Source organism: Ptychodera flava, chromosome 12, assembly GCF_041260155.1.
Source record: "Ptychodera flava strain L36383 chromosome 12, AS_Pfla_20210202, whole genome shotgun sequence".
Lineage (NCBI taxonomy): Eukaryota > Metazoa > Hemichordata > Enteropneusta > Ptychoderidae > Ptychodera > Ptychodera flava.
Genome location: NC_091939.1, coordinates 28,686,052 through 28,830,230, shown reverse-complemented (window position 1 = coordinate 28,830,230; position 144,179 = coordinate 28,686,052). Strand labels below are relative to the sequence as shown.

The 144,179-nt window shown below is 37.3% G+C and overlaps 6 protein-coding genes across 7 annotated transcripts; 3 read left to right on the top strand and 3 right to left on the bottom strand.

Annotated features, from left to right (window-relative positions):
* Positions 1–53,716: 53,716 nt before the first annotated feature.
* Positions 53,717–71,245, top strand: LOC139146250 (uncharacterized). The gene is made up of 13 exons (XM_070717657.1): positions 53,717–53,837; positions 56,077–56,247; positions 62,868–62,984; positions 63,546–63,824; positions 64,531–64,666; positions 65,594–65,804; positions 66,205–66,390; positions 66,931–67,188; positions 67,408–67,616; positions 67,848–67,968; positions 68,823–69,008; positions 70,214–70,420; positions 70,967–71,245. Exons 1-13 carry the CDS (start codon positions 53,717–53,719, stop codon positions 71,243–71,245), a joined length of 2,481 nt encoding a protein of 826 aa, XP_070573758.1.
* A 14,601-nt stretch (positions 71,246–85,846) lies between these two features.
* LOC139146158 (uncharacterized) lies at positions 85,847–95,146 on the top strand. Its single transcript, XM_070717572.1, has 12 exons — positions 85,847–86,126; positions 86,326–86,474; positions 87,173–87,295; positions 90,050–90,188; positions 91,286–91,472; positions 91,795–92,005; positions 92,420–92,532; positions 92,997–93,115; positions 93,377–93,505; positions 93,835–94,056; positions 94,230–94,367; positions 94,981–95,146. The coding sequence occupies exons 1-6, from the start codon at positions 85,997–85,999 to the stop codon at positions 91,916–91,918; spliced, it is 852 nt and encodes a 283-aa protein (XP_070573673.1). The 5' UTR covers positions 85,847–85,996; the 3' UTR covers positions 91,919–92,005; positions 92,420–92,532; positions 92,997–93,115; positions 93,377–93,505; positions 93,835–94,056; positions 94,230–94,367; positions 94,981–95,146.
* A 3,801-nt stretch (positions 95,147–98,947) lies between these two features.
* LOC139146249 (uncharacterized) lies at positions 98,948–103,707 on the top strand. Its single transcript, XM_070717656.1, has 7 exons — positions 98,948–99,508; positions 99,977–100,165; positions 100,478–100,668; positions 101,204–101,315; positions 101,866–102,194; positions 102,375–102,582; positions 103,436–103,707. Exons 2-7 carry the CDS (start codon positions 100,141–100,143, stop codon positions 103,705–103,707), a joined length of 1,137 nt encoding a protein of 378 aa, XP_070573757.1. The 5' UTR covers positions 98,948–99,508; positions 99,977–100,140.
* A 4,280-nt stretch (positions 103,708–107,987) lies between these two features.
* LOC139145561 (uncharacterized) lies at positions 107,988–119,698 on the bottom strand. 2 transcript variants are annotated; one of them, XM_070716798.1, is made up of 12 exons: positions 119,587–119,698; positions 118,251–118,401; positions 117,466–117,904; positions 117,134–117,268; positions 116,545–116,631; positions 115,924–116,227; positions 115,272–115,760; positions 114,850–114,993; positions 114,320–114,545; positions 113,247–113,437; positions 111,628–111,807; positions 107,988–110,936 (listed from the first exon to the last, which is right to left on the bottom strand). In XM_070716798.1, exons 3-9 carry the CDS (start codon positions 117,523–117,525, stop codon positions 114,382–114,384), a joined length of 1,383 nt encoding a protein of 460 aa, XP_070572899.1. In that variant the 5' UTR covers positions 117,526–117,904; positions 118,251–118,401; positions 119,587–119,698; the 3' UTR covers positions 107,988–110,936; positions 111,628–111,807; positions 113,247–113,437; positions 114,320–114,381. The 2 variants fall into 2 exon arrangements, with proteins under 2 accessions (XP_070572899.1, XP_070572900.1); XM_070716799.1 differs by having other exon boundaries at positions 115,924–116,212; positions 119,587–119,696.
* Positions 119,699–123,547: 3,849 nt separating this feature from the next.
* Positions 123,548–125,483, bottom strand: LOC139146157 (uncharacterized). Its single transcript, XM_070717570.1, has 3 exons — positions 125,172–125,483; positions 124,753–124,960; positions 123,548–124,444 (listed from the first exon to the last, which is right to left on the bottom strand). Exons 1-3 carry the CDS (start codon positions 125,361–125,363, stop codon positions 124,179–124,181), a joined length of 666 nt encoding a protein of 221 aa, XP_070573671.1. The 5' UTR covers positions 125,364–125,483; the 3' UTR covers positions 123,548–124,178.
* A 1,014-nt stretch (positions 125,484–126,497) lies between these two features.
* LOC139146248 (uncharacterized) lies at positions 126,498–136,506 on the bottom strand. Its single transcript, XM_070717655.1, has 20 exons — positions 136,309–136,506; positions 135,886–136,008; positions 135,560–135,698; positions 134,887–135,073; positions 134,379–134,590; positions 133,816–133,928; positions 133,334–133,453; positions 133,063–133,191; positions 132,685–132,906; positions 131,935–132,072; positions 131,390–131,567; positions 131,075–131,212; positions 130,229–130,366; positions 129,973–130,103; positions 129,642–129,789; positions 129,212–129,372; positions 128,483–128,726; positions 127,572–128,144; positions 127,207–127,355; positions 126,498–126,569 (listed from the first exon to the last, which is right to left on the bottom strand). Exons 1-20 carry the CDS (start codon positions 136,504–136,506, stop codon positions 126,498–126,500), a joined length of 3,513 nt encoding a protein of 1,170 aa, XP_070573756.1.
* Between the last annotated feature and the right edge of the window lie 7,673 nt (positions 136,507–144,179).

Sequence of the window (144,179 nt, the reverse complement as noted above, 5' to 3'; positions counted from 1 at the left end):
CTAGGTCCAGCTACTACTTCATTCTATAATTATAAATATATTATGGGTTTGATAATACTGGTGAATTTTGTTACGTCATACCACTTAGAATATTGATAATGTATCCGATTATCCGGCATTGCGGCCCCGTTGCGAGCATGAAATAGCGCGAACGTTGTTGAATCATAACGTCCTTTAATTGAAGATACATTTAAGCATAAGCGTAACCACGATTTACAACGAAGTGATCTGACAATGTGAGAGCCAGCCCAATCCAAAACCCTATCATGCCTGTTGTCCAGGCACAACCCAATTCCAACACTCTCAAGATCCCACGTCCTGTAAACTTCCGCGCACTATCAATTGGCATTTGACGACTTTTATTCTTAATCGCAAGGTCTCAGGATATAAAACCACACGATCATATCACATCTAAAAGCCAGGCACTGACTCCTGATGCGAGCGCGATAGATAGCCACAGGGCTGCTGTGTAATCACAACAAGATGTTTTACCATTACATAAACCCTTCAAAAACACTAAGGAAAAATGACGATTTGTCTGATCATGGATCTTAAAGCATGCTGTGATTTGTAACTTCGAATTAAACCAACCATAATGAAAAGATGACATTGCAAACTTAGTTTTCTGAGTTACGACTTTTACGAGCACCAGAGGAATAAAACTGAGTGTTTTCGCAAAACTCGACGGATTAACTGCCAAAAATATTGAGTTTTTATTTTACACTGAAAAAACTCGAGGGTGGACGTGAAACTTTCACTCTGGATTATAGATGGAAGATAAACATCTTACCTTGTTTCATCAAATCTGATGCAGTACTTCTGGACAAGTCATACTTATTATGAAAGTTCATTAACTATGCAAATTAGCCATTAATGGATACGATACAAGTGACTGCTTAATATCTTCCCCCAGTATTAGAGTACTAAGAGATTAAAATCTGTACCATGTTTCATCGAATTTGGTGCAGTATTTCTGTACATAGTGCACTAATAAGGAACGTTTATTTAATGTGCAAATTAGCAATTTAATTGTTTGAATGTATTTGTTTGACAATAGAAGACAGTAAGCTCTCCAGGCAACAATCCTACTACTTCAAAGCTATCACGAAGCCATGCTTCTCCGCAATCAAATTCGAAGTGAATACTACTATATTGCACACCAAAAGTTGAAGTAAGTCAACCAAACATATGTTGCAGACATTTGTGAAAACAAAGTAAATGTTCATACAGAATAAGTGATATTTTACCTTCAGTATGACTTACGTATTCATCACAATTTTGATCCCACTTGGGCTTCACCATCTTCCGTTTCTCGATAAACTTAGAGGGGTCGACATAGTCCTCCGGTCCCTATTTTTCTTATTGCCATGTGAATTGAATTTGGCGAGCAGCCTGATGAAGTCACAACTCCAAGTTTTGTACCCTTGAAAACCTTGAAAGGAGTACAAAAAACATGAAATTTTGTTTGTACAGTCATGTATTTTGATCACCTACAAGACGTCTTCCAAGTTTAGGTTTTACCCTATTGCTTCAACATTCTAATACATATCAACATTTCAGCGTGATATCAGAATTGATTTAAATGCTGACGAAATCAACCTTCTTGACCATTGCATTACTTCATTATTACTCCGTTTTCTCAGCTGACAAGTAAAATACACGGCGGACCTATTTTGTTAAGGATTAAATTCACATTTAGGCCCCACAGCTGCCTCTGGGCCAGGAGCTTCGAGATCGGCAAATCACAATTAACAGAAAGAACATTTTCTAACTGCAATCAAGATCTATACTATTGTATATAAAAAATACAAATCTCCCTGTGAAATGGAAATTTTGATTTATAGTTGCACAAAGTTCTAATACCAACAATTTGCCTTTCAAGAGAGAGGGATATGACAAAGGCGAACACACCCTAATTTAGTCTGTACGTTTAGTACAATGACAAGATGGCGGTTTCGTGACATGCATTAAGTAATTTATTTTCCTGAAATCTTGTAAATTTATGTAAACAACCAACTTTTGTCTATTGGCACAGGCCTGTCATTCACTGCTGCCAAAATATGTCAACTGCGTCAATCTGTACTCTCTAGCTTGTTTCATATTAATGCTCACATAGCAAGTTGCCATAACGGCTATTGCATGGAATCAATGGAACTGCAGCATGTTGTCATTGTGTAATGGCGCAGCGTCAATGTATCATTACATCGTTATTGAATGGAGCGTGTATCAATGCTCCGAGTCACATGGAAGTCGCATTGGATTATCAAATATACCCAAATTAGAATCTTCGTACGGTTGCTATTGGCGATTTGAAAACAGGCATATGGAAAACCAACTGTGAATTGCTGCACCGACACTTACGCAGAAATGACTATGATTAATTGGCAGGCAGGTAAAATTATTCATACTGCGTTTGAAATTACTTAACACCATTACAATTTTCAAGCTAATGTAGGCACATTTATAACATCACACCCATGACAGTGCGTTCAGAACACTTTAATCAAACGTTAGTTTTGTCAGGTGAATAGAGTGTTAATGAAGCAACTCCCTGATTTGCTCACTTTGACCACAAAGGGCTTCCACCTTTGTTAGTAATATGATATGACAGTAATTTACGTTTGATTAACTGAATTAAAGGCATGTGCCCTCTGCTGGAAAATTCATGTGCCGCACACAAACACACCCAAAGTATTATGTATTGGGATTGGAATCATGAAGATAAAAAATACAAAGGTAACTTTGTCAAATAAAAGTTTTGATGTCATTAACAAGTTCAGATTTACTAAAGAAAGTAACAGCGCTGACTACAGGAGACTAAAAAATCGCAATGATCAAAACGCACTTCCCCTGCTCTACAGGGATCGAGGAAAACCTGTTCCTCGAAATCCTCAACTGCTATCCGATCTCTCTTGTATCTTAGGCCACGTGAGGTGACTTTTATTTCGTATTATTACGAGAGTTCCTTTAAGTCTTTGAAGTTCACTTCCTTGCAGTATTATACAGTGTTATATCTCGTTGATGACGGACGTTACTTTTGGCTAGGGTCATCTAGGAAGCCGACTGCTAGGAGACAAGCATTCAAAAGCACGAGTCTAAACCGTTACTGCATGATATGTAGCCAACCATAGGGCTTACTATGCTGCTTACATCTTAGTCAATTACGTCTAGCCGTCTAGAGTAACGTTACGCATTATCAGTTTGAGCGTGGGTTTTCCGTGCCTGGTTCTTACAGGCAATCGCAAGAAAATATAATATTTCGTAATACTATAATTCTGTGTATCTAATCATAGCATTCTAACGTTTCTGTATTTCATTTTTTGCAATATATTTGCGAGAAAATCTGTTGACCATAAAATTATCAAAGCAGAAGTTATCGAAGTTTGCAGGATACTATCTTACCAGCCTGTCTTGGCTATTTTCATAGAGGGCGACATTGTCAATTATAACTTCGGTATCTTTCAATTCTTCTGATATCACCATGGTCATCTGAGTTGGTCCTGTGCGTGTAACTTCACCTGTGAATGGCGCCACCAACTGTACCAAATAAAGAGTTTTGATCAGACGAAGGAAGAAAATTTCGCTCAGCCATGCCTTCTTAAGGAACTCGTGTCACACACGGAATAATATAACAAATACACTATAAACGACTGAATACGTCTCTTCATTAAGGTATTGCTGTCAAGGTCAACATAGCCAGTGAGAACTTTACCTCTGACAAGTGAACAAAACTATCACCAAGCTTTGCTTTGCTAAAACGGCACTTTCGATCTAATCAGAATCTTAACCTGTACGAAGTGCACTGTACTTCTCGACAGTCGTTGACGTAAAGTCATGTCAATACATTTCAATTACCATTAGGTTGATAACACTACTTACAACGCTGCCTTTCGCTGATTTCCAAATCTATGCCCGGATAGGCAGACCCCATCATGCTTGGATAAAAGCCGCTGCCACAGTTTGTCTCAGCAATTTTCCGAGGAAATTCTTTCGCTCCTTTCGATCCAAATATTTTGTTGAGGAAAGTTTTAGCCAATTCATATCTGAAAAATAAGTGTTGGAGTATGCGAGTCGTCAATTTTTACATGAAGAAAATGCCCTACATTCGTCTGTCTTCCGTCGACTTGCTCTTCTGTCCACACACAAAGCTCATTACAACCCTTTAGAAACAGCTATGGCAGTGAAGTAGTTCCATAACGTGTCAAAGAACAAAATAAGAATTCAAATTTTTCGACATATCCTACGATGCGCTGCATTTCGTTACATCATGAGAACATTGTGCGTTCGTTATACGGTATGTGTGAGTGCATGTGAGTGTGTTTTTTTCCATAGGAGCTAGAAACGTCTAATACTAATAAATATAGGATGATAAATGCTGCTTCAGCAAAAATTACTTGGCTATAATTACCCGAGTTTAATCGCTTCATATCCCTCTTTGATAGCTTCTATGACGTTGTACATGCTCTCGTATGTCCTAGTGAAAGGTTCTGCAAGTTTCTTCAATTCCGCGATGGGTCCTTCAGTATGGTCGAATAATTCATAAGATATCCGCAACGATGTCGTCCCGACCGATTCCTAGTTTAGTGTACATTGGAATGCAACATGGCTTTAGTATGATGCACAACAGTGAATGCACCAAGCACCGAGCTCACTCTCCAAACACATGCCATATGAGTTCAACTCAGGGCTAATCGGAACACAAAACGAAAGGATAGTTGCAATGCTATCGTGACGCCTGGCTACTCTCATTAAGAGCCGACGCGATGGTAAACACTCTGCGTAGAGTATACTTTGAATGCAATACTGTAACGCCCCTCCCTGTAGAGATTTTATCTCGAAGCGTCCCTCACGTGGCCAAGACGTGTGAAGGTCATTGACTCAGATCGTACGAGAAGCAGATAAGAGATAGTGTGATAGTTTAATTAATTAATTATTGGTTAAGATTTCATTGAGAACAATCGAGAATGGGATATTCCATGGTGTGATCTTATTTAATCTTAAGAAACAATCAAAGACTGGCGGGAAAATTACCACGTGATAACTTTTGTAATTATGTAAGTTTGAAGATTTATTAACTTTGTAGAGAGCTTAGACTAGAGACTTGAGATCAGACCGTTGACAGTGAACGACACGGTCGCCATCTTGCAATAAAGTACAAGGTTGTGTTAAATCTACATCTTGGTGTGTCGGCTTCAGTTACTGAAAGCATTACGATCCAGGCTGGTACCTCTCAACTCGTAATTCCCCTAACTACGAGCGCAACAATTTGGTGTGAGAATCCGGAGTATACTGAAGCAGCACGGCTGTAGGTTTCTGAGATCTGGTGGTGGAGTCAACGAGGGGCGTGTACGAGAGATGGCAGACCCCGACGAAGGACCACTGAACCAGCAGCACGAGCGAATGTATGGTGATATGTAGCGGCTCATCGAAGATGCACCCCAGCGGATGGAGGTGAACTATGACCGGAGAGACGAAGGCGGCTTGCAGACATGGACGCGTGCCGGACGTCCGAGGTAGGCAATGTGACATTATTAATGTTGGTGCTAACGTCATGCCTCGAAGATACACCGGACGAGAGAGTGGTGTTGTCTACAGAAATGGCTCAAGAAGTTGGTAATGTGTGTGAGTTTAGAACAGATACGACCAGCCAACGTCAGCGATGCTTGTGGTTCACCTTCCAGTCGGCTTTGTAAACACGGACTGATTATGTGACGAATGAACTGACAATCATAAGAAGCAGAATTTCGGAATACACCCACCCATAAAATGCGACGACAACGTACAAGATGCATGACTTTTCAGTTTTGTTGACTGTATTTTCTGGTATTTTGGAAACCACTCTTTTATTAGGATAATACTCTGGACTTGTATGCAAACGAGGCGTCTTTCTTTTTGAAGTGTTGTTTTGTTTTGTTTTTTTTTGATGAAGTTGAAGTTATGTTGTTGTTGAAGAAGTAAGTGTAAGGAGTTTGGATGTTTTGTTGTGTATCTCCCCTCAGTTGGCTAGGAATGCCAGTGCTAGTGATCCGTAAGTGATACAATGGTCCTTAGTTTTGACCGATGGCCTGAGGAATTGAGTTTTGGAGATGAAGCGATATTGAGGTTTATCGCGTTTTATTTTGGAGTTTTTGAAGTTGTTGATGATGTTTTGTGTCGAAGTTTTGCTGTTGTTGTTTTACGTTTTATGAAGATTTTGGAGATAGAAAGAGCCCCGAATATTGGCACAGGAGTTGCTATTTGCTACAGTCTAGTGATGCCTAACGGTCGTTACTATGGTAACCCTGAACCTTTGACCGTGATATCAGAGTACACCAAGCAAAATTACGTCATCCTTCTCAATGTCCACCCCCTTCCAGCTAACCCATCCTTTCACACAAATTAAAGAAAATTATCATTGATACATGTCACGATTTTCGAATGATTTTAGTCGATTTTCTTGTATTTATGTATAATAGTTGAACTTTTGGTTTGTAGTTGAACGTATTTTAGTGATTTTATTAATATTTCTGAATGTATTTTAGATGCGTTAATGTTAGTCTGTAATTTTGTAGGTGCACGAATAATGACTTTATGCTAACTTGTAAAATATGTGATTTATGCGTATTTTAACCACACTGCCTTACGATTAATGTATTTTTTTTTTATTTTAAGTAGATTGCAATTGTCCGCTATCGCCATGCTTCGTCACTCGTTTTGACCAGCGAGGACGCTGGTTATAAAAAGGTGGGAGAGTGTAACGCCCCTCCCTGTAGAGATTTTATCTCGAAGCGTCCCTCACGTGGCCAAGACGTGTGAAGGTCATTGACTCAGATCGTACGAGAAGCAGATAAGAGATAGTGTGATAGTTTATAATTAATTATTGGTTAAGATTTCATTGAGAACAATCGAGAATGGGATATTCCATGGTGTGATCTTATTTAATCTTAAGAAACAATCAAAGACTGGCGGGAAAATTGCCACGTGATAACTTTTGTAATTATGTAAGTTTGAAGATTTATTAACTTTGTAGAGAGCTTAGACTAGAGACTTGAGATCAGACCGTTGACAGTGAACGACACGGTCGCCATCTTGCAATAAAGTACAAGGTTGTGTTAAATCTACATCTTGGTGTGTCGGCTTCAGTTACTGAAGCATTACGATCCAGGCTGGTACCTCTCAACTCGTAATTCCCCTAACTACGAGCGCAACAACCTCTCAACTCGTAATTCCCCTAACTACGAGCGCAACAATACTGTAACGCTGGTTTTTCTAACAGCGATTTTAACTTTAAGCGTAACTGCAAAAGCTGAAAGCTTCGAATTCAGATTGAAACACTAAATCTGTTTAAAGTACCACTGATCTATTTAATTGAAGTCAAGATTTTTTAACCGATTTAAGATCTTTCAAGAAAGCTTCCAGTGTGGAAAAAAGAACCAGATATGAACTGAATATGCTCACGTGTTTTACAACAGGTTCATTAATAGTAGTACGCTTCACAGAACAATAAGATATATGTTATCACTAATGAAGCAGGTTTTTTCAACATCGCACAGTACTCTCAGATTTTAATCACTAATTACAAAACTTTATTCATATGCAAATGAGCTGTTAATTAACTTGACACTGGTCGATGCTTCATGGGATAATTGGATATCCATCAGATCAACATTTGTCGCACGTTTCATTTAATTTAATGCAGTAATTTTAGAGTAATGTCACTAATTACAAAGTTCATTAAATATGCAAATAATCCCTATATTAACTTGACACTGTTCAATGATTCATAGCACAATTAATATTTATCAAATCAATATCTGTAGCGGGTTTCACAAAATTTGGTGCCGTAATTTCAGAGTTATATACCTAATTACAAAGTTTATTAAATATGCAAATGAACCCTTAATTAACTTTACACTACTAAATGCTTTACAACACAGTTAGATATCTGTCAGATCAGTATATGCAGCAGTTTTCATCACATTTGATGCAGCTATTTCGGAGTTATATGACTACTTATAAAACTTCATGAAATATGCAAATGAGCTAATTATTAACTTGACACTGTTCAATGCTTCTCAGTACAAATGGATATCGGATCAACATCTGTAGCAAGTTTCATCAAATTTAACACTGTAATTTTGGAGTAATATCACTAATTACAAAGTTCATTAAATATGCAAATAAACCTATAATTAACTTCACACAAGTAAATGCTCTACACCACAATTAGATATCTGTCGGATCAGTATCTGCAGCAGATTTCATCACATTTGGTGCAGTTATTTTGGAGTTATATCACTAATTACAAAACTTCATAAAATGCAAATGACCTATTTGTTAACTTGACACTGCCAAATGCTTCTCAGTACAATTAGATATTCATCAAACAATATCTGTACCGAATTTCAAAGACTTGGGTGCCGTAATTCAGAGTTATATACCTAATTACAAAGTTCATTAAATATGCAAATGAACCCTTAATTAATTTCACACTACTGAATGCTTTACACTACAGTTAGATATCAGTCGGATCAGTATCTGCAGCAGATTTCGTCACATTTGGTGAAGTTATATCGGAGTTATATGACTAATTACAAAACTTCATAAAATATGCAAATGACCTTTTTAATAACTTTACACTGTCCAATGCTTCTAAGTATGATTAGATATGTATCAGATCAATATTTGTTGCAAGTATCATCAAGTTTGGTGCAGGAATTTCAGAGTTATCTCACTAATAACAAAAGTTCATTAAATATGCAAATGAGAAGGTAATTGACATGACACTCACAGTATCATCATAATGTTCTTAGATTGTCATCTGTGAAAAGTTTCATGAAATTTTGTGCAGTATTTCTTGATATATGTCTACACTGTCATTACCGTCTCCATAGGGAAACCATTGTACGGAAAAAACGATATTGCATAACTTCATTAATATGCAAGCCACACTAACCAAAATCTAATCAGTTCTTGCAAGTAGCATATGTACCTGTGTACCAAATTTGACTTGAATCCGTCCAGGCGTTTTTGAGTTATCGTGTAAACAGACAGACAGACAGACACACACCACACACACTAACACACACACACACACACACACACACAACACACACGGACAGACAGACAGACATCGCTATGACAATAGCCCACGTATTTACACACGTGAGCTAATAAAAAGACTGAATAAAGACGGTTCAAACGATCGTCGTTCGAGAACCCTTGACGACCTTAAGACCAAGCAGGACGAAAACAACTGCTTGGTACTCCTTTCCTCCACGGTTTAGACATCTTGCTTCCGCTAACCCCGCACATATTTGTTAAATAGGCAATTTTTATTTAAGCAGTGTTTATTTAAGTACTCAAGTTGGCGTATTTTATTAAATTTTACAACATTGCAATTTAAACCGTAAATTCCCAGTGTTCGTGTCGATCTATTCGGATGTCAGCAAGATTCTGTGAAGGTACCTCTCAGCTCAGTCTTAGCAAAGCGAGTTAGCTCTATCAAGTGAGTGGAATGCCCCCATTATATTTCCCGCTTAAACCCTCCCGCGTGACAATATCATGAAAATGAAAAAGAAAACACTGGGCAAAATGCTTGATACATTACAATATTACACATATATAGATTCTGTACATGTGTGAAATACATTAAGTATACACGTACGTATACTAATAAAATTCAAAACTACAGTGTACACTTGGTGTGCAAAGATCTGCATTACGTATACTCATGATCTGCATAGATATACGCTACGCATGTCAACGTACTGGAATGTTCCATATACAAAGATATACGTTACGTATGCAATTAATATTGTGTTCCATATACGTCAATATACGTAAATATACTGAACGTATATCAAGCATTGTGCAGTAAAACAGGATTAAACATTTAACTTATTTTTATTGAGAGTGATATTTTTAACATAATGAATGCTTTATTTCACCAGATGCTTCACAGTATATACAATAATGAAAATCAAAAGATGTTGCTTAAAACTAGTATTACTACACCTATACTATAATGTTACATCTGGAAGCCTGTCGACGACAAACTATATTCGAGTGAATTTCAGAGAGACTTTTTTCAAGCTTCTATACGTTCTTACTGTCAAGAAATTTCTTGGTGATCATATCAAAGTATTACTCATTAGGCCGTCACTTCATATAATAACATTTTTTCATCAAGTGCGTTTATTTCATTTCCATATGATTGTTTTTGCACAAAAAGAGTATTTTTACATGCTCTTGGGGCACAGCTGCCGATTACATGCATGTAAATGTTGATGGTTGTGATGATCCAAGGAAATAACGAAAGACCACCAATTTTCCTGTGCAATAGCGTGAGGGCGACCTACAATACAGATGATAGCAACTAGGTACTGGTTCAGTTACGAAAAGCAAAAGACTGAAACGGCCATGACACCATATGAATACTCACAGCACCGATCGATGGGCGAATGTGATTCAAAAGTGCATATATTTGTTTTCTTTGACTATGAACGGCTTAAAGGTAAGGTTGTTTTATAATTAAATACTTGCCCTTATTCTTTAAGACGTTTAGTCGGGAATTTGCTATAGGTTAGGACTGTCACTTCACCTTAAGCGTAACAATTGTTCTAATTTTGAGCTAAATATACTACGCCTTTGATTCCGTTATAAATGCCATGACGCTTGCATTAAAAAGGTACGATGTTGACTTCCAAGATGTCCTTCCTACCCAACGAGTTGCATTAAACGTAAACGTGAGTATTTTATGGAGAAAGCGGGTTTATCATGTGCTATTCGGCATACAATTGTACAGCGTTCGCGTTGATCTTTTCACTACTATACGAAGCAGGAAGCTTGCTGGAATCTGACAGGCTGAAACTGACTTTTGAGATTTTGACACTATAAGAAGTGTCAACCTCTTGCAATTTATAACGCAATGTAAATGAGGATAATGTCTATGAATCATGAACACCCTCCTACGCAGCTCACCGCTTAATGTTAAGGAGGGACTGTACGGATACCATTACTGGCATATGCACATTTGTTTCACCAGAAAACATAAGGAGATCAAAGTTCTTTTAAAGTTGGCCAAACACTGTTTACATTTCTAGGACTGAGCTTTTCTGATCAATTTGTGAGCAATGCAAGATAGGCGAGCGTGTGTAAACTCTAAAGCGTATACAGGGTTGCTATCGCGAGAAAAATGTAACAACTGTCCACAATTTAAGGGTGGGGATTTGGTCTAGCGGTTCCGTTTTGACTGTTATATTCGCTGGATGACTGGGTGCCTTACGTTTAGAGTTCGAATTCTGTTGCGAATTTACTGAATTTTAACGTAACCTCACTTTTATGTCTCGCACATTTTACCATGGTCCCTCATTTGTGGAAGGACCGTGGTTTTACAATAATCTTTACGGCCCTGATACGGCTTTTGCGGCCCGAGGTCGTACGGCGGAAGGGCCCGAGCGTGCGAGGGCCCGTACTCCGTACGACCAAGGCCGCAAAAGTCGTATCAGGGCCGTAAAGGTTTTGTCATATACCTTATGGAATGGTAAATATGTAGTTTACATAATATTCAACATTGTTGAGGAGATAAAAATCCATGCGATATCAAAAATTCATCGCCAATTGTGTCAATTTTTCATAAATACGATGTCCGCTTCCGTCCCGGATTGACATACATGATGACGTCATTTGTTTACCTGCAGAATTATAGAACGCGCAAAGCAACATCCGTACTATTACGTGACCAACAGAGATCAAGGCTGAAATCTAGGTTTTAGAAGGACAAAAGCGTGACGTCAGTTTCTTGCAATTTATACTGAACAGCTAGGTACGCACTTAGTATACACAGGATTTCACTAAAGCCCATGACACCTGCACGGCTCCACTGTCGCCACGTGCAACTACGATCTGAGCGAGCAGACGTTTTCCTAATCTCAAGCTGGCTTTGTGTACGAATGGAACGTTTGCAGATAGCAACGCGCGTAGTAACCAGAATCGAGATAGTTCTGAAATGCACGCAATTGCTCATATTTGGGCACCGGGCCGGGGCGTGATACGTAATGAAATGCACGTATCTGAGGGCGCTTTCTTCAATAGCTTTACACAGGCACTTGAATGTAGGTATATGATAAATCGAGTAGGAGCACTGCTTACGCTGAACGACATGTAACTGATAACCTTTCAGAGGAGGCTCATGACGTTTCCACGCATTGTAAAAATTCGAAAAAATTAAATTGTGGGTAACCCTTATAATCTTTCTTTTTCGATTACACCCCAAAGTATTTCTTTTCTTTCCTTTCTACGTCTTCCCAATTGACGTTTGCACAGTAGGTTTACTCTAGTTTACTAGTTCATATCACTGCTGACAGGTCAAATTACGGTCGGTACGTATACTTTACCATCTTTTGAAATGCCTCGATCAAAGAATAACCATTTATATTTTGAAATAATATCTTTATTAGGGACATTGTTTTGAGTGACTCTTTGTTAACGTAGACCGAAACATGTTGCAAGGCTAAGCGTATTTGTTTTCTAAAGTAGACTAAATACAATCGCCTAAGCTAAAAGGCCTATAACTCCTTAAAATATGACTATGTCTGCATTGTTAATTGCACAATTGACTCCTTGCTCATGTCGCCGACAAACAGTAACCGTTGGATCCCTTTTTCCTGATAAGTTTATATTTATGCATACCGAAGAATCCGTGGCACATTCGGTCAACCAATAATTATGTTGAGCTTTCAAAAAAGAAAATCTAAATGGAGCTAATGTCCAATTTCCAAATGGTTTTGTCGTCTTGGTTATTAAATTTTCAGTCTATTTAAAATTAAAATCTTTTGACTGAGATTGAAGTATAGGAATAGGGAAATACTGCTGTGAGGGTGGCAATTTGCCGCCATCCAGATTTCCGTCTGACAAGAGTCTGAAAAACTTTATTTCCGACAATGCACTATTTACGTTTTCCAATTTTCAATTACCAAATATCTGCGTGGCAGCTAATGGTATCTAACTTTGGCACAGAAATGCATCAAGTTGTGACAGTTATTCGCGCGCGCGGCGACTTATTATTAATGGATCGAGTAACGAACATACAAGAACAGATTGTTGGCCTCTGAAGAGACAGGTCGATACCATCATGTTTACCTAACCGGCTAAGGTTTTGCGCGCTTACTTTCATATTGAACTTGTACATTGTAAGGTAAGACAAACACAGACTCAAATGAAATACTTACCCCTGATTTTCCTGTGAATAGTTTTATATTGTGTCATCATCATCTTCTCTGAACTCCAGTCTTCTGAATTGTCAATGGCATATTTTTACAGCATACGATGTCTTCCAGGATTCTCTGTCAATTCAGTTTTCAGGTCGAACCAATATGGTTGTTTCCCTTCGACGAAGAAACAAGCATTTGCAATTCTGTCCTTCGCCTTTACTAAACCGGAGACAGCACCCCTAATCCTACAGTACAAAAAGATAATAATACTAATGAGGTAAAACAAATGTCAACGCGTACTTGAAGACATGCAATTCAACAAAAGTTGAGTTATGGAAGCGTCTCACGGATTCGCCTGGCATTCCACTCTTAGCCAGTTTGGAAAGTGTACGACGTATGTCTATGACGTTTAAAAATAATTAGGCTGTAATTTGCTTAAATATCGATAGTAATTGTGCTACTTGTCTGTGCCAAAGACTTGTCTACTGACTTTGAAGAATACTAAATATTAATTTTGTAGAATTTGAAGCAAACTCAACGTCATAAAAGTACAAACTTTTCCAATATCCCTCCTATTTTCTTCACTATTAATTTTTGCCGACGGGTTAATAAGAATATGATATATATTTCCCAAGGTTATTCTACACTTGATAGCGAAAAACTGCAAGCCAGCGCAGTATGTATGGTAACTGGCTAACTATTTCTAATGTCGTATACTATGAAAGTAGCTTTCTGTATGGAGAAAGTTTTCGACGATGTAAGAAAAGAACAGCAGAATCTTCGCTGAGTTACAGAGTACGTACTGTAAGATAAATCTGGCAATGTCCTTAATGGCTGATATTGGTGATTTGAAGAGTTTCTTCAGCGCTTCAACGGCCGTTTTCAGCGCCTCGGAGACTTGCTCGACCGCCCAGGGCAAATCTATGGTGATAGCGTCGTTGATTGACTGCAAAGTATACACAATATATTTTTATAGAAAAATATGGTGATTACAAGTCTTAGAGTATGATTTGAAGTATTCAACAATTTATGCAGACAAAATCTGCTATCAGTGAAAATTATTGTTAGACCAAATATACTTAATCAAAGAACAGAACTTGTTTCATATGAATACTTATACATGGAAACTTGAAACTGAGTAAACCTTAATGTCTTCAATGCGTCACCGATGTTGTAAAACTTTGCGCATGTTGATTTACCGTTACCCTATAATGGTGAAAAATCTTACATTGTAGAATTCCATGACGTCTGACTTAACCGCGTTGAATAGACCAGATATGCGCAATATAACAAACTGAAAGTCGGTGAAATACTGTGGAAGGCCGGTGTATTTTCCAATCCGTCTTAAAGTAGTTCTTGCAAGACCTCTGATATCCCTCACTTGGTTTGGAAGATCTTTCACAGCGTCGATGAAGTTTTGACAAAGTTCAGCGAAAGACCATGTGTTTGGACTGAGTAGTTCCTTGAACGTCATCAAGGCTGTCTTTATCGGTGTCACGACCTTGTTAACGACCGTGTCGAACAAGTTGGCGAGGCTTTGAATGTCGTTGAATCCAAATTCCTAATAAAAAGATGAAATAAAATTCGCCTATCAATTACTTCGAGATAATAGTACAATAATTTGTGGATAATTTACAAATCTGTACTTGAAAACACATCAAGAACAACATTTACAAACACGACGGGCATGTAATTACGTGATTTTTTTTTTAATTGAGATTCTTACCTGTAAGATGTTCAATGAATACTGGGCGTCACCTCTGAAACAAACTTTTGCATCGAGCAGTGTGTAGTCTAGGTTAATGTAACCGATGTGTGCCCTCAAGAAAGCTCGGTCATTTATGTCAACTTTCATGGAACCCTCCAGAGGTTCTATAGAACATCAAAATAATAATATGGATTTGAATTAATGATGAAGCTAATATGGTCAATCCATGAGTTGATGTTACCATACATATGCTGACTGTATATGCACACTACAATAAGGTGATTTGTAGCTTGCAATATTTCAGGAATTAATTTGTTCTCCAATTGAAAACATCCGTATGCGTATTAATATTCGTATTAAATTCCTCGAACTGACACTACCTATCACTTGCTCTCACATCAGTTTACGGTCTTCAGTCTGGTGTGAATACAGCCGATCTTCCATGACAATGAACGTTATCATGCTTAAGCATATACACCAATTCTAACATGATATTGCATATTGCGAAATCCTGGACTTCCAAATTTATCATTACCTACATTACGTTATCAATACAGTGGACACATTTGATAATTATAATTCCGCTTTGCATCCATTTTATTGAAGTTGAAGTCGAAGCACTTAGGTAACTGATGTAATCGATGAATAGGAAGTCAACGCTCAGCCCATTGTATGTGCTTATGATCCGGGTGAGTGCTGAGGCAGTAGCCTTACTCCCTAATAGGATTTCAGAAATTACGGGATTGCTTTGACAACATTTGACATTAGCATTAGCTTTACACCTTATGGCGTAGCATGAAACGTCGTGTTTAAGTGTTTTTATTTTATCCTTTGATGGAAATAATTTTGTGAAAATTGCATTCTTGAGAAAATAAAGATAGTTTCCCTGAAAAGCAAAGATTTTATTAATTAATAAATAACAAGTTCTTTCAGGTAGAACGCGCCTTGGAGACATATTCGGACTCTCAAACTTATACAATTATTTTCTGATATACAACTTGTGGGGGTTCATTTTAAAGCTCTTGGTGTCAGAGAACTTTTCACCGGCTTAGTTTTTCGTAATTCGAAAAAAAAGTATTTTTCTCCATAGAGTTAACACAGGGAAAGCAACCATTTTGGGTTTAAATATCGGTAATCCTGGGGTTATTTGTCTCTCTAGTACCAACATTTCCACCGTGACCCCTGATTTTTTTATTCTTGATTTTGAAAGAGAATGGTTGAAAGATTCCTTAAGGATATTTTGAGTAAAAGTTTAAGTCTTCACTTTCGAGCTCATACTACCTTAATTACATTTCATTACATCATAAATTTATTCATGGCAAGTGACGTCTGCCCACTTACTTATATGAAGATCAAAACTGTTCTTTAGTATCAGACCCATTTCTGCACCGATGTCTTTTGTGCCAATTGATTTCGTCCAATCTATGCCTGGAATCTTCAGACGTATTCTGAAACCGTCCCAGAAACCACGGCGTATTCGATTCAGATGACTGTCCGAAACATAATCCGTATTGTTGCTGTAATTGGGGAGGGTACATTGAAAGACTTACCGTGATATGATAAATAGTAAAGATACATATTTCGTATTTATTTATATCGAATTGCCATTCCATGAGAGTAAATGTACTTATCTAAGGATGCAGGGTAGGCATGAATGAATTTTCAGCAAAAAAAAAATTGTAACCCCATTATATTGTAAATGTACTAATACCCTAGCCTAGGGCGAATGGTGTGATTTGTAGTGGTAATTATTTCTACACAAGGATCATGTGACAGTAATTTTTTTGAAGAATTCTAAGACTTTCCATTGAAAGCACTAAACTTTCACTACACCAGCCGGGAAATTTTCGCGTCACAGAAACGATCTAGAGCCGAAAACAAAATTCAATATTGATACAGCATCTTTTGATCAAAGAAAATTCAATCTGAAACGCTGCATCGTTTGTAAACTTGAAGGTAAACAAGATTTCTGAGACGCTATTCAAATCTGCTGTCACACGATCTTTATGTCAACAATGATTACAAAATAAAAAGCATGGCACTCACAATATCCAGACGTCCAGGAAATTATACTTTAGTAGAGTACATTCTCTGTTTTCAGAGAGATTTCATTGTTCGGAAGGTTTCAATACTTGCCCTGTGTTCTTAGATAAAGCGATGATATATGGGGATTCAGCACAAACTGAGATTGCCAGCATATCATTCTCATTTTTTATATAGTCTCAGAGATATGCAATATGCAATTGTAAGACGGAAAAAGTCAGTGTACAATATATAATATATATATATATATATATATATATATATATATATATATATATATATATATATATATATATATATATATATATATATATAATTATTGGACGTGCATTTTTCATATTTCTTAAAACGTCAAGGATACTTGGCCTTTCGCTCCATCTCATCATTGTTTTGGTGATTATTTATCTCCCACAAACAGAGCAAAATGACCAGAAGTGGTTTAGTTTAAATGCAGGGATATAAATATAATTATTGGACGTGCACGCGCTAGGAGCGGGACGTGGCGACACTCAGCCGCAGCTATCCGCCGGCTACCGAGAACGGGTTATTTTGGTTAATATTCGAACATCATTTAAAGAATTCTGCTTTGCAAAGTTTGTATGAAATTTTCAAAATTACCAATTATTATGATATACGAAATTATCAATTGTATGTTTAATATTTTTCGAATAAAATGACTTGTTTAAATATAATGAAGAACAGTGTTTGGCTCTGACTCAATCGTAAGACTAGTACGAGCAACGAGTCTTCTGATCTCAGACGCGAGACGACGGAAGTTAAACAACACGGTACAATACAACATGATGCACAATATGCATAGACAAAGCAATAGCCTGCACCTCTAAATGCAGTGATAACCTCGTGAACTAGTCGCTCTTGAAAAATAAAATAGCGTTTCTTCTGATGAGTCTCGCTCGTGGTGGGATGGAGGGACGGTGGGAGTATCGTCATTGTCAGAAATGATGAATGCCCTTCGCTTCCTCGGCTCGACCCGGGCGCTCGACTCGTTGACTGCCGCGGCAGCATTGATCGTGATGTTTAACTTGAACTCGTCAATATTGCTTCAGAAAACATTCGTACTGCTGCAGGATGATTGGTACCTGTCTTGGCTATCGGCTGTTTTTTTTATGTTGTTTGATGGACATCGGCAGGGGCTCTTTTGTTAGACATCACATAGGTCTAATGCCGGTAATATAGCGTATTAAAATGTCTGTGGTGTAGAAATCAAATGTTTCAATACCAAATCAACGACGAAGAAACGCAAATTCATAAAAAAATCTAGTATCGACGGTATTTTGTATTTAACACATATATTTTAATACTCTTTATCACATGCACAAGCCAAGTTTGTCGTCTCCGAACAAAAAATACGGATTTATTCTCTGGTCGTTCTACCTAACAACAACCCGCGTCTATGTCACCAATTTTGGTGCGTCGGACTTTTTTTTGTCGATCTTCGGTGTGCTCGTAAATATGTAACAAATAACATGGCGGCCGATGTTTCTGCCACGATCAAAAGTCATGTAATGAAGTCGATATTTTCACAGACTACGACATTACTAATCCAAACAATGTAAACACAAGAGTGTACCGCCTGTATCATAGACTTTAAAAACGGAAAGTCTATGCCTGTATATTCCGAAGGAATTACATGACAACAACGAACGTGACAACAACGAACTCGAAGCTGGTCGCGTATACCGTGGGTTCTGTACGCATTGCAAACAGGGTCAGGCCCGACGTTTACAGTGTTCGCGCCGTCGAGATTCAGTCGATATTTGTTCCCGAAAAATAGCGTATCTTCGTCTGTGATAAATTTCTAGGACTATGCTATCTTTGAAATAGAGTATAACTTTGCGGAAGGTAGCCTACGTGTAAACCGAGAGCTGTCATTTGCTCCACACACGAACGAACATGAGCGCTAAATATAACACACACGACGGACGACTGGAAATGATTGACAACTTGTGCAGGGCGTACCGATATTTATTCCTAGAGTAGTTCAAAAGTTTAAACGCGGAATCGTCATGGAAAACCTATTTTATTTTGCAAAAAATAACGAATTCTTGGCTTGTGCATGTGATAAGTATATTATTCCCTAATTTTTTCTTCGTTCAGCTCGGAAAATACTCGTGACGTAATGACCGTGTCACCACTCGTCTTCGACTCGTGGTGACACGGTCATTACGTCACTCGTATTTTCCTTCGCTGAAAATTATTAGGGAATAATATCTAAATATTTCCTTATGCTTCATTACCCTCCCACGTTTGCATTTCAGGGATTTGAAAATAAGTTCTAAACAGCTGATTTTTTGTTTACGTTTTAAAAGTAGTCCGGGTCCCATATCCACCACATGTGGAATATGGATTCATCGTAGTCATATACCTATAGTGTGACGTCATACTATAGGGATAACTGGGTCTATGTATGTGATATATATATATATATAATATATATATATATATATATATATATATATATATTATATATATATATATATATATATATATTAGTAAAAACAACGTACATGTTAAATACTGCCATTTTGTCGTCATCCTTTGTGAATGGATGCCTGGATATTCCAGACCAGCCATGTATCGCACTGTCTCATCGTCATCGTATTTTGCAGACAGCATAAGTGTTTCGATAGCCTAGGGAGACAATGAAATACCATTAACGTCATTCTTCAGAATGATCTATTATTGAAGGTCAGTAAGTTTTACCAAATTCGGGAATATATTTCCCGTTCGGTGTTAAAAAACCGTGTTTTTTATCAGAGTATTAAGCCACGAAAAACAACCTTTGATTTTAATCTGAAGCTGAATAATTATGTACTACAAACGTGATGCATGCATCAATCTTTAGGATATTATTTGTTCTTCAGTGTCTTACTTCGTCCTTTTCGTATCTGGAAATCGCGTGAATGGCGCTTCTTCGTAGCTTAGGATGGCTGTCAGAATTGTTGACGTAGGATAAGAAGTGTTCGAAAGATGATAAGTACAGTGCGTTTCCAAGGAATATATCAATGTTGCCTTTCCTTCCACATGCTTTGTGTATTCTTGCTCTGTTAGGACTGAACGCTTTCGGCGATGATCCCATGGGTCTATATAATAAAGCAAAGTTATCATTAGATCTGAGCATTTGTCGCAGGCCATGCAAATAATACAAAAAAGATAGTAATATCTAGTTTGTCCACATAGTTACTTCCAGACTGTCAAAATGGTTGTCTGTCTCTTATATCTGCCTACCTACGAATAATGCCAATTAATTCGCCTATCTCTCTGCATGACGGCTTTTCTGCAGTTTTACAGATAGACAGGCGTTACAGATAGTCACGTGAAAAATACATGTACAGTTAATAAGAAATATTCAATGTAGACAAATTTTTTAGCTTAATCTACATATACGATTACATTACCGTGTACTCCCAAGTAATCTTCCAGTTTATTCACAATTCTTTTCCCTCTGTTCCTGTGTTTCATATCCCCGGCCTTTCCAAGACATCGTGCAATAGACCCTAATACAAGGGTCGCGCGGTTGTGTACAGTATCGATATCATTTGTATCTAGAAAAAAGTGGTTTGGTCGGGAATTCAGAGTTACGGAAGGCTAAACAAATTGTAAAACAGTGGATAATTGTTACGGCACTTTCCTATATTTAAAGAGAGGGATCGTCTCGTCTGCAGCAGCGTGACTTTCTTGTCTATAAATATTGCCTCGTCCCTGAACTGTATATGAATGTCGCGCAAATGTGAAGCAAACTCAGCATTTGACACATGTCCGAGCTCACCACTTTATAGCTTTCCAACCTTAGCAAGACTTTGCCTAATATATTTTGGTTGCGTCCCTCCGTATGAAGCTCCTCCTTCGACCGCAGTCATTAGTTTCTGTAAAGCCGCCATACTATTTTTTTTTTATATTAACAAGGGATTGAGCGTTGCAATAGGCTCATTTATTGTTCCCTACGCACAGCCGCAGATGGGACAACCTCCTTCCTTTATTGAGCGATGTACTTAAAAACAGGACACATCATACATACTGGATACAAATAGTACTACACTGAAAAGCTTTTCTGATCTACAGCCTAACCTACAATTACAATTTGAAATTTGGTGAAAAAACTGAGGTTTGACGGTCTTGTGAATGTGTAAAACTCCAAAATAAATTAAATTCAACAGATTTTACTCGAATAGACTTTGCCAAGAGAATGACTAAAGTAAAATTCCAGTAGGTCTTTAATTACTGTAAACAGCTTCTGATTCCCTTATTTAAAAAAACTACTTGTGATCTCTAAGTTTTACTGTTATTCCAGAAATAGTATAAATCAGATTCTTTATGAAAACGGTAGAAGAGGCATGAAACTGAAATTTGAGACGCGCTTTATAAGGATCATACTATGTCATGTATACTGCGATCGTGTCCGTTATTTGCCTGTTTCTATGATACATCTGCTTGATACAATATTATCTTAATAGCATTTTGATCTAAATCTGATAAGTTAGAATTCAAGGAGGTAAATAAGGTTTCTGAGCGGGATTAATAGGACATTCTTTCCCACAAGGCAGATAAGACATGTTAAATAGATATCAGACCATAAAATTCTACTATTCTTCAATGATATGCCGTGATATTTCACTTGACTAAGGTAAAAAATGTTCTGCTCAGTCTTTGGAAAATTGAAAATCTGCTACAATAAAGTTGAGGCAATTTGATTCCTCTATTAAAAACACTATGCAGTTAAAGTTTGACTTTATTTAAGAATTTCCAAAGCTTTGACTAATGGTTCATTAAAAATGCATAATATAACCTTATGTTGATTTCTATACATAACTGTTCGTCGAACTACATAATGGTAGATGTTTCGTTCACTCACCGTTAACCGAAAGGAGGTTCTGAAAGCGATATCGTGTATTGCCGATATCGCTTTTACTGTTGGTGGTTCGTTCAGACCAACAAAATGTGTCAATGTTCGGACGATGAGACTTGCGTTAGCGGCCGGGGTCAACATAACGAAATCAACGAGGAAATCTTGGGCGACATGCGTGGAAGAAGCGCCGAGAGCGTCGACGACAATTTCCACCTTTTCAAAGTTTTGCGAGTCAGGATTGCGGAGAAAGCGTTTACCCCAAATCCTAATATCCTCGTCCGGAAGATTGGTTACCATGAAAACGATATTTTTGAAGCATCTTGATCTCTCAGGAGATACTTAAAATCAGAACAAAAACATCGCGTTAGTGTTACAGTATGTATATTTTTAACTACCATCGCAAAGCAATTATCTAAATGGCATTGCTGACTACAGAAACTTACTTGTAGATGAGTGTCTTTGCATGCATGTCATATTTCCATCGATGAAGGATTCAATCTCCGAAAGCGGTACTTTGGGCAGAGGGATCTATAAAGTAGTGGATAAATTCTTTTTTACAATCAAATAGCTATTTAATCAAATTAAACTATGCGATTTGTAACTGGTTTATATGATTATATCTCTCATTGACATGAAGGTTGGCATTGGATGCCTAAAGGTACAGTTCTTAAGAGTACAGTTCTTCGATCGAAAGAAGCTTTTATGAAATATGCATTATACTGTATTATATCAAACCAGTATATTGATGGGGCAAATACAGCGATTTGATTGGTCGAGACGCTAAAAGAACCGTGGTATATCTGCGACATATCACGGCTGGCATACACGCGAGCTCTCAGCTTTAGAAAAAATCCGTTTTTGACGTTCCAGGCCAGAATTTCAATATACTGTTATAATATAATAGCAATAAATCACACCCAGCGACGGTATACAGCTCGATTTTGACCAGTTCACTTCACGTATTCACTCGGTATCCCTCGTGCATATATGTTGTGAGCTGGTCAAAATCTCGTGGTATACCATCGCAGAGGGTGCTTTATTGCTTAAATAAAACCACTATGCTCCGAATAAGCTCAATGTCTTTTGACCTATGCTTTATCAAATATCTTAACTCACTTTAGCTATAAGGTTGCCAGCAAATGTCGTAGTTTTGCCGCCTCACGTCTGTCGTGTCTGTTTCGTTTGTCTGTCTGTTTGTCTGTCTCTCTCTTCCTGTGACTCTTTCTGACTCTTTCTGAATATATTTGACTATCTCCCTCATGTATATGTGTGGTACGTGACGCCACTATGTAATAAAGTCCGAGAAAAAATGTACAAGTGACATTGTCGACATACCTTTCCAATTTTCAACGAATCTGCAACCAATTTCTTTGGTTTCTCGTTGTAATTACTGTGAAATCTTGCATCAGTCTGTCCGATATATCTCAAGGTGCTCCTTGAGTTACCATGCATGTCAGGGGCATCTGTTGATATCAATGTGAGTGGATTCAGGTAGGATATTTCATTTCATTTCATTTCATTTCATTTTATTGCCAATTAAAGAGTGTGTATGTTATACAGATTGAGAAAGTTAAGAGATAAAAATGGCAATAGGAGTCAAAAAATAGTTTTTTCGCTAATCGCGTTTGACTCCAACTCAGCGTACATATGAACAATGGAAAATCAGAAAGGGCTAGTATGAACTCTGCACAAAACGAGTGTCAGTAATAGACATGACATTGTGAGGAATTAACAGGTTCATGAAATGTAATATATATATTAACATTCAAGGAGGAGATATTTTCGTATGGCTGTGGTAAACAGACGTTTTCAACTAAGACACTTGATATCAATTGGTAAACAGTTCCAGAGTTTAGCACCTGCGAATGAAATAGCAAACTGTCCCACAGAAGTAAAAGATTTTGGAATGGATAACACTAGGTGCACTTGGCAAGTGATCGACAAGACAGTTTTATAGGCCGTGGTGAACCTACCTTTGTTGTTGTCTCCAATATATTCTTCTGTCAGATTTTGCAATTTTTCAGTATTTTCCCTGAGGTTAAATGAAACGACATATATGAACAAAATAATGACATTGGAAAGAAAATATAACATGCCATTTATATTTCATAGACAGTTTTTCACATGATTACCAGAAAGCTTTCAGATGAGAAATAGTAGACCTTGGTGCTAATATGTGTCCCACTCTCTAACTATAAATAAAAATTGATGTTTAATTTCATTTCAACTGCATTTCATTTGCGTCATGGTACATTTTTAAGTGAAACTAACCCACGTCTTGACACGTCTGGCGCTGTGAAATGTTCTTTGACGTCGACTGTGTGTGGCAGCTGCAGATGATGGTCATACAAGACACCCTGTAGTAAAGAAGAAACCATTGCAGAATATGAATGACTACAGCTTTCAAGTTGAAAGCTAAAATATTATTGGGCGATGTGAATAGTTCCTTACTACAGGGAGACTATGAAACATAGTTTTCTGCATTAAAAATACTGTCACAAGGTATTTTGATTACAATCTTTCATTTACTATTCAGTAATTAAAAGTAGTATAGAACATGTATGGTAAATTTAGTAATCGAATTTGAAACAAATCTTCATAACCTTCAGCCAATAGACTTATGCGATGTACTAACCTTGATGAAGGAGGCGTTTGCATTCTGAACGACATGTCCATGTTTTTTCTTTTGGAAGAGTAAACCATTGTCGACCTGGTTTACTGTGTAGGTTGATTCATGACCTCCTGAGAACAGAAATATGGTTATTACCTTACATGTGAATGTATACAATAGTCCTTTAGGAGACTGTAAGTTTCAATTAACGTCATGCAGAAATCGGCATAAGATCATCAATGTATTTCGCTCAAATAGGAAAGTATAACAAAATTATTTATACTTTAAAATCGTATACCTTCATGCCCAGTTTCATTCACTCTGTACGACCATGGTGATCCCTTGGCCAAAGCTCCCTCAGTTGAGTGAAGTTTAGCAGACAATGTACCAATGAGCAACTTCTTCAACACCACTATCTCAAGGTTGTCTTCTTCCGGATAATACACACGGTTGATTTCCCCGTGTTCGGATATGATGAACGAAAACCTATTAAACATATCACAATGTGTGCGCAATTATTAATGTCGGGTGAAAAAGAATATGGAAAGGTAAAAGACAGTGGTGTATATTTGGTGATTCACCGAACGTGTTGAATATATCTGTTACCAGTCCGGGTAATGTCCATATAGAGGATAGTTGGGAAGAGCCAATGGCGTACCGTATATGTAATGAGGTTAAGGCAAGAACCAATCACGTACTGTATATGTAATGAGGGTTAAAGGTTACGTGGGTTCGCTTTGAAATGTTATGCTGAGATCGCGATCTGACCTGACAGATCCACCGATCGAGTGAGTCTGTTGGCTACCAGGAAGTGTCTCAGCCCGAGTCGATTTGTGACGTTCTACCGTGTTAAACATTGTAAAGATTTCTTCAGGAATAGTTTTCTGAGTTTCTTTCCTATTGACCATTTTGACAAAGAGTTATTGGACGTGTTTCGTTCTCTTTTCCAGCTTTATTTTAACTTTTCGGCGATTGACCCGGCGCGCGTTTTTCTGAGCGAAGGGTCGATCGTACCGGAAAATGCATGCTTATCGAAAAATCGTGCTTCATCGTGCCCCGATGACCCACAAGATTTACAAGGGTCAAATCCTGATTTATTTTTGATGTAGTACCCTCTTGTGTCGGTCGCTATCTCGACCGTACTGAACATTTTTCCGTAACGTCTAAATCTAAAAACTACCGAGTGCTACAAGTAAAGGTGAAATCTAGCCAAAAAGTTGCGAACTCGTTGCAATCTGCGAGCCTAGGTTTGCATGGTTAATAATTCATGACGTTGGCGACGGCAGGTTGGCTGATTGGTCAATTGTAATATCCTCTATACGGACATAACGTTACCCAGACTGGTTACGTGGTTTGTTAACAGTAAAAACGAAATTAGAAAGGGAATGTTCACTAACCATTGTGAAAAATCAGATGCAACATCAAATCGACCAAGTTTTCCTAGAGGAAATAATAGTGGCATTGTAATTAAGGTATCGGAAAAAGCGATAAAAAGGTATTCAATGAAACTTTATTAAATGTCAATAAATGATACTCTTAATTTTCTGGCCATATGATCTACTGTTTGACGGTTTCAAAATAGGTCATTAAAATAGGTGTCTTCATTTTGTTTAAGTATGTCGGAATCATTCTTGAGTGTGATTTAGTTTCGTTGCTAGTGCCCGCTTTTAATGTTCTATTTATTCCGATCAAGGAAAGTGGACCTGGAATATATAAAAGAGTATAATGATGTCTATTTCTGCACTTTTTTTCAGAATATACACGCAAATTGTTGCTTGAACAAACTTCAAAATGAACGATTACCTTCCTCTTGTTTGCGCAATGCACCGTAAGCAATTTCATCTATCAACAGCAGACAGTGTTGTCCGGCTGCTGTATCTTCCAACAGTTGTATGTGAATCTGAATGTAAGGCATAAAATAATATCATTGAGCAGTTTCAGCATTAACGATGCGACTCAGGTTCAAAGGTCAATTTTAGCAATTTTTTTTTTATTTCAAATTTCGAACCACTGACACATGGTCTTTCTTTGGGGGAAAGGTGTTGGGTCACATCGTACCGGGAAATTCCTGAAATATTACTAAAATGGAAAACTATCAGCTACACCGCGTGCCATTATTTCCCTTTTGTCTTAACGGTCGCGGATTACCGACCACGATATCTTTGATAAACACGCAGAGATTATGTATAGGCTTTGCGGTATAGTGCGCATGCGCTAGCTTCAACGTTATGCTCAGCGTTTTGAACTCCGCATGTATCGGTACGGCAAACACGTCGAGCAGACCAAAGCCGGCGCTCGCGCTCCGTACCGTCGAAAAAGCAAGCGAGGTCCACAAAAGCGGACCTGAAAAAGACGGCAACGTGCGCAAAGGTCGATTTAAATGTAAAACAGTCCGACTTTGACTCATACTCCCTGCAATAACGATCAGTGAAGAGTCAGATTTGGCCGAGGACGCAGACGATAACGGAGACAACTATGAAAGTATTTGACACGCTGCTTTTCGAACATATCCTAGGCTATGCTGATTGCATACCCGAGTCCAAAAATTAGCCTGAGCGAGATGAAACTTCTGTTAGTTGCGATAATTTTATCACTCTTGCTGTACATGCTTGGTGTTAGTATCGTGTTCTTTTATATTTTTAAACTCGAGTTTTCTATCGTGCAGTCTTTTCGTGTCTGCTGAGAAACCTTGAACAACACCGTACCCGACAACAAGTGACATTTATGTCAAGGAGTTTCCCAAGCCAGTGCAGGAGTTCATACACACATAATGTAGATTCACAAGAGCAAGTTCACCGATCTGCTAATTTTTCGAAACGAAATGGAAATATTTTTTTTTATTTCATGCCTTTTCTTTCTTTAAATATAACCCAAAAATTAAATTACGTCAAACGTGAATTGCGAGGGTTCACAAATGATTATTGTGTGCGTGTTGTCTAAACTTATCAATTACCCGCAGACTCCACAGCTGCTAGCTGGACCTCAACACTGAACGTAAAACAAATCCGGCTCAACTTCTAGAAGTGCGAAACTAGCAATTTTTGCTATTTGAGGTCAGTCATCAAAAGTTTACTAAAGTAAAAATCTCCGAAATAATAATGTGTGCGCTGGTATTGCGCAAGTCGAGTGACTCCACTAGCTGTGTAGACTAGTCGATACTCTGTCTCTCGGAACACGCTGTCGATGACAGCCTGCACTGTTCTACGCTACGGCGTGATTATTATTAGTTTGATAAAATCGGTACAAGAACACATATAAATAAAGTTTGAAAAAATAACACGAGTCAATCTCTCCCGTCGTAACGAAGGGCGACAAGTTTGCAGTGCGGTGCAAAAGCTAAGAAAATACGACAGACATTTTATGTTGTCAAGAGTTACATGTGTTCGTCTCATCTTGAGGTAGGAAAACTAGCAAGTGACGTCCCGTTCGCACAGTGTCGGCGCTAACATGAACTTGACAATCACTTTTTCACAAAGAACATGCATAAATTGCCGATCGCGAGACAGGAAGTAGACAACTTGAGTCAAGAACAAGTGAATGCCCGACGCGATCGCGCGACGACAGCACACAGGTCTCGATCTGATAGACTTTTTTACACAAGTTTCGACGTCTTCGTCTTGACTGTGAACACTGGTAACCAGATTGTAACCGTTGAGTTAACAGTATACAGTTAATATGCTAGTTAAACGTTCCAAAAATGGATTAAATCGCTAAGTACCCCTCTGTGTTTGTTGTGTAAATACCACCCACTGCTGGCACTAAGCATTTGCCAGTTTAGTGTATAATTTCTTTCTATTTTCACACGATCTGCAATCCTAAACATATTCAAAATTCCCAAAACTGACTCTAAATATTTCAACTTATTCCTGGTATAAGAAAATTTGCAGAAAATAGTGCGCGAGTCGGACTTCTTGGTCACAATGTGTGATGCATAGGTCGTTTACACAAATCGTCGTTTTTCTCAGTTCCGTTTTTGGCAGTGCGTACATTATTCAAATAAGTATAAGTCGGCGGCGCCTGGACAGACTAGCCTGATTTTTCACTTGTGGACAGTAAATGAATATATCTGAAAGAACATGTCTCAGATTTCCGATAAAGGGCCTGGAAGTGAAGATATCCTGACAAACGTGAACAAAGGCCGATAATTTATGCAAAAAACGTCAAGTTGACACTTTGAAGGTGCATTGTGCGAAAACAAAAGCGAATTTCAAAAATCCGGGACATGGTTTTTTGCCCAGTATACCCAGCCGTCGATTGCCGTAAACAGATCACCAAGGCCGATTGGAGATTTGTACTTACACTTTTTTGAGTAAAAAAACTAAAAAACACGTGTTTTTGAGTAAAACAGCCGTATGCGCACTGTTTTTGAAAAACTAACAAATTTTCTGAACTCTTCGGTGACCGAGCAGATAAAAAAAGTACCACATGTCGGGTGTGTGACCACGTCTTCTTTGTGAAAATGAGGATTGAAAATAAGTGACAATGAAACTGAGTCGCTACCTTAAATATTTCAGAATCGCAAGTTTCAAGGACAATCGTATGATAGAGCTGTGTTTATTCAGGACAACACGCAAGGCTGAAAACTTGAATTCAGTTCGATAGCACTGTAACGAGAGCTGTGTGTCCGTGTCGACGCAAATTGGAACATAGTGCACGTCAGAAGTTGAATTAACAAAAAGTGTCTTGCTTTAACCAAACATGTACAATGTGCAATTCAGTGGCGTCAATCACTCTCATTCAGTTTTGATAAAATGATATCATATGCCATCAGTCTGAGAGTAGAACTTGTGGACGTTCTGTATATGATGAACGATATGAAGATCAGTTAATGAACTGTAAGCTTAAAGGTTAAGGTGTCACATTTCTTAGTCTTGCAAGACGATCTAAAATACCGATATGCACAGAGGGTTGTTTGATTCTGATGTTATGTACACTTAAACAACACCTTGGGTGATGTTTATAAAGTTTTTCAATTAAGAGTATAATGTGATAAATTGACAGTACTTAATATATAGAAAATACACAACGACTGGTATAGAATATCACGAATGATAGCGAGAAGTTATTGGATCCAAGCAACATAGTCATCTCCCGTAGTACAGTTACCACCTGTTATTGCTCTTAACAGCTGACAAAGCACCGCCGCCGAATTCACTGCATATAGTTTAATTATTGCGACAACGGCAACAATTACATCAGACCTGTGTACAGTATGAACTGCAGGAAATCATAATAGCATATTTCATATATATTTTGTCTCCCTACACCCTCCCCTGAAGGTGTTGATATTTTACATATGAACTTTCCATGCAACACTATATTATCCTTGAGTGAACATTGTAATGATGACTTTAGAGGAGATTTGTGAGCAACATGAGATTTCGTTTAGAAAAACATATACGAGGGGTGGAATTTGATTAAGATTACGTTTTTATCTTGCATGCACCTTTGTGCATCTCCGAACCCTTACAAGCGCAACGGTTATTGTCGTTAATAGTAAAGTGTGCTCATAAAGTCATTACCTTTAAAATTAAGCTAGAAGAATACTGGGTTTCTTGTGTGATTCACAATAGATATCTAATGCCTTTAATTCGTTTGATCTTTGTGATGACATTTTCCCTTAAGTTGATTAGAATTTTGCCCAGGACGGTAATGTCAGTTGATAGGTTTTTTGAGGAAGTATCTATCAAATCCACCTAAACTCTGTGATGCTGTATGGTTAAAAACAAAATGTGAAGGTTCACTGTATTCTGTGTTTCCATCGAGGCTGTCGTTAAATGATCTCACGTTGCGGCACCTTCTTCATTTTATGATGTTATCATTTCATTCCATCACGATCAAATGCTTTGAAATAGCTGTGAATAAGTTCGAAAACTCTAAATATGGCCTTTAAGGTGAAGTACTACGAATTACGTAAAAATTAAGTTGTGGTGTCATTTTCTTGAAACTTTGCAAAAATATTCATGGAAGTTGTGCAAGTGCAAAAATAAAATAAAAATGGGGGTCACCACGCTCGTTTCCATGGAAACGGACGTTAAAATGGCGTCGTTAGAAATAAATAACAATGATATAATTCACTTAAACTAAAGAAAGCAATTATAAAAAGCTTAGCAAATGAGTTAATTTTAATAAATTCCAAGACTTAAGATCCATATCTATCGAATGTATAGTTTTCATGATGTTTGTAAAGAAATGTTTACATAAGTATCGATTACAAAATGACGATATCGAAATTATATCACTACATAATTTTCGAACTTTCTTCCTGTCGCTTTGAATGGTGTCATTTTGACCAAACTTGGCGAATAAAATCCTGACATAATACCATTTAGTTTACACTTTTAATAAAAGGGTGTCACCACGCTATTTTTTACAATATCTCCAGGTGAATGGGTAATGGGAGAGAAATGTTAATTTTTCGCTCCTATTGAATAAAAACCAGCTCTAGGGGTCAAAATATGACAAGGTTATAGGTCACATGTATTTCTAAGAGACTGGGTCAAAAAATTAGGTAAAAGCGCAATTTCAACAATGACAGGTGATGTTAAATACATGCGCTACGAAGTAACCCATTTGCGACAGGCTGGAGTTAAATCTGCGCAGAAACGTTCTAAAGCGTGTGCGCGTCCGAATTCGTCGCCCTTTACCTTAAGTGATTTGGTTTCGGGACGACTTCAGTAATTTAAATAACATTTACTTTGTAACCTATAACATGTTACATATATGATCGTCTTAAGAACACATGTCCACCAAGTAATGTTATTGGTGTACCTGGACTGTGTCAGAAAAACAATTTAACATTGCTAGACATCAGACTGCGCCGACGAAAAACGTTTTAATATTTTTATACGTTTTAATATTATTCTACGTTTTAATATGTCCACATTATTACACATGCCCTTCAATTTATTTGCACAAAACACGCGCGTAGGTGTGTTTGCAGTGCAGTGCAAATACCAAAAATATGTAATGTCTTAACCAAATATTCTAATCAATGTATAAGGGAAAATGTCACCACGGAGCCAAACACATCTAAAGACATTAGATTAACATGAGCTATTGTCGTTTGAAAGCAACTATTGTTTAAATTTTGTGAACATACCAAGCTTGTCGTCTGCAAGGGCAAGAAATCACTTTTCGGCATGAACGATTTCACAGATGATAGCTACAAGCTTACCATCTAATGATCACACTGCCAAAAGACAACCGGGAGGCTCAATTTAGGCTTTGGAATTCATGACATCATACACCGCAAATACTGCAACAATATCCTGATTACAGCACACTTGCACTGTCCTGCTATGGGGTTCTGTGATAATATTAAATGCAAAATTAAAACACGAAAATCATAATTTCACATCGCAATTTCGTGAAGTTCGAGCATTGCGCGAAACACTGAAAAATGTTTATGTACAAGTCAACCACACGACTTTCTGCTTCAATAGCTTTTAATCTTTATTGTATACAAACTATGGCCGATTTTGCTTGTTATTTTATTATATTTTCCATTACTTTGCAAAAAGCATGTAGGCAGTTGCTAAAGATAATTAAATGTATCCTTCCATAAGGACAACACAAATCCAAAGTAAATTGAGGTGAGCCATAAATGTAACATTTTTAAGATCTGTTTGAAAAAATGAAAGCTTCTATACATTTACTGGATACTTGTATCTATGTATGTTAAATTGGCTAAGATACGTTATTTGGTGTTACACTCATGTTGCTTGTCGAACTAAGAAGGTCTGAAGTAAAGCCAATCCTGCCACGTTGTCAATATTAAAATTCCTATGAAGATGTTTTTTACATTTTGAAAGATCTTGTAAGTTCACTTTGTTTGCTTTATTTGCAGTGTTCATTGTGTAGACCACTGTATTATGTTTTGCATGTTTATATTTTCTGTTGTAAAGGAATTATATGGTCATAAAAATCAATTTATTTCCCTAATTATTTGTTCGAAACGCTTTCGCAATGTTTGCTGCTTAAGTTAATTGTAACTTTTCAGAAACTTATGGTAAGAAATGCTGGAAGCTGTGTCCTTGTAATAGCCATAATAATAACCAGAGTGGTTTTTGCACAACGCGATAATGACGCAGCATTTCTCTACTTTAATGGTAGTCCACCTTTTATTCAGGAGGGACGTGCTTTTTAAGTCAAGGTCGCCTGTCATTGCTGTCAAAAGGAAACATTTTATATCGCTCATTACAAGTTGCATATGTATGTATAATAAAAGAACATTCATCAGTATTTAAATACAGCTGTACTGCCAAATTACATTTTCAGCCTTTTTCATGAGACTCCTAGCCAAATGTTGTGCGAAAACACAATTAAATATTAGTCTATATTTCATGTTAAAGCCTGTGGTATTTAATCATATTAGCCTTTTGAAATTAATATTAGCAATTCAACAAAAAGCAGAGACCAGAGCCTCTAGTGATCCGTGCAGGCCATACACATTGTTTCATTTTATCACTAACTATATCTACCTAGACGTAGTAAAATCTATGCCTGCTCCCTTCCCTCATCCATTGCTATCTAATCTACTTGGGTCATACCCTATGAGTCATCATAATCTCGCATATCTGCAGCTCAATGCAGTGTCAATGCCAAGCTCCCGCGCATTCTAGCTTCTACAACGATCAAGTCCACATCATAGACTCCACCCACCCTCCACCATAAAAAAGACACAATTTAACAAGGAAACGCGACATCGTTGCGTAGCAGCTCACAAACAGTAACTTTTTTTCATATTTGGGAAGTTCCACTGGGGTACTGTCATGGGCCCAAGTGGGTGCCCAGTAGCACGTTGCCCGGTGAGTGGTTGAATCGCGTGAGGGACCCCATATCGCCTTCTAGGCCACTATGACGACTCGACTCCCACGCCATGGCAGTACATGCGTCCCCTGGCAACATGCTATCCTCCCCTGCGGCCATTCAAATCTGCGAGTGGTCTCAGGGGAAGGTTTGTGACGATACAGGGATCGATTTGCCATCGCCCCTAGATTTCGGCCATACCTTTGTCTCCGCGTCGTTTCTTTGCGTTAAAAATATAATAAAAAATACCCAGATCATTAACAATCATTGCAATGTTCACGAGCTTTAGCTACGGTAATTGGCGCTAGTTATTTTTACACATTACAGGCTAACTTCGCAACTAAATATATAATTTTTTTACTATAACCCAAACGGGATTCGAACCCCCACACACTCACGGCAACATCGCCTAGCTGATAGGCCTCACACAAAACCAGTCGGCCACTGCTTCCAACCCAAAAGAGTTGGTCACAGTAACCGACTTAGATGTTGCAATTCTGTGCGCGACCGAACAACACGGTGTGCGTGGAGCAGACGACACACAGACACAGTACACACACATACACACATATAGTAATCGGAAAAGCACGAAGCTGGATGTTTGGCCAATTTGGTTCGTTATTCTGTCAACTTTTACGTTAGTTCCGTCAGGCACTTGGCAGCCGATCAAACCAATAATGAATTTTACCCGATAACAATGAACGCAAAAGCAATGTAAAGTGATTTGAACCATGATTGCATCATTTTTGAGATTTTTTCGAGATGTGAAAGCTGATATGTAGTTACAGGATATGTAATGCTATGAAGAGTATGTCATGTAAGAAATGTTATTTTTTTAACTCTATGTAACTTGTCAAACTGAAAAGGTCTCAGGTGAACACAGTCAGACCGTGATATCCGTATTTAAATTTAAACGATATTTTTATATATTTCGAGATGTCTCATCGGCTGCAATTGCTTGTTTGATGGGTTGACTTTTTTCATTTTGTTGGTCATTATATTTACTTTTTAGCATTGATGCATTCGGGTCTGAAAATTCATGGTCATAAACATTGTTTCCTATTCGTTTTGTTCGCGAAACTATTCTGGGCTTAGGATTTTTCATTTCACATATTTATTTGCTGATATAGTTTACTATAGCTTCCCCATCAGATGTGGTCATACATGCCGACAGCTACATGCATATCTTTATTATAGTGGCAAACAATCAAAAGTCACTGAGACACAAACATTAAAAAATTGATTTTACTTTACATCTAAAACCATAAAAACCACTCTAAAACCACTCTATTTTACATCTAAAACCCGCTCATATATTTTGGATCTCGCTCATCTACTTTTTTGCTGAGTCATCATGGACAATATTCGATTATTAGACGACAAGTATAAATATGAAGCACGGGTAAACCTACCAATAAGTCAAGCAAATATATAGTGACAAACGTTTTTTACATAATTTTTCTTTTTAATTAACTTTAACGTTTTACAACGACTTAGCGATGTGACAAGGGAATCATATTTGTAATGTCTTGTAATATAATTGCGTGCCAATTTACGACATTTTAACGGTGAGTAGTAATTGTTGTTTTTAGATATCACTTCTGTTTTTTCCCTGTCACGATTCCAGCAACAAAAGATAATGCTGGGATGCATTGATTGTCTCAAATAAGCTGATCTCCCAACAAGATTAAAATACGTATTTTCTAAAAGCCTACAAATAGTCGAATGTTTTTGTGTATATTATGTAATCATTGTTTGCACAAGGATCATGTGACAGTTAATTTGAGTAACCTCAAACGTCGATCCGTACCTTCCCCTGTACAAAATATACAGCATTTGCGATCCAAACTAGAACCAACATTTGACATCATAGTGAACTACAGAAGAATATCTCAAGTTTATTTTATCTTCCCTGGTTCTTTTGATACGGACTGATGTGTTAGTCAAGGGGTCTTTAACAAGCCGATGAAATTGTTGCTTCATAGAAACGATCTAGAACCTCAAATAAAAAATCGCAAAAATGCTTTGCAAGATTAATACAGCGGATTTTAATCACGCAAAATTTACTCGGAAACACAGCAGTGTAAGGAAAAAAACAAATTTGAAAGGTGATTTATTTTAAATTTGCTGTCATGAGATCCTTCTGCAATGAATGTTTATAAAATTCAAATCACAGCACTCACAAAATCTAGACTTTCAGAAAATATATACTTTTATTTGGTTTTATTTATGCTGACTTTTTGCTGATAATTCATTGCTTAGAAGGACCAAACATTGCGCCACATTCCCTAGATTAAGTTTCGTTTAATGAAAGAGAATCGGTTACTTTCTGAATCATTCATTTATAAGTTACCATAAAGTTGTTTTATTCATAAAAGGAACACTTTGATATAGTGGCATAAGTTTCGTGCAGACTGCCGCACCTATTTTGTCTGTAACTTTTGTTTCAATCAAGACAAACAAACACAAACATCTCAAATACAGCTATAACGTCAACCAACTCTTTACACTGATTAATCTCGCAACTCGTCTATATCGATATAAAATTTGTGAACAAGGGCGAACAGGTGGCCTTCTTTATGAAGAGTTACTAGATACATGTTGTCTGCTTTAGGTTTCCACACCAAACATTATCTATCGTTACTGTTGGTGTGTGATTTTACTTCTTCAAAAATGTATAGATATCTATACTGAAAAAAATTGTGCTATCTGAACAAAAAATTCAACTTTCATTCGTGTAGGTCACTTTAATAAAGGTATTTGTCAAGGCGTTGTTCAGGGTGCCCGCAATAAGTATATTCCCCTGTATTTCGACTCTCTGTTCGACTGCTAGTTAAAGTATACACAACTACTTGTAGAAAATAAGAAAACAGAGGGCAAACTTGTACGTTACGTTTCTCCCTCCCTCCCTCCCTCCCTCCTCCTCCTCCTCTCTCTCTCTCTCTCTCCTCTCTCTCTCTCTCTCTCTCTCTCTCCTCTCTCTCTCTCCTCTCTCTCTCTCTCTCTCTCTCTCATTTATCGAGTGATTCTTGCAAAGTATAACAGCTAAAGTGAGATCAAGCCATAAAATCAGTTAATTTCACAGATGAGTTGGTATTTTTTGAACTAATACTGTTGCAAATAATTTCTTGCATCTTTCAGCGTTAAAAATGTTAAGTCGGATGTAAATTTCTCTTTAAATATACCTAACTTCCAATACAGTTCGCTGTCAATAAATTTAAACACATATTCTATACTGTCGTTAAAGATACACTGAGTATATCTATAGTAGGCGTAGATGTATTTATCAAAACAAAATGTGATGTACATGCGTATCTTATGTGTCGGTGATATTCTACTTTAATCATACGAGAAGAAGTTAGTTACAAATATTGTTAACATTCGTTTAGGCAAACATTTTTATAATTAGAATCGTACTTATAATGTAGTTTCCTTGTAAAATAAACCTCAGTTAAAGAAATGTGTCTTTGCTTGATATCAAAGCATTCGTATATTTAACAACATTTGATTACTTTGAATTTGCCGCAAAAGACATTGGGTTTTATAGTAGTTGTATTTACGAATCACGCGAAGACTTATTAAATAACAACAATATTGATCTCTGTCGCCAAATATAGCAGTAATGAACTTACCTTGGCCCTGGTGGAAATGATTCCGACATTCTCCAATTCTGTCGTAGCTTCATAATCATACTTGTATCTCAGACCTGCTTGCAGATGAACCAAATTAGACGAAACGACATAACTGAGAACGGCCAAAATCACTAGAAGGACGGTCAGTACATTCTTCATCGCTAACGTGTGCTTCATGGTGTTCTGCAACGCTTTTGAGAACCTGGTGATAAAATCACATTTTATAATGACTTTTGAATGTGACATGTTGTTACAATGTGATTGATTGGTTGGTTGGAATACACAATAGAAAAAATATGACTTGGACTTTGTATTAGTCTTTACTCAATTAAAACAAAACCTGAGCTATAATTACTTAGAGAGTTATATGAATTAAACGAAAAAATATATATATTTGCATGACATGAGGAACCTATATTTGAATAGATTTTTCTCACATATTCGTATCTTATTTCTAAATCTTGAGGGTTTCAACCGATAAAACGCTACCTCTTGTAAAGTAGTACCACCTGAGCACCTATGTATTCTAAGCCTATCAGGCATGAAATTCTCAATCGGCATATTGTGGACACGCCTTCCAAGAGAAAGGAATATATAGGTATCCCTGCAGACGTCTGTACGATTCTTGAAAGGCACATACCATAGGTAAGTGATATTAAATGAATTACTCACAACTTTTGAAGATTCTTCCATACTCTCCAATCTTATTGTTTTCCTTATCAACAAAAACAAGTAACATATATATTTGATAATTCTGAAGTACCAAATGCAATTTCAAAGTCTGATTAGCTGTATCCTCAACACTGTTGAAATGTTTCTCCTTCACTGTTTTATATTTACTGTGTCAGTGGGTTGTACTAAATGTTTTCTTTCGATGATGTGTGTTCGTCAGTAAGCTTTAAAACATCTGGAACTGGTCGTGTTTTAGTGGAGCTACTACATTCTATTCACAAAAGACGGAACCGCGGATTTAGAATCCAAGAAACTAAAACTTGATAGTTGAATGCAAGGATCCTGAGTTACATTTAAGAGAATCGATTCTTACAATCGTTGCGATTGTTGCAGTTGACGATATTGTACGAATAAGTTTCAAAATCATCAAAGTATTTTAGAAAAGGAAATACTTACATTAATACACAACAGAAACCAATCTTTTAGTACATGTAGTTACTGAGATACATGATACTAGCTTGAAGGTCTTCCCAGGTCATTCCGCTTTTGAAGAAAAAATTGTCTCATACTGGCTATAATCTGACGTAACCTGAACTGTCGCCCCTAAATTTGCTGAGATACCTAAAAGTAAGTAAAATCGGCCAATATTTTGGAGAAAAGCTTGCCTCATACTGGTCATCGTCAAAAAAGTTGAACCGTATCCCTCAGAAGTCCCGAGTACAGGAGAGTAGGTAAAAGTCATTCTTAATTATGGAGGACATTTTTATCCCATACTGAAATTTCATGTTTTGTGAATTTACGAGAGAACGTACAGAAATAAGACTACCTTAATTGTGAATTTAAAAGTAGGCACCATTTTTCTTTTTATTATCATATTTGAAATTGATGACAAATTTTAAAACACTGAAAAAATAATTCAAAACATCAGAAAGAACAGTTCGCTCTGGCGGCAGTGGGAGTCTTACAATAGTTATCCGCCTACGTGTACCGGTATTTAATCCAACTGCAGTTCGATCGACAGAATGTAGGTTGATACAGGTCGATCTCTATTAAAACTACCGCCAATAAATATTTATTGGAAAAAAATCTCGCAAGATGAAAGACAGTCCCTCAGCCGCATGATACTCTTACATGAAGTTATTGACAATAAATATACACTGTGCCGACAAGCATCGAGAAGTGACCATGTAATTATCTACATAATCCTCTGGATCTCCGTTTTTGGTAGTTAATAAATAATATATTACTTTGACTGTCAGTAACGTCTTCTACAAGATATGTGGGACGATTCACACTTTTGTACGGGGATAGTAAAGTACACATTACAGACAAACTGCAGAAGTGTATTTCGGATATTTCGCTACTGAGAAGAAGCATTTAACTCAATGTAGTGTGCACGAAAATTGTGCATTGGGGACGGGTGCTGCGTCGACTGGAGTCAACAGCTTCGTTTGCAAATATCGGCTTTAAACTGGGCGACGACAAGGCAGATTCAAAAATCCTGTTTACGGATTTTTGATTCATATCAATGGAATAGAACTTCAGCTAATCAACGACGATATTTTAATTTGTCACTTCTTGATGTATTTCGCCTATACTTATGAAGGGAAATCATGACTTCCCATATTTTACGTCCGTGGTTGAAGATTTTTCAACGATCAACAGAGTTATACTTAGTTATTGAAAGCCGTGACTGACTTAAATGGTCTAATATTATGTTGTCCTAGGCATTAACCGTATTTTCCTGGGCATTTAATATGTTGTACTAGGCATTCAATATATTTTCCTGGACATTCAATATGTTGTTCTGGGCATTCAATATATTGTCCTGCCCATTGAATATGTTGTTCTGGGCATTCAATATGTTGTCCTGGGCATTCATATATTGTCCTGCGCATTCAACATGTTTTCCTAGTTTTCCTAGGCATTTAATATGTTGTTCTGGGCATTCAATATTTTGTCCTAGGCAGGTTACATGTTATCCCAGGCATTCGGTTTGTTGTCCTCCGAATTCAATATATTGTCCTAGTCATTCAATATGTTGTCCTGGGCATTCATATATTCTCCTAGGCAGGTTACATGTCGTCCAAGGTATTTGGTATGATGTCCTGCGAGTTCAATATATCATCCTGGGCATTCAATATGTTGTCCCGGGCATTCAATATGTTGTCCTTGGACGACATTTTGAATTCCCTTTACAACATATTAAATGCCTAGGCCAACATGTAAACTGCCTAGGACAATATATTGAATGCCCAGGACAACATATTGAATGCCCAAGGCAACATATTGAATGCCCCGGACAACATATTAAATGCCTAGGACAAAATATTGAATGCCCAGGACAACATATTGAATGCCTATGACAATATATTGAATGCCTAGGACAACATATCGAATTCCTAGGACAATATATTGAATGCCCAGGACAACATATTGAATGCCTATGGCAACATATTCAATGCCCAGGACAATATATTAAATTCCTAGCTCAATATATTGAATGCCCTGCACAACATATTGAATGCCCAGATCAACATATTGAATGCCAAGGACAACATATTGAATGCCTAGGACAATATATTGAATTCGCAGGACAACATATCAAATGCCTAGGACAACATGTAAAATGCCTAGGACAATATATTAAATGCCCAGGACAATATGGTTAATGCCTAGGACAACATGATATTAGACCACTTAGTCAGTCATGGCTTTCCATACTTAGTGGTAGATGCATCTTAATTACATTCTTCCAATACCATGAAGGTTTTACAATTATTTTCATAAAACAGCTGATTCGTTAAGACAAAAAGGCTAAACCTAACATGGATGTCAACTGATCAATATGACTATCAACAGCAAATGACTCTTGATTAAGCGTTTAGTATAATATTTTGTAAGGTGTCTGTACACTTTGGGTAACTGAGCCATGTGGTGAATTACATAATATATTTTAGAACATACTGTGAGTGTCATGTCAATTATATGATCATTTGCATATTAAATGAACTTTCGTTATCAGTAACATAACTCTGAAATTCCTACACCAAACGTGATGATACGAGCAACAAATATTTATCTGATATATATCTAATTATACTTAGAAGCATTGAGCATTTTCAAGTTAATAAATAGCTCATTAGCATATTTTATTAAGTTTTGTAATTAGTCACTTAACTCCGATATAACTGCACCAAATGTGATGAAATCTCTCGCAGATACTGATCTGACTGATATCTAAGTGTGGTGTAAGGCATTTAGTAGTGTCAAGTTAATTAAGGGTTCATTTGCATATTTAATGAACTTTGTAATTAGGTATATAACTCTGAAATTACGGCACCGAAGTCAGTGAAATCTGGTACAGATATTGATCTGATAAATATCTAATTGTACTGAGAAGCATTTGGCAGTGTCAAGTTAACAAATAGCTCATTTGCATATTTTATGAAGTTTTATAATTAGTCATATAACTCCGAAACAACTGCACCAAATGTGATGAAATCTGCTGCAGATACTGATCCAACAGATATTTAATTGTTGTGTAAAGCATTTAGTTGTGTGGAGTTAATTAAGGGTTCATTTGCATTTTAATGATCTCTGTAATTATTGATATTACTGCACAATTACAGCATTAAATTTGATGAAACTTACTACAGATGTTGATCTGATAGATATCTAATTTTACTAAGAAGCATTTAGCAATGTCAAGTTAATAAATCGCTCATTAGCATATTTTATGAAGTTTTATAATTAGTCATATAACTCCGAATAACTGCATTAAATGTGATGAAAACTGCTGCAGATACTGATCCGACAGATATCTGACTGTGTTGTAAAGCATTTAGTAGTGTGAAGTTAATTAAGGGTTCATTTGCATATTTAATAAACTTTGTAATTAGGTATATAACTCTGAAATTACAGCACCAAATTTGGTGAAACCTGCTACAGATATTGATCTGATAAATATTTAATTGCGCTATGAAATATTGAACAGTGTCAAGTTAATTAAGGGCTCATTTGCATATTTAATAAACTTTGCAATTAGTGATAATTCTCTAAAATTACAGCATTAAATTTAATGAAACGTGCTACAAATGTTGGTCTAATTGATATCTAATTGTCCCATGAAGCATTGAGCAGTGTCAAGTTAATTAACGGCTCATTTGCATATTAAATAAAGTTTTGTTATAAAGTGATTAAACTCTGAGAGTACTGTGCGAAGTTGATAAACTTGCTACATATAGTGATATTGAATTGAACTGAATATTCAATCAATTGAATCAATTGAATTGAAATGAATTGAAATCACTAGATGAACGGAGTCACGTAATGAAATAATGAAATAGCAATGGCTATCTATCTATCTATCTCTCTCTCTCTCTCTCTATCTATCTATCTATCTATCTATCTATCTATCTATCTATCTATCTATCTATCTATCTATCTATCTATCTATCTATCTATCTATCTATCTATCTATCTATCTATCTATCTATCTATACAGGCCAGGAGGTAAACCATTCAGTTTTGCTAAGATAAAAATACCTATTACACGTACAATATAAGGTGATAGTTGCGATGGTTTTAATTATTTATATATTAGTAACCAGGCAAAAAAGGACCAAATAGACAATGCTGCGGGATTTTCCCTGTCGAAGTCTTCACACTAAGTTAATGTGGCGCTGGGCAAGAAAGGCACACACATTGGCAACTACAGGCCAGAACCAATGAGGTTGGCGGCACGGTTCTTTTGTGGCTTTATAGGTTTTGAAATATGATAGTATGTGCTCCACGTTAATGCGACACCGATTAAATTCACGATTGAATATTATGCGATCCATTCGATTCTCGCCAACCAGCTGACTCGCTGGAAACTTTGTCAGAAGCGGATACTTGTTCATGTATCCATGATCAGCTAATAATATGTATCATTCAGAATATCCAATTCCAGTCCAGAGCCGATGCCTGCATAGCAGCAACTGAAATTGTCCGTTGTCATTCAAATGGCCCAAAAATCCAGACTAGATATATTATATTCCCCCTGTTGTCACAAATTAATTGGGTGCTCATCGCATGATATCGAGAATGTCCGCTGTAAAAGTTGTGTTGTGGTTCCGTTGTTTGACGATATATTTCGTGCAACGTACCGTCAATGGTGCCTATTGCGTTTGGAAAAAACTCCCAGTGTCCTTGGAGAGTTTCAATATCCTCCCTTGAAGGCCATCTCACCATTCCTCTGAAATAGTGCCACAACAAGGGTACCAAATGGGTAATTTCTCTGGAAACGGTTGATATGCTAACTTGAAACCATGATGCCAGTGTATCTTCATTTAGGTACTTTCTTAACCAGATCAGTACCAGCGAGATTCGATTTCTTGGTTTCATCGCTCGACGCTCAGAACAGTTTAACCTTGGATACAGATCGGTGACAATCTGATCCATCGACTCCTCAGTTTCGCCAGTTTGCATCCAGAACAAGGTCGGGTACCGTACCAAGTCACCCTATACATCGCGGCTTCCCCGATGCTCACCGATTACACTTGATGGGAACATTAAATTGTAAAATGTCGGGTTTGGCTGAGGCAGCGGCAGTGTGATTACAGTTAACAGCGGGAGAGCTGTCTTCAATAACATCAGCATAACGCGTATCATGGAACGTACATAAATTGTAGCAATGAAGAAATACATCTTATTTTTATAAATTTCATTTAAAACAAGTGATAGATATGAAACGTAATTTTCCGAGACTAAAGGCGCCGTGAATGTATCAAGGGACGACTCGAGATAAACAGGTTGCGCAGCCTACAATACTTGTAACACCCACATGCTTTCATAATGACAAATCCCTAGAATTACAGGAACACGATGGACCGGTGTGCATTTATATCAACACTCACTCACAGTCCTGCCATCCATCTGTCATACGCGAAGCTATTCTCTGATTGAAAGGATGAATCAATTAGCGCTACCGTGGCGGCAACACAGAGCAGCGTCTGAATATTATAATGAGACGAGAGACGGCGAAAGGAACTCGTCGCCTACTAATTAATTAGGCTACTGTCCAACCGGGTTGCAGAATTTGCGACGAAACATGTAAATGTGACGAAAGCGGACCAATCGCATGCTTGGAAATACGACGTTCTCGTCCGTTTTCCACGTTCGTTTAGTGAAAGATCGCTACTGGATCGGGTAACCATGGAAGCCCGTCAGTACATCGTACACCGGCCCGCTAACTCCCAGGATGTTCCTATTCAAATAAATGCACCGATTTGCACTCACATCGACCTCGATATCATTGATATGTTACTACAGTAATATAAAACGATTAAAAGTAGTCACAATGAAATTTCTAGTGACAGAAGCTTAAGCTATTATAATTCCAAAACCTAACGTGGTACCCGTCCCGGAAGACCCTATCCCAACGGTTTACAAGTAAAACTATTATGCGATACGATCCGTCGACCGCTAAGCTTAGTTCGGTGTCCGGCATCACATATATAGTCAGCACAACTATCTCGCAGTTGCTTAAAACTTATCTCGCAGTTGCTTAAAACTTGGCCACTGAAATTGGTCTGTCAGTTTCGGACTTGTTGTCGAAAGTTGGCAACACAAATCTGGCAGTCAAGATATTTGACAGCATTTTTTCCTCGCCAACGGGCCTGGGGGACAGTGCTGCTGTACTGAGAAAGCCCCTTTTTCGATGAAGTCACATTCGTGTCGACTACCTAGAGTATATATATATATATATATATATATAATATATATATATATATATATATATATATATATATATATATAATATATATATATATATATTATGCCTTATTATTGTAATTTTCTGCAAAATAACAGTCTCACTAACGATCTCAGATCAATGGACAGATTAATGTGCTGTAGCTTGTTTGTGTTGAATGCAATATTGCGTGTAGATGGCGGCAGGAAAAGTCACTTAATCAGTCCGTCTCGGCTTTAAGTTGTTCTTGACGTGGGAGAGATTGAGCGTTGTCATGTTTAGACGCTGTTTGACATGGTAAAAGCACAGTCAGGATACTCGGCTTTTACTTGACCATTGTTTTCACAAGAAAGTCGTCCAAAAGCGGCGCCAGCAGTCCAGCAAGCAGAAATCAATCTTTTCATTTTCCCAGAAGAAATCGAAGCAGTAAAGAGTTGGAAATTGCTCAGACGATAGAAATAAACACTGACAAAGAGTGATAATTTTTTACAGTAAGTAAGTTTACAGTAAGTTTATTACAGTCTATTTTTTAGCATATTACTTTTCAACTTCCCTTCCGCTCTGTACTACTGTCGCCTGGTATTTTGGAGTAAATAACACTCGTGTTTATTGAAGTATAGTTATAGAAAAGTGAATAATATTGAGCTAATATAAGAACAAGAACATGTGTTGTATTCAATCTTCTTATCGATAAATACTCGTACGTGTTTCGTATCTCAAAGAAATTGATGGTCCGAAGTGCAGAAACCTAAAATTGATCGATGTCGGTATTATTTTCAAGAGAACAGCTTCAAGGCGTGCGTCAGGCGTCAGATTGTCTTGCTAGGAAAAGTACTGACTAGATTACAATTTCAATTGAAAACAAAAGGCTATGACACCTTCATAATCCTCTTACAGAATAGAGCAAACTTGATCCCTGGGATCGAGTCCCTTACCTTTAATAACCTTTACGAGTCAGTGCCATTTCTATTTGTTTGTTGATACTTGGTCGTCAATAACTACATCGGGTGAACGAAACAATGTGTTCTTATCACTGAAAGGCGACTTGGAACGTGCAAGACATAAATCCATTTTATGCAATTAGCAAACAAACCGCACCTGGTTGTTATGAAGTACTGAAAAGAATTTGCAATAAATAAATTGAAATTTTTAGTTAAACAGAGTATAATGTTATGAAATAGCAAACACAAACGATTCTTACAGGCTATCTTCAGTAGCCAAGTCAAAAGCGACTACGACGTTGTTATGCTCACTATGCGATGCCGGCGACCTAACCAAACTTAGGAAGGTCGATAGATCGTATCGCACAGTCACTCTATTTGTAAACCTTTTGATAGGGTCCGCCGGGCCGGGCACCAGTTTAGGTTATGGGAATCGCAGCTAATAAGCTTCCATCACTGTAGAATTTTCATGCTGACTGATTTCATCGTTTTATGTAACTTCAGTAACATATCATTATTGTTGTATTTTTCAGCAAAATAACTATTGAAACAGTGAAATATAGATTTCTATCTCGAAGATTAATGTGTTTGTAGCCTATTTGTGTTGAATGTAATTGCAGCGTGTGGTTGGCAGCAGGAATATACAATTAATCAGTCCATTTCGGCTTAAACGTTTTCATGCCTTGGGTAAAACTAAACGTTTTCTTATATTTTTGGGCACTGTGTGACACTGCTAGAAGCACAGCCAGATTACGCGGGTTTTTACTTGACCATTATTTACAAATAAAGCTGTCAGAAAGCGGCCCCAGCAGTCCAGCAAGAAGAAATCAACCTTTTCATTTTTCCAAGAAGAAATCGAAGTAGTAAAGAGATGGAAATTGCAGAAACGGCAAAAATAAACACGGGCAAAGAATGACAATTTTTTCGAGTAAAGTTTATTTTATTCTGTTTATTTTGAGCTTATATTACTTATCAACTTTCCTTCCGTTCTGTACTGTTGTCGTGCGATATTTTAGAGAAAGTAACACATTTTGAAACTCCTCTTATTACAAGAAGTATAATTATAGAAAAGTGAATACTATAGAGCAAACGTAAGAACAAGAACATGTGGTTTTCGTTCTTCTTATCGATAATACTCGTAGGTGTTTCTTATCTCAAAGACAATTTCTGGTTAAAACTGAATAAACCTAAAAATCGATCTCGGTATTATTTTCAAGAGAACGGCTTAACTTTACGACACCGTACCATTTCTTTATATTTGTTTATAACCTGGCCGTCAATAAGTACATCGAGTTAACGAAACAATTTGTTCTTATCTGTGAAAGGCAACTTGAAATCAGAAAGTCATAAATCCATTTTATGTTATAAAACAAATAAACAATAAACCGCACCTGGTAAAAATCATCCCAAATATGTTTCGGAGGCTTTATACACTAACTTTACATATTTTTAATCTTGGCTGAAATATTGAAGGGGAAAATACAGCTGTTCGAAACTGCCCTCCCACTGGCATATGTGGAAAATATGCCCTTCCGCTGAAATATGATGCCATAGCCCACCAGTGTCCATGGTTTGCCCACTCCCCGCTCCCCATAATGGCTCAAGCTCCCCACTGCCCTCTTCGCGCCAATGAAATTCTCCGTTGCCACTAGATATACGTATTTCAATATAAAAATTTCATTTTACGCAACTATGAGCGCAACACTATCTTTAGATCAGACGTACGTGTGAAAAACCCACATCAAAGCAAAACTGTGCATACAAAAAAAAAGAATTCAACCTTTGGACATTGCTCCCCTCTTAGGTGCTAAATCTTCCCTGAAGTTTAATCAACCATTGCCTTTCTCTACCTCTACCAATTTGTGGTACCCACTTCCAAAATGTTATAACTGTCCATTGAAAAAAACCCTGAAATTTCTTGCCCGACCTCTGTAAATATGGACTCACCCCGTTCGCTAATCAGTTTTAAATTTGCCCTGAGTGTCCTCCAACCCTGTTACCGAGGAAAACAATGTTATCAAATATCATGACGGCAACTGCTAGATTTGTTTTGCCAACTTTCGACAAGTCCACAACTAACAGACTAACTCCAGTGGCGAAGTTTACAAGATAGTTGTGTTCATCGCAATGTAATGACGGCGACCGAACTGAGCTTAGCGATAGATGGATTGTATGGCATAATAGTTCTGCAGAAACCCATCAATATTGTCGCTATTTTCTGTGAAATAACTGTGGGCACAGTGTAGTATAGATTTTGATCTCGACAGATTAATGTGCTTGTACTAGCAAATTTGTGTTGAAAGCCGTTGCGTGTAGTATGCAGCGGCAGGAGAGTCACTTAATCAGTCCGTCTCGGCTTTAAAGTTTTTCTTGACGTATTTAACGTTGAGCGTTTTCTGGTACGCGTAGCCGCTGTTTGACATGGCACAGCCAGATTATTCAGATCTTACTTGACCATAACTTGCACAAGAAAGCCATCAAAGAGCGGCGACAGCACTCCAGCAAGCAAAAATCAGTCTTTTCCATTTCCAGAAGACATCGAAGCAGTAAAGACATGGAAATTGCGGAGACGGTAAAAGCAAACACTGACAAAGAGTTTATCCTGTTTGTTTTGGGTTTATCATTCATAAACTTTCCATCCGTTCTGTACTATTGTCGCGGGATATTTTAGAAAAAAAACACATTTTGAAGCTCCTCTTCTTTCCTGAGATATAATGATAGAAAAGTGACTAATAAAGAGCAAACATAAGAACAAGAACCTGTGTTATATTGATTCTTCCTATCGATAAATCCGCGTCCGTGTTTCTTATCTCAAAGGAAATCTATGGTCCAAAATGTAGAAACCTAAAAATCGATCGATGTCGGTATTCTTTTCAAGAGAGCAGCTTAACCTTTACGATCCGTGTCATTTCTATTTGTTTGTTCATAACTTGGTCGTCAATAACTACATCGGGTGAACGAAACAATGTGTTCTTATCACTGAAAGACGACTTGGAACGTGCAAGACATAAATCCATTTTATGCAATAAAAACAAATTAGCAAACAAACCTCACCTGGTTGTTATGAAGTACTGAAAGAATTTGCAATAAATAAATTGAAATTTTTAGTTAAACAGAGTAAAACATTATGAAAAAGCAAACACAAACGATTGTTACGGGCTAAATCCAGTGGCCCAGTGAAAAGCGACTATGGCGTAGTTGTGCTCACTATTTGATGCCGTCGACGTACTAAACTTAGGAAGGTCGACGGATCATATGGCACAGTAGTAGTAAACCATTTTGATAGGCTCTGCCTGGCCGGGCACCAGATTAGGTTATGGGAATTAAGCTAATAAGCTTCCGTCACTGTAGAATTTTCACGGTGACTAATTTTATAATAATTGTTTTATGTTACTTCAGTAACAAATCATTATTGTTGTAATTTTCAGCAAAATAACTATTGAAACAGTGAAATATAGATTTCTATCTCGAAGATTAATGTGTTTGTAGCCTATTTGTGTTGAATGTAATTGCATGTAGTTGGCGACAGGAAAAGACAATCAGTCCGTCTCGGCTTTAAAGTTGGTTTTTTTTTGCCTTGGGTAAAATTGAGCGTTGTCTAATATGTTTAGGCGCTGTTTGACATGGTTAGAAACACAGCCAGATTACTGACCTTACGACTCTGTACCATTTCTATACAATTCTTTATAACCTGATCGTCAAAAAATACATCGAGTTAACGACACAATGTGTTCTTATTTCTTGAAGGCGACTTGAAACCTGCTTTAGCATTTAATAAATTCATTTTATACAATTAAAGCAAATTAACAAACAAACAGCACCTGATTGTTATGAATTAATAACATGAATTTGCAATAAATAAATTTAAATTTATGGTTAAAGGGAGTTGCACAATGAAGTAATAACGCAGTATGTATATATATATATATATATATATATATATATATATATATATATATATATATATATATATATATATATATATATATATATATATATATATATATATATATATATATATATATATATATATATATATATATATATATATATATATATATATATATATATATATATATATATATATTAGAAACTAAATTGAAAAACACACAACTACATCTGAGTGTCTCTGCACAGCAAATTTTTGGGGCTTGAAAAATGACCCATGTAGGACTTTAAATCAAGTTCCCCGAATTCAGTTCGGATGCTCTACCAACTGAGCTAACGGATCAGTTCAAGTTGGTTTGACTTGCGCCGTCCTGTTGGCCTTTTTTCTTCCCCGAATGATATACTTATATATATATATATATATATATATATATATATATATATATATATATATAATATATATATATATATATATATATATATATATTATAATATATATATGTGTGTATGTATATATATATATATATATATATATATATATATATATATATATATATATATATATATATATATATATATATATATATATAAGTAGTCGGGACGAGTGTGACGTCATTGAAGAATGGTTTTTCTCATCATTGCAGCAGTGTCCTCCAACCCGTTGGCGAGTAAAGTGACCAAAACTGCCAAATTTGTGTTGCCAACTTTCGACAACATGTCCACACCTGACAGACTAACTTCAATGGCCTTGTTTAAAGCGACTGTGAGGTAGTTGTGCTCACTATGTGATGCCGGCGACCGAACTATGCTTAGGCCGTCGACGGATCGTATTGAATAAAGGTTTTACTTGTAAACCATCTGCATAGGGTCTGCCAGGGAGGGCACCACGTAAAGTTATTGGAATTATAGCGAATAAGCTTCCCGGTGTCACTAGAAATTTCATGGCGATTTCTTTCAATCGTTTTATGTTAGGGCAGTAACGAAAAGACCGCCGACGTCCTGATTACCGAGTGCATCAAACAGTACTAGTCAGTTTGAAAGAAGCATGTTACATGATAGCCAAATCAGAGGGAACCATATGAAATGTTATACAAACCCGAGGAGAGAGGCCCAAGATGACTGGGAGGGAAAAAGTGGAAGTGTGAAAAGATATAGACAGGGAAGTACGAGCCCAGGGGATCACATGTGTTATGATACGTATTCTCTTGACATTAGGGATCGTTATCAAACAGGCACAATGGTGGCGATCCAAAGTATTTGCATTCCACCTTAAACGTATCCAATGACCAACAGCACTTTGACACAAACCGATGAAGGCATTGCACTTGATGAAATAGGTTATTGAATGTTCATATAAATTGCTGATAGTTTTTTAAACAAAAACTATTTCAAAGCGAAATTGAAACTGTAATGTAATATTAGTCAAACGGTTCCATTCCTTAAACCTGGCATTTGATCAGTGCAAATGAAAACTCAGTTGTCGAAGTAGAATTGCTCCAAACAACGCCCTGGAGAGAACGTAGAGTCTGACTTCATGTCGTAAACGCAGCAGTGATTATTTCGTTTCTCTTTAATTAATGAAAATGATGCAAGTCAGCAATATTTCTCGACGATATAATTGACGAATATATTTTCAGACATACATGTACGAGCAGGCAAAATGTTACATCGAACGCACTGGTAAATTTGACGTCGTCTACTAAATGTTTTTGTATCAGATGTATACAGTAGACGTTTTGTTAAGAATATTTTATCATTCTGGGCCGAGATCATTAATCATTTAAGATTTTTGAAAGGAATTTCAGAGGCAAACTCAAAGTTTGGAGGAGATATTTACTTTTTGAGACAATAGCGATCGATATTTGGTGGACGAAACCAGTGTCGCTGTCGAGAGCAGCTACTTATGTGTTACATTTTTATTGCTGTTGTATTTCTGCAATCTACCATTGTCGTGTTGTCAGCCGAGAATTATATCCTATTGTTTTTTCTTCTGTATTTTTTTACACAAAGTTAAAAAGGCATTGACCTTTTGTACGAGCTTGGGCAAAGGCGGGGTAGAGAACATTGTGTAGTGAATGGTTTACAGGTATGGTGTTACTCTATATGTGAGTAATATAATCTATATCTTTGATTTTATTTTTACAAATAACAGGATTTTTCGGTTGAAAGGATGTGCTGCACAGTAAAATTTCATTGTCTTTCGAATAAATTCTTGTTGGCGAGTTTGCTTATTTTAAGACACCACCAGCGTATAAAAGCTATATTCAACGATCTCAGAGTTTTATTTTCATAGTCGTAACATGCTATGATCCATGTCCACTAAAATCCAGAAATCCCCCGGTGAATTTTCACTTTCGAAGAGTTATCTCACAGTTCATTGTATTTTCTCCTAGGAAGAAGGAGAAACTTAACGGCCCGACAGCGTACGCATAAGCGACCTTAGTTATGAAGAGGTTTGCCTTTGCAATCACTTGTTTATGTGGTTGGTGGATTTTTTTACCCGACGTCAATACCACGCAGTATGTACTTTCCTGTGTATCGTATATATATATATATATATTTGTGTACGTGTGAATGTGCATTTGCATGCTCGAGCGCGCGCGTGGCTGTCAGAAAGTGTTCGTGACTGTGTATGTGTGTGTGAATGCACAAGGCAATCTCCAGACAGAGATTGAAGGGAGAGAGCCTCCGAGTCGTTAACAGCGCCCCCAACAATCTCTGCTGAAAGCAAATTATATATTATAGCCCAAACATGGGACTGTGTGCCCGAGGGCAGGTGACCATTTGCCCGACGCATAGAGAAAGATAGATAGAGTGGCAACGGGTATTGTTTAAGGCGTGAAGCGGTTACGTAACCCATCCATGTTCGCCTCGCCTCAGGTTGCTCTCGCCTCTCTTTTCCGAAGAGTGCCGACCATGAATCCTTCAGTAATTTTCGGATTTTCGCCACTTGTTAAGCGAAAGTATGTTCGGCAAAGTTTGTGTTGTTGTTGTCGTGTGGTGTTGAGCAGAATTGACGTGCTGGCGAAAACGGAAGTGTTTTGAGCTTCAGAAAAGTGAGTTTTACTGTTTTAAAAAATTCCTCTCACATTTTTATGAATATATAATGAGTGTGTTTGAACCAAATTTGAAAGTCTTGTATCGATACTGTCTGGTTTTACTCAATGGTTTACGGTCAGTCATACCCTCTTTTACAAGTGCGTCAAGGAAGGACATGTTTATGAAACTGCTGGCGTGTTATGTTTTGATTGGCGTGAAGCAGTGTTTCTGGCCTGAGAGCTCATAAAGTAACTATGGTTGCTGCGCGACTGGCAGTACGATGCCATCTCGTCGTATTTTTTGCATAATCTCGTGTAATTATCAACCACAATACAAACAAAGCCTCCAAAAAGTTTAACACTTTGAAGCTCATTTTAATATAAAAGCCGATAGTCTACCGAGACGACCATGGAACAAAAGGCATGCAAGTGTTGCCACTCTGTCTATCTTACTCTGTGCCCGACGTAAGAGGTTACACAGTCCCATGTTTTGGGGTATAATGTTTTTATTACATGCCTCTCTTACACAGTTTTAACTCCAATTTATTGGCAAATGATAGACAAATGCCATTCTTAGACGAAAATCCGTTAAAAATGGAACGACTTTCATTACCAAATGGCTATAGGCCCAGATAAATATTGAAGCGACTGTTATGCAAATTATCAATTTTTGGGCAAAATTTTCATAAAGGTTGATTTCCTGTGCAAAGTATGTAATTTAAACAGTTCTATCCCGAAGTTGTCAAGTTGGAAAAAGGTTCCGGTTCACATTCAAACGACAACTTTGCGGTTATCGACGTCATCAACCAGTTTCCACTGAATCCTAAGGAGCGCGTGACGTTCGATTTATGAGGCATGTAATAATAAATATTCCAAACTGCGACTTCTTTCAGTCCTGCGCGCGCCCAAATGGTGCAATAAACGTGACATCTCAGATTTTGATAGTAACTATCCAGCTAGAAGTCGCACTTTCCCTACACTTGTAAAAATAAAACATATTCTGCGACAACTTTGACAACCGTCTGAAAATCTGACAGCTGTTGGGGCATACATTTTGAATGTAACCTACAGCAAGGTCAATAGGTTGCAAATATTCACGAAGTCGAGGATCAAATTGAAACGTTGTATTCTTCATTTATCCATTTTGGGGGGGGGGGGTCCGAAATATCAGCTATAAAAAGACAGAAAACGTATGTTTTTGAAAACGCGCAATACCCAAAAGTGAGTGTAAGATATCGCCTAGATTGTGTGGCTTCTGCTGAGACTCCCTAGCTAGATTATAATCATCCACGCCTACAATCATTGTATGGAGATTGTGCACAAGGGTGTTTGTGTGTAAATTTGTCTACCAACGTCTGACTAGTTTGCACTACACTTACTTTTTGAGAATATTGACAATATGGATTGCGCCAACAGATCATTAACTTTTATGTGAGGAAGTTTTGGTAACCTTCGATGATCATACCTTGGTTATGATTTATAGACATACTCAGGTAACGTTTCAGTAATTTTGATCTTGTGCTCATATACGTAGGATAGAACAGTGTACTTTCCGACGTACTGGATATACTTCTCAATGGCGTTATTACACTGCTGCTACAAAAGCCCGGTACGATACCCGATGTGGGTTCGTATGGTGGAAGGCATGTACCGCTTACAGGTGAGTGTCCGTATTTTACACACAGAGAAAGCCAAACGTAAACATATGCTGTAAAAGAGGACCTTTGCGTAAGTGGTATGCGGATGTTGGAGCTTCGTTGGATCATGCTGCTGCAACCGCATAGAAACGTCTAAGACAGACAGGGAATAGCCGATGGCAGTCCTATTCCCATTGTACGACATTCAGTCACGGATGTCAATGTATTATCAAACGTTAACCAAATCGGTGTAAGCTGAAAGTTACCTTCTTTAGGGACAGTTGGTCTGCCCACACCATAAACACATGTGAAAGTGCTAATACTACGATAAAAATCACTCTTTAACAGACAAATTAAGTTCAACCTTCACGTCTTTCCATAACCTTACATTAATTATGCACCACACTAATAAAGCATACGAAATAAGGATTGATTGTTAAGATATAATATTGTAAGCTACGTGCATCGCCGCCACTTTACATGCCACGTTGTAGTTCGGTTATGTTACTATGCTAATGAACGTTGATTCTGAATTACCCTACCATGCTAAACCTTAATTTGATGAAATTCCAGCCCGGCACTTTCAAGGTAAATAAATTCTTCAGAAAGTATATTTCCTTAGCTTTTTTCGATGCATGATTGAGCTGCTTTATTTGATTTAGGACCAAGTATAAAACTGTTGGCTATCGACAATATTCATCCTATTCGTATTACGTGACGGGGACATGCGAAGTTTGGTGTTCCTCTGGAGAACCAGAATGCGGTACGTTATCTTATACCCACTTATTTTAAAAATTTGAGAATATAGACGGCTAGTTGATTTTAATATCCATATTTCACATAATCAACGGCACGCCAAGTAGAAGAAAGATTTTTTATTTTTTATCGTTTCAATAAGTATGTTTATCACAGTTGTCCTGACTATCCCCATGGTGGCGCGCTTCAGAAATCCCACCAGAATAATGTTCTGTTGAAAAGACATGGCAGCTTGAACTTGATCAGAATTGTTTATTCCAAAGGTGTTCTTGAAATACCTTTTTCACGGTATTTGCTATTCTCATGAGGCAAGAGTGATTACAATCATACTTTATCACATATTAAGAGCATTATATCATAGCAGTATATTAATATGCGACATTGGATCATGAACAAGCTCTAAGCTAAAGAAATTCCTCTTTCGGTGTTTCTGGCACGGGTTTCCCTATATACTGTTATGATATACTAGCAATAAACCACCTCAGCAACGATTATACTTCATATACTTTTAACCATTTCACTCTGTGTATGCACTCGATATCGCTCGTGCATATAAATCGCGAACTGGTCCAAATTCCTTGTCATTTATCGCTTGAATAATTACGTTTTAATTCTAATGAAACGGGACAGCATGAAAATGTAATATTTCGGACAGGGAAATCAAATGCATAGGGATGTTTTCGATCATTGCCAGCTCAATACTGTATGCTTTTTACGTTTGCTGAGCAAAGGGAATGCAACCCAGAAAATCCCTAAATCATACGAGATTAAATTGAATGAAAGATTGAATTGCACATTTTTGACAGAACAAAGCAACTGTACATAACGTTTGACGAATTGATTGTTTAATCTGGCTTAGTTACACTTTTTTCCAAAAGCAGATATTGGAGCTGCCTGTAAAAGATTGGAAGAAACCCTGAAACAAGCTGAGCAATTGATGATTAAAATTTTCTACACACACAACTGTTAAATACATAAAAGGGCGACTCGGACGTCAAGCGTGCAAGTTACATGCTCATCAAGTAACGATGCTATAGCTATAAGATGACGTTTGTTCACTCTTTTATAGACGATTGGCTTTAGGAACGGTTATCAGCCATTATCTCCTACTTGTTATGTACGGCTTTTACTTTTCCATAAAGCGAAAACTATTTGAATCACGGGAAATAAACTTACAACTTTTCAATAAATCAGTGTCTAAATTCCAAAAGTTGTAAAAATGAAACAGGCAGCAATCACTGTTCACCCTCTTGTCGATGAAATCATTGCCTCCCTTCAGCGATGCTTTCCACTATCAACCTCAACAACCGTGTCCGGGGGTGGGGGGTGGGGGTAGTGTAAGAGTTTCGACAGGGCGAAGTTCACTGAACTAATTTGAAAGATGTTTGTCGCATTTTGTCAGGCACTTCAACTGTCTCTTCGAACTGTGGAACAAGTAACGGCTATTTATCCCCTCCACTCTAGGTGATCCTTACATAATTGCTTTACTGTATACCTTGTTCTCTGATTTAGTAATACCATTCTTTCTTTGTTCTTCCGACAGAGTGTTCTAGCCTACCAAACTGTGACATCGGGCAAAGAAGATGCAATTCTAATACCGACCAACGGTGTTTAAAATGCAAGGATGATTTTGGTGAAGATATGCAAGCATACGCCCTCTTACCGCGTCACCAGTCGGCTTATCCGAACATAGTTCAAGACGGTGTGTGTCAACGTAAGTATTGCAAGGTATTATATATTATAAAACCAACAAATTTTAATTCCATCTACATATTAAACTGTCATTGACATTATTACTGGTCCACAGAGTTCGCTAGTATTGTCGCCCACTTAAGGTAATATGCCCCTCGGAAAGTGAAAGGCTTAAACTTTTACTAAAACTGTCCTTAAAAATCTTTCAACCACTCGCTTTCCTTCAAAATCAACAATAAAAGTCGGGGGTCACCGTGGAAAATTTAGTAATAGAGAAACAAATTACCGCTGATATTTGAAATTCAAAATGGCCGCCATCCAAGTGTTTACTCTAAGGGGAAAATAAAATTTTCGAATGAAAAAAAAACTAAGACTGTGAAATATTCTCTTTCTCCAATGGCTTCAAATGACCCCCACATGAGGTAGGTCAGAAAAGAATTGTAAAACTTTAAGAGTCCGAATTTCTGTTCCCGAGGTGTATTCTACCTTCATCACCAGGTCCATTATCCTGTGCATAAAAAAGAACGTTCATATACTTGAATAACTTTGAAATGACCGCGAAAATTTACAAGAAGCAAAACCAGGTGCGCATTTAATATTGTCAGTTCAGTGTGAGATGCCAAAGTACACACACTCAGTATTTTACTGTAGAAACTATGTTTTAAGGTAGCTACAATGCAACATTTATTGTCTTTGAATTCAGATATATTAGTGAGTAGAACTACATATAGTCCATGGGCTAGAGGGGGTCTACGTGCACCCCCCACAGGATAACAAACCTGTATTTTTCAGAAGCCTTGGGATCCCTAGAATACGAAATGGAATTTTAACAGAAAAAATAAAGGGATGGAATAGCTGTTATGGTCATGTTTTGAAGGGTACCGCAAAATCACGATTTTGCAACCCAATTGCATTTTCGTCAAATCTGTCTTCTTGTAAGTCATCTTCTGAGCTTATTTTTTAACATAACCTCACTTGTTTGTACCATCAGAAGTCAATTTATTCGTCTGTAAGATGACATATTGCAACATGCAATATATTCCACAGTTTTTGTGAAATATGACCAAAACTTACCCCATACCCCAAAGTTTAACATTGCAAATTACAGTAAATCTCAAATTCTACCAATTTTTTAGCTAGGCAGAATAAAAAAATGCAATGCTTTGTATGACATTGGTTTTATATGGTACAGGGACATGTCAAAAATATGAAATAGACTTTTAACAGAAAAATATTTGGTCTCTACAGCTGTAACAGTCATATTTTGAAGGGTACCGCAATATCACAGTGTTGCAGATTTGCATGCATTTTTGTTAAACCTGCCTTCTTTTAAGACATCTGCTGAGCTTGTTTTTGAATATAATCTAACTTGTTAGGTATCATTAGAAAGATTTATTTATTTATTTTATTTAAACTTTATTTATTAATCTCGATAACTCCATAGGTTACGAAAACCTCTTTTCATGAAGGTCGAGACACAAAAAGAAACGAAACACAAATACAATCAAAGATTAAAAGAAACACAGTACAAATCACTTAAGAAATGATACAGTGCGTGAGAAAACAGCATTAACAAGTTTCGATGTACTTGGTTAATAAATAATTATGACAAGCCTTTTTAAAATCATTAACATCTTCCAGTTCCCTAAGATAAAAAGGTAAATTATTAAATTCAATTGCACCTGTTACTTGAAAAGACCTTCTGAAAAACTCTGTTCTTGCTCTTGGAATATCTAAAAGATGCTTATTTGCAGATCGTAGGTTTCTCGAAGGACGGTATTCGTTAAAAAGTTCATTAATATTGCTTTGTGCGAGCTTTTTCTTAGCTTTAAAAACTAGGACCAGCCTGTTTAATTGAATTTTAAAGCGAGTGGTAACCATCTTAATCTATGATAAATTTACTAGTCTTTAAAATCACATATTGTAACATGGCACTATCATGTATAGTATTCATGAAATATGACCAAAACTTACCTCATACCCAAAAGTTTACATTGAGAATTGCAGTCATAGCTAAAATCAAATTCTAACAATTTTTTAGCTAGACACAAAAAATCTGCCCATTTTTGCTAGGGATATGTCAGAAATATGAAATAGACTTTTAACAGAAAAAATATTGGAATTCTGTAGTTGTAACAGTCAGATTTTGAAAGGTACGGCAAAATCTCCGTATTCCTGACTTGCATGCATTTTTGTTGAAACTCTCTTCTTATAAGTCATCTGCTGAGCTTTTTATTGAATATAATGTAAGTTGTTAGGTACCATTGAAAAGATAATTTACTAGTCTTTAAAATGACATATTGTAGCATGCAATATCTTGTATAGTTTGTATGACATATGACCAAAACTTACCCCATACCCCAAAGTTTACATCTAAAATTGCAGTCATAGCTAAAATCAAATTCTACCAATTTTTTACGCAGACATAAAAAAATTGGGCAATGTTTTGTATTAAATCTGTTTTATTTGGTACGGGGACATGTTAAGAATATGAAATAGACTTTTAACAGAAAAAATATTGGAATTCTATAGCTGTAACAGTCATATTTTTAAGGGTACAGCAAAATCTCAGTATTACTGACCCGCATGCGTTTTTGTTAAATCTGTCTTCCTATAAGTCGTCTGCTGAGCTTGTTATTGATTATAACCTGGCTTGATTGGTATCATTAGAAAGGTAATTATTTAGTTTTGTAAATGACATATTGTAATATGCAATATCTTGTATGTTTTTATGAAATATGACAAAAACTTTCCCCATACCCCAAAGTGTATATCCAAAGATACTGTCATAGCTAACGTCAAATTCTACTGAGTTTTTACCTACACACAATAAAAACAGCAATGTTTTGTATTAAATCTGTTTTACTTGGTACTGAAACATGTTAGAAATATAAAATGATACAGATAACAGAAAAAATATTGGGATGTTATAGCTGTAACAGTCAGTTTTTGAAGTATACTACAAAATCACAATATTGTTGACTCGCATGAGTTTTTGTTAAACCTGTCTTCTCGTAAGTTGTCTGCTGAGCTTGGTTTTGAATACAACATGGTATTATAGGTATCATTAACAAGTTAATTTACTCGCCTTTAAAATGAAATATAATAACATGCAATATCTTGCATAATTTTCATGACATATGACCAAAACTTACCCCATACCCAATGGTTTATACAGAAAGTACTGTCATAGCTAACATGATCAAATTCCGCAAATTTTTAGCTAGACATGATAAAAAGGGCACTGTTTTGGTATTAAATCTGTTGTATTTGGTACTGGGTTATGTCAGAAATGTGAAATAGACTTTTAACAAAAAAATATTTGGATTGTATAGTTGTAACAGCCATATTTTGAAGGGTAACGCAAAATTGCAGGTTATTTTCTAACATAACCTGGCTTGTGGGGTATCATTAGTAGGGCAATTTATTCGTCTTCAAGATGACATATTGTAATATGCAATGGCCTTCATAGTTTTCCTGAAATATGGTCAAACTTTACCCCATACCCCAAAAGTTCAAATCGCAAATTATCTTAAATTCTACCATTTTTTGCTACACATAATACAAAAGGCAATTCTTGTATGAAATCTGATTTGTTTGTTACAAAAGTAGGTCACAAGTATGAAATATACTTTTAACGGGAAGATGTTTTTTTAGTAGCCATTTTGATTATTTTTGGAGGGGGAACCCATATATAGGAAATGTATGTGTTTCGGCAAATTTGCCATGATACCTGGGTACCCTTCCAAATATGATCCAAAAGGCTACAAAATCATATTATATTCCTGTTTAAAGTTAATTTCATATTTGTGACATACTTTTTAAACAAAATCACAGATTTCATAGTTTGCATACAGGCATTGCCCTTTGTATACAAAATTAATAAATTGTAAAAAATGGTAGAGTTTCAGATTTGCTGTAATTTGCTTTGTAATTTTCAACGTAAACTTTTGGGTACGGGTAAGTTTTGGTCATATTTCATGAATACTATAAAAGATATTGCATGTTGCAATATGTTATCTTAAAGAAGAATAAATTAACTTCTCAATGGTACCTAACAAGTTAGATTATATTCAAAAACAAGCTAAGCAGATGTCTTAAAAGAAGACAGGTTTAACAAAAATGCATGCAAATCTGCAACACTGTGATATTGCGGTACCTTCAAAATATGACTGTTACAGCTGTAGAGTCAAAATATTTTTCTGTTAAAAGTCTATTTCATATTTCTGACATGTCGTTGTACTAAATAAAACACAATTAATAGCAAAATGGCCAGATATTTTGTGTCTAGCCAAAAAATTGTTAGAATTTGATTTTAGCTATGACTGCAATTTTCAATGTAAACTTTAGGGTATGGGGTAAGTTTTGGTCATATTTCATGAATACTATACAAGATAGTGCATGTTACAATATGTCATTCTAAAGACTAGTATTGTATCTTTCTAATGATTCCTAACAAGTGAGATTATATTCAAAAACAAGCTCAGCAGATGTCTTATAGGAAGACAGATTTAACAAAATGCATGCAAATCTGCAACACTGTGATATTGCGGTACCCTTCAAAATATGACTGTTACAGCTGTAGAGTCCCAATATTTTTCTGTTAAAAGCCTATTTCATATTTTTGACATGTCCCTGTTCAAATATGACCAATGTCATACAAAGCATTGCATTTTTTATTCTGCCTAGCTAAAATATTGGTAGAATTTGAGATTTACTGTAATTTGCAATGTTAAACTTTGGGGTATGGGGTAAGTTTTGGTCATATTTCACAAAAACTATAGAAGATATTGCATGATACAATATGTCATCTTAAAGAGTAAATTGCCTTTCTAATGATACCAAACAAGTGAGGTTATGTTAAAAAATAAGCTCAGCAGATGACTTACAAGAAGACAGATTTGACGAAAATGCAATTGGGTTGCAAAATCTTGATTTTGCGGTACCCTTCAAAACATGACCATAACAGCTATTCCATCCCTATATTTTTTCTGTTAAAATTCCATTTCGTATTCTAGTGATCCCAAGGCTTCTGAAAAATACAGGTTTGTTATCCTGTGGGGGGGGGGTGTGCACGTAGACCCCCTCTAGCCCACGGACTAATATATTTCTCAATAAAATTTAATTAGTTTAACGGTCAGCAGACATGATGCAAACTATCGGCTACCGTGTTCAAATTATCAAGGCAATGGCTATTTCCCCGACAACCTCATTTAGCCCTATTGTGGCATAAATGTGCTTTCTGGTATTTACTTTTGTTTGGCTGTATCCCACAGTCTTTAGTCAATGGAAAACTGAACGCGCACGGCATCAAGACGTAACATTCGGTAACAGTCCACTTTGAAGCATGTAACCGTGAGCGCAGCGCACATGCAGATTTTTGGCAGGTGTACATTTTGAAGGCTTCGACTAACTGCGCTGTTTTCGCAGCGTGTCCTCTCTTAAATATCACAAATTTGAATTACATGATCAAGAATCTTGCCCATGGTTGTTACATTAAATATATTATCCATCGGTTGATATTACATCAGATAGTCAATATATTGCATGGCTAGATATATTCTTAAAGATATGTCGTAATGGTTTACTGTGACATGTGCATTGGCGTGTATAACGCCTTGCCCTTGCTTTCTAGCGCAACCCATCATATTATAACAGACAGAATGTGAAGGGGGTGTGCAAATACACACACACACACACACACACACACACACAAGTATACAGATGTCCTCTGTGGAATTTACAGTGCTCGGTGAGAAAAGAAGAGCGTTATAAATAATAACACAAATTACTTCGTTCAAGTATAAAGTAATAATATCGATTATTTAAGGTTCATCCACAATATCATGCTACTATGTACCATTCGCATAATTGGACAACAGCTGATTTCACTGACACTAAAATACTCTTTTTTAGCAGTGCTAAAATGGGCCCCTGAAGCGGCATATTCAAAAATTGCTTGGTTGTTGCATATGAACTCTACCTAGCTAAACGTAATCTGAAATAGTCCGCTTTGTTTCAAATACCGACGTCCGAATTTCGATATATAGATAAAGTGTGTTTCTGTAAATCACCTCTTATGGTAAATAAGTTGGTGTCGATGATGAAAGCATCTCCAAAGCAGCACATTTGAGTATGATTTTCGGTTGACGCGTACGGTACAGAGCGAGATCATAATGTTTAGGATGCCAAAACAGCCAGGACTATTGTTTTTGTCTAAATTTACGAAGAAAATGTTACTTCTTGTTGATTAAACTCTTGACCCGTTTTCTGTGTAAGCAGCAGGTTACTGTTTTTGTTCGCCTTGCAAGTAATGCGTTTTGCCAATATCCTTTTGATTGTAGCACAAACAACACTTTTCTCATATCCCCGTGCTTATAGTACCCTTTATTAACATTAACAACTCGATTATAATGGATGCAATTGGGAGCGTTATCCTCACAGTTAATTAAGCTTGTAAAAATATTTTTCACAACTGTTACAATACATACAGACGATTAAAACACGGGACAACACCCGCAAGTGGTCATAATGGCGTCTTGTACATGCATAAATTTCGGTCGAATTGTATAACAGTTCGGTACTTTGCCTGTCCAACATTCTGAATGTTAAAGGTACTTTCTTTCCCAACAATGTTTTTAGCCCGATGTTCATGGATTTCAAACAGTACACTCTGTTACCCGGGAGAGTGTCACCCGGAAGGTCCTCCAAGTACATGTAACTGTACGACAGGTTTCTCTGGCGTAGGATGTTTAGCAAGTAGGTTTATTTAGAGCTTGTATAAGACAAATTTGTATCTTTCCGTAATTTTTGGCAGAATTGTTTCTATCTTCCTCTAATGAAGAACGATGCATTGACCTAGTGTAAACGTTATATATTATGCCTTTTAATGTGAAAAATTCTTCTACATTTGTTTGTCTTAATGAGAGTTTTGAGTAAACTGATCAAACGTAAACGACAGTAAAATCATAAAAATTTGACGGCATATCCTTGTCCGTCTAATTATAAAAATATCTGTAACTAAAACAAGTACGGAGTAAATAACTTTCTCGCCTGGGTTTAACGATCCATTTGCTGTCATACACTACATATTACATCTTTTAACCTGCCATATGATTTTGTATGACGACTTTCCATAACAAAGGAAATTGGTAACAAATACGAACACGTACAGCTACCACGAAGTGTGTATACTAACTACGATATCATATAGTACTTTTCTGAGAATACTATTGTCAATGATCACATCAGTAAACATACGTGTACTTCTTTTGGACGGTTATAATCATTATTTCCAGTGGTAAATTCTTGACTTTGCAGTCGATAATGACCCAGAACCCCTTGAATGTTGGGCAAAGGTGATTAGAATGGTTGATGGAAATAAAATCGATTGGAAAGAAGCAGAGTGCGTGACTTCACAAAACGAGACTGTCTATGTAAATGACGAAGGAATAAATCACATAGAAGTAGCTTGGACAACATTCTTCCGGGGTGCAGAAAGCTATCCTTCAAGACCTGTTTATGTCAATGACTTTAAAGTTGGAGTTCTTGGTTCTTGGTCTGTGTACCGTATTTATTCCGACAGTATAAATTCAAATTGTAAGTGGGCGTTATTAGATTATTCATCCTAGCACAATATTTAAAATATTTTTCCGTCTTATTTAATGTGTTAAGAATTAGTATGAAGTGATCAATCAACTTTGAATGGACTCACAAGAAGAAATACTGCAGGTGAAATGATAGGCTGTATTGAATGTCATGTTTTCTTTCTTTTAAAACGCATGATAATGTACAAGGTATCTTAAGGGGAGGCTTGTGTAAACACGGAGATACGAATATATTTCATTCTATGAACTTTGACTTTAAACAAGGAAGTTGATATAGAGCAGCCAATTACCAAGACGCCTAAATCAGATCCAACGAACATTTGCAGTTGTCCGTTAAAGTACATCTTTGTGTGTGAAGTCCGAAAAAATTAAAGTGAAGTAGCACAAACGCCTGTTTTATAATATGCAACTGCAACTGAACGAAAACGAGATATTAATTAAGTATGATTCAACAGACATGGAGTTCCTTCAAATAGTTTTCGATGTAGAAAATTTTGTTTAGTTTTGTTGAGGAAATTTACCATCAAAGACATTGAAGTTAATTGGCGTTCTTGGTTCTTGGGTGGTGTTCTATAGTCTTGCTTATTCTAAAAGGAAAATTAACCCTTCATACACGTCAATATTGCGTTTCTTAATGTAAACATATTTCTACCTCACAGTAACAATTACATGTTTTGATTTTTTGTTATACCTCGCAGCCACTAATGGTACAATGTCAATTACTAGATTTTGTGACTCGCTTGTGAACGCTTCAGAGGCTAACCCGTCAGTAGGCACTCCAATAGACTGCCTGGCTACGGAGAAAACGCATTATGAGTTCAAGGATTCTGATATGTGAGTACTTTACTGTTTTTTATTGAATTTACCAGCATTGCATGCACACTGACATACCGAAGCAATATATTATATTATATCATGCTACCATGCGACATTCTGATTGGACGAGAGCTTACTCTACCGATACTGTTCAAGCACTGATAGCAGTGGTAAAACGGGCCCCTAAACCAGCTTTTTTGAAAATTGCCCAGTCGGTGCATTTGAACGATGTAGCTCTGACCTTAATCCGGAACAGTCCGCTTTGTTTCAAAGACCGAATTCGATTTCGATACAGAGATAAAGTATGGGTCTGTACCTCACCTCTTGGTGAAAATAAGCGGAGGTCGATGATGAAAGAAATCTCGGACTCCAAAGCAACGCATTTATTTGGGTATGATGATGTACAAAATTGTATAGGGTAACAGTGCACTGTGTAGTTTGCTTGATTCAGCAGGAGTCGAGACGCGACATGCCGCTACATGAAGCTACTATTCATTCATTCATTCAAATAAATTGAAACTTCCTCACAGTAACCGTACGTCAGATATTCCTTCCTAAAGTTTGGATTGTAATAGACCAGGGTGTTCTAACGAAGAAGTTCTGTTTAGTTTAGTTTAGTTTAGTTTAGTTTAGTTTAGTTTAGTTTAGTTCTGTTAAGTTTAGTTTAGTTCCATATAGCACTCGCCTATCGGCTCGTGCTATATGTCGCGCATTGGAACAAAATCTCGTGTATACCCTCCTGCGGCGGCGGTTATTGCTTAATTTTTCTTTTTGTTCAATCAGGAAAATAATAATACCATTGAAACTACTAGACACCCGTCTAGAGCAATATCAGTTTTGTAATTTTTAATTGAAATTCATAGGGCAGCGAAATAGATTTTCAGATGGATTTATTTGTTTCATAATTTTTCCTGTATCTCTGATTTCTATATGCCTGTTTTACAGTCTGCAAATTGACACAACTATCGTAAATGGTGGTTATGTAGAAACATCAGGATACCCGGACCCAGATGAGCTTCAACGCTACTCCTACAAGGGAAATACATTGACAAATACTGTGACTTTCACATTTGATTTCGAAGCTCCATATCACTGCTCATTGCAAACTTCTTGCCATGAGAATCTATTGGACAGAAGTCTGCCATTTACAAAACAGGTACTATTACTGACGGCTAACCCCCGAAAATATAATAAAAACTAAAACTAAAAACTAAATATATGTTGATACAAACATTCAAATAAGCAAAACCAGAGTCATATTTTCTGAGTGATACGTCACAATACAAGTTCTAACTGTCAATCAATAGGCATAGTGTATATGTGATGTTGCATTGCAACATTTATATACTGAGTAAACGAGGGGGCAAACCAACACGCAATTTATTAAAATATCTGTGAACATTTAGATGTAACTTATAACTTGGAAAACATATAATGTCAATACAGTGTGAAAATCTAATTTAACATTTCTGCCACAAAAAACGAATGGATAATATATGCTGTTTAATTAATGAGGTTTTCGAACATTTAAAAATATTTAGATTTGTGTGTTTTAGGAAAATTTGAGTATCTCTTGGTCTGGCTGGGAAGATGAGGTGTCGTATGTCCACCATTACGAAATCAATGTGTTACCATCTCAGTCAAACAATGGCTATTTGAAATGCTCCGAGGACAGAGCAACAGCAGAGAAATGTGACGTGTATGCACCGATGTCAATTGTTCAGTTAGGCTTCAAAATCCAGGTAAGAATATCACATGTGTATACTTTACATGTATTATCCTCGTAATATGTTTACCTAATGTGAGAGACATGCACATATTATGATAATTTACGCTAAAGATATTGAGCTCCACGCAGATTTGCAATAGACATTAAAATAAATTTCGTAACTTTACAGGTTATATTGTGTTCTCCTGACGGTGACAGACAAGGCTGGAAACCACGATAATGCGATGAGATACCTTATGTTTGACAACGTGAACACACCTCACATTGATACCACCGGTCACTATCCTATGACGGTAGAATCAGCAGCTCAGAATACCAGCTACACATGGATAACCAACGCGAGTCCAACGGTAAATTAGGTGATAAAATTAGGCAGCAATTTTTAAAGCTCAAAAATCAAACTTCATCTTATAATTTTCTATTAATTTACCTTAAAATGTATAAGTATATTTAAAACTTGAAAACGTGCTCATGCAGAGATTACTGTAGTTATATAGATATTGCTATCTTATTTATCATAATGAAAATACCTGTACACTCTTCATCAATATAGATTCAAGTTAAATGGACTCGTCATTTTGCCAATGAGTTTCACAAGAATGCGGACTTGTTAAATGCAATCGACGATTATTCCCTCAATGTTTTGCCAGCGTATGATGAATTGACAGGCCAGCCACCACATACAAGGTCACGTGAAGCAATACCGAATGTTCATGGAATCATTAAGTTTGAGGTTGCGATCGGGGTCGACCAGCAGGGAGGAGAATCTTTGACGGGAGCACCGGAATGGTTTGATGTTAACGATGTAGAAGTAAGTGGCGCTTGCTACAAAGTCTATTTACATAACAATGTCTTCAGTAGGTTGTTTTTATAAACATCAGGTAAATAGAGTTTTATATTTATTCTATCATTAGTACCTTAATGCTCTTGAACTTCTCTAAAATTTCTAATAATACAACGTTATTGTGTCACAATTAGGTAATCGTTGGTACTCCAAACCAAAATGTAAACCAATTTCGTTGACATTTAGGCAGAAGAAGTAGAAATCGCTATTTCTCATCAAGATGGCGATACTATCAGAATCTGGATAAAAGGTCAAGATGCCATGGAGAATATCATCGAGGATAACGTCACAGTGCACTCAGATTCTACCCCGCCTGAAATTGGTGAGATGTACCTGACTCGCAGTGGAGTTGAGTACCTCGCTGTTCACAATTCAGAAGATCTGCATGAAATGAGGTATATATTCTGTTTCACAACTTTCTCATTGGCAAAAGTGTTCGTAAGTTAGTACGTACCCAAATGGTTTCTGAAGGTTGTATACACATGGCTGTTTAACTTATGTTATGATTCGATTGTAGAATATAGTGCTATATTGTTTTTATATCTTTTTGGGACGAAAGTATATTATTCAGTCCGGGATGCTCTAATAGCAGCTCTGTTTTCTAATTCATTACTATTTCTCTGTAGAGTGATATTTGATGCCTTTGATGATCACAGTGGTCTCTCTGTTGTCCACTGGGAGTTATTCGACATGAACAACAACAGCTTGATACATGGTGAAGGCAGCTTACCTGTTGTTAGGGCGCCTGTGAGTATAATGTGCAGACAAGGCTTCTGTTTTGACCAGAGGAACGTTATGTCTATGAGTCAGATCGTTCACATCTCGTACTCGTATTAAGCCTTTCATTATGAAGAAAGCACAATAACTTCATCCATAATCAACAAATGTATTAAGTTCAAATGCATATCTAAATATATAATGTATAATAAAATTCTACATATATGAACAGTTAATCATGCTATTCTAGCCAAGTAGATACACTTCTATGTCTGTTGTTAAACCTATATAAAGGCATGCAGATAGCGCTTTGCAATGACAACAAACTGTTCCACAGTCTTTTCTAGTAGCTCCGATGCACAGTGAAATGACACTACCTACTCTAGCTAAGGCCCTGTATGTTAATAGTCATTGCAAACATATTCAAACGCACAGATACAACAAGTTTTGTAATGGAAATACTGTTCAGTTATTGCTTCTCATCAAATTTATAGTATAATGACACTTTTTGACAAAGTAAATTCAAAAGAACACAAATTTTAAGGATATATATATATATATATATATATATATATATATATATATATATATATATATATATATAAGTGTGATATATAAGTGTGTGTGTCTTTGTGTACACCTACCTACCTACCTACCTACCTACTTACTACAATATGTATGCATTTTGTAAACCGATCTGATAATATACCATCGTGCTTTGCACAGAAGGATCCTTATTTAATGATGTTTTTGCTTTACATTATCTCTAGCGTCGCTTATGGTTCAGAAAGAATCTTATTTTCTTTGTCGTCTTAGTCATTATCGATAAGAGGGTGTTTATTTAAATGTTTAGACGATTTTTAGATTTTATTATTTCTTCTTAGGAACTAAACGATTGCAACCCTCCTGAATGTACATGCATTCCATTGGGTGAGTGTTACTACAGAAATTTCACCATCGAAATGAACAAAGAACTGATGACCATCCCGATCGGAACTCATGGCTACGATTACGTATTTTCTGTGACTGTGACTAATAACGCGATGTTGCAAAGAACTCGTCAGTTTCAGGTATTGATGACTGGTCCAAGCTTATTAACTACTTTTCAAACAAGACAATTGAAGGTGTATGGATAGATCGATGTAACCCATATGATAGTATAGCTATATGCTATCAAATTATATAGCCCAGTTCCTCGGTGTGATATTTAAATAGTTGATGTGATTTTCCACTCATCTGGCACTGTTCGCATGGATTTTAGTGGCAGTATATCAGCAAACGCTGTCAATGTCTGTAAACCGGCCTCTCATGCTCTTTAGAAGACAAGTAAAATCCCCAATATACTTGATCAGCCTTCAACTGAGAAACTCATACATGCTTTCATATCTTGTTTGTATTATTGCAAGAGTTTACTTTTCGGGCTCCCTTCATTTGAAAAACACAAACTGCAAACAATTCAAAATTCGGCAGCTCAACTTGTTACAATGAACAGAAAAAAATGATCATATTACTCCCATTCTTCGTCACCTGCATTGGCTCCCTGTTCAACGACGTATCCAATTTAAAATTATTTGTATTGCTATTACAGTTCTCTGTAGTCATGCACTATCTTACCTTGATGAGCTTTGATAAGGCGTACGAGTCACACCTTGCGTTGCTTTGCAAGTGGGGAAATTAGTAACATCAACCCATTGGTCGCACATCTTACAATAGAGATAAGGCTTTTTCAACTTGTGCGCCTGGTTTGTGGAATTCATAACCGTCAAACCTTCGTTCACTTCAGTCAATCGATAATTTTAAAGTCGGGTTAAAACTACCCTTTTAACTCATTTTATAAGTGAGTTTTATATAATTTAAGTCTTTTTATACATGAGTTTTATTTGTTGATCTATTTTAACCATTTCATGATGTTTTACAATTCTCTATTATAAGAATAAAGATTACGATTTTTTTATTATAGCAGCGTACACTGTTGCAATCTTTGTTCATTCATGTAAAATATCATATGTTTGCTTCCATGCTGAATCAATAAGCTAAGCACTTCTCTCGAACTGAAGTCAATTTTCATTCTCCATTATGTAAGCCAAATATCATACCTGTTTAGTCCTGAGTTCGCAACTTGAATATACCTCCCGATCTCTCAGTCATACCTGTTTAGTCCTGAGTTCGCAACTTAAATATACCTCCCGATCTCTCAGTCATAACTTGTGAAAAACACTGAAACCATATTTGTGAATATTGTTGTTGAATGAGCTGCCTCATTAAATTCTTTCAGATAACAGTTGACAATAGTCCGCCCCACGACGGCAGTGTACATGACAGCTTGCCCGACTACCAGGATGTAGACTACCAACATGGTACGCAGATATTTGCATCATGGGATGGATTCTTTGACAGAGAAAGTGGAATAATGTTGTATGTATACTACTTTGGAACTGACTGCTTACATGACACCGATATAACTTTCCCCATTGAAGCTCCGGTAAGTTCATACAGTTAGTACATCTTCAACATTTCGGGTCATTATACTGCTCTTGTTCTCAGGGATATTAATTGAAAAAGGAAACGTCAAAACTCAGTGAGAGATATAGCAAGAGTGATTGGGGACCTAGATGTTGCAGGGGTAGCGTACCTATTATGACTGGATACTGAGTTCACGACTCTTGCATGATGTGCCGTTCAACAAGGAAGATTGCTCCTAATGGCCCAATTGTGTAGTTGGTTGTTGGTACCCCTTCAGTTCCTTTGTTATTTGTTTAATCATTTTCTAGCTTTATTTAAGAATACTTCTTTAGTGCGATACCCTTATATAGAATGGATAACGTTTATGCCTCCGGTTTTTTAAACATTGCCTTCATTTAATAAGGAAGTGCCTACTCTCTCTTATCTGTTATTTCCTTACTGTCTGGTCAATGATATCTGCAGAGATATACCATAACAAAAATCGAAAATTCCCTTCAAATTTGTGGTGCCTACCTGGCAAAGAAACGAAGGTGTATGACTTGTCATGAAATTAATCTTCATACAGCTATTGACTACCACATCTACCCAAGCTGAATGGACAGTGCCCTTGCCAGATCGGTATCACTGCACGGTCATCGCTTACAACCGTGCAATGCAACCGTCAAATCCTGTGTGTTCTGACGGTGTCACTGTTGATGCCAGCGAACCAATCATAACCGACGTTGTAGTTGATGATATTTACATCAAGGCTGGTTTAGTTCAAGATGGAAATGGTACAGTTTGGTTCATTAGCGAAAATAGGGAAAGACAAAGAGTTCTCAACGCTTCAGAGGCATGCATGTAAGTTGATTTGACATATCCATGCCAATAACAAGCAAATGTGGTTTATTAATGAACGTATAATATAACCTTTAGATTTGATTTTCTCCAAGGAATTCATCTAGACCGGCCATAGATGTGACCCTGTTTCCTGTTTCTGAAGTAAAACAATTTACAACACTCACTGATGAAGAATGTAAAGAGTTCGGGGGTGTACCGAACCGCATATACATGAAGAAAGAAAATCATGTAAGTTTGTAAAGCGTAAAGAAGAACTTAACGAATGAACTTACTCCCTCTTGGATATCACAACATCGTAAAATTGCAATAATACACGCTTAGATATGTGACGGGATATATAAAGTGTTCGTTTGAACATAACATGTGCTTTCCCTCACGCAGAATGCAGAGAGTATTCCTTGCTAATCTTCCGATTATATACCTAGTGAAGCATTTTGAATTGTACTGCTCTTGTTTTTAGCATAACCGTAAATTACAAACATGAAAGTGAGTTTTTAGCTTACTGCAATGGCATAACGGGTCACTAAGCTTACAGCAAAGTATCGAAGTACAGTTAATCCACAATATTTCGTATGGTATTGCCATATTATTTAACGTATTTACCACGAGCGTGAATCTGTTTATAATTCAGTAAATTCTAGAAAGGATTTGAGCTCACAACGTACGGCACCAGTTACCTAGCAAAGACAACAACGTTCAAAACCACTCTTCTATTTCCCCGCCGTTAAGAAGCGTGGTTCAATAATCGATCTATAATTATTACTTTTCTGACTGCGATCCCTCTAGACGCTGTAGAGTTAATGAAGCGCCCGCACTCTCACACACTCGCCATCACGCATCGCTAACCAATTCCTATCAAAGGAATGCATGTATCGCTCACACTGGGCGAAGGACTAGATAAAAACAATGTTGTCGCTCCATAATTCCGGATGAATAGTCTGAAATAGATGTTTATTGTTACAGTTGTCTCTGGCATGGAAGGGCATGGACGCAGAGAGTGGTATCTTCGACTATGAAGTTGGCCTAAGTAGTGTGCCCTCAGGGTTAATGCCTGATATTCTGCCATTCATTTCTACCAAGTCACACCCTACCTTTCTGACCTACCATCCTAATCTTGGCGAAGGTGTTGAGTTCTACATTGTGATAAAGGCAATAAACAGAGCAAACCTTATCACCACCGAGGTAAAGCAGATAACGCCAAAACTGGACAAAACAATAATAACATGTCTCTAAGTTTCTGTTCAGCTCTAATAGTATTGTGCAAAAGCCAATGCATACAGATATAAAAAATGCATAAATATCATAAGATATTAAATGTAATATCCTGATTTCAGGAAAGATCCTCTCCGTTGTAAGATACGATATACTCTAGTTTGACATATCCCAACTTTAAAACTATTTTAATCCTAATTATACGTTCTTTCGAAATGGGATATGGTCTAAATAAGGGCAATCAGTAAAGCGAGTACAGGCCAAGGGGCCATGAGGAAGTATATTCAATTAGCAAGCTGGTTTTGTAACATATTAACATTAATTAGAGCCATTAACGTGATATGAGGTATGTTCAGGTAACGCTTTTAGCCAAAACTTACTTGGAAATACTCGCTCAATAGAGGTACTTATATGGGTTCAAATATTGAGAATACACAGACACAGCGGCTCGACGTGACTATGATTGCTTTTTGCCAGACCAGCTAACAGTTACATTCTTTCAGTAGCTTGTAGGACCAGTGATCGTTGAGGTGACACCACCCGAATTTGATGGTGAAATAATAGTAACATTAGAAAGCGATGATCTTGGAAGAATTTACCTAGTTGCTCGTTGGGATCAAGACGCATTCTATGACGATGACGAGTTAGATCCATTGGAGGATTATCAAGTTGCAGTTGGTACGTTGTTTAGAAAAGCTTAAACTAATGACAGAAAGTAGTAAATTCTTAGGATCCAAAAATCCGTCAATTGTTTTATCAACTTCTAGGAATTGGCTACAATTCATGAAAGTCTATTGAGCAGCCAAACATGTATATCAGAAACGTATTACACATTTTATGTACCATAAGTTTTATGTCCCACTCGTAATGTAGCTCTTTGATTTAAAATTTTCAAAGTCCAGGTGCGCCATTTTGTTGTAAATCGAAAAAAATGATTAATACAAATACATTTCAGAGTTCCATTTTAATTACATAGCGTTATACAAACTACTTAATTTTTTTGTATAATTCATAATTTGTTGCATTATTTTGTAGTTTGAAATAATAATAAGTAAAATTAAGATGTGATACAAAGAATTACCTGTATTCGTTTTGCCATTTCTTTACAAGCACATTACTTTTCTGATAATTTTCTTCACAACTTGTGCTTAAATTGTTACATAAAAATAAGAGAGGGAAATACATCTCATACTTATACGCAGCAGGTAAATTGTATTTGCAGTCATTAAGCATCCAATGCCATAACAACCGTCGGGTAAATCAATTTATACTACTCTTTGTCTCGTGCCTATTGTTTGAACTCTATTGCTTAGTTTCCATAGCGGACAGTTCATCAAAGAAGCATATTAATTAATTATGCATTCACAATAATGGGTACTGTTTTAGACAAAAGAAGTGTACAGATAACTGGTAAACGGGTACTCTTTAAGACAAAGAAACTGTACTCTGCTGATAAACCAATACAAGAGAAAAGTCCGCAAACGGTTAACCAATACAATAGAAAAAAATTACATATTCATTATGGTGACAGCTGAGTTTACTTACATATGAAAAATGCACACAAAGAAACACATGTGACGAAAGTATTTTCCGACTACAAAATTTTACAATATTACAAAATTTTACAATATTTCAAAATTTACTTCAAATTTCACATCACCTTTCACGATATACATTATGACAAACGAATCGACTGATTTAGTGTCAATCTTGATGGTAGATTGTTCATCGTTTGAGTCTGGTGCTTTACTAATAGTAGCAGTGCTGGATCGTACGTCTTTCAGTTCAGCAATTTAATACCTTCAATGGACGATGTATCGGTATACTAAGATTTCATCAACTTCGGTTTGGGAGGCTGCAAGGCATCCGACACAAATTTAATTAGATCATCACTGGTCCGTTTGTAGTTTCGTATTGCCGAGCTCCTATGGCCTGTCCGTTCAGTGATCAGTTGCTCGTCCACGTGGAATCACCCCATTTCGTAGCTTTACGAGTAGCTTTCGGAATACGTTCTTGTTGCTATTTGTGGACCGTTCCGTTGTCAACTGGAGGCGGAAAGCGAAATTCTTTCTGGATATTCGTTAGTTTGAAATCTTCAGCGTCGTCCACATCTATCTGTGACAAACAATATTCTAAATCCCAGTCACTTTCCGGCAAGTTAGATTCAGAAACATGGACTGCCATCGTACTGGTGACACAAACGCTCAGCACAAAGAAAACGTGCGGTGACTAGGTCTGCCGACAAGAAACAGGGATGAAATCGAACCATGAGTGCACGTGGTAGAGCTACACCTGCGAATTTGAATAATAAAACTTACCCAATCATCTACCTGATAGTTCGTTGTTTTCTATTCGGCATCTGTTTGTCAGTTTAATTATGAATAAATGCAAATGATTTCAGATTTAAGCTGCATTGTTTGGCGCTTGAATTTGCCCCGTGAGTGTACATCGTGATGTAAAAGACTTAGGCCTACATAACTTCAGCAACACGTACATAATTTTCATGAATGTCGGCTTTCGAAAATGTCACCGAAGACTCGCCAAAATCGCAGTATAAATGGGTTATAGTCCTCGTACTCGGAGGTTTACTAGGAATAGTGGACACTTTTGGGGTCTCAGTCAGGTAAAAGTCCTCGGCGCTGCGCGCCTCGGACTTTTACCAGACTGAGACCCCAAAAGTGTTCGCTATTCCTAGTAAACCTCGTACTCGCACTATAACTACCATTACTCTTCAATTGGAATAAAATAACCCATCACTGTTTAAGCTCTATCTTTAAGAGCAATGACTATCCAAGTTTCATCTCTGTCACAGATCAACTTATACGTACTTTAGAGGGGTCTTTGCTTGAAAATATTAAACAAAAAGTTTTGTATATTACATATTAACAGTTAACTGTCTTATCATATTAGTTGATTTACAAGGTTTATTTGTTAACACATTTATCAGAGCAAAACTCTTTTCTTCTCTTTGAATTTCCTGTAGGAGAAGCCGGGGACGATTCGTCTATTATGTCATACATACCCCTATCAACACTAGAAACCGACATTTGTGAAGTGACATTCCCTCCAAGCTGTGTAGCTGTACTGACGGATATGTTACATTGGCATCTGCACGGCGAACAAACCTACTACATTTCAATCAAAGTTACCAATATAGCAGGTCTCAGCGTGGTTGCATCATCCCTTCCATACAGACATGTTGTTATGTTACCGAGAGAAGGGGTTGTATATGACATTGCTTCACCAGATGAAGCTGGTGTTATCTTCGAGGCAAGCTTGCATCTCATTGTAGGCCTATAGTGTTATTGGCTGTGTGTGTTTTGTTATAGCATTTGAGTTATCGAAATGACATTTCTGCCTCCTCTTTTCATTTAAGGAAGCTGAAGACATTGATTTCCAAACAAGTGTGACACATCTCTACTGTCGTTGGACTGGGTTTTCACACCCATACCAGGACGTCGACTACAGCGTGGCACTTGGTACTGCACCAGGTTTGGATGACATTGTCCCCTTCATTCACATCGGTGCATCAGATTCAAGATATACATTTGACGGTTTAACTTTGGACATCTATCAGGTAAGTACATATTAAGATGTACCTTTGGCTTACAAAATAGATACAATACATAATTCCACCACGCGCATTTTATAGCAGAAACACATCGACTATGATTTGTTTTACATTCCCTTAACAGCGCTCCATTCTTCTTTTGCTTACCTATTACACAAGTATGAGGGTCCGCAGAAGAAGGCTTATTACACTTTCCCATCAAATTCATAGATTTTTGATGCGGGGCCGCTTAATTTGAAGTTCACTACTTAGCATAGGAGACAAAACCTGAAAAGTTGCACTCATCCTTCAACTCAACAAATATACTGAGTCAACTGTAAAATGCTAATCCAAACACGCAAAGGCCTTAATATTGGTGCCAATTTCTTTCAATGTTATCTAACAGTACGTTGTTTGTACCATGGGTTTCTTTCTTGTACTTCAATTTCAACGTTGTTACTGAGATTTAGTTAATTCTATGCAATCGTTCTCTTGTCTCCTATGTCGAGTGTCAAGGGTTTGCCTGTTTCCCCTGTGTCATTGGGTTAGTGTTTTGCTTTACCCTCGGATACTTGGTTTTTATTGTCTTAAACATGTTACCAAGTGTAACGTCAGATCACAGTCCTTCCATGAAAATTTACAAAATTTATGATAATGATACCGTTTCCCTTAAATATAGTTCATGACATTACAGGATGTGTGTCAGAAGCAATCTATATTGCAGGGTGTATCAGAAGGAATCGATGCACTGTCTCCTGGTTATTCGTATCTGGACGGTGTACAGAATGATGAAATAGAGGGTAATCTCTGACGTCACGATCAATCTCTGTCTTAGTTGCGAGCTGTTGATTTTGGACGCCTAGTGGACTGCTAAATTTAAGCATGTCGAAAAAATAATAAAATAAAGTTGGCTTTTCTTTTAGTTGACCGCCCACTTTTTTCACAGATGGAGGTTTGCTCATGATAATAGTTAAATGATTCAGTATTTGACAAATCATTTGTCATTATATATATATATATATATATATATATATATATATATATAATATATATATATATATATATATATATTTATCACATACATAGACCCAGTTATTCCTATAGTATGACATCACACTATGGTAATACGGTTTACAGAATTTCGTATACCCTACTTCTGACGTCAGAAGTAGGGGTATACGGTCGGAACTACTTTAATTAAACCTGTCAATGAACACCTGTTTTATCAGAAAAATTCTCACAGGAAAATGAAGCGGGTTGTGGAGCATTTGGAAATGCTATGGTCAAGAGCATCGAGAAGGAAATAAAATGAGAAAATATTAAATTTGCACCGATTTTGTTCGAATCTTTCATATTTCAATGGCGCGAAAATGAGGACACGATCGTCTGCTCCTGAAAATTTTGGACAAAGCGAGCAATGTCGTCAACCGAGCGTTACGTTGCCGTGTCCCAGGGCGAAATTGATGCATTCATAACCAACCAGCGCAAATCGAACACCATCAAAACAACAAATAATGCAGTTAGGCAACTGATGAAGTTTCTAGCAGCAACGGAGGATGGTTTTGATGCCGAAATTTTCAATTTGTCACCTGAAACTTTGGATTTGTACCTGTCAAAGTTCTTCATTGGAGCGAGACAAAGCGATGGGACAGAATATGAACCGGACACTTTGACAACTTATCAACGGGGCATCGACAGGTTTTATCGGAGAACGGGTACAAATTTTCCATATGCCGGGATGCAGTATTCGCGAAATCTCAGGAGGCGATTCGAGCCAAACGATCTGATCTGAAAGCAAAAGGTAAAGGAAACAAATCCCGTGCCAGCGAACCCCTGACGGACAATGAAATCCTGATGATGCGCGAAAAAGGGGTGCTCGGAAACCATTCACCAGAATCGCTAATGTTTACAGTGTGGTGAATAATACCAAACTATTGGGATTTCGAGCATCAGATGAAAACAAGAAATTGCTGTGGGGAGATATCAAATTAAAAGTTACAGCTTCGGGCAGAGAGTACGTTGAATTTAATGAACGCGACAACAAAACCCGCTCCGGACAATATGCCATCAATCGTCCGTATTCGCCCAAGATGTTCGCCGTTGACAACAAAGCCATATGTCCGATCGAAACCTACAAGCTGTATCGTGACCACGACCTGTTGAAATGTGTACGGACGACTCACGTTTTTATCTCGCCATCAATTACAAGCCAATTGGCAATATTTGGTATAAGCGACAGCCAATGGGGAAGAGCAAATTAGAAAACATCGTGCAGACTATGGCCGAGAGAGCAGGTATACCGGGGCGTAAAACCAACCACAGCGCACGGAAAACAGCCATCCAAAAGCTCCACGATAGTGGCATCCCACCAACCCAAATCATGCAGCTTTCTGGTCATCGAAATGTTCAGTCAATCAATTCCTATGCCGTCAACTCCCTTCCCCAGCAAGAGCTCATGTCCGACATTTTGGTGGGCTTTGATAACGACCGGCAGTTGGCGATACCAACCGCACAACCGAACGCTTCATCAATTCCTCGTAACGCTCTGTCCCATGGTCCTGTGTCAGAAAATACGTCAACGATCCCGACAAGTCACGTCTACCCAGTTCAATCCGGTTTGAATTCAAGTTCTGGGCAATGTGCTCTGGCAGCTGCAGCAGCGGGAATGTTTACAGGTGCTACGATGACGGGCTGTACCGTGAACGTTACAATAAATGTCGCTGGGTCGTCAGGGTTTCCGCAGCCACAACGAATTCGAAGACGAAGGGCAGTCATATATGACACTAGCGATAGCTCATAGGAATGAACGTTGACCAAGTTTAAACATTTCTCAATCCAGCTTGTTGAAAGACGTGTTTTTTTTTCATTCATGATTGCAAAGCAGTTTCATGTTTCGTCCGTTTTAGATAACCTTGAATTGTCGCATCGTTCTGTGTTTACATATTGGAGCGTTCGATTTTGACAGAAGCGGCCATTTGTTCGTGTAATTTCCATTTTGACAACGTAGTTGTATAATAATCGACAAAAACTCTGAAATATACGGTTAAATTATAGCTTTATTGTTATTTCGATGCCGAAGTAAAGGTTTCACATTTTTCTGTAATTTTGAATGAGTAAGGCAAGCGGCAGTTTCTGAGTTTGATCGCACATAATAACAATTAGGCCCCCCTACATCAACGCACGATTTGAACCGCGTGGTCATTTCAATTTTGACACTATGAAATAGTATTTTTGACGTTCGCACTTTACCTTAAAATAAAAATGTTGAATATGACGACACTGCGTTCATCAGTTCTCTCTGATCAGCTGCTATATCCATGCAAAGAAAGCTATATCCATTCAAACTTCGTGGGCATTGTGGTTTTACTCAGTAGAAACTGGCCGGCGTGGGCCGGTGCAATGTCCTGAATCAGCTGGGACCGCATAACTTCATCCGCCTCATTGACACAATAAAGTTCCACATAATATTGTACCGTAAAGCCAATTTTATTCAAAATTGAAAATAATTGGGTCTATGAATGTGATAAATATATAATCTCTCACACGTGTGACGTCATCGAAGACGAGGGTTCCCCCACATAGCTGTATTCCTCCTCGCCTACCGGCTCGGAGGGATACTGCCGCTATGTGGGGGGAACCCTCGTCTTCGATGACGTCACACTCGTTCGGAATACTGGGAGATTATATATAAATATATATATATATATATATATATATATATATATATATATATATATATATGCCGGCCATTGCTTTTCAGTAAACCGCATGTATCAGAAGTGATAGACTGTCAATGTTTTGTTGCTGCTCATTCCTTTTGTTTCGTAACCCGAAACAGATGTATTTTGTGACTGTAAAAGCGAAGACGGAGCTGGGGTCGGTTTCTGTCAGCTCTGATGGTGTTATGGTACTCTCTGCCAGGGACGCCTTAGAGGATGTTCATGTCTATGACGGATTGCCTTGTGACGGCCAACGTAAGATGCTATGGTCATTAGTCAAGACTATATCTGCACAGAACACTGTCAATCTCTCAAGTCTCTAAATATCTTTCTTAAGAACACATTATTCATTCTTCTCCCGATCTATGGAAAAGATTTTCACTGCCTTTCTTATTCAAATCTGTGGTTGCAACATTTTCAGACCGTTAATGGCTATTCAATATATGCAATAAGTATATTGTCAAATTGAGCGCATTGGAATGCCAAAGGCTAGTTCTGAAAGACAAACAGCATTTGTCTAATCTTTATTTAATGTTTTTTTTTAACATGAGAAGATACTTAAGATATGAATTTCTCGTATCATATATGTTTAGCGGGTTTCGCCCACCATTTTCTCAAATAATCTAAAATACATTTATATCAATGATGACATGTGATTATATGGTTATGGAAATCGGCAAACCTAGGAGGAATTCTCAATGACGTCAATCGAAGGCAGACATGCTCAGATGATCTGGATTTCCAGGCTTCGGTAACTGGTGCGTATGCTAACTGGATCTTACCCGACGATATTCAAGGATACATCACAGAAGTAAAATGGGCTTTACAAGGTGAAATATTCATTAACGGGTGAGTACGTACTCAATGTTTCCAACAGTCCACCTTTTATGACTGAGACCCCTAAAGTAATATCGACTCACGTGTACCGTTATTTTTTACGTCCAGAAAATGCAACAGAAGTATACGTAATCATGAAAAATAGTGTGATGTACATCCGATCCAGTCTCGAATCGAGGTGAATCGAAGATTCAATGACTCAGGAAAGTCAGACAAAATCTGCTAAAGACTTCCTGTTTTAAAAAAAAATTGTCAGTTTCCCTCGCATACTAAAATTGTACTAATCTCTCAAACCTAGTAGCTCCGAGGGAGTTTGGGACTTCATCGTTCAATACAGGCCTGTACATACAATCAGTGGCTGTCAAATAACAGATGTCACGTTGAGGCCTGGTAACCATTATCGGTCCATTGTACAGTTTTGTCATCCAGCTGGCTGTTTCCAACCCGTCGCGAGCAATGGATTCTGGGTAACACCATACCCTCCTATAGCAATTGGAATCACTGAAGTCAATTACGAAAGGTATGTTCATTAAGCTTTGTCGATTCAAGAATCTCTAAACGTTGAGGAATTTCATGATTAATATGCCTTTCTCGTTCAAAATTAGATGTTCCTTCTTTCTTTTACATACCTAAATGGCGTCATCATTGAAGGATAGTTTCTATTTTTTCGATCAGTGCCTCTGGGTCATTTGCTTTCAAGTGGTACCCTTTCAAGCAAGAAGAGTTAACGGGAGAAAGCCAGGAAGATCCGATGGACTACTATGAATGGAGTATAAATGTCATGACAGCAGATGGAGACACACAGCACGGGAACATTTTGCTGCCGTGGCAAAGAATTAATGCTACTATGGTTTCGGGGGAGGTAATGTTAAGTTTACACAGTAACGTTCAATGTTATTATCATAAGAGTAAGGCACAGTGCCATGTTCTATCCCTACAAGGGATGTCAATAAGGTCGTCATAATCGTCACGATTCTTTCAGTTACTTCAGCATATATACATACACACCCACCCCACTTCCCCCTTCCCCCCACACACATATATATTAAAATCCTTTTACTTCTGTCTGCAGATTTGAAATGTGAGCATAATTGGCAACATGCTACATTTCTTGAATTTGACATATCCATAGTGGATGGAATAGTTGTCTATAAACTCATTGGCAAGCGAGACGATTTCAAATTGTTCATAGTGAGAATGCCAGATCGCGAACGTAACATCCCTTCATACATCTTTATGGCACTGTATTGTCAGAATATCTCCGCATTGCTCGTGCAACACTTCTAATAGAAAACGTCCCTCCGAAAGATGCCAGTCTGTGCAACAGAATGCTGTCTAAAGGAGGAGAAGAACATAAAGTCATCAGACAGTTTTCATAAAGCTATGTCAAGATATCCTCTACTATTTGAAAAGTTCAATATAACACCTAACAACATCAGACTCCGAATAACTTAAGGTGTGGTGGTACCTGATCAGTACTGTTTGGGGAGCCAAGGCAGTTGACTGTATTATTTTAGAATCCCCGAAACAGTTGCATTGGTAAATAACTGATGAACACTTATGGAGCTTTTGATGATGTTCATTCTTTGCTACATGATGGTTGTTATAGGTTAATCCTGCATATGTCATATCTTCGTCATTCATCTGACCCCATCTTACAGAACACGTAATGACCACTCTTTGTATTTGCATGACGTTGCTATACACCATTGCTGTATTTATTTCCGTCCGAGTGAATTTAAACTGTATGACTACATTTGAATATATATATATATATATAGAGAGAGAGAGAGAGAGAGAGAGAGAGAGAGAGAGAGAGAGAGAGAGAGAGAGAGAGAGAGAGAGAGACAGACAGACAGACAGACAGACAGACAGACAGACAGACAGACAGACAGACAGACAGATATATAGATACATACAGCGAATGTCGGTCATTAGAAAAATCAATCGGACCTCCCTATTAAATGCTGCAATCATTAGAGGTATTTCATGATTGTGAATATGACAAATCCAATTCTGTTGATTCATGCTACACAAAGTTAGCGATAGACTTACTTAAGTATGTATATAAAATAATCTTCAAACTGTAATGTTTTAGAGGAATATTAATAAAAGAATGAATACTTGAAATCGATAAGCCATTGTTTGATTTCCTTATCCTTGAAGTTACAGTACACAACGACGCTTTCTGTGGAACTCGACTTCAGCGCTTGTCTTCGACTTGGATTGCGTGGATACAACAAAGCCGGACTCAGCTCTACAATTCACAAAGAGATAAGAGATTGCAATGTGGTTGGCACATCACAAAGAACATCGTCATCGATGATGTAAGAGAGTATGACGACGAAATCGACGATGTAGGTATTCTAAGATACCAGACTTTTCTTTCTTCATTATTCATTATGATATAGTTATTGTCAGCGTCATTTTCTCATTACATCACCGCCATTATCGTTTTCATCATCATCATCATCTCCAACAGCAGCAACAGCATCAGCAGCACAAGCAGCATCATCATTAATCCCTGTTTAAAATATCTTATTAACACACATTGCCTTCTTTTCAGGGATGTGCACCGGTCTGCGGATTTGGGTGGCCAGCTGCTGACGCTGAATATACGCGTTCAAAAACAAAGCTGTCTGCAGTGTGGCCAAGCCTTAGACATGGGAATTTTAGTTGGAAAGTCATCTCCGATCAAACTTTGGACCGTTACGCATATCAGAAGTCAGTCCAACACATCCATTATAAGTCGTACCCAAGTTCTTCACCAGATGTTATTGCATACGGCAAAAGTCAAGTAAGACCATATATTCAACTTACATTGAGTGACTGTATTGTCATAATATTAAGTTTTAAAATATTCCTAAAAATATTTGTCTTTCTTACTTAAGTACACTTCCTTCAATCATTTCCTCAGGCACAGTACATTAATGTTGGTGGCCTTGAATTACAACACGGCTGGCGCTACTACATATGTATACATGCTAATGAAACAGTCACATATCGTGGAAACATCGAGGTTATTCTACCGGAAGTGTCAGCCTGTTCTGATGGAATCGTTGCTGATCATACTCCACCAGCTACTGGTATCGTGAAAATCGGTCAAGATGGTCAACAATATCAGGTAATTCATTGAGATGCTTCATCAGGTTTGTGACGTACGAAATAACTATTAGGTGACATCATGCGTGTTTCGGAGAAATAGTTTAAGCAAGTTATATGAACTAATAATATGCCTCATTCTAATAAGCAAGTGATGTGCAACGTTTGCCGGCACTAACCTTACCAGTCATGTCATCAAGCTATTGTGTGAACAGATTGATGGATTTAAGATTATTTCACGTTCTGTAGACAGCGACCTCTGAACTAATCGTTCAGTGGAGTGGATTCTACGATGTTGATGAACACGGACGCACCTCTCACAGCTCTGGGATAAAGACGTATGAGATTGCCATAGGTAGGAAACACTGTTAAAGTGTCAGTCAAACTTAATTTTAAAAAAGGCTCCATACATGTTGTGAATACTTCCGTTTATGTGTTTGATTTTCATGATATCACATGTAAATAACCTGCAACTTTAATACGTATTAGCCATCTATCAATTATCACTCATGTCATTGAGACATATACATATATTTACTGAATAAATTAAAAGTTTTTCCTTGTCGGTAAATACACACAAGCCATTTTATTTATTTATTTACGACTTTAAGGCATCATAGAGAAGGACACTTGCATGAGTTTCTGTATATAAATTGCCTTAAATTTATTCAAACTCAATTGTATCATTAAACTCTGCGTTAATTTTCTCAATTGCCACCGATAGATTATCTAATCAGCGTTTCCTATTTTATTACAAAAGCTTGTCGGCTTTTGTTACTCACCCTATAGACATTGCAAAGTATTTTATGCCATCAGGGAAATCGATGGGTGATATGTGCGACAATTTTGCCACATGCTTGACGATTTTGATGTTGCTCTAAATCGTTTAATGTAGAGGCCATATATTGCTATGATATTGTCATATGCACCTATACAGTGGCGTATGTGCTGCCTGCTAACAATCACCACTGCCTTATGGCAGTTTGACAGAGACATGCCATTCGATAAACCTGCACTAGAATAGAAACTTCACATCTGCATCGATTCTTACAGCCAGTGACTCGCCGATTAGACGCAACACCAGTAAAATTGAAATTAAAGCACATCCTAAAGTCGGCCAATTAAGTAGCATGTTTGAATAAAAAGAAGGTTTAATGGATACGAGGGGATTTTACATAATATTACATGCATAATTGCCTTAAATTATCAATTGAACATATATAAAACATGATTTCTACCATTTAATGTGGTCACGCTATGTTTTCGTAGGTTCATCACCAGGTGGTATAGATGCACGGGATTACCAATCCGTTGGAATGCTTAACAGGATAGTAGTTACTGATCTGTATCTTCAAGGGGGACTCACGTACTTTGCTACTGTTAGAGGTACATTTATCAGAATGCAAAAGTAGGATAAGCTAACAAACAACATTAACTGATGGCATTAGACATAATACTATATAGGGCTCAGCCCTTGGTGTCACGCCAGGGGTTAAGATTGGCAATGTTAATTGTATTGATTTATGATAAAATATAATTAATTGTTACTTCATATACCTTTATATGACAACTATGCCAAGTTTCCCTCTGATGAAAGCAGTCCACGTACATACACAATGTCAAACCATGCAGCAGTGCAGATATAGATTTTCTGTAATGTGTAAAAATGTTGGATAAAAATTGGCAATTTTCAACATAATAACAGCCTATTGCGTTAAACAAGGGACGTATTATGCAATCATTATCATTGCAATGGTAACCGCACTGCCCACCTTCAACTTGCAAGCTGAAAACTTATAGCGTTTTGTCTAAAACTGGCAATTTTCGAATCTTATTATTGACACAGGGGGTGCTTTTCAAAAATTCTATCGCAGCATTCTTTGCGTATTCCCCCGGTTCATATGCAAGACAGTTTTCTCCCTTTTTATTTTTTTTCTATGCGTGATATTAACGATATTTTGTATCAGCGACAAGGTGGACAATAACACTTAGTGGCTAATAAAACAGATATATTTTATAAATGGCGTGTTATAAAATAATAATTTGCACGTTTCGTATTTGTTTATTTACGAGTACTCAAAAAAACAAAACATGGCGGCGCCCATGAAAGTAGGGTACACTTCCGGTTACTCGCATAGTATATTATGAATCTGCGCATGCGTAGTCAGTAAGCCGCTGGCGCGACTATTAACGATTGTTCTTGAAGTGAAAAAATTATGATATCTACCAGTGACCTGTACCATTTTTGATCGACCACATCTGTAACTGATGTAGTGCGTTCTTACGTTCCTCTCAGCTACTGACTACGTTGGCCTAAGATCTGAAGCTGTTTCGAATGGCATTACAGTTGACTGTCACGCCACCAGTGAGGTCAGAAGAGTCATTAGAATTAGGAGGTCACTTGCTCACTTCAATCTCTTCAATCACGGCATCATGGACAGGACTGTTTACTGACGAAGAAAGTGGTATGTCGGCTTAAAGTTTAAATTTAATAGACAGGAAAATTAAAAAACACAGTCCTATAAAGAACGCAATGCAACCAAAAGTTATTGAACCAGCGTCCTTGCCACGATATAAAACAATCAGTAATAAGTTCTTCCTTTAACCTTTTTGTCTGAAATTCCTATTCAAAAGCAAAAATATTGATTCATCCTTTTATGTTAGGTATTGCTGAATATGAATGGTGTGTTGGTTCCAAACCTTGGCATTCAGACGTGTACGCATGCACGACCACTGAACAAGAGGAGAGCATCCTATCGGAAGACGATGACCTCGAACTACTTGAAGGTCATGTTTACTATGTGATGGTCAAGGTATGCATATTATGAAGACTTCCCATCTGTTTTTGTTGTCAAAATTAGCAACATATTTCTTCATAGTGTGTACTGTTGCATTACCAAATAAATCCCAAGTTTACGTAACTTTTAATTCGTGGATTATACTTTCTTCATGTCTACCTTGCTTTGATGTTAGATGCAAATACGTGCATTTTGGGGTACAGAGTACCTTTACTATGACTTACTACTTATTGTTTAATTATATAACAGAATGTATGTTTGATCGAGCGTGACAGCACTCCGGCTTTCACACATTTTGGATTGTATGCATTATCCACGGACCCATGCTGATTGTTGCATAGCCATTGTAGTTTCTATCTTGTTTTTGTGCAAGTTTACAATTGCAGCATTTTATATGTCTTCAGTTGACAATTACTTGAGCCATTTTGAAATTCAAATATCAGAAATTCTAAGGCAATTTACGACTCATTCTTCTAAATCTTTACATGCGTTGACCAAGGAATTCTCATTTGTCAACAAAAAGTGGGCCTTAACAGATTTCTTCAACCTCTGATTAAATCAGCTGTAGATGCGTCATTTCCAGCATTATTTTTCATTTGCTGTTCCTGTTACACTTCTTAAATGATCGTTGAGACTGTTTATTACCGAATTTCGTGTTACTTCATCATGACCCACACGACAAATAACAACTCAATATGCCGCGTTATATTCAGGCATATAATAACGCAGGACTTTCAAGTGCCATTGCATCTTCGGGTATGTTGGTTGACGCATCAGCACCTGTTGGCGGATTCGTTTATGACGGAGATGATAAAAACACAGATAAGGACCATCAGGTATGACATAGTAGTTTCATTACCAATAATTACACTAGAACGCAAATACGCCATTTAGCCGTCTTATTTTTCAACCGCATTTGCTACCTTTGATGGCGTTGTATTGCTGGCACCCAATTCTTCTTCGGGCGCAATTTCAATTCCAAAAATCGTCGGAAGAAAGTCCGAACCAGCATTTCTATCTGTTTTAGGCAGAGTCTTTCGATAGGTCATATAGTATATTCTTCTAATACATTTAGGGATTTTTAAATCGTCAGATGTAACTTGCAAAGTGTGTATTTAAAAACACTTCTGAATGATTAGAACAGCCGACAATGTAGGTATTTGTATTTGACGCAAAAACCGCTTTACCTTAGTGTACACAGACATTACTTCCGAACATTTTCACACGAAGGATCACAACTATAAGAGCAATGACTTAAGGGGCATTGCACCCAACACAGCGTATTGCTCAACATCACTTTTTTGCAAAAATGTATTCAGTTTTAATTAATTTGTTAACCTAAGATTAAACTTTTGGTTATCCTTGTAGCTTGTCGAGCAGTCGAACGTTGCGTGATAAAGAAGTGTTAATTGATGCAAAAAATGCAAATTACCGATTTTCGTGCTTCTTTTTCTTCCAATTCCGAAATTTCCAAAGCATTTAACTCCACTCTGGCTGGGTCAAATTTTCTGAAATTTTCACTTTATATTCTTTAAATGCTATTTAACAAAACGACTATTTTGTTTGGCATTAAAGTTCTTACATTTTGAATAAGAGGCATTTTAATTTTGCTTATCATGATTTTAATAAATTTTTGAGTGTCAGTCTTGAAACCCATGCCATTTTAGAATGAGGATAGATAATGCCAAATAAATAGTCGTTTTTTTTCTACATATACTCTTTTTCAAGTGAAATATAACATTTCAGAAAAAGCGTCAAGTTTTGACTTAAATTAATTTGAATCATGAATACCAAAATTGATACCAAAATAAGGTTTTTTTACTCCAAATATACACCCTCTTTATCCTGTGAGTAAACTACTGCTATCATACTAAACTTTAGAGTCTCTGCTTTTTGAAAAAAAAAAATATATAGTATGAGGGGGTTCCTTGTCATATTTGATGAGAAACATTGCTTTGAAAAAAAAGTGCGTTGGAAATATGCAGCTCCACCTTAAATCACCTACATTAAACGAGCCCTTAGCAAGGTTTGACAACATTCCTTCATTCTTCACGCTCAACAATTATAGCCAAGACGGAGTCAGCTTGGACTCTCTGTTGTGCCGCGCAACAGTGTAAACGCATTCACTGACGTTTTTTTCAGACAGAACACCAAAGCTAAACGCCATCAAACAATCGCACAAATCAAACAAAAGATTCAATTTGTATCCTTTTTGTAACAAATACTTACTGAAAGCATTCATCATTCCAGCGAGATATACATGTATACTGCAGTGTGTAAAATGAAATGACAGAAAAACCGCAACCGTCTTTCTAGGGTTACCTGGTTCGTTCTCAGGAAAAGGACCTATTTCCCAGGAAAAACTACATGGTCAAATAGCCAACTTTGCGATAAAAGCCGAGGCAATCACCAGGCGTAATTTCCATTACTGCGCGAAGGACAGCATATTGTTTATTGTCCTCAAACAAATGCCTGAATATCGGTCTTTTACATAGAGTCCGAAAACATACTCAGCTGCGTTGAAGTCAGGCGAGTAAGTTGGCGTGAAAATGTAGGCCTACTGTATTCCCATGTGATCTAAGAATTGTGCCAAAAGTTCACCTCCACGATTGTGATGAGTTGGGCAATTGTCAACAATGACGACGTCGCCAACCATGAGCGAAGGAATACAATTGTCCATTACCGAATTTGCTGCCTAGAAACGAATCAGTGTCGGACGCCCCATCCACTACGTTTGCATGACAAATCCCCGCATGGGCGCTGACAAGTAGATTCAGCGTTACATTTGGTTGTTTAGCGTACCGCTGTATTTCAACACAGCGAGTGCCGATAGCTGCATGTCCGTACAGGCTATTACAAACTCCCGGATAACAAAATCCTGATTCGTCAAAAAAGAGAGAGTAAGAGATGGCATTCAATTATTGAGTTGATGGTGAAACAATACGATGGGTTCGAGAATTAAACAAAAAATACGGTAAATCCTGTACAGAAAGAGCTTGAACGGCGCGGTATCACGTTTCCCTTCTCCCGCTAAACACATCAGCGACTGGTATCCGTACCGATGAATGGTTCCCACCCATTCCCAAAGAACCTCCACCATCGTATCCACAAACACCTTGAATGGCAAGGGACACGACTGGTATTGCCAGGCTTACGAATTTGTTGACATTTTCTTGCATGTTCTTGTTTTACAATTTTAGTGTTTCCATAGACCCTACCCATGCTTAGGGTCAATTTTCCTCAAAACGGAAAGCCTTCGTTTCTGAGTTGGATAAAATCGTTGAAATATTGAAATTTAACTTTTTTCATTAGTTTTGTTCTAGACATGGATATGTTTATCTAACATCCATGATGAAATCGACACGTTCAAAACAGTCCTGGTAACGCCAGCACGCCTTTTCAACAAAAAAGATTTCATGATATTTGCTACATTGTCTTTATGTTTTGTCTGTAATAAACGTCAGTGGCTACGTTTATTTGTTGCGCGGCACGAGAGAGAGTCCAAGCTGACTCCGTTTTGGCCGTAAGTGAGCAAATCGTTTTTCCGTGAACGCTGCCGAAAAAAACTACTGTCAATGTCTATTTCATAGACACACCTAGACTATCTGGCGGTTCACTGGTATGGATTCTATGATCCCCATTCTTCTGTCACCGGCTATTCATGGAAAATTGGATCTTGTTCAGAATGTGAAGATGTCCTGTCAGAAGAGGATGTTGGCTTGTCACTTGGTACAAAAAGTCATGATTTAGCATTCGTTTAAAGATGTTTCCGTGTTAAACATTCAATGTGTATGTATGTATGTATGTATGTATGTATGTATGTATGTATGTATGTATGTATGTATGTATGTATGTATGTATGTATGTATGGATGTATGTATGTATGTATGTATGTATGTATGTATGTATGTATGTATGTATGTATGTATGTATGTATGTATGTATGTATGTATGTATGTATGTATGTATGTATGTATGTATGTATGTATGTATGTATGTATGTATGTATGTATGTATGTATGTATGTGTGTGTGTGTGTGTGTGTGTGTGTGTGTGTGTGCGTGTGTGTGCGTGCGTGCGTGCGTGCGTGCGTGTGTGCATGCATGCATGCATGCATGTATGTATGTATGTATGTATGTATGTATGTATGTATGTATGTATGTATGTATGTATGTATGTATGTATGTATGTATGTATGTATGTATGTATGTATTGTATGTATGCATTAGGGGACGACTGCATTAACTTGCATGGTACCTGAAACCCGAGTCCTTGCCTGAGCAACTCGGGTGACAAACAGAAGACTTTTAATCCCCAAGGTGTGAATGTTCCATTGTTATGTTTATCTAATCCAGCTGGTGCTATTGTAGTGCCATTGTAGGAAAGGCAGGTCTGTGAAATTGATCCTCTAGGGAAGTAGGGTATTCCTAAGTTAATGGAGCCTTCCCGTAATGTGCGTGCGTGTGTGCATGCATGCATGCATGCATGCATGCATGCATGCATGTATGCATGTATGTATGTATGTATGTATGTATGTATGTATGTATGTATGTATGTATGTATGTATGTATGTATGTATGTATGTATGTATGTATGTATGTATTGTATGTATGTATGTATGTTTCTGTAGGTAGGTAGATAGGTAGGTAGATAGGTAGGTATGTTGCTAGGTAGCTCGGTAGGTTGCTAGTTAGCTCGGTATATATATATATATATATATATATATATATATATATATATATATATATATATATATATATATATATATATATATATATATTATATATATATAAAACTGTCGGTTTTGAATAATATTGCTATTCTAGAAATGAAGGCATTAAATTTAAACTTGGAACCCGGGGTAAGATACTACACAACTGTCACCGCATGTAACGCTGCTGGCCTGTGTACGACTGTAACGTCTGATGGTATCATACCAGATAACTCTCCACCCATTGCCGGCAAAGTATACGACGGAGTGAGTCACGGGGACATCGCTTTTCAATCATCAAGGTAAAATCACCATTGTTGCGTGTCTTCTTAGAGGTAATAATCTTCTTCGTGTCTTATTAGAGGTAATAATCAAAAATGGAAGATATCGTACATTGTATGCAGATGAAAATCTGCAGATATCATGTATGTGCAGACTAAATGATTAACGTAATTATAAATTGTTGCGTATGGTAAAATGTAACATAAGTAACTGCTGTAAACAGGCTCAGTAATAAGAAAGAAAAGGTCCAATGAAGTGTGGTAGAAAGCTGGTGTAGTTGTCTTAATATTCGATGATATTTGAAATGATGTTCTAATTAATATTAACTACTTCGTCCAACAGGACATCACTCTCGGCTCACTGGTATAATTTCACGATCCTCATTCTCAACTTTCACACTACGAGCTTCGTGCAGGAACAACACCCGGCGGTAACGACACTCTGCCAAGGACTAGATTACATCTGACCGAGAAGGCATACATATCGCAGTTACCAAACCAACTACAAATTGCCACCCCGATTTATTTGACGGTAACAGCCTTTAACAAAGCAGGTATATTCAAGAGACAAACAGTTAATTCTTTCTAATAAAGGGCACTTTGGTCGACCAAATTTTACAGAGACCGTAATCGTTTGACAACACTTTCCAATTCTCCCAATTCTTTATAACGCTGTTCGTAAAAATATTGTCCCATTTCGTGAATCATGTTTGGTGATCTGTGTTTTTCCACAAACTGCCGTTTATTCTAAAACAATTGACAGTAAACGTTTACCTGAAAGGGGTAGTGGTCGTTAGAGATAGTTCATTAATGACCGCGCAATGCAAATTTTGTGGTGGCAATGAATTATTCTTCGAACCTCGGTCCTCTCTAGTATATACATTGCACCAATAAAGGAAATTGTTTTCAAGTTCTGGTAATGAAATGGGTGCTCATTAAACTTCGGCGCTCATTTGTTCACATTGCAGGTTTACTGATAGAAAAATCATCGAATGGTATGATGGTAGATGATACCCCGCCTACTATAAAAAAGAAACCGACGTATGACAGTTCCATGGGATCAATGTATAATGGAACTCAAGTATAGTATAAACATTATTTTTGTAATATGTAAAGAGTATGACCAAACAGTTTTTACATGGTGTCGCTTGTCTTACTAACGGAAAGTCTATCGTTTTGAATGAGTAATGACTGACAGACCACGTTATACACTGGACAAAATGAATGATATACAACAATATATACACATATACTGATTCTGTCCATACACGCAAATATACGTAAATATACTAAAAGTATATAAAGCATTCTGTCCAGTGATATTATTCAGAAAAAAACAATTGACAGAATCTAGATAGAATGAGACTCTTGTTTCCATTGAAATTTAGTTCTCATGATAATTTTCTAATCATTCTAAAAAGTGAATACATCTTAGTATATGGTATGCTATGGATACTGAATTGTCTTAATTATCTAATTGTTTTTAAGAGAGACGGTCATTTTTTAAAGTTTCCAGCTAAGATTATAATTCATCTATACAATTAGGTATGGAGCGGGCTTCTCAGCGTATCGTGGGAGTTTCACGACTCGGAAAGCCCATAGTGAGTCAGCTGCTTTCTGTATCTACCCATCGCCAAAGCGACTTGAAAGTGTCTCCTGTAAAGGTAACTGTTGCGGTTGTGGTTTTTAATTCTCATTCTCTCTCTCTCTCTCTCTCTCTCTCTCTCTCTCTCTCTCTCTCTCTCTCTCTCTCTCTCTCTCTCTCTCTCTCTCTCTCTCTCTTGTGCTGGTATATATTTAGCTAAACATGTTCTGTATATGCGAAATGTGATGTTCTAAAGTTTCTTTACCACTGCATTTCAATACCTAGCCCAAACAATAGTGGAACGCCGTTTAATTGATTTTCTACGATGTTGACATTACAGGTACAAGGCAATCTTCATCAGTACACATTTACCAACATATCACTGCAAGATGGTAACACCTACTATGTCCACGTGATAGCATGCAATGCAGCTAAACTGTGTACAGCCAGCGATACGGACGATATTTTTGTAAGACGAGAGTTTATGTTTTGAATCTGTCAAGAAGTTTGTTGTTTGATAACACCAAACAAATAATAAATAAGTCCCTAAAGCGGAAAGTGAAATTTTGGCGTGGCTAACATTTTTTATTTAAATGGCTATGTTAGACAACCTCAATAATCGGTATTTGTAAAAGGAATTTGTTTCACTTGAAATTTGGATAAGTTCTGCGAACGTAAGCAGGAACCAAACCTTATTATTAAATGTAAAAGGGGGTTTATCCACCATGCACTATTTAATTTGGCAGTTAAATTTAATCATACAATGATTTCCTTCAATCAAACTTTATTCATTTGCAGGTTGATTCCAGTCCTCCAACTGTTGGTACATTCGCTGTAGAGACCGACCACGCGGCTGGTTTAACACGTCATCGGGAAGGCTGGATGACGTATCACCAAAGCCAGGGGCAAAACTCAGCCAATATTAAACTAGCTTGGTTAGGATTTGCAGATATCCACACAGGAATAAGACATTACCATGTTGGTGTAGGCAGTAGATATGCTTCATGGGATATGACTGGGGTAAGTGAGACATCGACATGTAAACGTCCGTCACTTTTTGGAAAAGCATGGAACCTATTGCAATCATGTCTGGACGTTATATTGAACTTGACGATTCGAAGTATCATATATCATAATTGGTCAACATTCAGGGTTTTTGTTTGTTTCAATAATGCATAATATATTTCTAAAAGAATACGACAGTTCAAGTCCAACATTCCAATGGGTCGTCTCATTTCGATGAAGGTAGCATACAAACTGCAACTGTTGATGTCAACAGGGACCTGATTCCTGGAGAACATATATATTGTACACTGTGGGCAGTAAATAACGTAAGAGAATTATATAGTTAGATACCCAATTCATGCATTTTTCTTTACATAGGTCAGTGTATTTCCCCCTTCACCTCTGCACACAACGAAATGTACCGAAAATTATGGCTCACTCTTTGAAAGTGTTGTTCATGGTCATTGATTATATTATTATTATTATTATTATTAGACTTTATTTAAACTCGATAGACTGTTGAGCCGAAGGCTCTTCTCACACAGTGTCGAGATGCAAGAAATATACAAATATAACCTATTACATGCATAATCTTTATTGCAGTGGTTTCCTATCGTATTCAAATTTGCAACCTGCGATAACACTAACCAAGCAAAGATGTGAGCGCTCAAAATCACTCAAGAAGGCTGCCTCAATACTTCTGCAAAATGTAGTTCTATACCGGAGTCCATTTGTAACAATTTTGACCATGTCCAATCCAACGAAGATTATCTTTTGTAACTTATATGAGCAGTAATTATTTATTACGTATTATGATTGAAAATAGAGCAAGCAAGTTTTCGTTTGGTTGTCTCTCGATCGAGCCTAACATATAGATCTTGCCTGGAACGAAAAGCATGGTATGACTAAAACGTAAATAATAATTTCTGTAACTTGCAGATTGGTTTGCGAAGTTATGAAGCCCATGAAACATTTGTGGTGATTAAATCTAATGATCAAAGTGGGATTTTGTCTCTATTGAGGCGATGTGACATACAGACATGTCAGGGAGACTGCACATGTGCACCACAAAACACACCGTGTGACTTTACTCCAGAAAATTGCAATGACGTCACAGGTAAGGCAATGTTACTTTGTGTTCAGTCAAGATCTCCCCTTCCGTTACCTTCGCAATTGGAGGAAAGGAAATTATCTAGCTGAATGACTTTACTGTTATTGAATTAAATGATTTGACTGCAGGTTAATAGTATTTCCATAAACTTACACAAACAGGAACAATCGGTACCAGCAAGTTCAAGTCTTAGATGTTATCGACTACAGAGATGTAGAATTGATCGGCGATGCCTTCCAAGACGTCAACTTCACAGCTTCAAGATGTGCTTTGGCTGCAAGGTGGAGAGCTTCGAATAACGGTAGGGAAAGAAACCTGTGGATACGCACGTCACCCAATAATCATTACGCAAATATGCATCATATAAGCAAAGCACAGATTTGACGATTGGTGTTTATAGTGTATTACACTCCTCATCTTGTCAGAGCATCAACAGGTTGGACTGCTATCGGGCCTTATCCTCTTCGCTGGGACCGTCTATTGAATCAAACCATGTTCAGAACATTTTTACATAAGCTAGTGCTGATACGAGTTAGTTATAAAACCGAATGATGAAACTAATCAACTGCCTGTTTTATTAGAACGATCGGTTTGCGCTTTGACATACCAGCAGCACAGCCTATTTCTATCGTCGGTTTCACACGTCCTCTCCACTGCAAAAGCATATTGTGCAAGATTCCGATACTCTATAATAAGCAAAATCCACTTTGCATGCCGATATTTGGCGATATGTCACCTAGTTTAACATAATTCTCGCATATATAGCTGCTGTTTTGAAACATTTCATTCAACTTTTTACCCTATGCATTAGGGATACCTGTTCAACACTATGAATGGAGTGTTGGAAGCAAAGGTGACGCACCAGGATCTGGAATATTGAATCCCGCCTTCGACAGAATATGGCACGACGCTGGTCTGAACACTTTTGCAGTTTTTACCGCTAGGGACAGTGAGTTAACATTTTGTCTTTTCTTTGCCAGTTCTTCCTCTGTCCGTTATGGTTGTGAAAGTGACCAGAAAATAACAGCAAAAAGTATAAATTGGAATCCTAACTAAAATCTCTTGTGCACTTTTACAGTTTATCTGAATACAAACCTTGAATATGTATTCTACGTAAAGGCTTGGTATGATGCAACGGCGTACGCAGTTTTTGCGTCGGATGGAATAATATCGGACGGAAGCCCGCCAGGAGTATCGAAGTCGCGTAAGGTATGGAGTCTGATTTGGAATTCACAGTCAGATAAAGCCTGCCGGTCTCTACCGATCACGTGAAAATTTGAAAACCATTAATGTGCTGGGGATGATATTTCCAGTTTTTCAATCGTATTGACTGTAAACAATAATCGAGTGAGCTTACTTCTGCGAAAATGTCATTACATATTAGTTTCATTGACATGGGAAATTTTAAGTTTTATACAGTCTGACACTTTTAGAAATCGATTGCAAGGTGACTCGTATTTTACTCGTATCACACAAACCCTAGACTGAACTCAATACTTGTCATCATAAGCCTCGAAACGGAAACGTCTGCTCAATTGTTTCTCACGGGAACTTTAAGTCAGTTTCTCTCAAAATCGAGAATAACAAAAAAGGATTGACATGACAATACTGTATCAGTCTCAGGGGAGAAATTAAAAGCACAAATATACCGAGTGGTCAAATTCAAAATGGCCGCCATTCCTTATGCTAACAATGTAAGAAATATTATTTTTCGAAATCAAAACAAAATCAAAACCGTGATCAAAACACCATCTGGTCCACAAGTTCATTTTTTCCACATAAATAGCAGACATGCAAAGTTTAGAGTCACAATATCCGTCTCGAGGTGCATTCTGCCTTCAACATGAAATTTTCAGTTGACCTTATTTTGTGGAGATTTTGGTCAAATCCTTCTTTTATAACTACATACAGGTTAAAGATGTGCTTGACCTCGATAAACTGGTTGACACTGACTTTTCGTCTTCAACGTCATGGATTGGTGTTTCTTGGAAAAGTATATTCACTGAGGCTGATTCTGAAATCAGATATTTTGCGGTGTCTATCGGGACTCATGTTGGAGGTAAAATTTAACTTTCCTTTTTCTTAATAAAAAAGGATGCATTATAATTGTAGACTCTTTATCAAGTGTAAAATAGGATAAATACTCACTTTACAACTAGAAATGTTTTATAATGAAAAATCTGCTGTAATTTTTTATTCTCAGGGCAAGACATCGAGTCATTCGGTGACAATATTGTTGCATCTAACGAATTCAAAGTCAAGTTGAATGGCTTGACTCTCCGGCCTGGAAAGAAATACTATTCTAATGTCAAAGCTGTCAACAGTGCTGGACTTGTGTCGATCGCATCATCTGACGGGTTTATGGTAAGATTAAAAACAGTTTACTGAAATTGTATGCATTGAGATCCAGATCGTAGACGTTTTTGCCATTGGTTATCAACTCAGGTTATAGCATCAGTTTCTCAAGTACATGGGAGATGTCTAAACGATTTTATTGCAAATGATTATTTTATTAGACAGTTATTTTCTTTTCATCAACTTTGAATTTCATCGTGACGGTCCTAGACTTTGAGGAAAAACGTTGTGTGTTCTAGGTTGATGCATCGCCACCTGAAGTCGGCGTGGTGCATGACGGTCTCGGAATTCACGATTCTGAGTATCAAAACTCCAGTACGACTGTAGCTGGGTCATGGCATGGTTTCTCCGACTTGCAGTCATCAATTCATCATTACATGTGGTGTGTTGGTACCACGCCTGGAGCAGACGACGTCCTTCCTTGTAGGGACGTTGGACTTCATCTCTCGATGGTGACAACAAGCGAACACGGTCTTAGCTCGGGTAATGTTATGTGTCTTTAGCATTCAGCTTTTGCATTAATGTATCGACGTCACAGTCTTGATTGGGAACTTGTCATTTCGTGTAATTTGTATCATTAGTACGGTCACATACAAAGATCTAACCCCCAATTGTCTGATTCAGGATCTGCTTTTACAATGTACAAGTACCAAACTCCGTTTCATTTATGCAGGTGATGTCAACTACTACAAACAAACACTCCAAATTATAGTAGAAAGCAAATAGTTTAGTGCATTACACAGCTATTTTTAATGCATGAAAGACACACGACCAACCCCTTGTGATATCGCAATTAAATTCTGGATGACAGAGTTTGTACACAGTAATGGTGATGATTGTTCTCCTTGTTATTGCTGTGCATGTATAATAATCAGGTATAACCTAACGGTATTCAGATAAAACAAACAGCCCTTTATAAGTGAACGTAAACGGGGTTGAAGGACCATGATTTTATCCTGTCAATTTTCCTATGACAATATGATGAAACCCAGAACATGTTGTAATAAGTCATGGTTACTGACAGAAACACCAACGTACACATGTACTATGTAAGGTAGACGGGCGTCAACGTAGACGGATCATCACGTTTGACACGAATTTATTGAACAATAAGTTGTTCATTGAACAATCCGTACAACAAGTCGACACCAAGTTCTGGGAGATGCTGTAAATTTGTTTTGATTTTAAATTTTATGTAACAATAATAAAAACCAGTGATACTGACTGTAATCAGACGGTGCATTTTAAATTCTCAAACCACCAATTAATGTAACTAGGGCGATATTATTTGTTCTTACTCATATTTCATATTTCAATTCACTCTCCCACAAATCACCCACATTTGAATAAATCCACATATAACAGTTTGCAAAAACATCATAATTTATTTATTTGCACTATGTTTCAACATTTGGAAACATTTCACCTTGTGTACAGGCCAGAGTTACTTTTCAAAGGTCATTGCCGTCGACGCTGCAGGTCTTCAATCTGCACCAGCGATTTCGAATGGAATCACGGTGGACACAACTATTCCAGAGGCGGTAAAGAAAGTCGACAACAATACAAACCTGATCGATAAACCCGTCCTTTGAAGAAGTTGAAGCAGAAAATGGTGAGAAAGATTGCACCAATTCCGAAACATTCATCTGCCTCCCGGCGATGTGGCAGGTACAGGGAACAGGTCATGTGACAAGAGGTTCAAATCTGAGTTCTTATGAGGGCAATGCGTTTATGAATATTTATGGCAGCGTGTCACAGTGGGTGGAAACTACCGTCGGCGGAAAATACAAAGTTTCGTTCCATGCAAGTCATTTGCCCGTGTCGACCAGTTCACTTGCATCACAACAGGGATACATCTACCTTCCCGGCTTGCATCGAATCTTAAATTATTCAAGAGACGAACCAGAGCTCTGAAGCTTGACTGGTATGAGCATGTTTATTACTTCACTGCTACATCAGAGTTGTCAAATGTTACGATTGGATCGTTTGGAGACAAAAGCGGTATGTGATAGTGCTTGTTTGTACTTCAAAGTAACAGCCATCATAATAGCCTCGGTAATCCAGATTCATACCATCCCACTTAGTCTAGGGAACTAGCATTCAAATCTCCTGGCAAAGATCAGGCGATATTGACAAGCTTAGGACCGATGCATCCTGAGCACGCTGATCAATGTTGCAAATCATTTGGGAAAAGGCATGGAAAATATAGCTTAACTCTTATTAACAAGTAGCTTTCCAAGTCATTTTACCAGTCTACTTATTTGAAACTGTGACTTTATGTCTTTGATCAGTTGCATGGTCATTATCCGTACCACGGCATCTTGGCCCAGAAATGTTTCAATGGATTATCCACATATCATCATTTCTGGTATGATTTTCACAATTCAAAACTTTCGGATTGAGGGAAGCTGTAGGTCAAATGCGATGTATGTTCTGTCCTTGTCATGTGATTTGCAACTTTGATTCCAGGCATAGCAATCGATGACGTCCAACTTCTCCTAACCTCTGAGAAAGAGGGTACTACCCCATCTACTAGTGATCCTATACAGAAACATCTGCGTACAGATGGCAAAGAATTTTCCCTGCATGCAAGCTGGGATATCACAGATCCCGAGAGTCCTGTAGTAAACTATATGGTCGCTATCGGTACTGTTAAAGGTAAAAATTAGCAATTACAATTCTGCATTATTGACTACTTCGAACAAAGGTATAACTGTGTCATGGGAAATGTCATCGCTGCAGTTTTACCTTCATTTTGAAAAAAATTCTTCTTTCAGCTTAGATATTATGTTTGTATTTTATTGGGCAGTTCATCGTTCTTGTCCAAAATTTTTACAATTCTTTTCGAAAATATGCAGTTTTTCAGCTTTGTATTGATCATGACAGTGTTTAGTGTTCTCATTTTGTGTAAAATAGGTCGAAGTCGAAAATAATAAACAACGAATCAATAATTTACTCTATTTACATTAGGAGGAACACAGTTGCGGGATTTTCGATATGTGGGTCGATCGTCCCAAGTCTTCATCGACGACCTGTTATTGACCAGTGGTCTACCAATTTACGTCACCGTGGTGGCAAAGAATGCCGCTGATCTGACTGCAGTGTTCTACTCTGAACCAATCATGGTTGACGTAACACCTCCAAAGCTGTGCTGCATCGGAGTAAGTATGGTCTTTACCTTGGAGAAGGCAGGTCGAGACATTCATGTTCTTCTGTCCTGATGCACTGCAAAGAAAGCCGATACAAGCTTATTCATTTCAGTTCGATTCCATAATTAATATTCCCTGTTTAGGAATGTTCCCCTTCCTTTCAATAAAAGTCACCCAACATCTCTTGAACATAGAGACAACATCAACACTTCTTTCAGTTGATGGCATGCCTGATAATTCAAACGTACATGTGTGTACAAGTTTTATTTCTGCTAAATGAGATTCATCTATTTCATTCATATCTCCATCCACTCTTTCTCTCTTTTATTACATTTATCGCACAGAAATATGAATATGTAGAAGATCTTGAGCAAAATAAAATACCGGTAATTCAACCGTTAGGCCTTGGGATACGTAGTCAAATAAATTTGACTAATTGAATTCTCGAAACTTTAAAACTTCGTGTAAAATTGGTGCTTTAGGTTTTGACAAGTAAGTTAAAGTATTAGAGCAGAAATTCAAAACTTCCATTTGTATTCTGTGTTAGGATGGTCCCAATGGAGATGAAGACCTCACCTACCAAACATCGTCTGTGATCTCAGTACACTGGAGGGCCAGTGACCCAGAGAGTGGAATTGAGTATTGTGAATGGGCTGTAGGTAAGGTTTATTGAGATGTTAACTGTTTTTTCGATAAAATATTATACCCCCGACTCCACCCATGTCTATCTGCTTGTTAATATCCATAGTACGGTATATAATAAATCTGCAGTGAGCATGTAACGTGGCCTAAAAAAGTAAGCTTTTTAACATCTGCAAGATGTTCTCTCACCCGGCCAACTATTATTTAGGAAAGGCATGATCAACACTTTACAAATCTGTTACCAAATGCACCAACGAAAATGCACTAGGCTAGCTTACTTGTCTGTTCTGTACCAAAACAACCCTTCAAGCAAACATATTGCTCATTAAGGTACAGCTTATCCTCCTTTGCCTATACCTTAGTGTACATGCATTATTTACTCTTGACAGGTTTATTTTTATTGTCTCTCTGTGTTTGTGCTGGTGATATAAAACTATTTCACGACTGTTTTGATGACTTGGTCACTATATAGCCTATTACCGAAACGTTTCTGCATTAATTCAGATCAATAAAGTTCATATTCAAATTCAAACGTTGATACTGATTTTTAAAAATATATATCCATAGGAAAAGCGCCGTCATCTTCTACACTTTTACCGTACACAAGAACCTCAACATACAGCTCGGCTTCAGTTGATCTGGAAAACCATGCAAAGCATGCAGACACCGTATATTGCAGCATACGTTGCAAGAACTCCGTTGGTCTCTTCAGTTATGGTGTGTCCAGCGGAGTCACTCTCGTTAAAGAACCACCCCACTCCCATGAAGCAACGCTTCGTGTCGTAACTTCCTCCCAAACCATCTACAATGCACGAGAGAACCATCAAACGGAAGTAAATAGTATCAGTATTGCATGGGACGGATTTTCCGATTTGTCCGGTATATCCCACTTCGAGGTGAGAATCACGTACTGGATAGCAACAATTGTTCTAGGACCCAACCAAAAGATATTCACATAAAACGTCTCTGAAAAGTCTACCAACTTGAAGAAAGTAATATGTTCCGCATTCTAGTCAGTGTTTAATGTCTATTCACTATATTTAGTTGTTTGTTTGTTTGTTTTTTCATTTTTCTAGTGCAAATTGCTGGGTGATACCAAAGAAGCGACGAAGGCTTGGAGGTCGGTTGGAGTTGAAGGTGAAACCACTGCAGTAATGACCGGTCTCTCCTTAAAGTCTTACAAAACATATCAAGTACAGCTTCGTGCCATTAACTATGGTGGGTTGAAGAGTGAACCGACCACATCAGATGTTATCATAGAGACATGTCCACCATATCGTACAGGTAAAATTTAAAAAAAATTATATACTTAACTGACCAAAATCTTAAAGCTACGAGCAATATATGGCAATAAGAGATACCGCTGTATCTTTACTTTCTATGGTAATGTTCAGAACAGTATAGTGGACATGGCATATGGTCACAAATTTACCAAATACACGATGATACCCACTTCATCATGCTATAAAGTCAAATGCACGAGCAACTGCATATGTAAGTGCTTAACCTCTCCCCGACATAAACTGGATTTATACCCTTGTCGTTCAACGTCGTCAATGTTGCTGTCGGAGTCATAATCGTTAATGATGTAGAACACAGTTAAATTATAACAGATAAGTTTAACTTAGTTCTTAGTTGATTGGACTTGCTTTGTCTCCTATGCAAAGGTACGTATTCCTAGATCCTATCTACAATCTAGGCACTCCAAAGAGAACACTTTACACTGCAATGGGGCGTAGTTTAGCCTGGGAAGGTGCAGTGCCACATATATTTTCATGATACGGCAAGACAGTGTCCTCTCCATTCAGAATCAGTAAACCTAAACGTTCTTGAAATATTGCATGACCTTACTGAAGATAATTGCTCTGCAGTTTTTACCCTTTAAACTTTTAACGTAATAATCGCGTCACTCGACTAGTGATGACTCGGTTATAACGTCAGATAATGCTTCCCACGTTAAACGAAGAAATACACTAATTTACATATTGTTTATGACAATGTGTAAACATGCCTGAAGTGCGATTACATTGGTCACTGCAACAAGTTATATATATTTTTTTGAAAATAACGTAAAAGTTCTATTCATTTAGACATGAGATAACTGCATTACATTAGATTCGTCTTCTCCTTTCATAAGGTCACGACCTGCTATATTCCTGGTTGAGTGAGGGCGTAGTGCATCTGGACTGGTCAAAACTATTCATTAGCAACTCGTCTCTCACCTATGAGCTGTCTGTCGGTTCGACACTTGGAGGCGGTAATATTCTGAAGTGGTACGAAACTCGCATCCCGTCTTTCCAATTGAACGAAGTAGATTTGTCGATCAGATACTACGTCACCATCGTCGCCGTGAACGAGGCTGGCCTATTTGAAATCTACAACACAGATTTTTTTCCTAAGCATAACTAAATGTTTTTACAGATTTTACGCGTATATCACAACAAAAAAAGATCATATGCTGTTTTTTACTGACAATGTTGTGTGGAAAATATCCAAGTAAAAAGAAAGAATTACATTTAATAATCGGGGACATACATTTATCTTTTATGTATACATCGTAAGTGAATAAGAATATTATACTAATCTGTTTTTTTAATTACTGACATTCCTATGTGGGGAAAGATGTTCAAGTTAAAACAGAAATTCAGTGTCTACGTAGATAACATATATGTATCTATCAGAAGTAATATTATTCTCTTTGTTTATGTATCTCAGATATTATCAAATCAGAAACACGTCTACTAGTAGTTTCCTAAGTTTTACATTTCTTTTCTCATAATTGTAACTGTTCTCGTACAGTCGCTACTTTCTGAGAAAACGGTCAAGTTTTCCTTAATTTGCATGCTTCGATTTGCTGAATATCAAGCGATGTCGTTTGTATTATAAAGAAAATAAACATTGAAAAATTGAACATCACGCAATGTGAACGATTCGTCTTCTCCGTCAATTTCTATCGATTTCTTTAGACACAGGTATTCAACGCTACGCAAGTTCAACCACTATTGTTTATCGCTCTTGTCGGCACCGGTAAAAACATCTAACCGTATGTTTAAAACGTGTAAGAAAATGTTACCAAGGACGTGTAGAGAGGATCCGCGCCAGTCAATGGATATGCCCTGCAGCAAAACACCATTTTACCAAGGAACCATGATAGACAATGTAAACGGACTCTCTTAAAAGTTTGGTATCACCCGTTCATATGTTCTTTTAAACATGTAGTTTCTGCCATAGTCGTACATTTTTAGGGAAGGGGGCTGAAAATAATTGACCTGATTCATGAAAAGAGAAAGACAAAAATTGAATTAAATTTAATGACTTACAGGGAAAATGATGTCGATAATTGTGTAATTTGTGTAACTCATTTTTTTTGTTATTGTTATGTACATGCAGTATTCAAAGCATGGTTAATTTGCCAGAAAAGGTATTTTGATATCTTTTATAACCGGTAGTATTTTTGTTGTTTGAAGAGTTGATATGTTCTGGTGTTACTTGCTTCCAAGTGCTATTACTCCCGGCAAGAAATTTTCATTCGTTAAATTCAAGGCCAAGTTTTTCAAAGCAAAATTTTAGGCCAAGTTCGTGCAAAGATCTTACAGGGATGATCGGTTTTTGTACTCATTACGTCAAATATTGTACTTTTAAATTTGAAAATCGATGACTGCAGTGAAATCATAAAATAGGAATGTGTGGTCTTACCAGATAGACGCAATAAGTGTAGTTGTAAGGGCATGGATTTGAATAACACAAGCTAAGTTCAGTCTCACACAGTGTTCCAGTAAAACCAGGAGGGCAGCTGCACGAATACCCGTCAAATCCACTTGATCTCTCTGTGCTGGAGCAATCTGGACCATGCTCTGGCCCGGTGCATATTCCATCATTCATACATGGGTTGACAAGGACAAAAACGTCAATCACAGCAACCTGAGAATATGCACCGTCTTGATCGACCGCGTTGATTTTGAACGAGTCTTTCCCGGTGAAGTCAACGAAAGCCGGATGTGTACTTTAAGGCGCTGAAGACCAAAGCCAGTCTGTCGACTAAGTGATGTAGCCACTGAAGGCAACTTTTTTCTCAACCAATCATATTTTTGTTGTATTGAAATTAAAAAAAGTGTACATTAATTGTTGTGTAATCATTCTTCAGTTTTATTTTGTACTTTTAAATATTTTGACGACGTTATAAAAAATTGTATTTTTCTGAATGTACTTAAAGGAGTTATTATTTACAAAAAAAAAACAAATAAAGATATCAAAGCGCTATTAATACATTGAGGGGCAAAATCATATCATTACACTGTTTCCGTTAGGCGTATTTGTCCGAACGACCATGACACAGTATAAATGGAAACAATGACTATGGACGAGTAATAAATAATCGACGTGGCAATGAATTTAACTTTTGGCCTAAGTCAACCTATGGTTCGGAGTGCGCCCTCTGGAAGCTCCGATACGACCAAGACCTGTTCTGGTACCAGCCACAATTATCCAATCAGAACATCATTTGAAGTGGTTACTGTTGCAAGATAGCTGCATCAACGGCTGGCACGAATATAGCTTGAAACGTCGATCGAACTTTTTTGTAATTTAACTCTTACACTGTCATTGTATACATTTTATATCCATGGTAGGTATTCATTGTTGACGAACTTCAGAAAACAACCGACTGAAATGTGTGGGTTTTTTTTTTTTTTTGGGGGGGGGGGGCTCGCTATACAGAAAAAGATAACATCAGTCCATTTATCACGTGATGCGTGATTTAGGCACAGCAAAAGGAATATAAAATGTTGGTTATATAATATCAGCTCTGCGTGTGATAATACACATTATAATATGCTTAGCTGGAATCCGGCAATCTGATTGGCTGGAGCCGGGGTTTATATCCTCAACAAGAAGACCTGCGCGTCGCGTAACATTTTTGAGCTCGCGCAAATTTTGAACGCCAGTTTGAGAGTTCAACGCGTCAACGCACCCAGGGGGGGGGGGGGGGGGTGTGCACGAGAGGGCGCTGTTGCGTTGATCGAGGGCAGTGACCGTTAGTTCGTCGCGATACGTCATAGTGAAAACTTCCGGATTGTCGTAGGCCAAAGTTGAAATATGTTGCACCTACTCCAGCAGTGCGGTTTCATCTAGAGTTAAGTAACGTCCTTGAAGAAGATGGAGTCCCAAGATCTACCCTAACCGTAAACAGCTTGGAAAGTGTAGAGACGGTGGAAATTTTACCCAAACTGAGAGTGACGGCGTATGTTGTACAGTTAGATTGCTACGCAGACGATAACGATCGTGTACTCACCGGCGCCGTCCTTTTGAAAAACCAATTTTTACCCGACTTCGAAAAAATTTCATTACCAGTCAGGATAAATGCTCAGCATTTTCAATGGATAGATGTAAGTAGCATTCCCAATTTTTTTTGTTTTTGTTAAATTTGTGTATTCGTTCAACAGATAGCAGTGCGTGCGCGCGTGCGGCGATTGCTGCATACTGCATCGAGTCAACATAAAAACAAAATAAAAGCAACAAAAACGTATACCGTAAATATCGAATGCGCAATACATTTTCCTACTGTGACGGATCGGAGATTTTGATATATCCTTTTTCAAAATGTGAAATATGGATGGATTTGCTGACAAAATAATGTTGAAAACAAACGCCAAAAACTGCTGAGTAAGTGTTTTTCACATGTCAGGCACAGTGGTGCATACAAAGATTTACACCCTTTGGGAGCTACCAATACTGATAAAATGCCCTTTGGTTTTTATATAGAATCACTTTGATGAAGACAAGTACCCAGGATTTGTGTGGCAGAAGATTCCTTTATTGGGATGTATACCGTCGATGAGCAGACACATGAAGATGTTTCATGTGGAGATGAGTATGAAAATCATAACAGTGAAGATGAAACGTGTGGATTGGATGATGATGACAATTTGGACATTAATATTAACGATACAAGAACACACTGTATTCCTTTTAAAGTTATAGGTGTTTTAAAGAAAAAGATTATCAGGATGTACTTGAGGAACTCTCAGAGATTGATGTTGATTTACTCAGAGATGTTAGGGTAAGACTAAAGCCTGAACCAGAAAATGAAATAGATAATAATGCCATTGCGTTTCAGGTTTACTTTAGAAATAATTGGAGACCAATAGGCTATGTTGTAAAGGAAATCACCAAGTATGTCCATCCTGCCATCAACCATAATTTAATTATCTCAATGAAGTTGGAATGGGTTGATTATTTAACTTGTTGGAGGAATTCAGGGGGGTTATTTCACATCTGTGTTGATTGAAAAGAAGGGTGAGTGGCCACAAGAAGTTATAAGAGTTTGCAGTACTAGGTAGGAATTCAAGGGATAGGGGAAATCTGCAAACCTCTGGCATGGTCTTGGTATCCTGGTTCGGCTAGTTCTGCCTGTGATAGACATGTAAGATATTTGCAGATATTTTGGCCAAGGTCATAGAAAAGTAACAAGAAAAACACAATATTCTAAATCCAAGGGATAGGGGAAATCTGCAAACCTCTGGCATGGTCTTGGTATCCTGGTTCGGCCAGTTCTGCCTGTGAAAGACATGTAAGATATTTGCAGATATTTTGGCCTGGGTCACAGAAAAAGTAACAAGAGAGAACAATATGATATTCTAATAACAGGGATAGGAGAAATAATTAAATGAATGGATGAGTGCAATTAATAATGAATTTTAAAAGCAGAACAGATACTGCATTAATTTTATTCCAATATACATGAGCATTGATTTCATTAAAATGTGTTTGGTTTTAACTTGATAAATAAATAAATAAATACAATGAGTAATTTTCATTCAAATACTTTCTTGTCTGTTGTACAATTACAGTTTGACTACCAAATGCACAATTCACAGGAAGGAAACTGTCAAAAACTCAAAGCTGTAAAGTTATCTATATTAATTTATTTCACCATTTATCTGTATATTTAATATTGCTGTCTACTCTTCTGTGGAATGTCTAACTTACAATACATGTACTAGCAATCACTTTATTGTGTCATTTATATATTTTGTATATCTTGGCCAGAGGCCACAAATACTGAAATAAATATTAATATTACTATTACAATGCACAAAGTTGAGTTATGTGGTTACACATTGTTCCACTTACACATATATCCCCTATATTATTATGGAGTATAATAAAGGATTTTAGAGATTGTTTATTCTTTAGATTGATTGTCAAGTTAACATATTACTGTTTATCTGAAAATCCGTTATGTGAATTGGTACCAAGTTTTCAAATATCAGTCCAGGTGATTCTGAGGTTTTTTGAACAAAAACAATGTCATCAATGACACTTTTGCTTCATTAAGAAAAAAAATGTGGAAAGTAACTGAAAAATATTGCCAATAAGACGGTGTCGCTCCCATATGATCAGAGTGGTTTTATTATAACTGCAGCAAATCTAGGTCGGATAGCCCAGGGTGAACACTGCATAAAAAGTCAGGCTGCAGGATTCTGAGATTTTTTGACCAAATATGGGAAAAATTACCTCGAAAATACAATCATGAAAATTTCACCACAATTGTCACTATTTGCTTCCATATTATTTACAAAAGATGCTAAAAATGTGAGAAAATTGTGAGCAATTTTCAACTTAGAAAGTAGAAATTTGCTTATCTAGTACACAGTCCCTCTGTGTCTAGTACTAGCGTTAACATTGCAGATTACATGACAATTTCGACATATATCAAGATATTAAAAAACAAGAAGTTTTGAGTAATTACATTTCTTGATCAAATTCACAGGAATATTCTTCCAAATGCCATCTCCCAGACTTTTATTTCAGTTTAAAGCACCTCCATTAATCACTTATGTAAAGACAGATGGCTTGGCTTTCTCTGTTTCCTTATCATTTGGACTTAATCTCTACACTAAATTAAGGGAGTATGCACCTCGAAAGTGAAAGACAAAAAACTTTTGCTCTAACTTTCATCAAGGAATCTTTCAATCATTCTCTTTCAAAATCAAGAATAAAAATCGGGGGTCACCGTGCAAATTTTGGTACTAGAGAAACAAATTACCCAAGATTTACCAATGTTAGAAATTCAAAATGGCCGCCATTTCTGTGTTAACTCTATGGAGAAAAATAAAAATTTCGAATTTTGAAAAACTAATCCGGTGAAAAGTTTTTTTTCACCAAGAGCTTTAACATGTGGTACATCAGAAGAGAATTGTAAAAGTTTGAGAGTCTGAATGTCTGTCCCGAGGTGCTTCTACCTTAATTACCCCTTTTAACAACACACCTTTTGAAGCTCTGTAAAAGAGGGGTGATTTTTTTTTAAAATGGCAAAATGGAAAAAAAAAGGAAAATTGGCCCAAAAACACAATTATGCGAATTTCACCAAAATTTGATCAAATCTTACTGAGGTCACCCCTAAAAACCTCCATCCTAAGTTCCAAATCAATCAGACCTGTGGTTCCAGACTTGAAGATTTTTTGACCAAAAATGGAAAAATTACCCAAAAATACAATTGCCCCGAAATACAATTATGCAAATTTCAATACAATTTGAACAAACTTGACTGAGGTCACTCCAATGAACCTCCATATCAAGTTTCAAAGCAAACCGACTTATGGTTTCAGAGAAGAAGACCATTGTTGACAGATGATGGACGGACGACGGACAATCACCCTAGCAGATAAGCTCCACATCGTTGACAGTGGAGCTAAAAATGTTCATGTTTTGCTGAGAATTTTTAATTATTTACAATTGCATTTGAAACAGGCATAGAACATTTTGGTTATGTCTTGGAATATTTCTAATAATTAAAATATGGCTTTTATCTTTATGGGTGACACTGTCTACAGTAAGTCTAGGGTAACACAGAACAACGAACTTCACACAATACAGCTAGATCCATGGCTGTAAAGGTTATGTGATCCAGGAAAGTGCTTTGATCCTGACAGTACCAAAATATTTTTTACTACATGATAAGATTGCTATTAGAAAGTGCTTGATTTCCTAGAAGATTAAAAAATACAATAATTACAGCTTTATATGAATAGGAATACACATCAATGTATCATGTTTACAGTGAAAATATTCCATATCCAAGTATTTTACTGAGAACATTCCTTTACTTATCAATCAGACTTTCAATAGACACCATATTTATGATGTTATATTTGACAAGGGGGCTCTAAGGCATTGTGTGAGTATTATTGTGAAATTGTGTACGTATTGTTTGTGCACCATGGACCGGGAAATTAGCTCTTCCTGGAATGACTGCAGCAAGAACGTCTCTTCTTGGCACTCTATGTTGTTGCAATAAGCGTGATGGTTTATTGTCAGATTTGGGTAGATCAAATGATGGCAGAGGATCCATAGAATAACGTTCATTGTCAGATGTGTAATAGTAGAAAGGCATATTTGAATCCAATCGTCGAGAATGTACTTCACACAGATGTGGAAAATATTGCTTCCAGTCTTTGAGTGTGAAACAGTCACCGAGGTGCTGATGAGCAGTAGAGAAAAAACACTCAACGTCATCTGTTGTTGATGCCCTTGGATGTTCTGGTGATAAACTATTGTGTCGTCGTCTCTCTTGATCACATATGTTAGCAAATATGCCAACAAGAATTTCCCGTGTAAACCCACAAGCAGACCACTTCCTGAAAAGAGAACACAAGTAAATAGAATTATGGCACCAATGGCTCAGGAACACAACTGACTTATCATGTTATCACTGTGGTCAAGAGTGAGTCAATGAGGAGTAAATATAGCTAAAAGACATTTTATAATGTGAAATTAAACTCATTTTCCTCCTTGAGAATTTTAACATGATAATAGCTGCAATTGGATGAGATAATTAAGGCAGATGACAGAAAGGCTGATGGAGTTTAGTTGTTTTTTGTAGAGAATAATATTGGTGAATTAAAATTTGTGACATGTTGAAATTGTCTGGTGTCTGCCTTGTGTGAAATTACTAACATTTTGTGATGACACATGACAGCGGATGATTGTCAACTGGTATCATGCAGAAGAATATCAACAAAAATATAGTTCAGAATTAAAAATTGTACATTAATTGATATCAAAACATGATTTAATGTGCATGAACGGATGAAAACTTGGCTTGTGCATGTGAGAAGTATATTACTGTATTCACTAATATTTTTGTTCATTCAGCTGTGGAAAATACTTGTGGGGTAATGACCGTGTCACTACTCGTCTTCAACTCATGGTGACACAGCCATTTCATCACAAGTATTTTCCACAGTTGAATGAACAAAAACATAAGCAAATCAAAAAATAATTATATTGTTTACACACAATGCATTGTGACTTTAGTAACATGCTTACATGTTCACATCAATGGAAGATAAATCTAAGCATTTTCGGTGCCATGGTAACAGCTCATCCAGAATATACCTGTACATGTTCATATTAGCTTCTTGCCTCTCATCTTGTGTCATACCCCTGTCATCACTAGCCCTGTGCCACTGTGCAATAGTGTAAACATGTTCGTATTCTGTACGGTACCTGTAAAAGGAAGATAAATAAAATATGGAATGTAAAATTCAATTTAATGAAATGTTGAATAATTCCTGATCACAAACAAAAAAAATACCGTCAAGGACACTATGTGCTCACATTCGGTTTGAAAAGGAAATACTGTTTGAGATTTTTTGACAAAAAATGACAAAATTTTGTCATAATTTCAACAAATTGGAAGAGTAACACCCTTGCAAAGAGACAACCTAAATTTTAAAGCGATTGGGCTGGCGGTTTCAGAGAAGAATTTTTATTGAAAATGAGAAAAATCACAGAAAAATTCAGCAAAAATACAAAATTAAGGATATCTTCACAATATTCACAAAACTGTATACGGTTCACCTAAGGTACTTGCACACAAATTTTTAAAGCAATCAAAAAAGCGGTTCTTGAGTTATTAATTCTTAACCATTTTCACATTTTGTAAGCTCATTTGCATAATTTTGGCAATGCAGACTTCATTTGAACAAAATCCTATCTATAGCCCAGGATGCATCCACACACCAAATACCAAGCTGAAACGTGCAGCGGTTTGCGTGTTTTTGATGTTGACGGACATACTGTACGTACATACATACATACATACATACATACATACATACATACATACATACATACATACATACATACACACATACATACAGACGCCATCGACTTCAGCTTATACCATAAACTCACATTGGTATAACCAAATGTCAGCTAATAAAATTATAATCATGACAGTTTAACTTACATTGAGAATTACAGTGATTTGTAATGAGTTGCATCTGTTGATAGTGACATATCATGATTGTCTAGGTCCTTGAGTGAGTGATTGTCAATGCATACACAAGCAACTGGTAGGTACATGTTGCTGTTACGGGACTGCAGCACTTGAAACAATAGTGAATCAGAATTACACCATTTCTCTCTCAAAGTGGTTAATGTTGGTAAAATAAAAAAAATATATAGTATCACTATACTGCAGAGTTACTATGGCAGCAATCAGAACCCACACTTCATAAATACTACTTATAGTGTGAGTGTAATGCTATATTATCTCATTAGGTCAACAGAGTTGAAGATATAGATCAGTGACCAATAAAAATATCATTAGGCCAAGGGTATTACAGCTGAAAACTCTACACCCATTGCGAAACGTGCCAATACTATCGGTAGCAGTAGTCCTCAGAGTCAAATGGCGGTGATAAAAGTCTCATTCAAAGCCCACAGGCACGTAAACCCAAGAAACTAAAGGGCGCCATCACAACAATCTCAAAATAACTGCAATGCAGCAGTATAGTTTGTGCCACATTTCCATTAAAAAATCCAATTCTGCTAAACCTGAAGCGGTGATTCAGAGGACCAATTTATTTATTCAGCCTGGCCTTATCTGTATTTTTTTGATGTGTAAAAATTGACTGCAGGTCTAACAAAACATAACATACCCGTGACTCAATAACCAGTTTGCAACTTGTAAGTTAAGAAGCTTCTCACAATCTCCAACACACTGCTTGTTTGAACCTGTCAATGCGTCATCAGTGATACCTGTTGATGGATCATCTGCAGCTTCTTTTAAACGCTTCATCTTAAAACCACGCTTCTTTGGCCCACCTTGCCTGGTGGAGTCTGCAATTCTCTGTAAAATAAAAATAAAATAACAAGCTTATCAATTGTGGCAATTAACAAAACAAAATTAAATATTAAAATATTTTCATGTCTTATCACTTTAATTTGACTGGCCAATAAAAATAATGAAAGTACATGTAGTCTTGTGATGATACATTTTATGCATGTACCACTTCACATGAAATCCACTAAGCATTCTCAATATGACATTTTTTAACATTTTACTATAAAAAAACTCACCCTGGTCAAGAAATTTTAAACAAAGTACATGTACCTGGAGACCATACACTTCTCTATACCCTACCTTCAAAATATGGTTGTGATCTTCCCTCTCTCCAAACTTTGCCTGTGTAATAGGATGTACCTCAGCTACATAGAAATTTTCCCTGAAGTTAATGCCATCCTCAGTGTAATCACTAACTAACTTTGCAAATTTGTACTGAGCTAAGACTGATCTCAACTTTTCGGCTAGATTCTCACTATGACCTAAATATAAAACAAAACATACACTACTCTCATTTGGTGACAAGTACATTTAATCTTATTTTTATCTGTATATACAAAATCAAGTGTTATGAAATCATGTAAAATGGAGTGATCAGATGATGCTTTGATAATTTTCAAATAAAACAATACTGAAATATTACAGTTACTTGGCCCAAAATTTATTGATGAATATACAGCACAAGTTCAAATCTAATTACCTTTATTAATTATCATATCTATAATACACTGTGATGCTGTGTGACACTTTCAGAATGCAGCAAATGCTGATTTAAGAAACCAAAATGAAGTTGATTCATTGCAAACACATAAAATTCTGATAAAAAATTGGCCTCTGCTGTCATCTAAAATGTAATGATTCCTACCCTTGGTAGTATATGTGACATACCTGGTCTCCAGGTTTCTTGCATGTAGGTCTGTGTTTTCCACATGGGATGAAAATCTGGGTCATTATGATCTCTGTCTCTCCATACTTGAGGTACTTGTAACCCGTAAAAGCGAAGCTATCTGATGAATGTCCATCCCTTGTTCCTGACATAAAACAATCTGTTGAATGGCACTTTCAGGCAGATATGGGTTGTTTGCCTTGGAACGGAGACTTCCACCAGGACAGACTATTGAACAAGATGAACAGATGATCTTTAAATCCGCATTCTAAGTGATTTGTTAGGATTAATGAATATTATTTAGAAACAAAACAAACAATATGTTATTATACTACCAAATATATTTATAAGAGATGAATATAAAAATGTTATGGCCAGTTATTGTGCTTGTTTCAATTGCAAACAGGACAATAATGAGTCAGGCTATGTTCAATGACTGTGTTAATGCCAATTTATGGGATTATATACTCTGCAGTATTTTGTTACTTGTAATAACACCAGAAGGTCAATATTGAACTGTTATGATTTTTACCTTCAACTGTTAGCATTTTAACCATTTCCTCAACAGGCTTTCTTTGAAACTCTGCTTTGGCCTCCTTTTGCAAGGCCCAAATTGAGATTGGGCGACTCCTTCCAGTTGTTCTTAATGAATTGAACTCTCCATCTGTCACCAAACCTACAGTGTCAGGAAAAATGTCATATAAAGAGGAAAAAATTACGGATGGAAAATGGTTCCATTGGATCTTTGGAATAAACTGAAAGATAAACTTGTGTGTGAGTCAAGCATCCCAAAACCCAACCCTAACCATGACTCAAAGTGTAGTGCGTAATGTCTGCTCCAGCAAAATTTTATGGAATCAACTGTAATGCATGACTGAGTTAATTGTCAGCATACCACCAACACTGCTCTATGAAAATATAGTTTTATCTCAATTAACTGAACTGTGGACTTACCAAGAACTTCATAGCCTTTGTCATGGAGAGCTTGTACAACCTTGTCACATTCATCTCTCAGTCTGACATCTGTCAATGATTTGTAGGCAAACCACTTCACTGGAAGAGCATATGGCTTGAACTGACGGAATTCATCAGACACCATCCAAACAAAGACATGGCTGGCAGGCACGCGTCGTTTTCTCATGACTCCTTTTTGCAGTGTCACTAGAGTTTCTCTCATACTGGTTAATCGTTGTGACAAGTCAGGAACCGTATGCAGGATGTTATCATCTATGTCACTGCAAGCCATAGCTGCTCCAAGTAAATCTATTTCGCCATCACCAGTGATATCTTTAAGGATGGTTTTCATATTGTGGAGAACACTTGTACAACAATCTACTATATGTGTAAATTCTATCATATCCCACTGGATAGCTCTTATCTTGGATTCATTCTTTATTTTGCCACTGATGATTTTCTCATTTTCTTTCATGGATGCACTCACGCCTATCAAAATAAAATAGGAAATCATTTCCTTGTGAAATAAAAATGTGTGGTTTGGTATTGAGAAAATACATTAAAACACAGAGTTACAAATAAATAATGCAAACTAGCACTATTATAGATTTTGTCAAAATAATTTTTAAGTCTTAATTATCACTGTACCAACCTTTCTTGGCAAACAGCAGGTCATTTTCAATACCATGCTTCAAATTGAGTAGATCCTCTACAATAGCCTTCACATTTCGCCTTGTTCCAAGACCGGTCTTTTTGATGGTCAGTATATTATCAATATATTCTTTGTGTGTTTTTTGTAATGTACCATCTCCCATGTCTACATCTCCATTCCACTCCAATTGTCTTGATTCAAAGAGCCCTTTATTGACATCTGTAGCATCCCCCTTCAACCACACTCTCAGAGTGGGCATGTTTTCTTTCATGTCTGATAAGACTTTATCCTGAAAATAACAATGCTAGAAATTAAAAGACAGCAATACAGAAAAAAATACATTGGATTCAGACAACAAAAACAATGTACAAGTCTATTGCTATTGCTACAAATTTGTCTATTTTAGACTTCACCTGTACAGACAAAGCTTATCTGTCATCAGGTCACCTTATTGATGTATGTGTGTGACATTTCTGCATCAACTAGCTACCCATTCTAAACAAGTATTCAGCCTGTCTTGTAATTAAATCATATCTTTTCATCATGTGTTTTATCAAACTGGCTTCTTCTGTTACAAATGAAAATGGATGGACAGTGCTACATGTACGTAGAATTGAATACCTGAATGTATGGTCCACTTATAAATCCACTGTCTTTCATGTCCCTGTTGAGGGTTGACCTACTGACTGTTGGAATGTTCACTTTTGCCTAAAACAAAAATAAATGGGTATAAATAAAATGAAGTTATATGTTTGAAAAAAAAAGTAAAAATAGTCAAAATTGTAAAACTCAATAATGACTGGTCAAATTCCTTAAAAAAATGGCACATAAAGTACCTTAGGCAGACCTCGTATGATTTTTTGGCAACTAGGGTCAATATCTGGAATTTGCTACATTTCATGAATATTTTTTGTAATTTTTCTCATTTATGGTTAAAATAGCTTCTTCTGTGAAACCAGGGTTGACCACAGTCACATCTGTTCAAATTGTGGTTAAAATTACATTTTTTTTTTTGGGGGGGTTGGCCACTTGAAATTTTTTTATTATAGAAACATACAAAAATTTTCTTAAATTAAGTGGGAAAATGAAACCAACACAAACAATGGCTGAATTAGTCTATTTAGGTTGTTTAATAAGCACATATTATCAACCAAATCAAGTAGCAGTCATGTTTCTGTAATTTAACAATATCTTGAGTATTTCACTTTACCTTCATTGGATCACGTGTGCCAGGTGTGCAATCTCCAGCTTTAAACATTGGCCCAGTAAACAAGTTCAAGCCCTTTCCTCCAATCTCATCATAAATTGTTTGGGTGAACTTCCTGAGATCCGGGGGACAGGTGATCTGTAAATTGATAGGTGTATTACAATCTGAACATATTTTAATGAAGATTGTGATGTATGTATTGCACTTTTTGTCAGAACAATGTTCATCCTGAACAATAAAATATGATATGGGGATTTTTACCACAATTAAAACACCTAATTGGTGATAAATTGTGATAAAATAAAAAACATCCAAATTATTTTGTTTGCAAATACCTGATTTGTATGTGATGCATTGAAGAACTGCAGAGAGTACTCCAAAACCCCGTATGGCATCCTGTCAGTTGGGATTCGTGAATCACCCCAGGGCCACCAATCCTCATTGTACCAAAACCTCTAGCAGCTAGGTAAATCAGGTTTGGTTTATGTTTATCTTGTAGATGTGCCATAGCCTGCAATGCCAGTTGAAGAAAATCAGTGGGACAGTCTAGCTCTACATCTTCCACAATTTGTTTGAATGCCACATCCATTACTGTCATCAAGCATACTGGTTCTAATGTTTGAAGGGATGTTATGATATCTGATAGTGTTGATGACATGTTTTCATCATGATCCACATCATCCTGTAAGACATCTATGCCATAGTGATCTTCTGCAACATGAAGTTTCTGAAACTTCTCTCTCAAATGAACTGCTTTCCGCTGACAGGATTTCCCTACAAGAAAGTGGGGAGTTACAGTTTCATTAAAGGGACCAGTTTGAGGAAAATTATGGCAAAGTTTGAATTTTCCTGAAACAAAAACTACTTGTAATATAAAAAGTTTCATTTTTGGAAAAGATGGAACCTTATCAAAGTGTAACAGCTTTGAAAGCAATTCCAATTGAGTTACATAAGTACCCTAATGGCCAAAAGTTGATATCTTACCCCATGCAGGTATATAATATGATTCATAATTCCAGGGAATTTACATGTTCACCTTTTCAAAGTGTAAGCAATTTTATTTCACTTAAACATCCACCATTCAAGATATGCTTTCAAGGAAATTAAGTACTATACTTACACCCTCTCTCAGGTCTATCACATCCACTGTTCTCCGCAATGTATTTTGACATGTTCCTCCAAAAATCTGCAGAAAATCCCTCAGCCCAATCATCCTCAGTATGATTTGTCATATACTTTACCAGAAGTTTTTCTTCCGTTCGAGTCCATGTCTATTTAAATAAATTACAAGAAATATCACATACATGTATAAATGTCACACACATGTAATGCCTATCAGGTAGCCTATGTTTGGTCATGGCTGTAGATCATCGTTTGACTTTGACAATTAAAGCTTACAATGTACTGCCCTGAAATTTTGCCAAGATTATGCTGATTAACAATAGCGCTGATCGCAAATGACGTCACTGTTCTCTCTCATTAATATGCATAAATAAACATTTGTCCGCATTTTCCGCATAAACGACGAGAATAAAACCTGCGAGTGTTAGAATGGCTATTTAGCGTCACACTTATTCGTATGAATGATGACTGAGACTAAAAGCTGCAACAACAGCCACGCATACAACGACAAAATTTGTCCGAATTTCAGCATATTTGTCCGAAGTCGCGCGCGTGCAGCTATATTTAGTAACAAACCCGGAATCGCGATCAACGCTATTATACTGTGAGTAATTACCAACCGTCTTTAATACTAGCAACAGTCGCGCGACACAGGGTACGCATACTGGTTAACATGCACTGATAAAAGCTAAAGGGGAAGGTTACCCAGCGATTATGTGTTCAGCAATAAGAATCATGAAGAACTGGTGCGAAATCTGTCTTTGTTAATAATTTCCACTTACTGATAGCACGATGGCACTCATTCTTAAACCTTTATAGGTAGAAGTGACGTAAAACTAGCATATACCATGGATGCATATACTGCAACTGACACTTGTGGAGGCTTCCTCGGCTGTAGACTATGGTGGAACCAAGTGCAGTCCTAGACTCTTACGTCACTTCAACCTATAACATATGGTTTTCAAATGTGTGCCATAGACTATTGGTAAGCGAAAGTTAATAACAAAGGCAGATTTCGCACCATTTTTTCATGGAGTTTTTTTTATTGCTGAGCACACGATCGCTGAGTGACCTTCTCCTTTAAATATTAATGACAAGCGGCTCTTGACCGGCTACAGGCTACAGCTGTAGGCCACAACCGCGAGCTTGACACAAGTCTACAAGTGGGCGTGTATTCCACGGGGTATTCAACCAAGTATTTGAGCATATATATTTTCTGATATAACGATATTTCGTTTGCCCGGCGTCAGACAATAACGATCATGCATCATGATGGGATACATGTCGTCAAGCTGAAGCGAAATTAAAAGGTCTATTCTCCATGTCTCACTCACCTTGCCACGACCGGTGATTCCAAACACTTTCCTTGACTTTTCATTCTGCTCCTTTTTGCTCTTTCTTTACTCTTTTACTCATTTTGCTCATTTTGTGCTGGCCAGCGTCCCTGAGCTCGTGACCACACAGACGTAATGTTGACATCTGACGTCATAGTCACCTGATTTTTGACCTGGGCTCACGAGACGTAGTACGTTACGTTGCGATATTGCATATTAATTAGCTAACTTTGAACATCAGGGGCGACTAAATAAAGGTGGAGCAATTTGGAGCAATCATTCTAGACGGAAATCTGACAAATTGTATACAACATATCTCAGTATTGAGACTTGCGATTATAAAATAAAGCAGAAAACCGCATATTATCAACATCTCTTCACAGTCATACAACGTAATCGGCCAATCCGAAAAAGAGGGTTAGCATGCAAACAACTCTACAATTTCATCATAGTTGTGTCTCCAACTACTTGCAATTGAAAGTTGCTGTGATATTCAAAATAATAAGTCGTAAAGCCGGGGAAAAATTGAGTTTTTATTGCTCATGAATTATTAATATTATGCAAATAAGCCAATATTTTCAGCCAATCGCGTCGTGCACATCCCCCCCCCCTGAACGCACCATTATATCAAACAAGTCTACGGCTTGAGATTGATTTTGATTGTTAAATTTTCAATCTGGTGCAGCTCGATGAGACACAAATGAAGAATTTCTGTAAGCAGCGACGGCTATGTGACAACAACATAATTTTTTAAAGTTTTTTGAGCGTTTTTTTCAAGTAAATTTCTTCAAATTCGTTGTCGCAATATCGATGTGTTACCTTACCGTATTTTATTGAATCAACTGTACACGCGCGCGTTCTGAAACGTTCTTTTCAGAGTTTGTGTGAGGCTGGGCGCTCGTGAACTCTCGTTCCAACTTTGGCCTAAAAGAACGACAATTGTCCACTTGTTTTTAACTTTAGCATTTTATAATGAGGTTATAAACGGTGCGGTCGGGTATTTGGTTGCGGATATAAGACCTCTGGGGTGAACATTAGCATATTTGGGTGAAATAATCACCTCGCTTCGCTCGGTGATTATTTCCCACCAAATATGCTAATTTTCAGGTAATCAGGTGAAATAATCACCTCGCTTCGCTCGGTGATTATTTCCCACCAAATATGCTAATTTTCAGCCCAGAGGTCTTATATCCGCAACCAAATACCCTCGCTTGCCGTTTATAACCTCTAATTATATCGTACCAGTATATTGATGACGCAAATACAGCGATCTGATTGGTTGAGATGCGAAAAGAACCGTGGTATATTGGCGATATACGGCGGCTGGAATACGCGCGAGCTCTCACCTTGAGCAAAAATCCGTTTTTGACGTTCCACGCCAGAATTTCAATATACTGTTATGATATAATGGCAATAAATCACACCCGGCGACGGTATACCATTTGATTTTGACCAGTTCACTTCACACACCTTTTTAAATCTCACACCTGATGAGAGTTCTTTTGTAGCCATGCGCCTAGAGCTCTGCGAGATTAGGCGCACAATAAATATCCTTTATTATTATTATTATTATATATGCACCCGCTATCGTTAGTGCATATATATCGTGAACTGGTCAAAATCTTGTGGTATACCATCGCTAGGTGTGCTTTATTGCTTAATTGAATAAATATTCACATCAGATTGTTGTTCTCCTGACAATCTGCAAGAGTTTATCATTGTACGTGACTAGACTGTATTGTGTATTATATTATAGCCTTGTCAATAAAAGTGAATTTTGTGACGTCATATCCACACATTATTACTGCTCAATAATGTATTCCATTATTCAGCATTGCGGCCCTAAAGCGAGCATAACAATCCAAGTTTGTTTGTTTTTTTGAAAACGAAAAAAGGATTTCGCATTTAAAATGAGGGAAAGTATCGGATAAACCATGTAATACACAAAATTATAAATCTTGATAATGGTGCACAATATTGATAATAATATCTTACTGTACGATTTATCACATTTTTTGAGTCCTCCCGCATGCACTTGTCGTCTTCTGTCTGGCTCGCGCTCATCATGTAGTCCCGGTCCGATAAGCTGGTTGTATTACGTTTGTGTACAACGTGGTTCGCTTCGTTGCCGTACAGGAGAAACAGAACTCAGTACGCTTGCAAACTCCTAGACGATACTCGGTTTGACACATGGCATATTATGTATCAGTGCCATGTAAACGATGCAAGCGTGAAAGGCTACTTGAACCAGCCGTAAACGGGCCAACAACGGCAGCTTGTTGTCATCAACCTTGACCGGAATTGTTTACGGAAATTAATAGCAGCCGTTCAAAGTCTCGGTCCAAGGTCAGCTACTACCAATAATCATGACGACCGTAGACTCTCCGCTGATCTAACATCTCGGCCATCTAATTCTGATGCACTGACTGTAATCGGAGACAACTTTCATTCATCGTTTTTTTTTCTCCTTTTCTGTGGTTTCACCTTGCCTTGTTTACGATATTGAGACGAAGACCTTCCAGTATGTTTGTAAACTCTACCTCTCAAGCACCCGTTTACGTCAAGTTTTCTCGTTCGCCGAAATAAAACAGCTCTTCTCAAGAAGCCATCGAAAATTAAATTTATAGACACAATCATTAATGAAATATAAACATTAGAATAAAAATGTTGAACTCTGTTGATATCGTTTGCAATGAATGCTGTACTACTAGCAACATAATAATGATCGTATTGATCAGCTGATACCATGCAGCTCGCTGATCGTGCTGATGTCGATGCATGAACATCCAATATATGTAACTCCAAAATGTACTCGGCTTCGCCTCGTACATTATGTCGTGCAAAGTTTGCTTTCGTCCATTATGGGACGGGAGGGGGTGCATTATTGCTTAAATATTTCATTTAAGTCAGCCCTCAACTTCGACAGAATGAATCTCAAGGCAAAATTAAAGACAGAAAGGCGTTATTTTAGTTCAATCAGAGGCTTCGAAGACATATTTGCAGTTTCTACAAAATCAAGTTCATTTATATTTCTAAAACTCCGTGAAATATGTGACATATAAATGAGAGACCAGGGCCTCGACACTTACTGCTGTCAACATTTCGCAGGCCGTCTATCAGTTCTCATTCAGCTTGCTGCTTCATATTCGTATTCTTAGTGGCTTGTTCCTCATTTACTAAAATTCGCGCATACACTTAATCATATCCTTGTAGCTAATGTGAAGAATTGGAAAAGTAATTTTTTGAACGTTGGAATATTAGGAATATAGATTGAAAAAAACTGACTTTCAAGACGCATCGGGACACGAAGCTTACGAATTTGAACGTGGATTGTAAAATTCGTTATAAGTTCAGGTTTAGTTGAACAACAAAAATATTTTTGTTGTATTTATCGGCGAACAACAAACCTCAGTATTATCTCGCAAATGTCTGGCCTTTACATACTTTGCTCTCCCTTTGTCCTTACATTGAACAGCAACATTATAATTTTCAAGTTGTTTAATTACAAAGGTTGTAGATTATGACAGTTTGGCACGAGCGAAGACACTTCATAGACAATGTACTTTGTTGAAAATTCAATTATGCATATACATGGCAAAATTTAATCCACATATAATATCTGACTTTTTGCTCGTTAAAAAGATAAAGACAGAATGTTGTTGTATTTCAACATGCGTAATGAAAGGAACATGAAAATATAATACTGGATCTCTATCGAAAGAAAACTTATAAAAATATAATCAAAAGTTACCGCTATTGTTCTTTAAAATACGATTCTTAGAACTAGCAATTTTACTTGAAATAAATTCCAGCCTTTATTGCCATACAAGAAGAGAAAAACAAACAAACAAACAAAATCTGATTAACACACATACATGTTTACATCTATTGATTCTCTTGTGTACATGTAGGCCTCGCAAGGGACGACTCTCTTATTTTGATTGGAGTAGAGCATCGATGAACGGAGTTTTGTAACAATTCCGACTCCAATTTCACTTAATTTTTCATTCAACGCTAGATATAACCGAGTTTAACCTTAAGATGATGATGGCGTCAAATACTAATCTAAGTCTGATCGGTACAGAAGGCAAAAATGTATTGTAAGATGAAAATTTACTTAAATCGTCTAACAGCAAATATATTTCCATGAATTGTTAGTTGGTGCTTTGAAATTGCCGAAGCTGCTTTATAATTGCTATATAATCATATCACAATTCTCGGTAAATGGTCGAACTTTGCGATCTGGGACAAAGTGAAGTGAGTTGCAGTACGTCAAGAAGTAAATATCTTATTATAACAAATGCAGTATAAGTCACTGGGATTTTACTCTATTTTGAGGTAATATTTCATATGCGATCAAAGCGATAAGTACAATAATTATTTGCACACGGAGAAGTTCAACGAAGAATTGTGATTTACAGTGATAAGTGGTTTCCTAGGCTAAATTTTCTATAAACTGAAAGGCAAAATCGTTGAAATGTAAAATAATATCAATGTAGACATTGTTTCCAAACAAAATTCAACTGAGTAAACCATTTCACATTTTTGCTTTTTGTTCACTGACGACGTCATAAGAAAGACAGTGAAGAAAATCATTTGTAAGACAACTCTGCGTTGTACATTTTAAACAGACCAGCTTTGTTCGAGGCAACGATGGTAAAATAGTATTTTATCGATGGATCTATACCATTCAATTGATAATTCGGAGTACGAGTTTCAAAGCGCTTCAAAACAGTGCTTCCTCCGCGTGATGAACCGATTGATAATTCATAGGTGAGAGAAGAGTTGCTGACGAACAGTCCATTCCAGTCCAAGTGCACTGCACCCTCACTCGGCCAGTAATAGTGAACGCCATTGCCTATGATGCATAAGAACAAATCAGGACGTTTGGTTGAATATGACTCAGGTTTGCCACATAAGAAGTAAAATGAAACGCAACAGGGTAAAATAAATTAGAAATAAAATATAATTTGGCACGGTTATCAAAACGCAAAAATGGATATGCATCCCACACATATATCGTTCTGTTGGAAACCTGAGGTTCAGATCACTTGCTGGTTTCGAAGGGTACGCCTAGCAGTGGTGGACTCTGTGACACTCTACCATGTAAGCACTCATACATATGTAATACCTGGGTGTATTCATTCCTCATGAAGGAATATTTACCTGTAAGATATGGTGGACACGTCTCTATGGTAACATCGGATGTGACTGGTTCACTCTTAAACCCACCATAGTTAATGGCCCGTAACTGTATTTGATATGTTTTGTAGGACTTCAGGGAGAGACCCGTCAACATTGCAGTTTTCTCTCCATTGTTCCCGACTGATCTCCACGTCTGCATAGCGCCTCCTGTACCATCGATAAGTTTACACTGGAAGTGCAAAAGCGTGTTTATATTTTGTCAAGTTATCAAAAATATAGATTAAGTACATAGCTTACTATTTTAAAATATTTATTCTACAAGGTACATGAAATACAAAACACCTCTGTCTGTCTGTCTTTTTGCCCCTCCCCCCTCTCTCTCTCTCTCTCTCTCTCTCTCTCTCATGACGTTCGCAAATCTTAATCTTTAAGTGCCAAACCTCAAAGTGAGATATCCCAGACAAATCAGAAAATCCATCCCACGCAACGCTGATTGTATCGCCTTGCGTCTGGTGGCTTTCTAATGCATCGTACATTGTAGGAGAAGAAGTGACAATTCGGAGCGATGCCTCATGGGATTGTGGTTTCTCTTTAACAATGGTTACTCCGTTTGATATGACTTCACTGATCATTCCTGCAACGTTCTTACAACGCACGGTGCAATACACAGTCTCTGCATGATGTAAACGATTTTCTAGGTCGACTGATGCTGAGTGAAGCGTTGCCGTCCGTATGTATGGAGACACAGTGGAAGATGAGAGCGCCAGTCCTGCGAAAATTTTTGAAAGATATTTAAGATAGTGCGACAACCGTATGACTTACAATTTTACAATTAATATTCGATTGTAAATATATATCACAGTAAAGCCATTTTAAGTCTTCTACTAAGTTTAGTCATCCGTGGCATTGAAAACACCAAGTTTTCTCGGCGATTGCTAGTTTGTTATCATTTATATCTAATTAACCAATATGCTGTGTACCGTGACGATTTAAAGTGATGCAACCTAACGATGGCTTCATGAAACACAGTCATTATCATTGTCCTCGTTATTTCCATGACATACCATATAGATCGTCAAAATAGTAATGCTTTGTGTGATCAATCGCAACCTTACCTACAGCCCATTCGCAATACTCAATTCCACTCTCTGGGTCACTAACCCTCCAATGTACTGAGATCACAGACGATGTTTGGTGAGTGAGATCTTCATCCTCGTTCGGACCGTCCTTTATCAGGATGTTTAAAAAATCATCAACATTGATAGCATACAACATTTTTCACACGGTATGTGTGCCATTTCCTTCACATTTCCTGGCAACGACAAACTGCTAAGTATATTCATATCATGGTGTGATTGAAAAAACTTACCAACGGACCGTGAGTTAATAAAACACACGCACAGCAGAGTTATTGTATTTGACCTTAACTTTCTCGTTTCTCCTCCAAGGACATTCGGTCGACTAGGAATGTGTAAAAATTGCGGATGAAATTTTAGTGCGAAAATGCGTACGGAAAATCAAAACAAAACTCCCGATTAACGCGAACGGTTTTGTTTCCCACGAGAGTGTTTGAATTATCCACTGTCCGTAAGGTGAGGACAATGGAAACTTATAAGCTAATGATAACATGAAACTCGAACAACTCACCCCGATACAGCAAATGTCTGGAGGTGTGACGTCAACCATGATTGGTTCAGAGTAGAACACTGCAGTCAGATCAGCTGCATTCTTTGCCAACACGGTGACGTAAATTGGTAAGCCATGTGTCAATAGCAAGTCGTCGATGAATACTTGGGACGACCGACCAACAGATTGAAATTCTTGCAACTGTGTTCCTCCTGCAAGCAATACAAAATATAATACTGGTTAAAACAAATTATACACGAAAATGATTCATAAGTATTAATATTTGCATGATCTCAGTACCAGCACAATTTCTTCATAGATTGATGTTGCAGTTCTGTACGCCATTTGCCATTTGGCCACGGAAATAAACGTATTTCACACTCAATAGCACTCATGATGGCAAATTCGATTACTTTACGGCTAGGAGGGATGCATTCGGAGAATGCCAAGTTCAACTCATAGGTATTTATGGCTTTTCAAAAAAATTATGGTACGTCTCTTTTCCCTTTTGTTCAGCAACGAAATATATATGATTTCAATGTCTTGCTTGTAACTTAAAGCTGAACATTTTAAGACTAGATCCTCTTTCAGCCGTATGTCACATAAGAAAAATGTATGTAGCGCTTTTCTAATTTTCTCATAAAAATTACTTTTCTCAGTCTAACAAAACATTTTCTTATGCACGTTAGCGTCAACGATAAATAATTCAGAATGGACGTGTAAATCGGATATTTTGGAAAACTGTATACGTTTTAGATGAAGCTGAAAAAATGTTCACCGTGACCACCAGTCTATAATTAATATCTGATATTGACCTTTGACTGTACCAATGGCGACCATGTAGTCTACTATTGGACTTTCAGGATCTGTAATATCCCAGTTTGCATGTAAAGAAAACTCCTTGGTGTCTGTATGCAAGTGAACATGTATTGGACCGGAAGACGGTGTACTTTCTTGCTCAGAGACTGGGTATAGTTGAACGTCATCGATCGTCATTCCTGAAATGAGAATTTGAAATTCCATGATAGAAACTAAGAAGTCAATTCTAATAAGCTATTGTAATAGCATTAAATTGATACTCATAACTTGTACGATAGACGAGCCGACGAAATATTTCACAAGTGATGTTTAAGAACTTTTTTACTTGAGCTTAATTTTAATATATTATTCATATGCAAATGATAACACATAAAAACACTTGCACAGTCGCTTACCACTTTTCTGTCCAAACGATCCAATGGTAATGCTTGACAATTCTGACGTAGCAGTGAAGTAATAAACATGTTGATACCAGTCCAATCTATTCTTACTTCTCGCTCTCCTTTGGAATAATTTGAAGACTTGGTGCAAGCCGGGAAGACGAACATATCCCTCTTGTGACAGGAGGGATGCGGTTAACTCTGGCAGATGACTTGCATAGAAGAAAAACCTATACTTCCCACCAATCGTAGTTGCAACTGTCTGTGACACGCTGCCATAGATATTCATGAAGGCATTACCTGAGTTGGCGCCTACGTCAGAACCAAGGGTGACATGTCCTGTTCCTTGTACCTGCCATACTGATGGAAGGCAGACAAATACATCAGGATCCGTGCATTCCACTTGTGCACCGTTTTCACCATCTTCCACTTCCTCAAATGAAGGGTTGCCGATCAAGTTTGTGTCGATGATGGCGCTTTCTTCAGCCTCGGGGGCAGTGGTGTCCACAGTCATTCCGTTGGAAATGGCTGGTTGAGACTGAAGACCGGCAGCGTCCACCGCCAGGACTTTGGAAAAGTAACTTTGACCTGTACACATATATAATTGTATAGATATTTGATACATTTTCGCATTATTTATATTTATTTGCCTTGGTGGTCTGTTGTGTGGTTTGCTAATTTAAAACCATCTATGTATACCAACGTGTCCATAAAGTTGCTAAACGTCGTTCCATTAGTACATGCAAAGTTTAGGATGAAGAATGTAACTTGAATGCCACGCTCGGCAAATAAGAAAAATGTAGAGTTTTAAAAATGTCACTTATCTATATTACAACCGGCAAAAATTCACAAGAGTCAAGATGCTGCTTTTATCGCTAATATGTGAAAATGCTGAAATATCAATGGCACAGGAAATAACTCATCACCTATGCTAAGACTGCCTTCAATCGCTGTCGCCATCGACAGACGGAGTCCAACGTCTTCGCACAGAAGAATGTCTTCTGCTCCAGGCGTGGTACCAACGCACCACATGTAATGATGAACTGACGACTGCAAGTCAGAGAAACCATGCCACGACGCAGCTACAATAGTGCTGGAGTTTTGATACCCTGAATCATGAATTCCGAGACCGTCATTCACCACGCCGACCTCTGGTGGCGTTGTATCAACCTAGAACAAAGGTTAGTTGGGTATTAGAAAGTTACAAGTCCAGCACTTAGTAAATCCCCGTCGCATTGGGTTTTTTTTTCGATAAATTCTTTTGAAATTGAAAACGATTTATGAAATATAATGGTAACAAAACTAACGACACACATACAATTTTCACAAGAAAGTAATTTTAACTTGCAAGTCGTAATTACCACTACGAGCAAGTACACAAAACGACTGTATCAATCACCAAATGGCCTACACTGAAAGAGTGATATTTCAAAAACAATGCGGCCTAGTAGCAATCAAGATCGTCTCTCCAAAATTTAATGGCCTTTCTGGTAAGTCAATTGCTAAAAGATACAGGTAACGGGGGTTTAAATGGTAGTAAAGCATATTCGGATACATCATATTAACCGTGATACGTGTAACCAAAGACAATGCACGAAAACTTCAATTGGATATTTAAAACAACCGCTTTTTAAAGATGTGAACTTTATTCTTACTACAAATCCATCAGATGATGTGATCGACTCAAGTCCAACGCTGTTAACAGCTTTGACATTGGAATAGTATTTGATTCCTGGCTGGAGATTCAATCCCGTCAACATAACTTTGAATATATTTGCAGCTACGATATTCTCTTCGAACGACTGGATGTCATCGCCTAAGGTTTAAATGAAACGTAAGATGTTAAGATATGATCTTACAAAATTCGCGACATATGCAATACTCTTCCCTGACAATTTGACAATTTTCAAATATATATATATTTGTGTTAAATATCTACCAATACACAAATATGCACACAGTTTAAATGGGGTTCAATACCGTATTTTAAAGAATATCTATCAATTTCATAATGTCAAATGAGACATTAGTATAATTATGAGGATTGTTTATTGAAAAGTTTGCCATCATCACTTTAATCCTTACCTCCGACATGTGTCCCAATTGACACCGAGAAATATTCGATGACAGAGTCGGCTTCTGTGAAAACATTTTTCCATGAAATACCAATCGATGACGTAGACGTCAAATAGTCAATGTCGACCAATTTATCAAGGTCATCTACATCTTTGACCTATGTAAAGTAGAAGAAGAATATAGAGTTCTTTTTAACTTAAGTCTCTGATGCAACTTAAAACCGTCAAGCCAAACTAATACTCGCTTCCTTTTCTTTTAGTTCACTTTGCACTCCTTAAAATCTTTTTCAGTTTTACAGTAAAGATATTGTTTATCATCTAATGCAATAGCTGTAGCCTACCTTACGTGACTTCGATACTGCTGGTGGAGTGTAATCGGACTTCACACCGTCTGATGTAAATATTGCATACGTCATTCCATCATACCATGCCTTCACGTAAAACACGTACTCCGATTTCGAGTTTAGAGAAACTGAAATGACATGTTACATTAATTTAATTAGGGTTTCATTTAGGCTGCTGTTTAGCCAATATGATGATATTTATAACTTATTTGGATAGAATTGATTGGTAGAATGGATTGAAATGTTGACTTACTATCTCTCGTTGTAAATACTGCGAAAGTGTTCAGACCAGCGTCGTGCCATATTCTGTCGAAGGCGGGATTCAGTAATCCAGTTCCTGGTGCGTCACCTTTACTTCCAACGCTCCATTCATAGCGTTGAGTTGGTATTCCTGTCAGATGAGGCAGCGCATTTAGAAAGTTATCATTGGTCACTACATCCTTAAAACGTAAGTTTATTATCACATTATTCATCATATCATTCTGAATCGGGAAAAATTAACGATATAATCTAAAAGCAAAGCAACACCAATCAAAAGTTTCAAGGAGATATAAAAAACAGAGATATAGTTCGAAATTTTATGAATTTCGAGGAGATACAGTGACTTAGAATGTTTACTATCATGTACCGTTATTGACAAGTAGTCGTCGTTGAGGGACAGTTGCGCACACATTTACATCACAAACAACTTACTACATCATCGATGAGCCAGTAGATATACCACGTAATTTACTTTTCAGATGTTAAGTTCAAAATAATGAGCGACATTTTCTTTCCATGCCTACTTCTGCAGTTCTAATAGTCTTTGAGAGGTTGGTATTTTGTTCATAGCACCACATAATAATGTATGTGTTCAAAGTCTGGTAAGTCAAACGAAGAGTATAATGTAGGTATTCCCCGCTGGCAGACACTTAAATACTTGCGTGATTAACTTTTAAAGACTCCATAATAGTCTCCGTAATCAAAAACTTTCAAAATTTTTAACAATATTTTCAAGTAATGACCATAGTGCCGTTTATATGCTTGTCTACAACTGTGTTTGTGTTTCTTCAAACGATGTATTGTACATTATCTGGAAGAAAGCGTCATATGATCCCACCTTCGTTCAATGTTCTCCATCTTGCAGCTAAGGCACATCTTGAAGCCGTGAAGTTGACGTCTTGAATATTGTCAATTAATGTCAAGTCTCTGTAGTCAGTAACGTCAAAGATTTGAACTCGTTGATACAGATCATTTCCTGTAGGTATAAAATTTTTTATTCAGTTAAAATGTCCTAGATGTCGATGAACTGGCTCACATAAAAAAGGCGCGGCAAAAACCATATTGCGGTTTAAATATTGTCACCGATAAAGTTTGAAATAATTAGTATACAGTATACACTGTAATACAAAACTTGTGGAGACAAATGCCCTACCTGTGACATCATAGCAGTTTTCTGGAGTAAAGTCACACGGTTTGTTTTGTGGTGCGCATGTGCAGTCTCCCTGACAAGTCTGTGTGTCGCATCGCCTCAGCAGAGACAAAATCCCACTGTGATCATTAGATTTTGTCACCAGAAACGTTTCATGGGCTTCATAGCTCCGCAGACCAACCTGTTGAATAAATACAATGTGTTTTGTTTACCCATAGTTCTCTTATCCAAATATAATTGTACTGGTATCCTTGTAAACTTGATGTATGTTGTGCGCACTGGGGCTTTAAAACGATCAACGGTATGTTTTCTATCATGCCAATCTCATTTTTAGATTGAAATAATAAAGAGATACGAATGTTTCGATTACTGCAGGCAGTTTCAGTTTAATATATCCATTATTTCATGATGCTAATGTGCATTAAAAGTGTCATGTTGGACTCTGATAAACCTTTTAAATCGGTAGATTATGAACTATAAATGGTTCCAGAAAGCTAAAAAACATAAAATTGAAGCAAAAACTTTATTTTCTTATATTAAAATCATACCTTATTGACTGCCCATAACGTACAATAAATGTGTTCTCCAGGAACGAGGTCTCCGATGATGTCGATAATAGCCGTTTGTATGCTACCTTCATCGAAATAAGACGACCCATTGGAATGTTGGACTTGAACTGTCGTATTCTGTGTAAAAGACGGCAATGTAGAAATATGAGAATCATCTTGGGGCTCCGATAAAGTACTGGCTGAACATTCTACAAGTAAAGCTCGTGTTCAACACTTTGCCGATACCGTCAAATTTTAAGGATCAATCGGGAGTTGATACAACACCGTCCTGGAGTCTTAGGTAACGCAAAAGTATTGCTACTTCCAGTGCAGCATGTTAGAAAGGCATCGCTTTCGTTTTACTAGAATCTGCTGCTTTCCACTGTCAGTCAATGCAATAACCTAGCTATTGGTAGCCTGTAAGCCTTGGCTTGCAAGCCTCGTCAACGTTACCATTTTGAATTATACATTGCAGCCTCAGGAATTACGTGATTGGCTCCTTACAGGTCATTTAATTTGCAACAGCATGATGACACTTGTCGATCAAATCCAATTTACAAGCCCGTCCCACCAAGCGATGGGGAAGCTCTTCCTAAATAAATACTTTTGCCAGCGAAGATGCACTTTAGGAATATTCATCCATGTAAAAATAAAATTAAACATACTAGGTTTAAATATAATATGTGAAGGCAATGCCAAGGTTAACAGGTTCTCCCAATAAACTACATATACATGTACCTTCTTACTTACCCCAGTCATATCCCATGAAGCATATCTACTGCCTATACCAACATGGTAATGTCTTATTCCTGTGTTGATATCTGCAAATCCTAACCAAGCTAATTTCACGTTTGCCGAGTTTTGCCCTTGGCTTTGATGATACGTCATCCAACCTTCCCGATGACGTGTTAAACCAGCCGCGTGGTCGGTCTCAACAGCGAATGTGCCAACAGTTGGAGGGCTTGAATCGACCTGGAAATACCGTTAAGAATGGATTCAAACATATGCTTTAAGCTATTACAGTCACGTAAACCATGCTTTCCATTGATAACTTTGTCACGCTTTAATGACATTTTTCTGCTATTTGTTAAATGTTAAAGGACAGTACGGTTTTTGACGTTGTCTTACCAAGATATCGTCTGTGTCGCTGGATGTACACAGTTTAGCTGCATTGCATGCTATCACGTGGACATAGTAGGTGTTACCATCTTGCAGTGATAGGTTGGTGAATGTGTACTGATGAAGATTGCCTTGAACCTGTAATGTTTAGATCAGTGAAAATATTAACCGTAACTGAATCTCCCAACGTATAACTTTAATTGAAAAAAATATACCGATAATGACAAAATGATGTACCCATATAAAGATTGGCAAGACAGAAGCAATTAAATTTATTTACCGTAACGGATGGAACAGTGACGTCAGACTGGCGATGGGTCATCACTGAGAGAAGCTGTGTCTCTCTTGGACTTTCCGGGTCATCAAATTCCCATGAGACACTGAGATGCGACTTCAATACCTTAGAAATAACAATTTTACCAATTTTCAAAATTGAACACATATGTAAATGTATAATTCTAATATTTAAGAAAAATATGAAGAGAAGAAACTTGTCAATTAGCCCTAAAACTAATTACAGTATACTTTACTCTTTGTAAACTTAATCCTGTAAGGCAGCATTCTTTCAACCACGAGTATTTGTACGCTACAATAATGAAAGGAGAAGACGATAGATTTCTGTCAAGCCATATCCATAACCATTATGATGTTCAATCACAGCCACAAAGCATATAGGTTCACGGAATTTTAATTCATACAATTTTTGAAGAATCTTCGATTTTCTTAATCGATAATGCAAAGTACAAAAATAATGTACTATACTTGAGTTCCATTGTAAATTGATCCTGTGGTACGGTCGTACGCTGGTTTCTGTTTGATAGTCGGTGGGGAGTAATCGACTGCTACGCCATTCGATGTTTGTTCTACAAACAAACCTACAAAGTGGAGAATATTTACAAACCATGTGAACAAGGCTGTTTACTGATCTCTCACACCTGGTATAAGGGTCCGTATGATGACCTCCTAAACACAAATACTAGTCTCAGCAAGTAACATTTAGCATACGACGAATATACGACAACGCTGAGAAAAAAATGTGCATGTTCTGGCTAGCTTGATACAGACCTACAACCTGTATGATAGAAGTGCGACGGTGCCTGCTGCAGCACCGTTACTTGTTGATTTGATTCCCAGGATAGTGTGAGGAATCAACCATGGAGAAATTGGCAAGGAGTAAAGTCTGGTGACTCACCAACCTATGCTGATTTCCTTAATATGTTTCATTCTCAGTTCTGAAGCATTAGCAAAGTTGTAACGCTATGATGGAAAATTGATTGAAAATTGATGGAAAATTGCTACAAACTAGGATTTATGACCATACTTACCCGCTTTATTGTAAGCTGTAACAGTCACGTAAATGGGTACTTTGTTTTGTAATTGGTTTTGTAACTGTGATATAAATGCCTTCTCGGTCAGGTGTAACCTAGTCCGTGGTAAAGTATCGTTACCGCCGGGTGTCGTTCCTGCACGAAGCTCGTAGTGTGAAAGTTGAGAATGAGGATCGTGGAAATTATACCAGTGAGCCGACAGTGATGTCCTAGATAACCACAAATATTTTTTTTTGTAATTAGCCTCGTCCAGTTAAAGATCACCATTTACTGTAACAGATGAAACTGGCGGTTTACACAGTCTGGTAAGTGCATTAACGATCGCACTTATACGGACACGTTACAAGAATGAAAACTATAGTAAAATGATGTCACTACATCGAATATGATAAAGATGAAGACTGAGAATATGTTACCGCACACAGTGCTATCATCCCCTGCCACTTTTCATAACATAAAGTTATTAAATGACGATGCGACATCTTCGCAACACGATTTTGTTTACCTTGAAAACTGGAAGGCCATATCTCCATGACTCACTCCGTCGTACACTTTGCCAGCAATGGGTGGAGAGTTATCTGGTATGATACCGTCAGACGTCACTGTCGTACACAGACTGGCGGCGTTGCATGCAGTGACAGTTGTGTAGTATTTTATTCCTGCTTCTAAGTTAAGGTTTGATGCAATCATATCTGAGGATAAACAAATTTTAAATAAAAATATTTCAAGTTGAATGACGCAACTAGTAAATACAACAGATAGACGAGGGTATTCCAACACTTAAAATATTCACTCATAACACATACATACATACATACATACATACATACATACATACATACATACATACATACATACATACATACATACATACATACATACATACATACATACATACATACATACATACATACATACAATACAATACATACATACATAATTATGTACATACGTACATGTACGTACATACGTACATGTACGTACATACGTACGTACGTGAGTGCATGCATAGCCAGTTTGATTCTCGGACTGTTGAAGTTTGAATAAATATAATGTAAAGATATCAGGTCAGTTGTGGTATGAGAAGGTGTCGGTTTTGCACAAGAAGGTAATCAACCTATCTAAGCTTACTATACAAACATTACGATAGTAATAAATACAATTGTAACTTTTAATACCGAGTGACAATCCAACATCCTCTTCTGACAGGACATCGTCACATTCTGAACAAGATCCAATTTTCCATGAATAGCCGATGACAGGAGAATGGGGATCATAGAATCCATACCAGTGAGCTGTCAGATAGTCTAAGTGTGTCTGGAAAAGTGTAGTTGTGTGAATAATTAATTAAGTTTTTTGTCTTTTTGTTTTTTGGTGTATATTGTTATCTATAAAACATGAAAAAGGTTCGTCCGGAGCCTGACGTTTTGATCCAGTTATGTTGTATCATGATAGACTGTAACGACAGATCTAACAAAAAACATGAGTTAAATGGTCGCCACACCTGGTAATCTTTGTCTTTGTTCATGCTGTCTCCATCATACACGAAGCCACCATGAGGCGGTGATGCATCTACCAACACACCCCATGATACGGCAGCGGTCGAAAGCCCTGCTCCATTGTAAGCCTAAAAAAGGATTATTAAATTCCAGATTTTTGTAGACAAGGTTCACGATATTGAGGATCTACAGAAACAAATTGAATCAGTAGCCTATGACGGTTAAATACATAGTTGAATGGACCATCTTCATCGTACTTGTACATTAAGCCTTTGCTAAAACGAGGCTCCAAGAGGAGGATTAGGATAAACCATACATTTACTTCCAACTTTGCAGTAACAGATGATTCCGCTAATATCCATACTAGTGGATATCATTAAGGAATTAGCACAGGTCATCAGATACGTTTTTAGGCAATGTTTACATACCTTGACCATCACATAGTAAATATGACCTTCAAGTAGTTCAAGGTCGTCATCATCTGATTGGACGCTTTCCTCTTGTTTAGTAGTCGTACATGCGTACACGTCTGAATGCCAAGGTTTGGAACCAACACACCATTCGTACTCGACAATGCCTTCACATGACGAAAATATAGCAAAAAAATTATTGTCTTTGCCGCACATATGGTGATGCTGACGCCACTACATTTTATTTACTGTAATCTTGCAATGGCCAATGTCAAATATATAAATTATGATCACACTGTCGCCGTAAATGCATACAAGCAATAGCGATATTGAAAGATTTTACTACCATTTTCAGTAATAGAGCGCGAAGCCACTGCAGTGAACTGCAATAAAACTGCTCACACTAATTAGTTTCAGCTGTAGCCAGCTGGCAAAGTCGACAACATTGTATGTCCCATGCAGACAGTTTGTCTGGGAAGTTGAAATAAAAAAGATTGGTACATGGACCAGTGCATGGTAATGTTACATTGCCTCAGACAGAGCTAGTTTTGCCTTTGTACAAGCAGAATTTTTTGGTCTTTATCAAGTAGCCTTGTTCAACACCAAAGTGGCCACGGCTACAGCTGAAACTAATTAGTGTAAGCAGTTTTATTGCAGTTCACTGCAATGGCTTCGCGCTCTATTACTGCAAATGGTAGTACTACCATTTTCAGTAATAGAGCGCGAAGCCACTGCAGTGAACTGCAATAAAACTGCTCACACTAATTAGTTTCAGCTGTAGCCAGCTGGCAAAGTCGACAACATTGTATGTCCCATGCAGACAGTTTTTCTGGGGAAGTTGAAATAAAAAAGATTGGTACATGGACCAGTGCATGGTAATGTTACATTGTATCTTAATCTTGAACACAGGGTGCCAATCGTAAATCTCATTTACAACTCGAGCCTCAGACAGAGCTTGTTTTGCCTTTGTACAAGCAGACTTTTTGGTCTTTATCAAGTAGCCTTGTTCAACACCAAAGTGGGCCACGGCTACAGCTGAAACTAATTAGTGTAAGCAGTTTTATTGCAGTTCACTGCAATGGCTTCGCGCTCTATTACTGCAAATGGTAGGTATTTTCACTTAATGGTAGCCTGGTCGGCTCTTTCTGGCAGTTTTTCATTCCTTGCCATCCACCTTGACACAGATGCAATGAAAGGTTGTATAGAAACATACCACTTTCTCCATCAGTGAACAGTCCAGTCCACGATGCCGCTATGGACGAAGTTGAAGTCAGGAAGCAACCACCCAATTCTACGGATCTGTCAGACTCAGTGGGGAGTAACGTCAACCGTGATACCGTTAGAAACAGCTTCAGACGTGAAACCAACGTAGTCCGTGGCTGCAATAGAATTGTAAAATAACAATGTCATGTGTTCCATAAAGTGAAGATCAGTACAACAACAAATATTATTCTTTCGTTCAACAATAAACTTTTAATATCAAACCTATTCCCTCAGTTTAATGTCGGTTGTATCGGACGTAAACTTAATAAGTTAAGCGTATATTGTTCAGACAACTTCAATTTGAAATTGTTGGTGTATGGGCACTGTACAATAAGCAATATCAATACCTCTAACAGTAGCAAAGTATGTGAGACCTCCTTGAAGATACAGATCATTAACCACAATCCAGTTGAGTATTCCAACGGATTGGTAATCCCGCACATCTATGCAACCTGGACATGAGCCTAAAATAAAAAGAAAAACATAAATTTCCCTCCACTAATATTTAAATTAGCAAAATTTATGTACTCAGTCTCTTGCTTTCTTTCTAATCCCTAAATCTAATTCGGATCCGGTTTCACTTGTCTTATTAACATCAGCTGACAGGCAGATGTGCTTGAATATTATAAAGACGGATGGTTGATCCTTACCTATAGCTATCTCGTAAATCTTTATACCGGATCTGTGAGAACTTCGACCGTGTTCGTCAACATCGTAGAATCCACTCCATTGAATGTCAAGTTCAGATGTAGATGTCTGCAGAATGTAAAGGATAGTACTGTCACACTTCCGTCATTCACTAACAAAACGAGTTCAATTATCATTTAATTTTACTTATGATTTATCGCTTTGTAAAATGTCACTCAAATTAAACAAAAATTGTCACTGTTTGTCAATTTGGCCATGTGAAGTCAAAAGATGCACCAAATGAGAATGTTCCTCCAATGCCACTGCTTAATGCCACGCAAAGTGCACACGACGCATGAGCTACTGCGAACAAGTTTACCTGAAACCGTTGACCCTCTATGGCGATCCTCACTGTACCGGTGGTCGGTGCAGTATGATCAGCAACGATTCCATCAGAACAGGCTGACACTTCTGGTAGAATAACTTCAAAGTTGCCACGATACGTCACTGTTTCATTAGCATGCATGCAGATGTAGTAACGCCAGCCGTGTTGTAGTTGAAGGCCATCGACATTTACGTACTGCGACTGTAAAGTGGGGAACGCAAATAGTTGTAAATATATCAAGGATTTCCTAGGAGCGAGTCAAAAACGACCGTTCTCATTAAAATAAAACAATTGTGCAAACTTTGATGGTCCTCACCTGTGTCTCGCCGCAACGCATAACATGTGGCGAAGAACATTGGTACGAATCAAATTTGAGGTGTTGTGCCGGTCTTTGATATGCGTAACGGTCCAAAGTTTGATCAGCGATGACTTTCCAACTGAAATTTCCATGCTTCAGACCCGGCCACACTGCAGACAGCTTGTGCTTTGAACGTGTATACTCAGCATCTGAAGTTTGGCGCTCTAAATAATCGGAGAGTTGAATATCCCTGCACAAATACGAAAGTGTTGCTTCAGTTACTTAAGTTCAAGCACCCTATAATTTTCCGACAAATAGTCTGTCTGAAAAGTGTCTGTCTGAAGATTGTAAGATGCGTGAAGCTTAAGTAACAGATAATACTGATTATTGTAAAGATAAATATCACCGTCGTAAGCAGATGAATGCTGTGAAAGAACGAATAATACCAGTATTACATAGTATTTCAGAATACCTCACATCGTCAGTTTCATCGTCATATTCCCCTACAGCGTCGATAATAATGTTCTTTATGGTGTGACCAACCACCCTGCAATCTCTTATCTCTTTGTGAACTGTAGAGCTGAGTCCGGCTTTGTTGTATCCACGTAATCCAAGTCGAAGACAATCGCTGAAGTCGAGGCCCATTGACAAAGTAGTAGTATGATGAAGCTTAAATTAAAGGAAAGGTAGAAAATTTAACGATAACAATTTGAGATAGAACATTCTCCGTGCACAAATGTTCACAGAAAAAGACATTCAATCAAACACTTCCAGATTTTACTTTAAAAAATGGATTTCTTCTACTTTTGCTGTTTTTCGCAACATACTTGTATACTTAGTCTTACGTGTAACTTCTACTTCCGACGAATGCGTAGTATCAATCTACGAGTTGTATATATAAAAAGCTCACTTGATTTGACACCAAGGTTGCATTAATTCTTTGCCACGGCACCAAAATGTTCCCGTGCTGTGTATCTCCATCTGCTGTCAAGACATTTATACTCCATTCATAGTAGTCGATTGGATCTTCCTGGCTTTCTCCTGCTAACTCTTCTTGCTTGAAAGGATACCACGTGAAACTGAGAACCCGTGAACACTATATTGGAAGGGTTAGAAATGCAAACGTTATTGTAATATTATTTCATATAAGAAAGGAGGGCAACAAAAATCATATGGAACCAAATGCTCTATTATTTTTCAAATTGCTAGATTGATATTACTGTATATATATATAATTCATAATTCGACCTTACCTCTCATAGGTGACTTCTTCGATTCCAAATGCTACGGGATGATGCGGGGTTACCCAGAATCCACTACTCGTAATTGGTTCGAAACACCCGGCTGGATGACAAAACTGTACAATAGAACGATAATGCTTCCCAGGTCTTAGAGTAACATCCGTTACTTGAACGTTGTTGCCTGTGTACACGGGCTTGTATTCAATGACAAAGTCCCACACGCTGGCAGAGCTGCAAGGTCAAGGCGGACGTTATGGAGAAATGGCGTAAATATTGGTGGATACTCTCACAGAGCGGAAACACATAATTATCAGATTGACCTTTGTCATGTTATACCACACCAGGAGTTACCTTTGACTAAAATGACAATCCGGCTCTTTCAACATAACGTCACGTACATATACATGTCGGATCGTACCCATTTGGTTCAAATAAATTTTTATTTGAAGAATTAAGGTGGCTGAGATGAATATATATAGTGTGTTTGACTTACCTATTGAAACGTAATTCATTTTGCAAAGCCCATTTTATGTCGGTAATAAATCCTCGAATGTCATCAGGCAGAATCCAATGAGCATTTACAACAGTTGTCGATGCCTGGAAGTTGATATCATCTGAGCAGCCCTGCCGTCGATCGAAGTCATGGTGAATTCTACTCGAAATGCTAACAGTCGTGTTCTCTGAATCTGCATTTTGACACACATCAATAATGTGAATAGGAGATGGATTTGCAATGTTACACGTGCGTACTTCTTGCCTGCAGTTGGCGAGAGCTTTGCAAACCGGTCGTTAACATCAAACAACCACCAGTCGGCTGTAAGTAGTTGTATTTGGTAAATTTGTATCCCGCGGCCGATTAGTTAAAACTGCCAAAACCCCCGACAATATGACCCCCTATTTCTGTTCGATTCCAGCTTACATGTATGAAAATATTATGTAGCTTTAACATTTATTTATTAACGGCACACTCTGTTTCTTGTTGCCCATAAGCAAACTTAAGGAATAAACGTTACAAAGCTCGAGCATTTCAAAGGCTGGGGAAAGACTATTAAAGTATCTCATGGGATGGGAAAATATTGAAAAAAGAAATAAGTTAAACTAAAGTCTCGTACCCTTTCGAGAGTTACAGCTAACGGACCTTTCTGACTTACATCATGCAACAACAAATCGGTCATGTAAAAATCGACTTCATAAAAACTTCGCAATTCTATCTCCATAGCATGTTTTTGCCATTGAATCTTTAATAATTACTGACTGCATATCCCAGAATGTTGAACAATAACAAGAACTAATTGAATTTAGATAGAAAGAACAGTGCAGCAAAAATTACTGTGTAGAACTATGTGTAGACTATATTTACCATGGCCGCCACAAGATAGACCGTCATAGATGTGGACATCTGGCAGAGAATCTCCATTCGATAGCACCATAACACCGTCAGAACTGACAAATACAAAGCCAAGCTCAGTCTCCGCTTTGACAGTAACATAGTACATCTGTAATCAGTTGAACAGAAAGTCATAAAATTACAGTGATAATCTGTTAAAACATAGACACGTTGCAACTTGATATCAGTGAAAAATATTCACATAGCATGACGCTTCCTCACTTCAGATAAATTTCCCGTTCCGAAGTCCTCATAAGATACGGCTCGAGGTTTGATAAATGAGACTATTAAATTTTATTTTAGCATTCTTACATGATGACGCAAAGTAATGGCGCAACTTCATATCCACAGTACAAAACTGTCAAATACAAAACAGCATCGTGACTTGAAAAGTTATTCAATTTAGAGGTGTATTCGGTTAGGTGTATGTAACATTGTGTCTATGGACGTTGCACTGAAATAACTGTACAGTGAGAGTGTACTGGGTTTGACAGGCGCTTGGATTCGAAAGGATTTACTGTGTATGACTCCTCTCAGATACATGTACTTTGAAATGACTCCGAGATGTGAGCGATACTTTCACAACGCGGAGCTAAAGTTTGTATGTTTTTCCGTCAGCGTGTGTGTATTTTTTTTTGTTCGAATGCAAAGATATTTTTGCGCTATCGTAGGACGTACTTGATTGGTGTTGAGTGTTAATCCGTTGAATGAATATCTCGATGCTGATGAACCAACGTCGGTGAAGTTGACGATGTCCTCCAAACCTGGTGAGGTACCAAGAGCCACGCTGTAATTGATCTCCTGATACGGGTGTGAAAACCCTGTCCAGCGACAATGTAGATCTGTTTTACTGGTTTGGAAATCAATATCTTCGAGATCCTGGAACGTAAGCGAGTCAATTGTACGACGCATGCGTGTCAGATCATTATTATAAGTGATAGCACATATACAAATTACTCGTTTTGCAAATGTATATGTGCAATCACCTTAAACAGTACCACCTCCAACAATACTAAGAGTCATAAAAACGCAAAGCAACACAGTGAAAAAGAAGAGCTGTACAGGGAAGGTGTGATAATAAAATTGTGAAATGTATTTGGCCTCGCAAAGGAGCAGGGTGAAATTGCATCGATTAGTATACAATAAGATAAATACCTTGAATGAAACACCAGCCTCGTTCTGTGGAGCGATGTCATATACGACCCCTTCTCTCGGTAACAGAACGACATGTCTGTACGGAAGCGATGATGCAACTACGCTAAGGCAAGCCACATTGGTGACTTTGATTGAAATGTAATAGGTTTGTTCGCCGTGCAGATGCCAGTCTAACATATCCGTCGGTACAGCTACGCAGCTTGGAGGGACTGTTACTTCACAAACGTCGCTTTCAAGTGTTGACAGAGGTACGTATGGCATCGTAGACCAATCACCCGGTGCTTCACCTACATGTATGAGTAAGTTACTTTAAGTGAGAGTAAGGAAGCTAACATCAAATTTGTATACCACTGAATTTATCGCAGTGTCGTAATTTATCGCATTGTGTTCATGTCATGTTGCATTAAATTGATACTGTAGAATATACCAATATGGCAGTTATGTGAAGAAAATGTCTACAGGTGTGAATAGCGATCACAAATTTAAACGAAAGAGATGTTTTGTAAGTTTTTGTCATTTATCATCCTACCGACTGCAACTTGATAGTCCTCCAGAAGATCTAAATCATCGTCATCATAGAACGCGTCATGGTTCCACCTAGCAACGAGGTAACTGCGTCCGACATCATCTTCCTCTAAAGTGACCTTGATGTCACCATTGAATTCAGGGGGTGTAACCTCGACAACGATGGGTCCTACAAACTAGTCAAGTCATCAAAGGAATAAAAGTTACTTGCATATTTAAGAAAATGCTCACTCATAATTGTAAGTTTGATTCCAGCAACGTTATTGACATGTTTTTGCTCCAACTTTGACATTCATCTAAATTGTAAAGTTATTGTACATTGCATACGAATTCCTTTGATCAAATGTCCTATCCAACTTTATAGTTTCGCAACATTCCGGTCGACGGAATGCATTTTCAATCTATTGAAACACAAGATTAGAGACCGATGGCTAAATAATTTGTCTTAAGAGTGCTTTACGTTATACTAGCCTTACTTTTTCAAGTAATTACTGAAAGAGTTAATGTAAACCAAATATGTGGACTTGTCTGCATAGTCTAGGGAAATAGTACTAACGGTGGGAATATAATTTCTATATGTAATAATTACCGTGGCTTCCTCGATGCCTGCTTTATTAATTGCCTTTATTACAACGTAGAACTCAACACCTTCGCCAAGGTTAGGATGGTAGGTTAGAAACGCAGGATGTGACATGGTGGATGTAAATGGCAGAATATCAGGAATAAACCCTGAGGGCGCACTACTCAAGCCGACTTCGTAGTCGTAGATGCCACTCTCTTCGTCTTCGCCTTTCCATGCCAGAGATAGCTGTAATGATTGATACTCTGCTTAAAATGACTTCGAAACAATAGCATGAGAAAACGTTCAATGAAATAGTAGTCTCAAAAATTTTCTAACAATTGCTCCATAATCACATTTAACCAAACATTGGAGCTAAAGACGTTGTAATGTGACAGTTTCAAATTCTTAAAACAGCGGTACACGATTTTCAACTGTGGTAAACTGCG

Coding starts and splice junctions, on each gene's coding strand:
- LOC139146250 (XM_070717657.1), top strand. CDS start 53,717: ATGGCGTTATTACACTGCTGCTACAAAAGCCCGGTACGATACCCGATG. Junction 56,248..62,867: donor TCAAGACGGTGTGTGTCAAC/GTAAGTATTGCA, acceptor CAATGTTTTTAG/CCCGATGTTCATGGATTTCA. Junction 66,391..66,930: donor AGTTAGGCTTCAAAATCCAG/GTAAGAATATCA, acceptor TCATCAATATAG/ATTCAAGTTAAATGGACTCG.
- LOC139146158 (XM_070717572.1), top strand. CDS start 85,997: ATGGCATTACAGTTGACTGTCACGCCACCAGTGAGGTCAGAAGAGTCA. Junction 87,296..90,049: donor ACACAGATAAGGACCATCAG/GTATGACATAGT, acceptor TCTATTTCATAG/ACACACCTAGACTATCTGGC. Junction 91,473..91,794: donor ATCGCTTTTCAATCATCAAG/GTAAAATCACCA, acceptor TTCGTCCAACAG/GACATCACTCTCGGCTCACT.
- LOC139146249 (XM_070717656.1), top strand. CDS start 100,141: ATGGTCGCTATCGGTACTGTTAAAG. Junction 100,166..100,477: donor CGCTATCGGTACTGTTAAAG/GTAAAAATTAGC, acceptor TATTTACATTAG/GAGGAACACAGTTGCGGGAT. Junction 102,195..102,374: donor CCGGTATATCCCACTTCGAG/GTGAGAATCACG, acceptor TCATTTTTCTAG/TGCAAATTGCTGGGTGATAC.
- LOC139145561 (XM_070716798.1), bottom strand. CDS start 117,525: ATGCCATACGGGGTTTTGGAGTACTCTCTGCAGTTCTTCAATGCATCA. Junction 116,632..117,133: donor GCACACGTGATCCAATGAAG/GTAAAGTGAAAT, acceptor TTTTTGTTTTAG/GCAAAAGTGAACATTCCAAC. Junction 114,546..114,849: donor TAAAATGCTAACAGTTGAAG/GTAAAAATCATA, acceptor CTTGTTCAATAG/TCTGTCCTGGTGGAAGTCTC.
- LOC139146157 (XM_070717570.1), bottom strand. CDS start 125,363: ATGATCAGTGAAGTCATATCAAACGGAGTAACCATTGTTAAAGAGAAA. Junction 124,961..125,171: donor CTGGGATATCTCACTTTGAG/GTTTGGCACTTA, acceptor TTGCACTTCCAG/TGTAAACTTATCGATGGTAC. Junction 124,445..124,752: donor GTGTCCACCATATCTTACAG/GTAAATATTCCT, acceptor TATGCATCATAG/GCAATGGCGTTCACTATTAC.
- LOC139146248 (XM_070717655.1), bottom strand. CDS start 136,506: ATGTGCGGCAAAGACAATAATTTTTTTGCTATATTTTCGTCATGTGAA. Junction 132,073..132,684: donor CTTCATGGGATATGACTGGG/GTAAGTAAGAAG, acceptor TCTTTTACACAG/AATACGACAGTTCAAGTCCA. Junction 129,790..129,972: donor CAGTATCGAAGTCACGTAAG/GTAGGCTACAGC, acceptor TACTTTACATAG/GTCAAAGATGTAGATGACCT.